Here is a 121896-nt window from a genome sequence, read left to right on the forward strand (position 1 = left end):
CAGTGAGTGGTTTGATGGATGAAGTTCAAAGGGCAAATCTCTTTTCTTACTAAAAATGAGCAAGGATTAGCAAGTTGTTTGTTGTTGTTGTTGTTTTGTAAAGGGCCAGACAATAAGTATTTTTGGCTTTGCAGGCCTTGAGAATTCTGTCACAACTACTCAACACTGCTGTGTTAGAGCAAAAGTAGCCATTGGCAGTATGTAAAGATGAACATGGCTGTGTCCCAATAAAACTTTATTTACAAAAACAGGTAGAGGGCTGAATTTAGCATGCAGGCTGTCATTTGCCCACACCTGAATGAAGACAAAAGGGAAAGGAGAAAGGTTATGAGCATTTAATAAAAAGAACCTACTGGTACTGTGTCGTATATTGTGGGCAGATATAAGGACACAAAGCACATGGTCCAAAGTACAGTAGAGTGTAGGAAACCTGTAAACAATTAACCAGAATATGACATGAAATGGGATGTCTTAAGTGAGGGCCAAATATTTTTGGTTTAGAAAAGGCAGAAAATAGGATCTGCTCACCTGGAGAAAGGGAAAGGGACTGTAGGCAGGAGGAGCCGTGTACGAAAATGAACAGGGACAAAAGAACCCTAGGAGGGAACAAGGAACATTTAGAAGGAAAGTCTGAAGCATAGTTACGTGCCTACACCTTGTTTTCTGTCTTTGCCTTTCCCAGAGCCTCATGGCTGGATGTCCACTCTAGAATTAGTCTGACCTTAATAAGGACCCATCTCAGCAGCTGTAGCCTCACCAAAGTGGCTTGAAATAAAGTCATACTTCTGGGGCCCAGAACCTGGTGGCACAGTGCTGGTCACCTGCAGTTGGACCCCTGAGATTTCTCCACCACAGCATTTCCCAAGCCTGGTACTTGCTCTTGTTTTTGACAGACCTTCAGCTTTGCCTTAATTTCTCCTCCTAAGTTAACCAGACTAGGACGCAAATGCCCCTTTAGGACTATGATTTTGGTACCCACATTGGCACCTCCCAACTGTCCTTCCTGGAGCTGGATCCTGCTCCCCAAAGTCTCTGCTGGCAGGTGTAGGTCTGCTGTGTCAGGGCAAATATCCAGATCATTGATCAATATCCCACCTGGCTTCCAAATGATACTGGCCCAGTTTCTTCCTTCCCAGACTAAAAAAGCCATATGGCTTACTCTTTTCCCCTGCTGGCTGTCTGTTGCAGGAACTTCGCATACCCTGTGCCCAAGCCCATCTGATTTAGTGCAGTGTCACAAGCCTCATGCCCGCTCAGCCTGAAATGGGCCAGGCTGAAATAAGCTTCCAAACCATCCTTTGACTCCCTTGTTGCCAGCTGGCCGCCAGGATTCCCATTTGTCAAGTTAAAAAAAAAAAAAAAAGCCAACACTGATGGGATGCACGCAGCTTTTACCTATAACTATTGGCAGAGGCCATCTGGAGTTGCTTTGAGAAGGATAGTGGGACCACATCTGGGCTTGATGAGAAGTAACATGATTAATTAGCAATAAGTCCAGTTTGCTTCCATGACATACATCCCCCAACTAAAAACAAACTGGCTAGGGGCACCTGGATGGCTCAGTCAGTTGAGCACCCAACTCTTGATCTCAGCTCAGGTCTTGATCTCAGGGTCATGAGTTTAGGCCCCATGTTGGGCTCCACACTGGTGGAGGTGTGGAGGTGTGGAGCCTACCAAAAAAAAAAAAAAAGAGAGAGAGAGAGAGAGAGAACAACCTGGTTAGAGACCTCAGAGTTACCAGTCTCTGCTTTGAGAACTTTGTCACCAGATCTCATGATGGCAACAGGTATGGATACTTGAGTAGTTGCTCCTAGATGAAGAGGAAAATACCCGTCTCTACTCATTTGGATCCTATCCACCATCATGGTCTTGCCAATTCCAAATATCTACCATCTATCTACTCTGCTAGATATTTGATAGATGGTGGCTATTCGGAGTACTGTTTTGGAGCATTCGGAAGCCACATTTGGACTTTTCAGGAAAGACCACCATGATGGATTAGCAATGTCCACCATGGGTTGGGAGGAAGGATGGGGAGAATAATGGCATGCAAACCACATATTTTCCATCCCCATCCCAGACCAAGAGGGTAGTATCCTGAGTCATGTGTTTTGGGAGAGGGGCAAGATGCTGCAGTAGGGCCTCAGGGAACAAGAACAACATCTCCTGTATGGACTCAGGATCTTTGTGTGAATCATTAGCACCTCAACCAGTACCATAAGAAGCTTTCCTTCCTGAGAGCCTGCAGAAGGTCATTGGAATGACCAGTTGAGATCATCTTGAAATACAGTTTAGCAAGATCAGTTCAAATAACAAGATTGATCTTCTTCTCTCAGCACTTTAATTCCAACTGGGCCTAAATTCCTTTTGTAGCCTAGCGTAACCAGAGTGAAAGACTCTGCATTGACAGTCTCCCAATGTCACCTATGTCTCATAAGTATACTTGCCTCAAATAAGTACCCCGAAATGTCAAAAATAGTAAAGCAAAGGGGTGGAATGTGAAATACCTAGTCATCAGTCGGTAAGGCTGTAGTCTATATGACAGCCCAGGGGGCAGTTAATCTCTGAATTCCTTGGGCAGGATTCCCTGTGGTGCTGAAAGGTTTTTTGGTTTTTTTTTTTGTTTTTTTAAGGATTTTATTTATTTGACAGAGAGAGACACAGCAAGAGAGAGAACACAAGCAGGGGGAGAGGGAGAGGGAGAAGCAGGCTTCCTGCTGAGCAGGGAGCCCGAAGCGGGGCTCGATCCCAGGACCCTGGGATCATGACCTGAGCTGAAGGCAGACGCTTAATGACTGAGCCACCTAGGCACCCCGAGAGTTTTTACTTCAATAATCTCGGAGGACGTTATGAAAGAAAACTGAGGTTGGCTGTATCTTATAATATACAATAATGAAAGAAATGTAAATTAAAACAAAAGTGAAATAATTTTAACCACTGAAATTAGCAAAGATAAAAATTTTTTTAAAAGATCAGAGTTAGGGGTGTTTGGGTGGCTCAGTATGTTAAACATCTGCCTTCCACTCAGGTCATGATCTCAGGGTCCTGGGATCAAGCCCCAAATCGGGCTCCCTCCTCAGTGGGGAGTCTGCTTCTCCCTCTGCCACTCTCCCTGCTCATTCTTTCACCCTCTCTCTCTCAAATAAATAAATAAATAAAAATCTTGAAAAAAAAATAAATGATCAGAGTTAGTAAACTTATAGGAAAGTATATAGTCTCATTTCTTGTTGTTGGAAACATTAATTAGAATAACCTTTTCTTGCATTTTACAGTTTGTATAAAATCTTAAATGTTCATAGTTTTGGGCCCAACATTTTTATTTTTAGATATTTATTCTAAGGAGATAATTGGACAAGTGTATACAAATGAATGTATTATGATGTTAACTGCAGTATTTTAAATCAGGAATAACATAAATGTCCAGCAATAGACTTATTTAAATAAATTATGGTACATTCAGATGATATATATTATTCTATCAATAAAGTTAATATTTTAAAGAATATCATAAGAAGAACAATGTCGAACGTAAAAATAGTTTACAAAATGGTGTGGTAGTATGATTATAATTTTGTTATAAATTGTATTGATGTAAATATTTATTTCAAAAAGACTGGAAATATATATAGCACTGAGGGATGAGAATACAAATTGTGGGACATCCATATAGTGAAGTATTATGTAGGTATTAAAGGATGAGGTTGATCTATATGCTAAGGGGCACAGATGTCCATGATATATTTTAAAGTTTTTATTTAAATTTGTCAGTTAACATACAGTATAATATTAATTTTAGGTGTACAATATAGTGATTCGATACTTCCATACATCAGCCAGTGCTCATCACAGGTGCATGTCTTAATCCCCATAATATATATATTATGAGCTCATTTGTATTTTTTAATTTATTTATTTATTACTATTTTTTTAGATTTTATTTATTTATTTGACAGAGAGAAGTGAGAGAGAGAGTGCGCACATACAGGGGGAGCGGCAGAGAGAGAGGGAGAAGCAGGCTCTCTGCTGAGCAGGGAGCCTGATGCAGGGCTCAATCCCAGGATCCTGGGATCATGACCTTAGTCGAAGGCAGATGCTTAACTGACTAAGCCACCCAAGTGTCCCTAAAATTTATTTATTTTTTTTGAAATTTATTTATTTATTTGAGAGAGAGAGAAAGAACGGGGAGGAGGGTCAGAGGGAGAGAAAATACCAAGCAGACTCCTTGATGAGTATGGAGCCCAACACGGGGCTCAGTCCCGTAACCCTGAAATCGAGACCCGAGCAGAAACCAAGAGTCGGTCGCTCTACTGACTGAGCCACCCAGGTGCCCCTCCTTTGTATTTTTTTAAAAAAGTTTGTTAAAAATTTCACAAAATAATCTCTAAGGAGACACCTTCAACTAGTAACTGCAGTGTATCTTGGGTGAGAAATGAAGGGGTTGTTCTGTTTATTTATTTTTTTTAAGATTTTATTTATTTATTTGAAAGAAGAGAGAGCACAAGCAGGGGGGGTAGCAGAGTCAGAGGGAGAAGCAGGCTCCCCGCTGAGTAGGGAGCCTGACGTGGGGCTCGATCCCAGGATCCTGTGATCATGACCTGAGCTGAAGGTAGACGCTTAACCAACTGAGCCACCCAGGCGCTCGGAATGCTACATAACAACTCACCTTAAAATATGGTGGCTTGAAGCAATATATTCACGTATTAGCTTTCCCTGTTTCTGTGGATCAGGAATTTGGGAGCTGCAGCTGGTGGTTTTCTCATATTCAGAATATAGCCAGACTGTAGCTGGGGTTGGGTCATCTTGAATATTTGTTCATTTATATTTCTGGTGCTTGGACTGGAAAGGCTTGAACAGCTGGGGCTCCTAGAAATCTCTGGGTTTTCCATGTGGTCTCTCCAGTGTGGCAGCTTCGAGGTAGCTGGACTTATATGGCTTCTCAGGGCTCCAGAGATCCATGTCCAGAGAGAGTGAGAGCCAAGCAGAAGCCTGTTGCCATTTATGACCAATCCTGAAAGTCACTTCTGACACATTCTTCTAGTCAAAGGCAGTTACAAAGGTCTGTCAGGACCAAGGGGAGGAATCCTGACCCCCATCTCTTTTTTCTTTCCTCCAGTTTTACTGAGATATACCTGGCGTATAGCATTTTATTAGTTTAAGGTGTACAATGTAGTAATTTTATATGTGTGTATATTGCAAAATGATCACCATAATTAAGGTTAGTTAACACATCCATCACCTGACATAGTTATAATTTTTGTGTGTGTGGTGAGAACTTTTAAAATCTACTCAAACATACAATACAGTATTGTTAACTATAGTCACCATACTGTACGTTACATCCCAAGAACTTATTCATCTTATAACTGGAAGTTTGTACCTTTTTTTTTAAGAAAGCTTTTGCCCAACATGAGGCTGGAACTCACAACCCTGAGATCAAGAGTCACGTGTTGTGCCGACTAAGCCAGCCAGGTGCCACTGGAATTTTATTCTTTTCAACCACGTTTACCTTTTCCCCCCTCAACGCCCACCTCCTGTCTCATCCTATTACAACGGATGATGAAATAGTTCACTTCCCTCCTCAATTTCCCCTCTGTCCTCCTTTGAATATAATTACATCACCATTTTTGGTACTATATTAGTTACCTTAAAATTAACTATAAAAACACAGCATTGAGTACTATAAAAGCAGTAAGATAGGAAACGTTTTACATAGGGAGGTGGACCCAATTATTTAGGCTATAAAGTTAATGTGACAAATTATATTAGAATTCAGTTGTCTTTGTCTTTAACATCCAATTTAAGCTAAATGCCTCTCTTTCAGTTCACCTCTCAAGGGAAACTTCAAGTGCACAACGGAGTTTATTGTGCTGCTAAAAATAAAAATATTTTAATACTTTATTAGAAATTGTAGTAGATGAGGAACCCTAGTAAAGACTAAAACTGGCTAATTACTCTAGGGATAAGGAAGGGACATGTGGGTTAAAAACTGGAAGGCCAAGCAAGAGGAGAAAACAGAAGGCTCAGCATGGCAGAGACTGCTGGTGGAAAGCTCGGCTTCCAATTAGTGTCCCCATGCTATTGGGTATGGCAATGGATGCAGTCCAGTAAAAGCATTACAGTTGCCAGCTTAACAAATAAAAGCACGGGGCTCTCAGTTAAATTTGTATTAGTGAACACACGTGCCATGCGATATTTTATCTGGCAATCCTGAAAAGTGTATTTATCAACCTCCCTCATAGATAGAGGTGAGCAATGAGGTGTCAGAAGAATCCACCACAATGGGCAGGATGACAGACTGAGAAAGGAGGCTACCGGATGCTGATGACATCACAGAGCCACTCTACAGCCTGGATGTATCTTACAAGCTTGCTTGTATAAGTTAGTTATTTCAGTTTTCTATTTTATGTCATTGAACTCAGTGCTAACCCAAACACTTTGTGTGCTATTATCCAAAGATCAGAACCGTGGTCAAAGCAATCATCTCTATGCAAGCAGTGTAGAAAAAGATGTCAGCAGAGGATAGAGTTGCAGGTAATTGACAAAGACCCTTATGGACAGGTGACTGGCATCAGAGAGGTCTAGAAACAGGCATCAAAGACCAGGTCAAAAAGGATGGAATTTGGGGTCCCTGGGTGGCTTAGTTGGTTGGGTGTCTGCCCTCGGCTCAGGTCATGATCTCAGGGCCCTGAGATCAAGCCCTGCATTGGGCTTCCTGCTCAGCGGGCAGTCTGCTTCTCCGTCTCCCTCTACCCACCCTTCCTGTCCTCTCGTGCTCTCTCTCACTCTGTCTCTCTCTTGAATACATTTTTTAAAAAAATCTTTAGAAATGGGGTGGTAGGCAAAAGTTTCCTCCTAGAGGGATATGATCATGATGTCAGATCAATTTCCATTCACGCGGGATCCTAGTGATAAAGCTACTTGTATCTTAACAGTGGTAGTGAACACATGAGTCTATACATGTGATAAAATTGCAAAGAACTAAATGCACATATAACACACAAATGACTACATGTAAAACTGGTGAAGGTCAATTGTATAAATACAATTTTCTGGCTGTGATGTTGTGTTGTAATTATACAAATTGGTAGCTTTGGGGGAAAAACTATATGAAGAATATGTATAATCTCTCTGTATTATTTCTTACAACTGCAGGTGGACCTACAATGACTTCAAAATAAAAAGTTTAGTAACTCTGGGACATGGAACCCTTAGTACGGGGTTGAAGAAAGGATTCCAGCACTGAGCAGAAGGTGGGACTAAATAAATAAATGTCAAGACTTCTTCGAACTCTTAGGATTCCCTTATTTCTCTTTTCTTTCTTTCTCTCCTCCTTTTTTTTTTTTTTAAGAGAGAGAGAGTGAGCACGCACAGTTTGGGGGGAGAGGCAGAGGAAGAGAGAGAATCTTAAGTAGGCTCCATGCCCAGCATGGAGCCCGATGCGGGGCTCGATCTTACCACCCTGAGATCATGACCTGAGCCAAAATTAAGAGTTGGATGTTTAACTGACTGAGCCACCCAGGTGCCCTTCCTCTTCCTTTTTTCTTTCTTCCTTCTTCACAGTTCTTTCTATTTTCTACATACCAAGATAAGTCTAAGACCTCCCACTGGAATCCATTGCTGTTGCTTTATTGATGAAATCCGAAAACTCCTCAGTTTGGCCCCAGGACTCTCCATAATCTAGTCTCTGCCTACTTCTCTAGCCTGAAAGTCCCACAGTTCTCCTTCACAGTCCAGAAAAACCAAACAGTAGATACTATGCTGCCTTATACCCACCAATCCCTCCCCACACCCCCCTGCAGTATTTTCTTTGACTTGCCTTTCTCTGGAAAACTCCATGGTGCTCTTTGATTTCACTTGATCCACTTTCAGCTAAGCCACTCTCAGTGTTAGTCAGCCAGCTACCCGGGCATAAACCGCCCCCCCCCCAACACAATCTGGAAATCTGATGCTGGTAAACCTAGATGTTTAGGTGCATCTCCTTATATAAGTGAGGAAAGTGAAATCAGTCCATTCTAATTTTAGTGCCTAGGAGAAATCTGTTAGTTTGAATTTGAAGATGTAAGAAGAAAATTTATTTATTATTAATAATCCTTCACTGACTTCTAAAGAAAGTGGATCCCAATTAACTGGAGGATCAATCTAGGAGCCTTTGGCATGCTGCAAGACTGGAATAAGGGATCACAAATGGTTGTTGCGCAGGTTTGGAACGAGAGCTGGGCAGAGTGCCAGTGTTTGGCATAAGAGAGAGTTTGTGGGGGGGGAGCTCCAAGAAGCAGGGATGGTTGTTGGGAGGGTGTACTGCTGCAGAGAGGAAGAGGGGTTTGAAAGCCCAACATAGAGATTTGAAAGAAAAGATACAGCTAAAGGACTCCATTCCTTCCTCTTTTTTTTTTGCCCCCTTTATTTGTGAAAAGCTATGCCCTATTCCCCAGTGGAATTTTCAGAAAAAAAAAATCTACTTGAATCACTTACCTTATTTTTAAATGGAGTTTTGTTTTGAGGGAACTTAAAGATGAGTATTCTGGCATAAGGGTTAGAGACTCGCACACACACACAGTTAAGGAAATATCTTTAAGATGTTGGTCTGAAGAGATACCAAGTGAGTAGCTTATCTAGAGTTCACAGTATCCTTAATACAAGGTGGACTGCACTTTTTGTGCATTGCTCTATAACACTTTATCTTCCATACACCAAATACACCCAAGGAGTGAAGGATTTTCATGCTGGTACTGCCTGCTTATTATTGGACGGCTCTATCATTTCTGTTAAATAGGAGTTCATACAATTTTTAGAATATTTTAATTGCATCTGGTCTTTATTATTTGATAAAAATGAGTCAAAAACAAAAAAAAATACTAGTACTAGTACTTACAAAAAGGATAAACCCATCAACTTAATACAACTGAGCAATGAGATCTAAGATCTAGAAATCAAGGATCCAACCATAAGAAAATGACAAATTAAGTCCCTGGAAGTCAGCCTGAGCCTAAAGACCCATCAAGATTGGAGCAGGGGGATGGGGAGCCAGAGTGGAGGGCTTCAGGATAAGAAGGGACTTGATTGAGTAAATGATGTGTCTGACATTCAGAAAAACTATTGCTACAAGTATAGCAGATTGATAGAAAAATATAACGATTATGAACATCGGAAATTAAGAAAAGGAAAAAAATGAGGCAGTGGTTAACTCTAAAAAAAAGATGTAAAATTAAAAAAAAATTACTTATCTCAACAGTAAACAAGGACATAGTTATAATAATACTGTTGATTTGCCCCCAAATTGTGACCTAACTCTTGAGTGAATGAGGATAGAGATAGTAGAGTTAGAGCTTATCCTCCATAAGAAGAAGTCAATAGATTTCTAAAATTATTAAGTTAAGAAATAGCAGTGTAGGCATGTTATTTAGAAATATGTTTTGGGGCACCTGGGTGGCTCAGTCGGTTAAGCATCCAATTTTTTATTTCGGCTCAGGTCATGATCCCAGGGTTGTGATATTTATCCCTGTGCTGGGCTCTGTGCTGGGCATGGAACCTGCTTAAGAGTCTCTCTCTCCTTCTGCTCCCTCCCCACTCCCCTTCCCTCTCTCTCCTTCTCTAACAACAACAACAACACAATGCCAAAGAAATAGATAAAAAGTAGAGTCACCTATTATGACCAGTATTGGGGATTAGTGAATGGTGACACAGGAACTGCCGATTTTTATTACAAGCCTTTTTTTCACTATTTGATTGTCTTAACTACACATGTATTATTTCGATAAACATTTAATGAATTCATTAAACAATATATATTTTTAAGTGGGGGATTGCCCATACCATTTCTTTTATGCCTTTTATCTGTTGTTTAAGAGGAAGTTTAACTCTCATACTTTGACATGTAAAATACATGATATTGGCAGATATCTTGATTGACCTTCTGAAGATGTTTTAACCGCTAGGAGTCAGATGGTAGATATTTCAAGACCTACCTGTGGGGAGGTGTGTCATAGAGCAGCCATCCTACTGACAGCTAATTGTCATCTCTGCTTCTGCCTGTCATCTCTGCTTCTGCACAACTAAACTTTTGCCCTTGTGTTCTGACTCTGGCCCTTCAGTTTGGATAGTTCTGTTAGCTCCAAAGTCAGATGTTTCAGTTCTAGGTACTTTGGCTTGGTTCTATGAAAGTCTATACCCTTCCTTGCTCAGTCTAAGCTAAGCTTACATTCTCATCTTTCTGGAAATCTCTTTTCCTTTCCAAATTTTCTTTCAAACTCCACTTTTTCTTTTTCTTTTTTTTTTTTTTTTTTTAGCATATTTTATGAATTCACCCAACAAGAATTTTCTGAGCCACTATTCTGGGTCAAATCCTATGCCACATCCTGGACACATGGAAGGAGACTCTATGGTTCCATCTAGCAGAGGAGATCAAGTTTCTTAAGCTACAATTTAGATTTCTTTTAGGAGATTAGGGTGCCACTAACCCTCTTCTCTTCTAGGAACATACATGAAAAGATCACTAGGCTAATGAAAAGGATATGCACCCCTCTCTTAATCTAAGCGGTAGCTACAAATCCCCCAAAATGCAAGGCTGAGATAGACTGCAGTGTTAGAGATAGCATTCTGAGTCTGGCAGTGCTGGGGTTTCCTATTTTGCCCACTGATTAACAGACCTCTGTACCTGCGTATTCAGGCATGCTGTTGTGAAGACATAGGCAAGACTTTTGGAACAGACAAAAGGCAAGGACCACAAGCCTCTTTTTAAAACATGGGCTCCAGGCCCTGCCCACATGTGCTTGTCACTCAGACAGGAAGTAGAGTGTGTTTGGCCTGGGCTCAGAAGTGAATGAGAGGACAAGACAGTCATGAACACTGATGTTTAGCTTTCAACACAGGTCTAGCCTGCCAGTAAAAGTGGTTCAATGATAGTCCTCAACTCTGACCAATCACTGCAGTCATTCCCATAAGGAGGAACAAAGAAAGGGCAAATCGAGAGAGGACAGAAATGTACTAGAGGTTCCCTTTGCTTGGGATTAAGACAGACACTCGAGGAATGGGTAAATGAAAGTGCCTGCCTCTTCAACAGTTTTCCTTACTCCTGTGCCTTCTTTCTTCTTTTCTTAAAAATAATTAGAAGCACAAAGATATAGAAGCAGCTCAATGTTCAACTAAATCATAACTGAACACATTTCCTGTATTCATTAACATGTAAAAATATAAAGCATATTTGTTAAACATATGTATGGTCATACATAAAATGCATACATCAGGGAGAATTGACCTCAGGATATTTGAGGGCCCAGTGTTCTGGGCCACATAATCACATCACATAATATCATTGGATTGTTGCAAGGATTGAATGAGTTAAAATGTATAAAGTATGTAGAATAGTGCCTGGCATGCAAAGAATATTAGTTGTTGTTGTTACTACTATTATTACTAATTTATATTTATGTAGCATGTTATAGTAATTATCTCATTTGGTTCTCACAACTTCCTGTGAGGGAATAAGACAAGTCATATTATGGCCTTTACAGGTAAAGTTTTTCAGTCTACTAGGTCTACATTTCAGATTTTCCAATTTCTAGTTCAAAACCCCATGCATGGGTAGCTACCTGGTTTTCCTTATTCAGAAATTTAAAGGTTGGGTTTCTTGCCTTCTCATTGGGAACTCCCGGATGATGACAAGGTAGAAATTTGAAATGCTTCTGCTCTACTAGGAAAAGAGTTGGTTTGGCTTGAATTACATGCAGTGTTTGGCTTTGCATTTTCCTGGGCACATCAATATGTGTTTTAGACAACTGACAAACATTTGCTTTCTGTCTTGCACAAAAAAATATTTCACATGCTGATTGTTTTATTCCTCATAAGTCAAGTCATTATGGAAAAAAAGAGAGAGGGGTGAACTAGATGTCATTCCCAATCCCCTTCCTGAAGGAGGTTGATTTAGTCCATTTGGCTGGACAGGTGAATATTAACATCCCCCTTTTCTTCTTAAACACATATTTTAGCTTTATATAGATAAATTGTGTATAACATGCATAAAATGCATATATAAAAGATATACACTGTATGTATATATACACATACGTGTAAATAAATAATTAGAAGCATGCTCTGCACATTGCTCTGTAACCTGCTGGTTTTGTTTAACCACATGATTAATACCAAGAACATTTTCTTACACATTAATTAGATTTGCATTCCACTGTAAAACCTGACATATCAAGGCTTAAACAAGTAAGAGGGCTATTTGTTGCACAAAATAAGAAACCTAGAGGTAGGCAGTCCAAGGCAGGTATGATCTCTTCACAGTGCCTTCCAGGCTCTTTCCAGGTTTCTACTCTGGCATCCTTAGCATGCAGTTTTAGACCTTGTGCTCGTCCCCTCGTTCTCACAAGATGGCTGCTCCACCCTTCAAAACGCATCTGTTCCCAAGCAGAAGGAAGAGAACATGCAAAGAGCAAAAGGTCCCTGTCAGCTGAGACCACTTCTGATTAAAGAGCTTTTCTAGAATCCAACCTAACCCACTTCCATTTACATCTCACTGGCCATATGGCCACCCAACGCCACAAGGAACCTGGGTGTCACCTGTTGTGTTGTTTAGGAAGCAGATGCTGGATGGAGTTAGGAGTGCAAAAGGTTTAATGGGGAGTAACACTTGTGAAAGAAGCAGGCCACCAAATTGGGCAGGGGAGCCATCATTCCCTAATGAAGACCTGAAAAATCTCTGTGCAGCTTCAGGGCAAAGATTGCTCATTAGGGAAGTCCTGTCTTGGGCAGAAATGGTGAGGCCTTTGTACTACCATCTTGTTTAGTCATTGGCTGGGAGCTGCCCCAGAAGAGCATGATCTCAGCTTTTAAGTTGCTGGAGCTAATAAATGAGACTGTCAGCTAACCACACTCCTTGAAGTGGGTAGCAAGTAGAGATGTGCCACTCAGACCCCCTTGCTTCAAGAAAGGACTTGCCATCCTGCAAAATGAAGGTTTTAAGCTGGGCACATTGCCATCCCAAAGATACCTGGAGTTCTGTTAATAGGGAAGAAAAAGGGATATCGTGTAGGTCATTGCCGTATCTGATAGATTTTAAGGTTTCTACTCAGGAGACAAGAACAAACTTGTCAGATAAAAACAGATTGTTAACACACTTCTATGAGTAGTTGGGTCCCATGGTGTAAGGGTGTCAAGACACAAATGTCATCTTCATTAGAGCACATCCGTAGTCCATCTTCCTATAGCATTAAGCTGCCTCTTATGTTGGGTAATTCAAAAAGAAATGGGGCTAGCTTACAGATGGAATGGTGGGCACAGGTCATGATACAAATAAGTGAACATAAGTGTTGCTTTTTGTCTCCTCTCCTAATTTTATACTCTTCTAAAAGCCATTGGCGTAATTTTTTATGGTTTTCCCTTTGGGTTTATAAAGATTTGGCTCACTGATATTTTTAATTGGCAAACTGGGGAGAGACAAATAATTCAATCCTCTTTTGAGGTCGGATCATGGAGAGGCTCTTTGGATGATGCAAAGTTTCATTCAAAAAAGGAATTCTCCAGGGAAAACTGAAACAAGGGGAGTAAGCAATTTAGGAGTTAAATATTTGTTCATTTAGGATGTTTATTGCGCTCCGTTTTGCTGAAGTAGTTTCTTCTAATCTGAATATTTTTAATGCTACGGAGAAAAATTCCCTGTCCCTTGCAGCAGGAAATATGTTTCACATTCTCCAGATGCATTGAGGAATAATTATGAAGCTTAGAAAGGATTTCCTGACTCTCTCCCTGTGCAGGTATCTGGGCCTATGCTTGGGCACAGATCTAGCTGTTTGATTAATTCTGAAAGACTTAGTCATGTGCACAAAGCCTCAAAATATGGAAATGTGACATAATAGAGAACACATTTGGGTCTTAGCTAATCTTAGAAAACTGATGAATAATTTATTCTCCTAAGTAGTTTCCTTGAAGTCTAACCAAAGTTTGCTATTTACCAGTAATTAGGATCTCCATTTCAGCTCCTTCTTTCACAGAGAGAAATAGTATGATCAGTTTAAAATCAATAGTGAGTAATTAAAAGTTTTTCAATAATGTTAATGTTTCAATGTTGTTAATTTTAAAAAATACATATTTACTATAGAAAATAGAGAAAAGAACCAGAATGATTAAAATTACTCCTAATTACAGCAAGTAGAAGTAATCAACATTATGTATTCTTTCAATCTTTCATAATATTTACACATTATGTTTTATATAGATAAAATGTGTGTATGTATAAAAATGCATATAAATTGGGACATGCTCTGCACTCTGTTATGCTTAATATACCATAACCATTTTTTCATGTCATTAAGTTTTCTTCTACAACACACTCTTCAAAGACTGCATAGTGCTCTATTGAACATGTAACATCATTTATTCAGCTGACCTGTTATTATTGAACGTTTCAATTCTTTCTGATTTTGAATTATTATAAATAATTCTCTGATGAATAACCTTGTAACTCTTTCACACCCCTGATTATTTCCTAAGGGTAAACTCATAGAAGAGGATGAACATGAAATACAGATATCCCTTGTTTCTGCCTCCCTAGAATTCCTTCTTTTTTTTTTTTTTTAAGATGATAGAACTGACCTTCTATTCCACTTATCCATTTCCTTCCATGAATTGCCTCTCTGCCCACCTGGTGGGACTTTTGGTCACATGGTTGGGATTAGTCACAGTGTCCTGTTTCCTATCATTCCAGGCACAGTGACTGGTCCAGGATTGGGCGTATGATCCAAGCAGAGCCAGTAAGAGGGAATTATTCTAAGTCTGATAATGACACTTAGATAAAAACATCTCTTTTCCTCTGAAATTATGGGCACCAAGGACCAATTAAGATTGGAAATGACATAGGCCATCTTAGCCACAATGATACCAACACAGGAAAAAGCAGAGCTGAGAGATGGAGAGAGAAGGGAGATTTTTGATGACATCATTTGAGTTTCTGGTTCCCCTAGACTTTCCCAAACACTTGACCTAATATATTCCTCTTTTTGCTTAAAATAATTTGAGCTGGCTTTCTGACTTTAGGCAAGTTGACTAATGTAGATATTCCTAATACATATTCCTGATACTATTTCCAAATTACTTCCCAGAACAACATTGCCCAATAGACTTGTGGAATATGGAAATTTCATTTTTTTTAAATTTTTTACTTTTTAAAATATTTATTATGTAATCTCTACACCCAACATGGAGCTCAAACCCACAACCCTGAGATGAAGAGTTGCATGCTCCACTGACTGAGCCAGCCAGGCACCCCTAGAATATGGAATTTTAAATAGAAGTTGATATTGCTGTAATTGGTCAGTGTAGAGTTACAGTATAAATTAAACTTACCTCTTCTTTCCATATGCCCATCCCTTCCTGATTAAAAAAAAAACCCAGTCAAATCATCACATTCAAGTGTGAGTAAAGGTGGGAATGTTATGAATATAGATCAAACTAGGGTTATATTATACCCTTACATCAGACTGAGTGAAAGCCCTTGCTGTTAGGGAGGGGGTAAAAAGGTTTATGTACTCCTTAGCCAATTACATAGCGAGTCTCTAATACCTTTACTTTCCTCCCACCTTTAGAAGTGGAAGTTAAGAGAGGTGTTAAGAAGAGGCAGTTCAAGAAAGGAGTTAAATTATTCAGGATTAAGTTGTCAACTTCAAGTTAGTGAGCCAAGAAAGAGTATTTTAGAAAGAAACTATGTGATTGGACTAGGTGGGACCAATGTTTTGGAGCCAATTAAAGAGGCAGGCCAGGGCGCCTGGGTAGCTCAGTTGGTTAAGCGACTGCCTTCGGCTCAGGTCATGATCCTGGAGTCCCGGGATCGAGTCCCGCATCAGGCTCCCTGCTCGGCGGGGAGTCTGCTTCTCCCTCTGACCCTAACCCCTCTCATGTGCTCTCTCTCTCGCATTCTCTCTCTCTCAAATAAATAAATAAAATCTTTAAAAAATAAAAAATAAAAAATAAAGAGGCAGGCCAGTGGGCAGCTGTGGGAGGAGGTGGATGGGGGAAGGGTGATTTTAAAAGGCTGCTAAAATAACACTGGTAAAAACAAATCAACTCCAACATTTCACTGGAATGAATTGGAAAGCAGTGACTAACTCTGGTTTTTCTATCAATTGCTTATGTACTAAGGAAATGAAAATTGGTTCCAGTCTCACTGAGGTAGGCACTGCCCTCAAAAGGAAATGAAAACAACACTCTATTAGCAGCAGTCCACCTAATTTGGATATTTTTGAGATGCACATGTTCACTAGTAGTCAGCTGAAATTTCCTAAGTCAATTAATGTGTGTCCTAGTGCTGTTTCTTGAGAAACAGCAAGTGGTTTGTTTTACTCACCCTTTCATATACCTCCCAAAATGTTTCCTGGCTCATAAAATTACAAATGAACAAAACTGAAGAAAGAAGAGAACTTCAGAAAAATGAGAACTTACTGTTAAAGGCTTTTAGAACATTTCCTGTTGGTCAGTAGTGGAAGTAAATTAGCAAGTAAACATTTTAAAATTTACTTTTTATTGACTAAAAAAATAAGTTTATCCATATCCTCACCAAATCAATGTTGAACACACATTTGTAGAATATTTGCTTGTAGGGGCCACTTGACCTAATCCAGGTGTTCTGGGAGGTTGGGGGTGAGGGATAGGATATAGCAGCAAAGGTATCTTTTATTTTATTTTTTTAAGTTCCTAGATTGCTCCATTGAGGAGATGTTTTTCTGGAGATCAGCTGGGTAGCCAGTGTTGCAAAAGGACAAACTCAAGGACCAGCCAGTTACATATTTTAAATTTTATAGCAGGTCTGAGAACGAGAAGGCATCTCCAGCCATCCATGGTTGTTTGGGTAAAGAAAGTACTTGGGGGAAACAAAAGCCAAAAATCAGGCAAAAGATCTGAAAAACTGGTGAAGTAATTACCTTATTCACCCACTGTCTCATCCCTTCACCATCATTCCAAGTGCTTTGACCTAAACACAAACGAGCTGAATTCCAGCTCTGCTCAGTTCAGTATGGGGAATCAGAGGGGAAATTGTATATGCCTACAAACTCCTTCCCTTAACTCTGCTGTTCCAATGGAGGTAACTGAAATAAAACACAGGTAGAACAAAACTTAAAAAGAGCATAAGTTGTCTATGTGAAAATCTGAAAGAATAAACAAAAGAAACCTCTGGAACTAATAAACTACTAGAGCAAGGTTGCAGGATACATGGTTAATATACAAAAGCCAGCTGCTTTCCTATATACCAGCAATGAACAAGTAAAATTTGAAATAAATGCATAATGTCATTTCCATTGACACTCCCAGAAAGAAATACTTAGCTATAAATCTAACAAAATATATACAAGATCTGTATGAAGAAAATTTTAAAATTCTGATGAAATAAATCAAAGAAGAACTAAACAAATGGAAAGATATTCCATATTCATGGATAGACACAGTATTCTCAAGAGTCAGTTCTTCCCAACTTGATCTAGAGATTCAATGCAATCTCAATCAAAACCCAACAAATTACACTGACAAAGAAGCAAAGGCAATACAATGGAGAAGAGATACTTTTTCAGCAAATGGTGCTGAAACAACTAGACATCTGCATATAAAAAATTAATCTAGCCACAGACCTTACATCCTTCAAAATATTAACTCAAAATATATCATAGACTTAATTATAAAATGCAAAACTTTAAACTCCTAGAAGATAACATGGGAGGAAATCTAGATGACTGGGGTGTGGCAATGATTTTTTTAAATACAATATCAAAATCATGATCTATGAAAGAAATAATTGATAAACTAGACCTCATTAAAATTAAAAACTTCTGCTCTGTGAAAAACACTGTCAGGAGGATGAGAGGACACTAGGTGGGAGAAAATATTTGCAAAAGATACATCCAATAAAGGACTGTTATCCAAAATATACAAAGAACTCAAGAAAAAATCAACAATAAAATAATAATCTGATTAAAAATGAGTAAAAGAACAGATACTTCACCAAAGAATATATACAGATGGCAATAAGCATATGAAAAAATGCTCAACAACCTATGTCATCAGGGAACTGCAAATCAAAACAACAATGTGGTACCACTACACACCTATTAGAATGTCTAAAATCCAAAACACTGACAACACCAAACGCTGGTGAAGACGTGCAGCAATAGGAATCTTCATTCATTGTTGGGAGGAATACCAAATGGTACAGTCACTTTGGAAGACAGTTTGACAGTTTCTTAAAATACTAAACATATTCTAACCATATAACCTGGCAATTACATTCCTTGGTATTTACCAAAATGAGTTGAAAAGTTATGTCTACACAGAAACCTACCCATAGATATTTATAGCACCTTTATTCATAATTACCAAAATTTGGAAGCAACAAAGACGTCTTTCAGTAGGTGAATGGATAAATAAACTATGGTACATCCAGATAATGGAATATTATTCAGTGCTAAAAAGAAATAATCTATCAAGCCAAAAAAGATATGGAGAAACCCTAACTGCCTATCACTAAGTGAGGAAGCCCATCTGAGAAGGCTACATATTATATGATTCCTACTAGATGACACTCCAGTAATGAAAGAGATCAGTGGTTGCCAGGGGTTGCGGAATAGGGAAGGATGAAGAAGCAAAGCATTGAAGATTTTTAAGGCAGTGAAAATTTTGTATGATACTATAATGGTGGATTACATTCATCCTATATTTTTCAAAACCCACAGAATGTACAACACCAAGAGTGAAACCCAATGTAAACTATAGACTGTGGGTGATAATGATGTGTCAATATAAATAAACTCATCAGCTGTAACAAATGCATCACCTTGGAATGCATGTTGATAGCGGGGCACGCTGTGCTTGTGTGGGATAAGGAGTATATGGGAACTCTGTACTTTTCACTCAACTTTGCTGTGAACCTAAAACTGCCCTACAAAATAAAGTTCATTAAAAAAAAAAAAAGAGTATAGGGTGCCTGGGTGGCTCAGTCAGTTAAGTGTTTGCCTTCAGCTCGGTCATGATCCCTGGGTCCTCAGATTGAGTCCTGTGTAGGGCTCCCTGCTCTGTGTGTGGGTCTGCTTCTCCCTTTCCCTCTGCCCCTCCCCTCTGCTCATGTGCTCTCTCTCTCTCACACGCTTGTGCACGCTCTCACTCTCCAGATGAATAAATAAAATCTTGAAAAAAAGAAAAAGAGTGTAAGTGATAAGTCAGAGACAGAGGGAAAGGTGTTGAGAGCAGAGGCTAGTTTTCACTGATACTGCCCTAAGGAAATTTTGCTTTCTTCCCTAACAGCCTGCATTCCAGATCCCATCCCTATTGCCACCTTTTTAAGCATTCAGTCATTTTGTTTTTCTCCATATGCCCATTTTATCAGTCTGATGTCATACTAGTATTTCCATATTTCAGGGTGGATACACTTTATAGCCTAGGCCATGGGCACACCATGCTGAGAGTTCCAGAGGGATGGGCTCTTCTCCAACTGAACATAATCCTATGTTTGCTCCCAAACTTTCTGTCCTCTCCTGTTTCCTTTGTGTCTCCAGCTCCCAAGTGCTCTGGATTCAGGACCCCTGAGCCCATAGTACAGTGGACATGCGGGGCTGGACTGACCTTGCCATTGCCAGTTCCAAACTTCTGAGTTTCTTTTGCATTCACAAACAACCAGACATCTAAGTCCGGCCATTTGAATGGAGTGGGGCTGCAAGAGAGATATCTACTACTTCTTTTTTTTAATAATTACATTTCAGGGGCGCCTGGGTGCTTCAGTCAGTAAAGCATCTGCCATCAGCTCAGATCATGATCCCAGGATCGAGCCCTGCAATGATCCCAGGGTCCTGGGATGGAGCCCCACATCAGGCTCCTTGCTCAGTGGGGAACCTGCTTCTCCCTCTCCCTCTGTTGTTCCCCTGCTTGTGCTCTCTCGCTCTGTCAAATAAATAAATAAAATCTTTAAAAAAATAATTACATTCCACTTTGGAGTGCTTTACCAGCTCCAAAGGTGAGTTGATTTGTAGCATCTCTCAGTGGGCATGCCACAAGTTACAGGCATCTGTGAGATGTAGGTAGCTTTAAATTTTTACGGTCTTTAAAAATTTTTAAACCATTTAATAACTATTAAAAATTTTACAGCTTTTGAAATTATTTTTGCATATTGGTAGATAATAATTATATCATACAAGAAAATAAATGTTTTCACCAAGACTCATATAGTCTCTCCCCAATCCTCTCCAGGTTACAAATGGTGTCTGATGAGTTGAATTTCTATTCTGGAAGTCAATACATCTGAGTTTAATCTCGGTCGCTCAGTTACTTATCTCTCAGCTTCCTCATATATAAAAAGAAGAAGGGGGACTAGATGATAATAATTCTCTTCCAGCTTTAAAATGTCATGATTTCTATACTTTGGATGCAAATACGGATGATGACCATTTAAGCCAGCATGGTTTCCTCCTGTATCATGTTTCTCTCAAAGTGAAACCTAAAAGCCAGAAAGGGCTTCCTGAAAATGTCACATTTCGGATTTCATCAACTCCCAAAGCAGACTGCCTATGGATCAGAAATTCTCATCTTGCAAAGGGGCAGGTCCTAACTTGTACAGATGTTCTTTCCGCTCAAACGCAGACGCCGTGTTTTGTGGAAATAGAAGAGTTGAGCCAGCCAGAGGCCCCAGTCGGAAGGGATTGAAAGGTCTCCCAAGGCAACCACTCCCAAAGGCGGGTGGAGTTTCTATGAGCTGTTTCCTGCCTGAACAAGCAGCCCATGCCAAGCCCTCAAGGCTGACCTGGTTCAGGGACCAGCCTTTGGGATCAAGTCCACTGTAGGGGCCAGTGAGCCTTGGGCAAAAATAAATGTGAAGAAATAGGTCCCTGGGGTTCAGCTTCATGGCACCCCCAGAAACAACATGGCTTTTCCGTCTGGTAGTAAATACCCTGAGCCTGCAGCAAACCTGGCACTCAGTCCCTGGGCTGTCCTGGTTTAAGCATGTCAACGCGACACAGACAGGACCGGCCACCGAGAAACAGGAGCCAAGACTCTATTGGTTGAAGTCTGGTTCTTGGCCAACTTGGGAGGTTGTTTGTCTTGGAGTTCTAGTTAGTTCCCCCTTGAACTATCTTCTCCTATCCCTTTTCGAAGCTGTCTACCCTCCTGGAGAATGGGCCCCTCTCCCTATCTCAGTCGCCCACCGTGCTGCCTGTGTGCTCAGGCAAGGATCAAGGTTGGAAAGGACTCGATTAATTCAAATGACTTTGGAGCAAATGAGAATTTAAGATGTCATCCCTCTCAAGAGAACTTTTACCCCACAGGGGCTCTAAAAGATGGTGAGGCCTCCAGCAACATCTCTAATAATGGAATTTCACAACTGTAGGCCAGAGAGATTTGGGTAGAGCACTTTTCTCTTGCTCTCTGATCATACCATGCTTTATAGTTCAAAGAAATGTTAATTGAATGCCAACCATGTGCTAAGATGGAACCACTGTTCCATCTACATTACAAATATCAACTCATTTATGCCTTACAGCCATACGAGGTAGGTACTTTTTATTATCCCCATTTTATAGGTAAGGAAACTAATGAACAGAGAGGTTAAATCACTTTCCCAGGGTCACATAGTTAATAGATGCCAAGGCCGGGATTCAAATTCAGGCAGTCTGGTTCTAGAAGCCACGCTCATAACTACGATGCTCTTCTGCTTATTCTGTTTAATGCTTACTCCAATCCCAACCTAAAAGTTGAAAGTCAATAAAAATTATTGTGTTGAGTTAATTTTTTTTTTCAGTGGGAAGCCCCATAATGTGCTATAATTACATTTATTTATTGTACCACCCATTTTCCCTAGAGTTGCAAATTACCTTCAATTTTTTTCTTTCATTCTTTGCCTTGATCCTTAATATTTTTCATCATTTCAATCACACCTTCTAACCCATGAAATCCTTCTTTTCCTGTATTCCTCTCTGGGGCTGCGCCCTTCATTCTCTTGCTCCAAACCCTCCAATGACTTTGTCGTCACAGCTAACACTGCAGGAAGGCCCTGTGATCTGGGCCTGCTAATTTCTCTGACGTCACCTCCTACAACTGCCAGCATCCCAACCTCAGTGGCCTCCTTCCCAGTCTTCCAACATGCGAAGCTCATGTCTACCCCTAGGCCCTTGCACTTGCTCTTTCTTCTTCCTGAAATACTTTTCCCCCAGAGTTGCATATGGCCCAGTTCCTCATTTCATTCAAGCCTCACCTCAAGTGTCACTCCTCAGAGATGATTTCCTTGTCCACTTTACCTGAGCTGGCACACCTCTCCTTCCCCTGCTTTGTTTTCCTTTATAGCATTTGTCACTTTGTACAATTAGATGACATACACATTTATTTATTTCTTTTCTACCTCCCTCATTGGAATGTAAGTACTATGATGACTTGTTTGTCCACTGCTGAATCCCCATCCCCTAGGAGAGGGCCTAGCATGTAGTAGGTGCACAATAAATATTTGCTGGCTAAATGAATGAGTTTCTCTCTTAAACCTGCTAAATAGATGCCATCCTGGTACTTCCCTTCATTGCTTTCCTTGTTTATGGATTTCTATTTCCATTTTGCTGGAGACTACACTCAAGTAGCTTGCTAAGAAAGGATGCATTGAAAGTAAATTTTTTTTTAAGATTTATTTATATGAGAGAGAGAGAGAGAGAGAGTGTGCAAGTGCACAGGCAGAGGGGCAGTGGGAAAGGGAGACAAGCAGACTCCCCGCTGAGCAAGGAGCCTGACATAGGGCTCAATCCCACGACCCTGAGATCACGACCCGAGCAGAACTCAAGAGTCTGATGCCCAACCAACTGAGCCACCCAGGTGCCCCAAATTTCCAAGTTCTTACATACTTGTAAATGTCTGTATTCTGCCTTCAACCTAATCAATAGGCTGGACTTAGAGTTCTAGGTTGAAACTCATTTTCTTTCAGAATTTTGACAGCACTACCACTGCTAAGAAGTCTGAGGGATGCCTGCCTTTTATTCCTTTCATGATAATGATGTGTGTGTGCACACGCACGCACGTGTATATATGTGTGTAAACTTTTTCTAGAAGCTGTTAGGATTTTATACATTTCCAGTGACATATCTGGGTTTTTTCTTTTGGTTTTGTTCCCCTCCCCCCCAACTCATCCTGTTCTGCAATCAATGGGCTTGTGCAATACAAAGACAGCTTGTTTCTCCATTTAGCTTTTCTATTCTGTTGGTGTTCTTTTTTTTTTTTCTGAAATGCTTTTTAGCCACTTTGGGCTTTCTGGAATGATCCCTCACTTCTTAACTTTCCTTCCTCTCTTTTATCTTAATGTCTTTTTATTCTATGTCTTGCCAAATCTCCTTATTTTATCTTCCAAGCTTTTTAATATTTTGTTTTGGCAGCTGTATTTTCAAATTCCAAGAATGAGGTTTGTTCTCTGACTTTTCCTTTTCCATAGCATCTTATTCATGTTTTAGTAATACAGTGTCACCTCAATTTCTCTGGGGATTTTATTTCCATTTTTAAAAAGTTCTGTCCTATTCCATGTGTTAGTTGTTTTGTCTAGGGCGACTTTTTCTATTTATCTCTCTTGATCTTTCTCTTTAATGTTGTAGGCTTTCATGGAATACCTGGCTACCTATTTATATGTAAGAATGAAATGCTAGAAAGTTTAACTGTGTGTCTGGGTGGGATTTGCTGACTGGCTGACCTCACTTCAGGAGCCAGCCATTACACTGGTGGGCCTCCAAACTGCTGAATGCAATGGGAAACACTGGAAGCCCATACCCACACGGGTTGTCCTTGTTCTCCTTTTAGGAAAGAACTCTTCATTTTGTGGCTGATGATAAGATTGCCAGGTTTAGCAAAAACAGAAACCAGGGTACCCTGTTAAATTTGAATTTCAGACAGATGTTGAATTGGTTTTTAGTATAAGTATGTCCCATGCAATCCTTGGGGGCACAATTATACTAAAAATGATTCATTGTTTATCTGAAATTCAAATTTAACTGGACCTCCTGCATTTTGCCTGGCAACCCTACTGCAGGGGTGAAGTGGATGGGAAGTAAATGCCTGGCTACCTGATACTCTGCCTAATGCATTAGAGAGGAGAGTAAAGAGAGACTGATGGTTCAATTTATAGGCCTTCAAAATAATTGTGGATTTCCATCTTCCTAGGACCATGGCAAGAGAATGATGAAGAGTTCCGGCCAGCTGGTCTACTCTCTCTCAGGCCACAGCTCTTCTGCATGTGCCCCAGCCTTGCAGCTTAGCTTTATTTTCTGCTGCTGCACTTTTTCACTTGAATATACTGTAATTATATTAGAAGCAACCATTGTAATTACCCATTGCTGCCTAACCCACCATCCCAATTTAGTGGCTTAAAATGCCCACCATTTTTATTATAAATCACGATTCCATGGGTTGACTTGGATGGCTCAGCTGGGTAGTTCTATGACTCTCACTTGGAGTCTCTCAGGCAGTTGTGGTTAGATATCAGCTGGACCTGAACATCTGGTGCCTTGATGATTTTCCATCTGTCATCTTATTCCCATAGCCTATCTCTCTTCAGCAGGGTATCCTAGACTTCTTCCTGATGGCTCCAAGCTCCAAGAGGGAGGAAGTGGAAGCTGCCAGTCCTTCCTAATGCCTGAGTTCAGAAGTCCTAGACCAAAACTTCCTCTGTATTCTATTGGTGAAAGCAGTCTAGGTCCAGCCAGATTAAGGAAGAGAGGTCATAAGCTCTATCTCTTGATGGAAGAAGCAGCTTGAATGTACAGGTAGTGATGGAATTATTTGGAACCATCTTCAAGCCAAGCTACCATAGCAACGTTCCAAAACCAAATTCATCCCCCCTACTTTTTCTTTTCTTTTCCTTTCTTTCTTTTTGTCATGTAGCTATAATTTTCATTCACTCATTTATCCAGGCCCCAAACATAATTCTTTCCTTGCCCCTGCCCAGAACCAATCTACTATAGAGATTATTTCTTCAAAGTCTCTCCTGAATGTATCTATTTTATGATAGGATCACAAACAAAATATCTCTCATCTGTCTTTGCTTTTCTCTTTTCAAGGCCACCCCCAAAGTTCTTGTCTTTTTAACTTGGGCCTCTGCTGTGGACTTTTAACTGAGCTCTGTGTCTTCCTTTCCCTCATTCAACAGTGCATCCATTCCCTGCAACCAGACTAAAGGATTTCTTTGATTTTATCATCTCCCAATTCAAATTTTTAATGCCTTACTTTTGCCTAGAACATCAAGTTAAAAATTCTTACTCCTAGGTATTTACTCAAATACAAAAATATTTGAAGGGGTACATGTACCCTGATGTTTATAGCAGCATTATCTACAATAGCCGAATTTTATGTCCATTGACTGATGAATGGATAAAGATGATATATATTGCACTACTAGGTATTTATCCAAAGGATACAAACATAGTGATCCGAAGGGGCACATGCACCCCAATGTTTATAGCAGCAATGTCCACAATAGCCAAACTATGGAAAGAACCCAGATGCCCATCAACAGATGAATGGATAAAGAAGATGTGGTATATATATATAAAATGGAATATTACTTAGCTATCAAAAAAGGATGAAATCTTGCCCTTTGCAGTGACGTGGATGGAACTAGAGGGTGTTATATCACAGTATTATGCTAAGCAAAGTAAGTCAATCAGAGAAAGACAAGTACCCTATGATTTCACTCATATGTGGCATTTAAGAAACAAAACAGATGAACATAGGGGAAGGGAAGGAAAAATAGAATAAGATGAAAATAGAGAGGGAGGCAAACCATAAGAGACACTGAACTCTAGGAAACAAACTGAGGGTTGCTGTTGGGGGGGGGATGGGGTAACTGGGTAAAGGGCATTAGGAGGGCACGTGATGTAATGAGCCCTGAGTATGGTATGCAACTGATGAATCACTAAATTCTACCTCTGAAACTAATAATACACTATATGTTAACTAAATTGAATTTAAATAAAGAATAAAAAGAAGGAGTGACTATGTAAACAGAATTACATGTTGCTCCTAGTCTCTTGTGAGCCCAGTCTTAGAATGCACAGCACTGAGAAAGAGAAGTTATTAGAGGTCCAAGGGGCTGGGAGCTTCATAATAGGAAGGGTCACTAGGAAAAACGTAAAATGTCAAAAAAACACATCAACAGAACTCCAAGACATGTTGTGAAGAATGCCAGACTTTGGCAAAATAGAAGTAAGAAGTATGTTAATGAACGGCTTCCTGCAGGAGCACTGGCTCTTGACCCTAGCAGCAGCAGTCCCATCAGGATCAGTAATGATCCCCATCATCAGCAATCATACACTATAAATGAGGACTGTAGAGATTTTCACATTATTCATATTTTATATATAAAGAAAGATGAGGTTAAAAGGTAACTAAAATGAACGGAATAGCTTTTGTGTATAGCCATGTGTATGATTATTATGTATAGCAATTAAACTACATTTAGTTGAATTATATAACAATTCCTTAAAAATGAAAACTGGAACAGAAAGGAAACAAGAAGAAATCATTCTTTCCTTTATCCTGTTTGTATCCTGTACACATTTTATCATAGCACTTGCAACATTCCAAGCACCTAGAGTGATTATTGATATATAGTAGTATTCAATAAATACTTTTTGAAGGAAAAATTGAGAGAATAAAAAAGATTCAGGCAGGTGCACTGAATAGTCTACTGAAAATGAGCTCTTCTAGGCACCCATGTGTTAATTAGAAAATACACAAGACATTGTTCTAAGTTGGGAGGAGGGGTAGGAGGAAAAGAAATGAAAGATTACGCCCTCTGCCACTAAGAGGATTAAAACTGCATCAGGGTGCTATGACAGAAAGTTTAAAAATGCCTGTGTTCGATACAATAGTACAGAGCTCCACATAAGCAAAAGTGGAATGAATGATAAGGACAGTGACCTCAGAAGAGACAGTAGGATCACCGTGACGTAGACTAGATGAGGTCCTAGCTTAGATTCAGCTTCCTGATCACCTTGGACTGAGTTAAATGTTCCTCTTATGGCTTCCCACTCACAGAATGGAGGTACTGAAAACCCTACGTGCTTCTTTGTTTCTACCACTAGGGAAAAATCTCCTTGAGGGGAGGAACTCTAATTCATTCACCACTGCTTCTCCAATAGCTGCCATCACGCCTGGCAAGCAGAAGACCAAAAAGAAATGGTTTTGGAAAGACTGACTGAATAAATGAGTGAATAAAAAAATATTTGGGGTGAATCTTAAAGGATCTGAGAAATTAAAGGATTTGACATTCAGGGACAGGGAGAACAACGTGGGCAAATGTGCAGAAGCAGGATAGTATGTTCACTGAACATTGACTAGACTAGAAGTTCCAGGAAAGTGAATTTAGCATACAAAGCTAGAAAGGTAGGTTGGGTTTGAACACCGGAGTAAGAATTTTTTTTTTTTTTTTTTGGTGTGTTCTAGGAATTATAATATACATTTTTTTGCTTTTATTTAAATTCCAATTAGTTAACATACAGTGTAATATTAGTTTCAGGTGTAAAATTTAGTGATTCAACACTTACATAAAATGCCCAGAGCTCATCACAACAAGGCACTCCTTACTACCTATCACCTATTTCACCCATTCCTCCCACCCACCTCCTCTCTGGTAACCACCAGTTTGTTCTCTATAGTTAAGAGTCTGTTTCTTGGTTTGCTTCTCCCTTTTTTCCCCCTACAATCATTTGTTTTGTTTCTTAAAGTCCACATATTAGTGAAATCATAGGGTATTTGTCTTTCTCTAATTGACTTATTTTGCGTAGCATAATACCCTCTAGTTCCATCCATGACATTGCAAAGGGCAAGATTTCATTCTTTTTTGATGGCTAAGTAATATTCCATTCTCTATATATACGTGTGTGTGTGTGTGTGTGTGTGTGTACCACGTCGTCTTCTTTATCCATTCATCTGTTGATGGGCATCTGGGCTCTTTCCATAGTTTGGCTATTGTGGACATTGCTGCTATAAACATTGGGGTGCATGTGCCCCTTCGAATCACTATGTTTGTATCCTTTGGATAAATACCTAGTAGTGCAATTGCTAGGTCATAGGGTAGCTCTACATAATCACTTCTATAAAAAAAATGACAAGTTAAAATGTTCAGTGGAGAATGCAAAAGCCCATGTAAGTTGACCCAAGTCTCACTTTTATCATGGAACAGAGTGAGCATTTAAGTTCACAAGTCCACAAGACCAGTCTGTAATTTATTAACTGGTGGAGTCTCTGACTTTTATAATCAATTTTCATTCATTTACTTTGAAAGACAAACAGAAGGTATAGTTATAATGACTGGTTGTCATTCTAACAATTGCTTTGCCTAATATCAAGAGAGCTCCCAGGACACAGGATTTTCAGTACTAAAACCAAGACAGGTTCTTGGCAAACTGGGATGGGTTGGTTACCCCATAGATATACACTAGAGGTATAAAAATAAGTAAATAAAGGGGATTAGGCCCATCTTGCAGGCATTGTTTTCTATTAATTTTGTATTACATATAATAACTTAAATATATTATATATGTATATGTATATATATATATATATATATACACACGTATCTATCTCCTTTCAATGTTTCTTTAGCTGAATCATTTTTTAAAAAGATTTTACTTATTTATTTGACAGAGAAAGAGAGAATGCACAAGCAGGAGGAACAGCAGAGGGAGAGAGAGAGAAGCAGGCTCCCCACTGAGCAGGAACTCCGATGAGGGGCTCGATCCCAGGACCTCAGGATCATGACCTAAGCCGAAGCCAGATGCTTAATTGACTGAGCCACTTAGGCACCCTGAATCATCTTTAAAACGAGAATAATTTACAATGTGCTCATAGGAGTATTCACTGCTTAACTAAATGCCTGTAAATTACTTTGGGAGCCTTTGCAGAAAGCATGAAGTAACTATAAATGTTTATAACAATGGGGGTGCTGGGTGGCTCAGTCGTTAAGTGTCTGCCTTCGCCTCAGGTCATGATCCCAAGGTCCTGGGATCGGGCCCCACTTCGGGGACCCTGCTCCACGGGAAGCCTGTTTCTCCCTCTCCCACTCCCCCTGCTTCTGTTCCCTCTCTTGCTGTGTCTCTGTCAAATAAATAAATAAACTCTTTAAAAAAAAAAGTTTATAACAATGTTATTCTTTTTTTATTCAGACTCAGCCGGATTCAAAGCACCTTACTGATTGAACAAACAGGATGACTTCAGCATTTTTTAAGGTACTGTAATTCCCATGGGGGTTCACTAATAATATTTATGTAAAATGGAACTAATTCACAACAAATTGTTGTTTATTTCTTATTTATTTATTTATGTTTACAAATCGTTGTTTAAAAAGATATCAAGGAAGGTAAATCGTACAGGGCCTTTGGACCTAAAGATCAAAATACATAGGCAGGAAGGAGGTAGTTGCACAAGTCTGAAATAAATGAAGCCGCTTGGCTTTTGTGAAGAACCATGAGAAAGGGTCCTTTTATTTTATTTATTTATTTATTTATTTATTTTAAAGATTTATTTATTTATTTGAGAGAGAGTGCACACACAAGTGGGGGGAGGGGCAGAGGAAAAGGAGAGAGAATCTCAGGCAGACTCCCCACTGACTGCAGAGCCTGATGCGGGGCTAGATTTCACAACCCTGAGATCATGACCTGAGCTGAAATCAAGAGTTGGATGCTCAACTGCCTGAGCCACCCAGGCACCCTGACATTTGCATTTTGACGAGTATAGGCCAGTTATTTTATGTAATATCTCTCACTTTTTATTTGTCTGATGCTTTTTATGATTAGATTGAGGGTAAGCAGGATAATACAGAAGTGATATGACCTCAGTATATCATATTAGGAGGCAAAATGGGGCATTTTTGAAGAGCAGTGTTTTATTGGTGTACGCAATATAAAAGCCTTGGCCCAAGGAAAAAGCCGTCAGTGGGCTGGTAGTGGATGCTGTAGGGCATCACTCAAATCCACGGCTGCTGGAACATTGGCTTCTGAGAGCCCACAGCCAAGTCCCCCTCCAGCTATTTCTTCAGCCAGCTAAGCTGCCTCTCCATTCAACAGTTGGTTGGGGTGGGGGTAGGAAGGCCTGGCCCCTTGCCTCAACTGGGACAACTCTGAAGGGTCATCCCAACTCCAAAGCTTCCTGTGGGATAGGCTGAGGCCTCTGCTGCACCTGCATCTGAGTTCAAGTTCTCCCTCTACCTAACCCTGCAGCTTTCTCTCTCCTACCTGAGTGGTTCTGGAGATCACTCCCTAATAAATCTCCTGCACAGGTTAACCCGAGGGTTTCAGAGTTTTCTTCCCAGGAAACCCAACCTAAAACTGGGCCATTATATATGTGAGATATAATATAATATAACATAACATAATATAATATAATAATATATAATATTTCAAGCATTACAACTGGCCTATTTTAAACATTACAATGATTAAAGTTAGTATGTGTATTAATCTTCCTATAAGAATTTTACTCCAGCATGATTCTACCATAGGAATTATTATAGCCAGAGAACAACACAAAGATGTTAACAAGAAACTCTGTCTAGATTGCTTAGGACAGAGTTTGATCCTTAGCTTTGCATGTCCAGAAATTTAACTTTGTCAGAGATAATCAAACTTAGAGAAATTTTAATACAGAGTAAGGATAATGTAATTCAGAAAAGAACATGTAGCAATTCATAATGAAAAATGTAATTGTCCAGCAACCATTTATGTTAGCTAATTAGCACACCCTTAACCCATAAGAAAATTTAAATGGAAATGAAATCAGAAATTTGCTTGATGAGTAAGATGATTGATCTGACTTTATCTGATTTTTAATATCTGATCCTCTTTGCACTGTTCAGCCCCGGTGGAAATTACCTACAGGTAAACCAGATACTCATTTCTGCTTACCATGGTATTATTCCCCAGACCATTTATGATACACAACGTAGTGCTTATAAATATAAAATTCAGCCCCCTAGTGATCTGCTACTATCCACTCTGGTTCCCCTCAGACTAATTCTTCACACTATTGTCAGAGTATTTTTAAAATGCAAATGTGACATGTCACCCCTCTGCCTAAAACCCTTCAAGAGCTTCCTATTGCTATTACATGAAGATAATCTCCTTAACCTTGTCCACAAGGCCCTGCCTATGTGGCCTAGTCAGAAAAAAAAATCAATTTTTTGAAAGCCCTATTTGGGTTACTTCCTCCAGGAAACCAAATCAGCATAAAGTGTGTGCGGTAACCCTCTGAAAACAACAACTTCACCGGGTGGTTGGAGAATGTAGCAGAATGAGAGGCAGAGACAGTAACTTCTCCCCCACAATCCCTATCTCTAGATTTATAGACCTACTCAGCAAAAAGAAAATGATCAACAGAGCATCAACCAACACTAGCGATGATCTTGTCTGCCCCAGACCCTACTTGAATTCTCTATGTTCAAATAAGCCCCAGGATCTGTGACTTACTTCCCTACCCTCTTGACCTCAACCGTAGCCCCAGCGCTGAAAGGAAGAAGAGGAGCTCTGATGGTGTGCCTATGAAGTAGCTGTCATTTTACGTACTTTTATCTAATTTAGCTTTCACAACTCTCTCAGATGGAGGGAGAGGGCCTTTCTCATCCAGGTACTCATTCCTCGAATCCCCACTGTTGTAAGATTGTCTGAAGAAGCAAAAGTCATTAAAACATTAAAATGGTGACTAGCCAATTGACCTATCACAAAATGAGTTTCCACATAAACTTCTCTTCTGTTTAACACCAGGGTCTCTCTCTAATAGTATCCCAAGGTCTTAGTCTTCCTTGGGCAAGATTAAAAATATAGATAAAGCCTAGCATGAACAAGCATGTGGGGAAGTGGGGATTTGCTTGTATTGTGTGCTGGTTAGAGTAAAAATTAGTACACTCTCTGGAGAGTGGTTGGGCAATAAGTGTAGAAGTGTAAAATGTGCATTCCCTTGCACCCAGTACTAGGAATTTGCCATAAAGTTGACATCTCCTAGTGGGAGAGATAACTGAGAAGGAAGTTCAATTGTTTTAACTGCTTCAACAGTGGAAACTGTTGAAAACAAAGGTTTAAAAGAGAAAAATGTGAACATCAAAAGATCTCAGCAAACAGGTATTTTTTTCAAGAGTGACCGTCTCTGTATGATTGTGATGTAATGTCCAATGTCAATTGAAGGGATGTTAATCCATAATATCATACAATTGTGTCAGAAAAATTATGCTAAAAAAATCCCTAACGTGATTCAGCCTTTGCCCAGTCTAGGTACTACATAGCTGTTATTGTACCCTAAAAATTTTTATCATAAAATACATGTAACATAATTTTTTTCTATATTTACTAGAAAATACTAACTCTCCTTCCAATATCTTAATTTTTGTTTCTTAATAAAAATTATCTTCTGATAATGAGGACCTCCTAAATTATCCCTATTATGGATGAGGTAATTGAGGTTTAGAAAGTTTAAGAAATGTGCCCAAAACCACAAGGCTAAGGAATCAGCCCTTAGTCCAGAGGTGGACCCCAAATGTGATCCTCTTTCTGACATCCAATGTAACCTGGTAGAGACCCTCTGTTCTGCTTGCCCACTTGGTCTGTCCTATTCTCTGCCTCTGAGCATGGACAATTTACTTTAAACCATGGAAAACAGGTCTGCTAGTTGCCCCATGTCTGACTTTCCCTCCAGGCTCAGAATGCAGTAGGAACATCTACTTGTACCCACGCCACTCTGGGGGTTTGAGTTAGAGACATTCTCTATCTGGACTGTTCCTTCAGTCCCAGGGATTTCAACATTAAAAAAAAAAATGAAAATAAATACATAAATAAATATATAAATAAAAATTTAAAAATAAAGCAGATAACTGAAGGAGTTATGATGTGAGGTTTGCAGATGCAGAAATAAGACTTCAGATAACTTTTTTGATCTGTCCTAGATCATACAGCTAGTAACAGAACTAGGTCCTTGGAATTAAAATCTTGTTTGGTTCTTTATTACCCTTTGCAGAGCAATAAACATAACGCAAAGAGATAGTTCAACATAATGCATTTTTTACTTTTCCTTAATGCTTCTCTTCAGGCATCTGTTTTACATAGGTGCTTTTCACTTTGGGGGAGAAAGATCCCAAATGTGGGAATGCTTTAGACCCTTAGTGATAAAATGTTTGCCATTTAGTCAAGCAGGTTAACAATTAAAGCAGGGATCAATTAAAAGTCATTGTTTTCAGGTTTATAAAGTGCTTTGTGGAAGGAGTAGGACCTGCACTTAGAGTCACTGAATAGGGTGGCTATAAGAAAAGGAAAGAAATCCCCATCCCAAAAGATGGAAGTTATAAAAAAGAAAGCCAAACTAAAACCTCTTAATTTACAGATTTTCTGAGACCTCACACCATTTCTAAAGAGCTGATTCTAACAATTCAGACTTTGAAGTAGAGTCATAATTACTTTTAAAGAAATCAACTGTGTTTTACATATTCCACATTAAATGGCTAATATATTATAGAGGAAAAGCCAAATAAAGTATAGGAATTCTAGTGCAGATCTAAAACCAAACTATACACACATGACTTACTGTTAAAAATAGAGGAGTTTAAAATTCCTTTTAAAACTGGAAAGTATTCGATTTTTAAAGTATAATAATTTCAAGTGCTAGAATCACAGGATATGAATAGGTACTCTACAACAAAGTGAGTATAATAATTTACTAGAATGGATTCAAATTATTTTAGCTTTTCTTGGGCTGCCTACATTAAATATCAATGGGTTTTTTATAAGTTGAATTCAACTATTATGATGAAAAACAGTCTTTTGTGGAGGCTTCTTTCTCTTACTTGAGAAAATGAAATTTTTGTACTCAACCCTAAAATTAGGAATGGGGAAGATAAAAAAATTTAAGGAAAAAAACCACTTCTCAGTTTTAAAAAGAAAAAGTCTTTTAAAAATTTAATTGCAATGTTAGTGAATTTCTAAGGTCAATGAAGATCATTTTTAGGAAACTGAAGACACCAGACAAATTTCTTTTTTTCTTTTTTAACTCGATGTTAAAAATTTTAGACCATATCTAATATAGCATGTATCATCACAAAATATCATAGTGTCTTGCAGTTTTCTTTCTTGTTATTTATTTATTTATTTAATTTATTTATTTTTAAAGATTTTATCCATTTATTTGACAGAGAGATAGAGAGAGAGCACAAGTAGGCAGAGCGGCAGGCAGAGGGAGAGGGAGAAGCAGGCTCTCCGCTGAGCAGGGAGCCTGATGCGGGGCTCGATCCCAGGACCCTGGGATCATGACCTGAGCTGAAGGCAGATGCTTAACTGACTGAGCCACCCAGGCGCCCCTGCAGTTTTCCTTTCTTTTATCTTTTTTTGAATATAACTTAAGTATATTGTATTTGGTAAAAATTAGAAGTTAGGAGTAGTAAGAATAATTATATATATATTTTTTTTTACATTTTTTTATTATGTTATGTTAATCACCATACATTACATCATTAGTTTTTAATGTAGTGTTCCATGCTTCATTGTTTGCGTATAACACCCAGTGCTCCATTCAGTACGTGCCCTCTTTAATACCCATCACCAGGCTAACCCATCCCCCCAACCCCCTTCCCCTCTAGAACCCTCAGTTTGTTTCTCAGAGTCCATAGTCTCTCATGGTTTGACTCCCCCTCTGATCCCCCCCCCTTCATTTTTCCCTTCCTACTATCTTTTTTTTTCCATTCTAAGAAACTAAAACTGTCAGGTTTTCTTTAGGAGGTGGGGATAAGGGAATCCTAATAGTATTTGGACAGTGGTTTTCCCATAACCAGTACAATTTCACATGCCCAATATACAGTGTGCGGTAGTCATTGGTACAATTGCCAAATATTTCTGGTTTTCTCTCTCTCCTGGAAAATAAAAAATTCTATCGCCTGGCTCCCTTTTATTTGCATAGGGCCATGAAACGACTTCTGGCCAATGGGTTGTAAGAAGAAACCTCTACCTGAGACCCTCCACTCTTCTTTTCCTTCTGGCATGAGGACTAGCAATGTTCAAGACGATGGCCGCCCTACTGGCCCCAAAGCCCCAGTGCCTCCAATGAGCAAAGCCTTACTGGCGACCTACAAAGGTCATAAAGCAAAAACAATAAATAAATCTTCACCATCTGAAGCCACTAAAATTCCGTGATGGTCTGTTACTGCAGCATCACTTGGCGTCATCTTACTCATGCACTAGATTTCCTATTTCACAGCTGGAAAATCCACTGTATCTGTATCTCTGTTAGTATCAGGAATTTCTAAGAATCAATGGAAAGCAGACAAGAATCAAAGCAGGAAAGGTCCGACAGGGAATCTTTTTCTCTTTATGGATGTTAACATCACCAAAATTATTCCTTAAATTCAGAGAATCCATTTGACTTGTAGTTGACAAGAGAAAAGAGGGTTCCATTCTGAAATGCGTGTTTCTGTTATACTGCTGAATATTATTATTAGCAGAAATGGTAATTAACTTGAACTGAATGTGAATAGGTTCTGAGTCCTACACTAGGTGCTTAATTTATCTCATTTAATTTCACTTAAGGCTCATAGTGATCCTAGGAGGTAGCTATTGATATTGAGATCTTTATATCTTCAATCTAGTATTATTTCCATTATGGCAACGGGTTTTATTGGTCTTAAAGTGCTTTTATCATATGTAATTATATTTCATCTTTGCAGCAACTGTTGTGTTGAAATTCTTCACTTTGCAGATGCAGAAATAAGACTTCAGATAACTTTTTTGATCTGTCCTAGATCATACAGCTAGTAACAGAACTAGGTCCTTAGAATTAAAATCTTGTTTGGTTCTTTATTACCCTTTGCAGAGCAAGAAACATAACACAAAGAGATAGTTCAACATAATGCATTTTTTACTTTTCCTTAATGCTTCTCTTCAGGCATCTGTTTTACATAGGTGCTTTTCACTTTGGGGGAGAAAGATCCCAAATGTGGGAATGCTTTAGACCCTTAGTGATAAAATGTTTGCCATTTAGTCAAGCAGGTTAACAATTAAAGCAGGGATCTATTAAAAGTCATTGTTTTCAGGTTTATAAAGTGCTTTGTGGAAGACAGTCTGGTGAGAGTTCTGAATGGATTGTCATGTGTTTGATCAAATGGTCCAGTGAAAGGCCCCGGAAGCTTACAGAACAGAGCATTTATTTTCAAAGAAACTCAATTACACTTAGCCTGGCTGAGCTAGAGCCCCTTTGAAAGTCAGGACTATGAGAAGAGTAGCCAGGAATCAAACACTCTCCAGGTCGTACTGGAAAGGCATTATTCCATAAACTTTTCATTTTTTTCCATAGTAAGAAAAGTAATAGATTTCCATCAGGACAGCCTTCATGGAAAACTGAAAAGCACCTATTCTTTCTCTCTCTCCTTTAAAAAAATTTTAAAAATCTACTGGTATAACATTGTACATCATAATTTTTTTTCATAATCACAGTGAGAGAAAACTTCTATTTTAGTGTCTTTCTTTTCAGTCTTGAAATATGCATATGAACGTGCATATTATAAATGTCTACACATATACACATGTTATTTTTCAAATAATTTTCGTACAAAGGATATTACACTCTTGGCAACCTGCTTTAAAAGAATTCTCAAACCTATTAATATATCTGAACATCTCCCCATGTTAATCATCGATCTACTTATGATTTCTAACACATATGTGCTATTACACTGTATGGATCCACCGTAATTTATTGCACTGACCCCTGCCTTTAGGCATCTGCGTTGATTCCAACTTTTCATAGTTGTGAATAAATAATGGGGGGATAAACATCCTTGAAAGTGAATTTCCCCTTATCTCTTGTGTGTTTGAGGTGGTATAGTCTTAAACCCATTTAAAGTATGGGAATTATCATAACAGTAATAGCTAACATTCACTGTGCATGTTGTAAGTAGGCAAGTGACTTAAAACAAGTATCTCTATCTCCAGATTTTTTGTTTTGCTTTTGCTCAGTAGTGCTTCTTTTGTCTACTATTGGGAATCTGAGTGGTTGCCTTTCTCATTCGCTATCTGGGGTGACCTGAGGTAAGTCACCATAGCTCCCTGAGCCTCAGTTTCATTATCTGAAAACTGGGGATAATAGTACCTAACTCACAGGCTTATTGTAAGAATTAAATGAGATAGTACAAGCAAAGAACACAATGCTCGACACACAGACTCAGTAAATATTAGTTGCTCTTTAGTCTAAACGTGGAGTGAATCAGGAATTAACATTACTCTTTTATTCACACAGAGGAGAGTGCTCAACCAGCCTGTCTTAATAGTCTCTCTTTTTTAATCATAATTTCTTATTCTTTAAAAAAAAAATCTTCATACCAGTTACATCTTCATTATCATTCTTACTGTTTGTGTCTTTTCTTTTTGTTCCTGAATTAGTCTTACCAAAGTTTTTCCTACTTCCTGGACTTTTCGAAAAATCACTTTTTGGTTATTATAGGTCAATTTCAGTCTTTTTAAAAAAATTCCCTCTTGTATTAATTTCTGCCTTTATATTTTAGAACTGTATTTGAATTTGTTAATCATAATAGAATTTACATCCATTTGAAAAACAGAGTTATATCTAGGATTGATTATGTTTTGATCTGTAATACATGGTGCAGATAAGGGCCATGGACCCCTCGAAGGGATTCTGTACTAGTCTTTACATCCTTCTACTTTCTTTAGATTTCTTTTCTTTTTCAAGTTAGAGTTAAGAGCTTGGTTCATCTGTTTTTACATTTTGCGTATTCTGTTAAATGCATTTAAAGCAATAAACTATCCTCCAAATACTGCTTTGGCCATATCCCACAATTGCAAAGCTGCATATATAGAAAAGCAGCTTTACTCACCCAGTGAGAAGATTTTATTAATAGTTTCCTTCTATTATTATTTACTGCCATCATTTGGCATTCATTAGTTACTTACTATGAGGTAATAAGAGTAAAGGTAATACTATAGAGTCACTTTGGTCAGGGAGCTTACAATTTCAGCTTACATGCCGAAAACAAATATCGGGTGAATTCTGAGAGCTGTAGAGGTTTTCAACCACAGTTTTTCTCACTTTCCACCCTAAGATTTTAGCCTGTCTATCTATGTTTAGCATAGATTTGGAGAAGAGGGAATAAGTGAAAGCTAGGGAATAAAAATTCATGTTCAACTGTAGGTTAATAAAGTTAGCAGTGGCCATGGCCTATATCTGTTAACTGAGTTTATTACCTGGGCTTTAATTCTAATGTCTGAGAGAGTTGATAATAAGAGTTTATCTTTTATCTGTTATCTTTGACTGTGTAATAAATTACCCCCCAAACTAGGGGCTTAAACAACAAGTACTTATTATTTCAAGGTCTCTGTGGGCCAGGAAGCTGACATGGTTTAGCTGGGTCTGTGGCTCAGGGTCCTTTCCCAGGCTGCAATCAAGGTATCCGCTAGAGCTGCTCTCACCTCAAGGCTCACCTGGGAAAGAATCTGCTTCCAAGCTCACTCAGGTTGCTGGCAGTTCTTCATGGGTTGTTGGACTGAGTGCCTCAATTCTTTGGGGGCTGCTGACCAAAGACCTCTCCAGTTCCCTGCCAAGTGAGCCTCTCCATAAGATAGGTCACAGCATGGCAAGCAGGTTTCTACCAGAGCGAGCAAGGGAGAGAGCAAGAGAGGATAGCAAGATGGAAGGCAGATTCTTTTTGTAACTTACTCATGATATGTGACATCCCATCAGTTTTGCTGTATTTTATTTTTCAGAACCAAGTCACTAGATCCATACCCAAGAGGAGGGGGTTGCACAAGACAGGAATACCAGAAATGAGGATTATTGGGAGTCATCTTAGAAGCTGCTGATCACATAACTATATCAAAAATTCACTTTTTAGTATTTTGATAACTATATGTCAATAAAATGGATTTCCTTTGTAGCCCTAGACAGTTTATTTTATGCATTTAAGAACAACATTCTGAGAAAGGTCCCCAGATTTCACCAAGCTTCCTGAAGGGCATATGGCTCTAATTTATTTCAGTTTAGGCACTTTCAACAGCTTCCTGTGGGAATTTGTTTAGAATAGCCTCAGTTTAGAAACTGGAGGTCAAAGCTTTAGCCTCCATATTATCCTACTCTGATACCCTAGACTAGTCCTTATTACTCCAGTGTTATGAAAAATGTATGGCATATTTGAAAGCATAAATTTGCTATAGAACACTCCATAAATTGTTCTCCATTCTACTCATTTGAATTAATATATGTAGGTGTGTGGTGGAGGGAGAGAGGTGTGGAGGGAGAGAAGTGTACAGGCCTCTGTCAAGCATGTTTGATCACAATTAAACCTCCTCATACTCATATATGGCAATTGTTATTTGAGTCTCAAAAGGACCATATATCAGTGGAACTGATTTCCTCAGGAATACACTAATTACCGAAGTAGTGCTTTTTCTGTTACCAAGCTATATATGAGAAAGCACAGGGTGTAAAAAAAAAAAAAGAGAGACAGAAGTGATGTCATGATGCTTCCCTACCTCTTTTGCATCTATCACTTCCTCTTGGTGAAACTAAAGTTAATTATGTTTTCTGCAAGCACAATACCAGCTTTACATACTGTCTTAGTTGTCTCTAAAAGCCAAGGGTATTTTGTAACACCTCCAATATTCAGATCGAAGATAAATTTGTTAACAATAATTGGGAATGATTCTCTTATTTGGTTTGCCCAGTAACTTTTTTCTCCAAAGTCAAATGCATCATCTTCACAAAGCCGTCCCTTTTGCGTCATACTGCAGGGATTTCCCTCCTAGTTCTCAGATCCTACATAAAGCAGCCCAGTACTATCAGTTATTTTAGATTTTCCAAGACAACCTAAGCAAGTTTTTCGTGAATGCCTCCAAGTTTTTTGTGGCTTTTCCAAATTTGAATCCCTTTCAAGTCTTTGCAGTGGAGTCACGGTGAGATGGAAAAGGGTCAAGGAACCTGGGTGGCTTCTAGATCCCACAGCTACTGATTAAGCAAGTTGGTCAGCCAAACCATCTTTGTTGACCACCCTTTCCTAATCTGCAAAATGGGTGGATTCGTGGGGATTATCTCTAAACCCCTTTCCATTTCTTTGCATTACATTGTGACTTATTCTTTGCATTACATTGTTAAGTATTAAGAAAAACTCTGTCACTTAGGACACGTGACTAATGGCAACACACTGAGCACTCTTACAATAACCAGCTGTGGACCAGCTTTGAATAGAGAAGAGGTAAGTGAGGTGAGGTTGATGAATGAGGGAAGTAGTGACTGTCCACTCCACTCCTCCAGGGCCATCAGGAATTCACCAGGAGTAGGTGGGTGGGGCAGACGAGCGGGCGTTGACGACAGAAGGCTACTTCCGGCTGTGGTGCGTATGACGTCAGGGCCGAGTCTGACCGGCCCAGCCACCGAGAAGCCGAGGAAGGAGGGCTCGCGAGAGTTCAGTAAGGCCGCCCCGAGATTCCGGCGCGGCCGCGGGTGCCACCTCCCGGGGGCGGGGCGAGGGCGGAGCGGGCAAAAGGGAGCGGACGGGCCCCGGACCGGCTGCGGTCCGTGCGGAGGCTGAGCCGGCCGCGGGCGCGACCGGAGGCAGGTGAGTACGCTGCTGCGGCGCGCGGCGGCCGCGGGTGGGGGGCCCCGCTGGCTGCGCCGGCCCCAACTCTGTGTGCAGGAGCCGGAGGAGATCTTCTGTGTCTTTGGGTGTCCAGGGACAGCCGGGCTAATGTCGGGGCTGGCAATGTCTCCAGTGAAGCTCCAGCGACGGCCTTGGCCCTCTTGTTCCCCGAGGGGCTACTAGCCCCCAGTCCCCGGAGAGGTAGCTCCGGGCCCCGGGAGGAATCTTTGTGCTTCCCTGCTCCTCTCCCCTTCCACTCCTCGGCCCCCGAGCACCCCGATCCCGGTCCCTGCCTGGGCTTCATAAACAATAACAAATGTCGCGGAACCTCTCCTGGTACCCCCCGCTCGCCCGTCCCGTGCCCTCCAGCCGATGTCACCGAGAAGAAGGATTCTAGGCATGGCTCAAATTGTGGGGGCTGCTTGTGTACCATTCCTAAAAACTGATGCGTCAGATTGCTAAACATTTCTCAGATCGACACAGTAAAGCCTCCCAGTTCCCAGAAGCACGGAGTGTTCAAACACCGGTCTCAAAAATGTGTTCCTACCCCTGGCACCGTAGACCCTCTTTTCAATATCATTTTCTCCCACTCCCTTTTTTTCTCTTTACTGTCGGGGGCAAACGAATGGTTGTTTGGTAAGGGAATAGGAAAGGTTGTACCCGATCGAGTAGGAGACGTTTCATCTTTAAAAAGTTATCAGGTTGACAGCAAAGGAACAAACTTTATTTTCAAAACCAGTAGCCTCCCCGTTTACTGATGCTGCTTTTGTTTTGTGGGATCCCTTTTCGTGTTGCAAGTTTGGAGGAAGGATATTAAAAGAAATGGGGGAGGAGGGGCGGGAAGAGCTGGAGGTGCTGGAAGTGGTGGCTTGTCCAAAAACTGTGATGCTGTTGTTCTCACTGGGTAAAATGCAGAACCAATGCTCTTGTAGGTTTCACATAACTTGTGATAAGTTTTGATAGAAGCCAGTTACTCGGAAAAGGCGTCAGTATTAGCTTTCTTACGGCTAACGTCTGAGAAAACAACTCCTAAAAGTTTTAATTTATGCTCTTAAGTGTTTTAATTTATGCCTCCTGGTTGTAAAATGGGAGTGAGACCTTGTCTTTTAGGGGGTAGGGGTGGGGGGCTTAACTTGTCAGGTCGCCCTACTTTAGGGCGGGATCTATTGTTGCTTAAGCCCAATTTTACTTATCCAGTGCAGATTTTTTGTCTCAGTCATATATGTATATAAGATACTGGGAACCTCTTTGTGTTTGACTGACCTTTCTTTGTATGCCTCAGGATATATAAAACAATTAAGTTTACTATACTCTACCCAGTAGCTGAGAGGTATTATAGGTGAATTAGCCACCATTGGGACTATTTGAGGAAGAGAAATTAGTTCAAAATATGATGTTAAATTGTGATTACATTTGTTCATTGCATGGGTTCATGAAAGTACTTTTGTGTGAAAAATCCTGATCTAAAAAATATATATATATATTGGTTTGATGTGGTGTAGCTTTGTGTTTTTCTCCTGGTTAAGATGGCTTATAATGTTTTCCATTTGGCTGGGTTGTTTTTAGGATGAGAAATAAATTGGGTGTAGCTTTTGTACTCCTTTGAAAGGCCCTGCCACTGAGGAATGAAAAAAATTAGACTTGGAAAAGCCACATTAAATGGGTGCAATTCTTCTTCAGCCTTCTGTTTTTTAGTTTGTTTTAAAGTGAGTCGAATAGAGACTAGGAAAATTTGTGCAAATGAATAGGTGTCCTCAGCAGTTTATATGCTGAAAAATTAATTTCAAAAGGCAGGACACTATAAAAACAAAGGAAAATTTGTAGAAAATGCACTCAATTCAGCCATTTGTTTTCAGAAAAGTTCTGTTCTCTCACAGTAAGGGCCACATCATTGTGTGAGCGAAGTTGGGTAATACTTTAGAAAGTGCTTTCCCAGTGATCCGGAATAAGTTGGAGGCTTGTTTTGTGTGTGTGTGTGTGTGTGTGTGTGGCACTTTTTTTAAGAGGGAAAAGAGGGCACAAATCAAAGCCAGAAAGATTTGCATCTCAATGTAATGTTAAAATGATTTTATTTTACGTAAATAGTGTAGGGTGAATCAAGCAAGCATACTGTCTTCTAGCATCCCCAGGATTACATTAAAATCAGCAGATGGGCAAGTTATGATTAGGTTAGACTTGACATATGCAGAAAGTATGCTACTGTATTTTTATATTAAAAGTACCATAGGCTTTTTTGAATGAAATAATGCAAGTAAGCTTGTAGGCATAAGAAATTTTTAAAAAATAAATTAGTTTAAGAAAATATCCTTAACAGTTTAAACAAATTAATCCTTACCTCCCTCCCTCTCCCCACAAAATTTCGTTTAAGTCTTAAGAGATCTTATTTAGCAAGGTAAGATCGGTATTTAAGTGCGCTGGTTACGTAAATCGCCTGTCTCCAGGTAAAGGTTTGCTAATTGACAGGGTATGATTTTTCAGAACCTTTAGAGAGAGGGAAAAGAAGGACAACAGTGAACAATATTTGATGTCTGGTGCAGTCAGATGAGCTGTAGTCTCTATCTTCAGAGAGGTACAATCTAATGGGAGGGAAATGTACCCAAATAACTGTGATTCACTTGCATTCTGTGGAGAAGCCTAGGAGGGAGGGTTTAAATTCTACTAGATCAATTAAGGAAGGTTTTGAGTAGGGAAAGGCATTTGTATAGATGATTTGGATGATCTAGGCATGATAATCATAATAAGTAAACACTTTATGTAATCCTGATTGCTGCGAAAACCTTACATGTACTAATTTACCTGGGTTTAATTCCTATAACAACCATATGGAGTAGGTATTTTTTATTATTCCCATTTTGCAGACAGAGTAACTGAGGTACCAAGACCAGATAACTAGAAAATGATAGAACAGGGGTTCCAACCCAAACATTCTGGCTTATACCTGTGTCCTTGTGCTTAATCTCTATCCTTATTTTCTCTTCCATTCTTGATGGTCTTTTTCAAAAAAATTGATTTAGGAAAATACATTTCTCTGGCACATAGATTTAGGGCTCAATTTTCTAGAAAGAGCTTCAAAATAAGGAACACCCAAGTAAGTAAGTTATTTTTGGAATGTTAGATAATCAATTTCAAAAAGTTGCTCTTGGTGCAAATTAAATGTAACCATTGAGTGGGACTCTTGATAAATTTGACTTATTACCTAGTACCATACCCATAGGATTTAGAAATGAGAAATTGTAATTAAATTAACTCCTTTGCCTAATGGAATGTTTGAATCACTGTATATTTTGGCTTGTAATTTAAAAAAATCACTTGGCACTGGGTATTTTTTGGATTGAATTGTGAAGTTGGAATTTAGTTAATGATTGGTAGTCTCAGCCCTTTTAGTTTTTATTTCCACAAATAGCTAAATATATTATGCCTGAATCAGGGTTTTTTTTTTTTTTTTTTTTAAAGATTTTACTTTTAAGCAATCTCTACAGACCCAACTCAGGGCTCGAACTCACAACCCCAAGATCGAGTTGCATGGTCTACTGACTGAGCCAGCCAGGCGCCCCACGAATCAGGGTTTTGAATAGAGTGTTGTACATGTATAAGATGAGAGAAGTTCAATCACTGATACTTTCTGTTAGGGCACCTTTGAGAGCTCTTTTGGGATTGTAAAATAAAAGGTGCCATCGAAATGCACTGTGCCTCCTATAGACCTACTCAGTAAATGCTTCTTTGTTGAATGAATGGTGCAAATGATTTTATTAATGAAGTTTCAAGTATAGTTCACATTTGTTATTGGTTATCAAAGTACTGGGATCACAATAAACGCAACTGGATTTAACGTTTAGGAGAGAAAGTGTGTCTCGGCAGTGGTTGGGTACTGTCTATCAAGATGCAGACTCTTTAGCTCCCTTGTCTGTGTCCTGATTGACCAAACTCATAATAGAGTTCCAGAGGCACATTTTCTGAGGTTGAATATAGGAAGTGTTCTCTCCTTGTCTGAGTCAGGTAGAGTGTAGAAAACCCCCACAGTAGGTAATTTATGGTTGATGAGCTTAAAACCCAATAGAGGGGCGCCTGGGTGGCTCAGTTGTTAAGCGTCTGCCTTCGGCTCGGGTCATGATCCAAAAAAAAAAAACCAACCTAATAGGAAAAGTAGAAGAACTAAAGCCAGTATTTAAAGCTCATATATTTATATTATTACAATTAGACAAAAGTGGCAAAACAAATTTAAATATATATGTATTTGTAGATACATATGTATGTATTTTTACACAGCTTAAATTAATAGTGATGGCATATTATTTCCATTTACCATCACCTGATTGACAAAATTTTTAGGATCTTCAGCCCATAATTTCATGCAGATACTTTTAAAAAAATTTATTTTTTATAAAAGATTTTATTTGAGAGAGAGAGAGAGAGAGAGAGAGCGAGCGAGCACGGGGGGAGGGGCAGAGGGAGAGGAAGAGAGAGAATCTTAAGCCACACCCATTGTGGAGCCTGACTATGGCTCTGTCTACAGCCCTGACAACATGACCTGAGCCGAAATCAAGGGTCGGAAGCTTAACTGACTGAGCCGCCCGGGTGCCCCTCATGCAGATACTCATAAGACAATTATGCTTTGTTATAAAAAAAGTTAACATTTCTCTAAGTACAGGTTTGGTTTTGAAAGGTTATTCTTAGTAAAGAGGAGTGTGATCTGGTGCCTTAGAGGGAAACCAGATTTACTCTCACCTCCTTGCTGGTAGAAATTTTGGAGCATCTTTTCCCCTAATAGACTAGTTTTGTCCGTGTTGAACATCCACTGAGACAGGTAGCTTCCCTCTTAGATGATGTCTGCACAGGTCTTAGAGAAGATCTTAGCAGTGACAGGTCATATGGTGAGCTAACCATTCACACTGAGTTGGGTAAATTCAAAAAGGCCTCGAGCTTCGGCAGTGTTGCGATAGGAGCACTTCTGCTATGCTCAGCTTTTAAACTGTTCAGCAAACTCCTTGCCTTCTCCTGAACTAACACCAGACCAGTTGACAACCCAAACTGATGTTGATTCTCTGGCCACACATGCAGCTTTCTTGTTTTCCTTGTCTTTTGCTGATTCTTACTGATTCCACAGGTATAGACTTTGTTACAACTTACACAAGTCTGATCCCGTATATACAGGCAGCATCCAGTGTTTTCCTCCCTCTGATATCTCTTACCTTTCCCCTTGTTTTCTTACCTTTTATAATTACTTGCTATCTCTACATCTGATTCCTAATTTTGGAACACTTTCCTTACTTTTGCAGTTACTGAAGATGATGGAGTTAAAAATATTTAACACCTAAAATCAGCCACAAATACAACAACTTCCCCCGAATAAAGAACAAGATGACAGAAACCTAAATGACTGTGCATGGTTGTTAATGCCATCTATTTTTGGCAAGCAGAGTTGGTGTGCCTTTGCTGTGGAGCCTAGCTTTCATTCTGTCTAGGAAAAGTTAAAAAATTGAAAGTTTGGAAACAGGCTTCTGTACACATCAATAAGCACTTTTTTTGGCGGGGGGTCCTGCTCTCTCTCCATGTGGTCATTGCTATTCTGCGTTTATGACTTTGAGGTTTTGGCTATAGTTCTGTAGATTCTTCAGCAATCCTGGAGACACAGTACGTCATTTGTACATTTAATATGAAAAATGCTTTGTGTAATCTATGTTTCTCAAACTTTGTATCCCAACAGGAATTTATAGATTTAGCTCTCTGTCACCTTCCCTTCTGACATGTTCTTGGCTCTTTTTTCTTCCTGAATGTCACCAGTCAGTGTACAGGTCTAATAATAATTTTATCAACAACAGTAATCACTCACTTATCACTTACTATGTATAAGACATAACGCTAAGGACTGTATATTAATATCATCTCATTTAATCCCTGCGGCAACCTTATGAGTTATTATTTCTGCTTACACATGAGGAAACTGTAGTCTTTGGAGAAGTGACCAAGGTCATGTGGGTAGATAGTGAGTGATGGAGTTAGAACTTGATCCCTGAGATCCAGTTTGCTTTCTCTTGTATTGCTTTGTTTTATTTAAAAAATGTCTCCTCTGCTGTTTAATTTACTTCCTTCTTCTAGTCCCACCTGAGTTTTCTTTCTTCCCTTCCTCCCATTTTTAGGAATTATTTACAGTTTTGCATGTCAAACATAAATCTTTTTAGGAGAAGTATACAGAAATAATTCAGCTCAACTCATATTTCCTGTATAGGGGGACTTGCTCTTGGAGAGAGCTTATTGTAAGAATACTAGTTGTAGCACCTTATATTGGTATTGTGCTTTAGAATTTCCTAAAGCATTTTTTTTTTTTCACATATCCTCCTAGAAATCCTCCCTATAACTCAGGTCCTTAGATTAAGAGCTGCTACAGGCACTTTCCTAAGGACTGTGCAAAATAAGTTGATGAGACACAGTTCTTGCCCTCAGCAATTTTAATGCTGAAATAAATGATATAATCAAATGTTCTGACTTCAAGCCAATTAAGAGCAGGTAAATATCATTACAGCACAGCATTTTCTTAAAGGGTGTTATAGTTTTGAGATTTGAGCTTCCTTTTTGGTCGAAATTGAGAAGTTGGAATTTTAGTTCTGCATTTTAAATCAAATTTCAAAGTCCTCCATTCTTGTGATTCAGGTGAATGGTGGTTAAGTTGCTGCCTACCTCATCCTGCATAAAACTGTGGCATTTGACTAAAAGGATTACAGTGAAGGAATGGGGTGGAGGGAGGACAGATAATCATTTCAAAAGTGAAATTGGAGAAAGGGAGAGCCTAACGAGGGCTTGATGAAGTATCTTAAAGTGTCACTATTGTAGGAAATTGGATGTCAACTTTAGAGAATGGACAGGCTACATGTATTGAACTCTGGCAAGTTGTATTATTTGAGAGATCGGAGAGCTTATTCAATGATCTATCTTTAAAAAAGTGTATCTTGTGCCAGTATCTTGTTTTACTAAATTTAATTTTTACTAAACTGGGTATTTTTTCTTAGTTAAGCGTTTGCCCATTGAGTTGGTTCCAGGGTGGGAACACCACTGTTTGTGCTTCCCCGGTTTTGGGTATTTGTCAGCAGAGGCTAGTCGCCTGGTCTATAGCGCTAGGGAGTTGCCTTTTGTTGTGTTTTTACAATAGAGATCCATTTCATTTGCGCGCATCTTTCAAATCTGGTTGAGGATATTCTCCATATGTCCACTATTATCTAGCCAAACCAAAAAGACTTTTTCTATTTTTGTGGCTAGAGTGGAAGAATTTCCATCTGAATTGCATGTATTTGGCCCATCGATGTTCTTAATGCTGGCAAATCCTAAAGGAATCACAGACTCATAATGTTTTAGTGAGGTTAATTATCATAATTCAACATTTATCGTCTATTTGCAGGGCACCGTATGAGGTACCGTGGCAAAATAGAGATGAGTATAATATATTGCACTTCCACATAGAAAGGCTCCATCCAGCAAGAGACATAATGTATGGGTACAAATAACTGTAATTCAAACAGAAAGTGATACGTGAGTGACAGGGCGCTGTGGGAGCAGAGGAAGGAGGGATTGCTTCTGGCTGGAGAGATTAGGAAGGCTTCCCATATAAAGTGAAATATGAATTGGCTATTTAAGAGTGAAGGTCAGGCCAGGCAGAGGGATTAGCATGAATTGGATATATCTCTATAACACCTGATAAATTATATGTTAATTATTTACTTCTCTCTCTGCCCTGTTGGATTTAAGCCCACTGAGCTTTGAGGACGGTGTTTTTCAGAAAGCTTTTCATTCTTGCATCATCCGCTGTTCAACCTGGTACCTTTAATTAAATTCATACTTTAGTAACATTACAGTGGCAGTAGTGTCTTTGGACTGGATTCGAGGGAAGAGGGACCAGAAATGAGAAGACCACTGAAGAGACTATTTTTATTTATTTTTAAATTTTCTTTATTTGAGTATAGTTGACACACGATGTTACGTTAGTTTCAGGTGTACAACATAGTGATTCAACTTCTCTATGTGCTGTGCTCACCACCAGTGTAGCTACCTAACCTGTCACCAACACAGTGCTGTTACAGTATCACTGACTATGTCCCCTAGGCTGTGTGTTTCATCCCCATGACTTACTCATTTCCTAACTGGAAGCCTGTGCCTCCCACTCCCCTTCACCTATTTTGCCCAGCCCCGCCCCTCCCCTCTGGCAACCATAGGTTTGTTCTCTGTTTTTATAGGCCTGATTCCGCTTTTTGTTTATTCATTTGTTTTGTTTTTTTTAGATTCCACATATGAAGGAATTCCTATGGTATTTGTCTTTCTCAACCTGACTTGTTTTGCTTGGCATAATGTCCTCTAGGTCCATCCATATTGCAGATGGCGTGATCTCATCCTTTTTTTATGACTGACTAATATTCCATCGTATAGATACACGACATCTTCTTCATCCATTTATCTATGGATGGACACTTAGGTTGCTTCCATATCTTGGCTATTGTAAGTAATGCTGCAATAAACATAGGCGTGCATGTATCTTTCTAAATTTGTGTTTTTGTTTTGAAGAGACTAAATGATCTAGGAGATAGATAATAAAGTTCTAAACTAGGTGGGATTGGAAAAGAGAGACTTGCATGGATGGTTGTTGCTCCTCCATCTTGAGACCTAGGAAGTTCTTTCACTGTGTGAATTACCTGTGAGGTACATGTCATGTGCCAGGAGATGCAGTGATGGAAGGGCATGGTGCTCCCTCAGGCAGCAGGCAGGGAACTAGAGAGCCACACTCGCAGTGTAGACATGATTGCAATAGCACATAGCCGTTACAATGAAGGAGCAGAAGGAGGGGCAGCTAAGGAAAAGGTGCACCTCTTTGGGAAAATCAGAGAAGCCTTCCAGGGAGGTGGTAGTGTGTGAGCTTAGATTTGAAGGGTGAGTAGGAGTTTTTCAGGCCAAAAAGCAGCAGGAGGACATGATAGCATAGAGATCTAAGAGACTGTGTTATTTTAGTGTTGGGACGTGAGGCTAGTAGGAAAAATGGACTTCTCTTAATAAAACAGCATTTTATTTGCCATGCTTTTTTTAAGTCTTCTTTTTAAAAGATTTTATTTATTTCAGAGAGAGAGAGTGCGTGCTTGCACATGACCAGGGGGAGGGGCAGAGGGAGAGGGAGAAGCAGACTCCCCGCGGAGCAGGGAGCCTGATGCAGGGCTCGATCCCAGGACCCTGGGATCATGACCTGAGCTGAAGGCAGACGCTTAACGACTGAGCCACCCAGGTGCACCTGCTATGGTTTTTTTTTTTGTTTGTTTGTTTTTTTAATCCAGGTCTAGCACTCTGAGCTTTTGTAAGGAAGTATTTCTGTTGCCTCTTACAGCCTAGTTGGAAGTACCTGCTGTGCTTCGCACTCCCAGCCTGCAAGTATACTGCCAGTAATAAATTGTCTCTTGCTTCCATTTTGTGAAATTAAATAGAAAAGGTAATGAATGATACCAATAGCCAGAGAGACAGAGAGAGAAAGCGATCCACTGAAAATTTTTTCTCTGATGAATGCCCAGAACCACTAGGGTTGTCTTATAAAGAGAATACAGCATCAGCGCACAGCTTCAAGAGCACTTGATTCGAGGGAGGGGATTGTGGTAGGAACACAGTTATTTACCTTTCCCATAAAGTTTTATGGAACCCGTGCAAATTTCCCAGAACTGTAATATCGAGTGCTAAAGTCCCTTTGTTCTGGTTCTAGCCTTGGGTTTTTTTTTTTTTTTTTCATCTTCTCTACTCTGACCCTTACTATACTTTATAACTTAGCATGACTTAAACTTTAAATGGTGTCAAACATGGACTCTAGTTTACTCCCCTCCCATCTTTTCTGGGCATTCTGAAACCTGCCTTGAGGGCACCCTCTGCCCCTCCCCCCCTTCATGCCCTTCCTCTCTTTTCTCTCTGTGTCCCTTTCTCCCTTTCTTTCTCTCAAAATAAATAAATAAAATCTCTAAAAAAAAAAAAAAGAAAGAAAGAGACCTGCATTGGCAGATCATGATTCTGAACTATGTGTATGTAATCTATATTAGACAGCCAGAGCTAGGAAGCTGGGTTTCTTTTTCACATAGGTCTCTTTTGTAGAGCCATTTATTCTGTCTTGTGAATTGAGCCACTGAAACAGAGTATAGTTGTTTTCTAAGGACAACCAAAAAGTCAATTAGAATTATATCTACTGTATTCTAGGCTGGCACTTGGCTGCTCTGTTAGCTTTAGTGCCTTTAGCGGTAATAATAAAAGTTTCTGGGCACTACCACGAGGAAAGTGAAAGAGAAGAGGGACAAGAAAAAGTAGGGCTTGCAGAGTATCGGGGGAGGCATAGGGTGGGAGCTGGAGGAAAGGTTAAAAGGGGTCAAATACCTCTGACACCTGTTCCAGGTGCCACTTAGTGGGACGCGTGTCATATTTTAAGATTAAGTTGAACCGCCAGTAGTCATGTCTGAAAATATGCTGGGTGTATTGTTATGCCAAAAACGACAGTTTGTTTTAATCAAATATTTCTGGATTTAATAAAAACAAAATTTGTCTATATACCTGTGCCTCTGTTTTTAGTATTAAGTAGAAAAGGAAACAGAAACCAGCACATTTTAAATATTAGTCAAAGTTACAGGTACATTTCTGAAAGGTAGTAAAACATTTACGGTTTAAACACACAGATTATGTATATAGCCCCCATCAGGCAGAGGTGGTAGAAAGGGAAGGGAAGCATAAGTAGGAACATGTGGTTGGATAAAACTGCATTTTCAAACTACTCAGATAACTGGACCCACAGAAGGAAAAATAGGGTAAGAAATTAGATCTAGAGTGTGGTCTCCTGTCCAGGTAAACCAAGTATGTTTCACTTCCAGGAAACAAGAAGCTTTAATTCTTCAAAACGTTTTTCCATGACTGGCTAACAAAGCAAAAGAATAAGAATAAGCACAATTTTAGTGTTTCTGTAATGGTGAAGTTATTTCTCAGATTGTGAGAAATACTGGATTGAATGAAAGTCTCTGGCTCATGCTCAGAGCTGAAAGCTGCTGTAGAGGTCAGATTCTCTACTGTGCGTTCCCTCTAATCCTTGACAAGTGGACAGCTCGTCTTTGTCTACATATTTTAGTTCCTTGCTAGAGGCAAGGAATTCAGCAGTTTACAGGATACCTAACTTTCATTCCTTTCAGTGGCTGGTGTTCTCCAGCCTTCTGCCCCCTATTCTCTTTTCTTCTCCCTCCACATGCTCTGGTTGCTGGATGATCTCATGTGCCCTGATGTCATTAGGGACCACTCTGTCATGATCACTTCCAAATTTGTATATTTTGCTCAGACCTTTTCTGAGCCTGGGACTCCATTGTCCATCCCTTTCCTAGCATATTTAATATTTAAGGTGTAGACCTCACTTTTCCAGCTCCATAAATGTGAATTGTTTGTGTGTGTCCAGAAATAATCAGGAGTATGGAAATCTACTTACGTTTAGCAAGTGACCAAGAGACCGCTATATAAACACAAGAATGCCAATTAATGAACTTATTAATATAACTGTGGGTAGAATGGAAGCATGCATCATTTGGTCAGTACACTGTCACCCACTAGGACAGCCTTCATGGGAAGCATCACTAAGCCATGATAGCCTGATGGAGCATCTTTTTTTTTTTTTTTTTTTAAAGATTTTATTTATTTATTTGACAGAGAGAGACATAGTGAGAGCAGGAACACAAGCAGGGAGAGTAGTAGAGGGAGAAGCAGGCTTCCCACGGAGCAGGGAGCCCGATGCGGGACTCGATCCCAGGACCCTGGGATCATGACCTGAGCCGAAGGCAGACGCTTAACGACTGAGCCACCCAGGTGCCCCTGGAGCGTCTTTTTTATAAGGATGCATCTGCCCATTGCTGTTCTGGATATGGGCAGCCCATGTTAATCTCGGACAGTGTTAGAGGAACACAGGCAAAATCTTGCATGTTAAACTCCTGCTTTCTTCCCCCCAGATTAATATAACAGTGTTCCGTTAACACAGTTTCTTTAGCCAGAAGAAAACAAAATTGACAACATTTCAGCTTTCTTTTCTTTCTTTCTTTTTTTTTAAAGATTTCTTTATTTATTTTAGAGAGAGAGAGGGGGAGAAAACATGAGCGGGAGGGGCAGAGGGAGAGAGAATCTCAAGCAGACTCTGTGCTAAGCATGGAGACCAATGTGGGGCTTGATCCCACGACCCTGAGATCACGACCTGAGCCGAAACCAAGAGTCGGACACTCAATTGAGACACCCAGGTGCCCCACAAGGTTTCAGCTTTCTTAATTCACATTCTAATCCTGCCTCCCAGAAACTAGACCCTGTTCACTTTTGATTGGCGTGGGTATTCCAGATACTTGCAGCCACACATTTTTTTTGGAATTACTTATATTGATAGCTAATTTCTACTGCTCTATTTGATTCATGTTGATATTAGTCCTAGAGGGTGATTTAATTTTCATATTATGCATTTTGCTTTGTCCCTTTGTACTGACTATAAGGCATTGCCAACTATTGCAAAGTTCTCCAGGTATGAGCTAACCAATACAGTGTACAGTATGACATTCACCTTCCTTGTTCTTGGACTTTTATGTCTATTAGCTTAGCCTAATATTAAGATTGCATAAGTTTTGGGGATAGCCATTTCACATTTTTAATTTATGTCAAGTTTTGTTCAACAAAAATCTTTAGTTGTTCTTCATGTATATAACAGTTTGTCACCATTTATGATAGCATTTAGTTTTTTTGAATCCAAATATAATTCTTTACCTTTTCTCTATTAAATTTCATTGGTTAAAGTTAATCTTCTGTTAACATTGTTTTGGATTTTGACTCCACTGTGACCCTTTTGATTATTCTCTCCAGATTCCAGTTTGGGATAAGGACTTTGAAAAGGATACATCTGATAAGGACAGAACTTTATCCAGTTCATTGATAATATAATTGCCTAAGCCCAGCGAGTCTTGAAGAACTTACTTAAGAGCACTCTGAGTTTTGTTGCTTAATCAGTTATAAACATATCCAATACTCAGCCCATTTTTCTTCATCTTTCTCCCTTCCTCCCACTAAAAAAAATTGGGGAGTGGGGCTTGATCAGTACCTTTCAGAGTCACAGAGATTATTTGTCCTTTAGATTCACCAACAAAAGAAATAAACTTACTTGGCAAGACTTGTTCCTCCTGAATCTGTGTGGATTTTTGGTGATCACCCATCTTTGTCTGTTCAAAAGCCATCTGCTTTATTATCTGTTCTAGAATTTTCCTCAGGCTGGATGATAAGCACAACAATGAGTGTTTTGTAACGTTTTGTAACGTCCATGTTCTTTTGTAATGTTCATGTTCTTTCCTCATTTTGAAAGATGGGGCAGTTTGTCTCTTGTCTTTAGTGCAGCTCTCTGGTACTCATAGTTCTTCCGAGTACTTAGAGTACGTGGGTCTGAGATATGCAAACCGATCAGTTGGTCAGGTGAGAAGATTTGCAGGGCATTGGGGGCAGTTGTCTTATGGCCTCCTGTGTCCTGGGCTTCGGCTCCCTGGTTGGGCATCCACGTTTGGCCTCTGTTTCCCACCCTCCACTAAGAAGAGAGGTGGAGCTCCGCTGGTGGGTGGCAGGTGGGCACCTCACTGGGAGTTCTCCTCTATAACACAGGGCTTGTACCTCCCCAGCAAGGATGTCATAAAATAGAAATATGTAAACTGTAAAGGGATACGCAAGTGTAATATTTTTAAAAAGCAAAACAGAAGTGGTTTTTCTTTTTTCTTTTTTTTTTTTTTGTTCCTGTCCTACGTTAACTACACCATTTCCCTGCACCAACTTACCCAGGCCAATTGCAAATTTTCCCTTCCAGGTGGAAATTGAGAAGCTGCTTTTTGGAAATTGAGAAGCCCCTTGATGGGCTACAGTTTCTTAAGTTCAGCTCATTGTGGGCACATCTGGCTCCCTGACACCATCCTCTGTTTCTTTTATAGGCATCCATGTTATGTGTGCCTCCTCTCTGTTTCTCTTACCGTGTCTTTAAAATCTAAGTTCATTGAGGAGCTCTTTGTGCAGCCAGTCTTTTCAGAATCTTTCCCTTTTCTCTGTCATTAATCCCTTGCAGTTTATAACCAGAGTTCTGTTTTTTATACCAAATCATTTTAAGTTTTACTTTTTTTCCACATGACTAGGATGAATAGGGGTAATACTGTTTGGTTATACTTTTCTTCCTTATGTTTTTCTGACACCTTCTCTTTCTTTAATTCTCTCTCTCTCAGCTTTCTTTCCTGGATACTTCTAGTGATATAATTTTAGGAATTATTTACTCTAAAACCTAGAAGTTTATTTAAGATTTTATTTATTTATTTATTTATTTTTGAGAGAGAGAGATCATGAGCGGGGAGGGGGGCAGAGGGAGAAGCAGACTCCCCACTGAGCAGTGAGCCTGATGCGGGGCTTGATCCCAGGACCCTGAGATCATGACCTGAGCTGAAGGCAGACGCTTAACAACTGAGCCACCTAGGTGTCCCTTCCCCCAGGTTTTGAAACCACTTTTACTCACCTCATTCAAACTTCCTTCTCAAGGGACACAAGAGACAAACTGCCCCATCTTTCAAAATGATGACCTTATTTAAGATGTTAATGCCTCCCTCAGTCCCTGCACTTTCTATTCCTTCCCCAACTAGAATGTAAGCTCCATAAGGGCAGGTGTTTCATGTCATCTGTGTCCTTACTGCCAAGAGCAGTACCTGGCCTATAGTGGATGCTAGGTAAATATTACTCAATCAAAGCTAGTTTAACTAGAGTTGTATTCTTGAGAGCTTCCTAAAACATATCGTGCAGCTTTCCTTTTAAAGTCTCAGGCAAGATTTGCTTTTATTTTCTGTGAACTTTCTGTAATTTGTGTTCTCTAATGTCCCACATTCCCAGCCATTGTAACAAAACTTCAAAATTGCTATCAGGTTTCCTAGTACTTCCATTTAGTCAACTAATTTCTTCCCATGGTCACATTCATATCTAGAATGTTTCTTTCCCTATTTGAGAGATGGAAGGCTTAGCAAGGCATTTATCAGATGCCTTGATTTTTAGCTGTGGAAGAATTCTAGCAGATATCCCAAAAGTTGAAGTCTCCATCACAGCTAGATTTATTTCTGTGTCAGCTTCAGTCTCTAGAATATTCCACATTGGCAATTCTTTATGCTCTACCTTTCTACCATTGCTCTATTCCAGTTCAGAGTCCTATCCCATCAAATCCCAGTGATGCTTAATGGTACTGTATTTACGTATTTGTAAAATGGTAATTTTCTTTCTTTAATACTTACATTCTGGGATTGTGTTCGCAGGAACCTAATACCACATTGTAGCTAATACCCTTCCCATTTGTTTTTCTGCAACAAATAATTTGCTAGACCTTTCTCATTGTCATTTTTTTTCAGAGCATGACCAGCTTCTTTCATACTTAAAATAATATCTAAACTTTTCCTACCTCTTCTTCGATTTTAAGCTTAAAATCCACTTGATCAATGAATCAAAATTACTTAGTGACTTCTGGGAATATATCCAAAGGAAACAAAAACACCAACTCAAAGATGTCTGCACCCCCGTGTTCATAGCAACATTATTTACAGTAGTCAAGACAACCTAAGCATCCATTGATAGATGAATGGATAGAGAAAATGTGTGTGGGGGGCATCTGGATGGTGCAGATGGTTAAGCATCCAACTCTTGGTTTGGGCTCGGGTCGTGATCTCAGGATTGTGAGATCAATCCTGGTGTCGGGCTCTGCACTCAGTGTGGAGTCTGCTTGGGTTTCTCTCTCCCTCTCCCTCTGCTCCTTCCCCCTGTGTGCTCTCTGTCTCAAATATTTTAAAAAAATAGAAAAAAAAGTTGTGCATGTGCGCGCGCGCACACACACACACACAATGGAATATTATTCAGCCATTAAGAAAATGAGGAAATCCTACCATTTACAACAATATAGATGGACTTGAATGGTATTATGCTAAGTGAAATAAGTCAAACAGAGAAAGACAAATACATAGGATCTCACTTATATGTGGAATCTAAACCAAAACAAAACAAACGCATAGGAAAAAAGTGGTCAGATTTGTGCTTACCAGAGTTGGGGGGGAGGGGGAAGGTTAGGAGAAAGGTGGTCAGAAGGTACAAACTTCTAGTTCCAAGGTAAGTAAGTACGAGGGGTGGAAGGTACACCGTGACGACTGTGGCTAACACTGCTGTGTGGTATATAGGAAGGTTGTTGAAAGTAAATCCTAAGAGTTCTCATCACAAGGAGAAAAAAGTTTTCTTCTCTTGCTTTCTCTATTTCTTGTATCTGTATGAGATGATGGATGCTAACTAAACTTATAACAGTGATCATTTCACAATATGTGTAAGTCACACCGTCATGCTGTATGCCTGAAACTTACGGAGTGCTATATGTCAATGATATCTCAGTAAAATAGGAAAAAGATTACCTAGTGATTAGAAAAGGCTTTGGATCTACCATTTTAACTGTGTGGCCTGGAACAAATGAAATGACTTACGTCTCCTAAACTTGTTTTTGTATCTGTAAAAGGGGGAAGGGATGGGAGCTACAGTAAAATCATGCCTGCTTCATAATATATTTAAATATTTTCATCCTTGGGGCGCCTGGGTGGCTCAGTCGTTAAGCGTCTGCCTTCGGCTCAGGTCATGATCCCAGGGTCCTGGGATCGAGCCCCGCATCGGGCTCCCTGCTCGGCGGGAAGCCTGCTTCTCCCTCTCCCACTCCCCCTGCTTGTGCGCTCTCTCTCGCTGTGTCTCTCTCTGTCAAATAAATAAATAAAATCTTTAAAAAAAAAAAAAAAAAAAAAAAAAAAAAAAAAAAAAAAAAAAAAAATAAATATTTTCATCCTTGTCTCAGAATTAAGTGACATGAAGATAATGATGATAAACTTTTATATTTGGTTTACTGTATTTGCCAGACATGGGTTTAAGGGCGTAATATATTAACATAGGGCATATCTCACGTTCAGTGTGTTTAGCATGTGCTCAGCCCACGGAAGCAGTCAGGAAATGCTAGCTCTCACTAGCCACAGCAGCAGTTCTCTGTGTGAACACATTCATTTCTTAGTTTTTGCAATGTAAAACATTAGCCAAGAGTCCGTTACAGATGCCTGTATGCTGGGCTATGAATCAGGCATCCATATGCCATCATATCATCCTTTAACGCTGTCCAGTTGCTAAAAGAAAGCACAAGAACCGTCACAGTAATCCCTTCAAAAAACTTCTATTTTGGTGTTAAGGTCCAGACAATAATAATGCCTTTATTGACAACCCAGGCATTACACTTTGAAATTGAATGCAAATTATTTCTTTAAATTTATTTGTTTTATTTATTTTTTTTGAAGATTTTATTTATTGACACACACAGAGAGAGAAGAGCATAAGCAGGGGGAGCGGCAGGCAGAGGCAGAGGGAGAAGCAGGCTCCCCGCTGAGCAGGGAGCCTGATGTGGGGCTCGATCCCAGGGCCCTGGGATTATGACGTGAGCCGAAGGCAGATGCTTAACTGACTGAGCCTCCCAGGCGCCCCAAATTATTTCCTTAAATTTAAAGAACAACTCCCAACTTTTATAAACAGAAATGTTGTTGAAAACTGGTTTCTATAATTTATATTTAGTGAATTCCATATATGTTTTAATTGACTCAGCACAAAATGAGTAAGTTAAAATACCTCTTCTAAAAGGGAGAAAGCATTACAGAGATTATGCTAAGTGTTGATAGGTTAAGCATTCTAAAACATTACCTTTTCCATAGAAGAAAACTCATAAAGTCATTATCGAATAGTCAGGTTCTGAAGTAGCTCCTAATTTTATAATGATGTGGATATGTGTACTTAAAGTAGACTCAAACAAAATATTTGTTGTATATGAACTCTATTTTAATGTGATACTTTATATCCATTTCACCCTGTATTTAGGAAAGGTCAGATAATAAAAGGTGGTGTAGAAAGTCCTTTGAAGACTCTAAAGAACTTCATAAATATGGGCACTACTACTCTGCACATGAAAATATTTTTTAGTAGTTGGCAGTTACCGTCTCTTAACCAGTAGCAGCATGGCACCTGAGATTTGCTGATTTATGTAATAGCATTTTATGAATAGGTAGGACTCTGCTCAGGTCTTTTGTTTTAATAGGCATTTCTCTTCGACGTTCACTGCAGTCAAAGCACTCTTTCAGAAGACCTAGCACCTATTCTCATGGAGAATAGAAGGTGTTTGAGATCCTCATTACTATCCCCTTGGAAGAGACTTCGAGAACCCCAATTATCATTCCCTAGAACTCTGTCTCTGTTGTTCCAGCTTTGGGACATGGGGACCCCCTGTCATCACTACACTGTTATATCTAATGGGCTTCTGTAGTACTGTGCTGAAATAGTCTGCTGCTATATTCCTTAGGAGGGTGTTGACCTGCCCAAATTGCTACAATGTATGTAGCTGTGTGTATAACATAGTGAAAGAGAAGTGAGGGCGGAAGTTGATTACTTCTGTCAACAAGTATTAGCCTTTTCTTTGTGTTGTGCATCATACTAAATGCTGTGGGGGACAGAATAAGGTATGGCTCTTGTCCTCAAGAAATAGGGAATGTAGTAGATGACTAACATACATGACAGTAAATCCACTTACATAGGAGTATGGAATTAAATGCCTAACTGTGAGATTCATAGTAAGTGCTAGACCGGTTCTGAAGTGAAGCCTAAATGAGGTTGGAGAAATCAAGAACAGCTTTGTAGAAGAGGAAAAATTCATGAGGTTCTTTAAATACAAATAGAGGGGGAAAGGAAGGACTATTTTTAAGATATTCCAGGGTTTGGTGTTAGGGTTGATTATGGTATGTCTGTTGGTTGATGAGGGAGGAGACTGGCGAATAACGGAAAATAAAGTTAAGTAGTTAGGGTGGAGCCAAATTATGGGGTTTAATAAAAGCCAGGCAAAGAAGTTTAGATTGGAGTGGCTGAAAGGAGAAGGTTTTAAATGTTTTTGAGCCAAGGAATGACATCATCCAAGTTCTATAGAAGGAGCTGCGGTTTACAGATGGCAGAGAATGGCATCCGGAAGACCCCCTTGGAACGCTGCTGCAGTTATGTCACTGACATTGTGATCGGGGCCCGGACTGATGAGATGATGGAAATGAGAATGAAGAATAAGGTGGGATGGGAGAGAGATTTGGACAGTTTGTTAATGAACTTGAAACAGGAGAGGGAGAGTTGAATTGCTTTCCAAGCTTTCTGATTGGAAGAAAGGTGGGTGCCGTGGACAGAAATGGGGTTGGCTGTGGAGGAAAAGTATACATTTACTTTTGTACATAATTATATATGAGTTATCTGTAAGGTGTTTAGGTTGAAATGTTCAGCAGAGAAATATGAGACAGCAGGTTGGATGAAAAGGTAGGGTGTGTTACTCATCCATGGAGAGTCTTGCGTAAAGGCAGGGAAAAGGATGAGCTCTCTCAGAGAGTTCAAAGACGGAGGTTCAAGGACTGGCTTTCATGGATAGCTTCTAGTAGATAAATCTGAAGGGATCCTCGTATTCGTGTTGATTGAAATTACTTTAACAAGTAATTTTTCCTTTGGTGATAAAAGGCATGTCAAGCTATTTTAGGAAATTATAAAATTCAAAAAGGTATAAGGAAAAAAAGATAACCATCAACAGTACTTGACTGGTTTTCTTTCTGGTCTTTTGTGTATAAAGGGATAGGAAATATATACATACATATATATACATATATATGTATACATGTGATACATATATATATGCTTATATATACATATATGTATATACGATTGTGTACTATTATATGCTTTTGTCGCTTGCTTTTTCATTTAACATTGCATCATGATAATTTTCCCATGTCATGAATGGCTGCTTAAATATACCATTCTTAAAGAACTGCATTTTCTTTTATCATTTGGATTTGCCATTATTTAATCGCAGTTCTGTTGTTAAACATTTAGATTGCTTCCAAAATTTTTTTGGAAATTTTGTGCTTTCTCTGAAAGCTGAGATGTCTGTATCTCTAGCATCTAGGAGAGTGCCTGGACACAGTAGTTGCTTAATTTAAAGAAAGTTCTTTGTAGAATGAAAGAAGACCATTAAATACTCAATTCCTCTGACTTCCTTAATTCTAATTCCATGAGTACTCAGGAACTGTCCATAGAGGTCTGGCTGGAAGGAGAGTATTGGCCATGTATGGCCATAAACAGACGTTCTTGCTTGTGTCACAGCAGTTTGTCATTCTCTATTAGTAAATTTGTATTCTGATTTCTGTTGAGGCTTATATTAATTTTTGTTTGCCTCTAAAAGATGGAGCTACCTTATTGATGCTGATAAAAATCAGATTTCTGAGCCTCTAAGGCTGTGGATTAGGCCTGGGTTGTGGTAAATCACCAAGAGCCCTCTTAAGAAGACAGTCTGAGAGCCTTTACCTTATAAAAACCCATGGCAGTACCACATTTCCACATTTGAATCCTGGTGGTACCCTGAAAGGACAGATGTTTGACTCTTTTCAAATAATATTTTAACGTTTTTGAGATACAGAGACATTGTGTTCAACAACTTTTTCTCTCTTTTTTTTTTTAAGATTTTATTTATTTATTTGACAGAGAGAGAGACACCGTGAGAGAGGGAACACAAGCAGGGGAAGTGGGAGAGGGAGAAGCAGGCTTCTGGCCGAGCAGGGAGCCCGATGTGGGACTCGATCCCAGGATCCTGGGACCGTGACCTGAGCCGAAGGCAGACGCTTAATGACTGAGCCACCCAGGCGCCCCAACAACTTTTTCTTTAAAAGTATATTTCACTGCCACCCAGAAGTTAGTTTTCAAGAGGAATGGTGTATGCAAAAGTTTATGATAGTCGTCTAATCATAAAGAAGTTTTAAAAATAAATGTGCAGTGTTTATATTTTCTTTCAAAGAGCATTATCATGTTATTTTCCTATGGTAATAAAAGCATATTATGAAGAATTTTCAGATTCAGTTCATAGATTCATTGTACCTAGGAAAAACTTTAGTAGAAAATTAGAGAATTTCTAATTTTATTAGAAGATTAATAGAAAAACCTTTTAACCAAGAGATCTGATTTGAAACCTAGATTTTTGTGCTGGACTCTCTACCTAAATCAAATAAAACCCTCTGCCTATTAATCTACCATGCCCCTAAAAGCTGTAGAAATACTTCTTTATATTCCATCTAGATATTTTCTGTCGTACTTTATGCCTACCTCATGTTTTGCCTTTTATCACAATAAAGCTGTGTTCATGTTCATATAACACAGAATGGTGGTTCACTTAGTTCTTAAGGGTTCTGTTTGGTTATGGGTTTTGCTTCCGACTGTCCAGGGTTTGGCTTGGGCAGGTCAGTTACCGAAGACTGAGACATCTAAGTACCTACTTATTAGAATATTTTCTCCTGCTCTCACTTCAGTCTTGGGGGTAATATTGTATCTAGTATGACCTCTGTATTATAAAATGTTTCCCAATTTGTATTATATGAAACACAGGTCCTAAAAGAACCACTATGTAATTCACCATGTTAAAAGATTTCAGAGTCAAAGAGTTGGGGAAATTCTGTTTGTTCTTTAGGAGATTTACTTGTTTAACCCATTATTCCCCCAATTTATTTCACTACTACAACCCATTTTCCTTCAGACATCTAAGAAGAAATGTAGAACACACTTGGACAAAAGATACTTTATGTCATTACTTTATTGTTTTTCTGCTGCAGGTTTTAAGTTATTTCTTACATTCTTTTTCCTAAATAGTTACTTTCCTAGTCTGAAATGTCTACATTGTTTCAATGATGAGTTCATTATGTAGACTTACCCACAACTCTTTAAAAAAAAAAAAAAATTTTTTTTTTAAGTAGGTTCCATGCCCATCGTGGAGCCCAGTGCAGGGTTTGAACTCATGGCCCTAAGATCAAGACCTGAGCTGAGATCAAGAGTCAGACGCTCAACCGACTGAGCCACATAGGCACCCCCACAACTCTTCTAAAAGGAATATGTTAAATTGTTTTTGCTTAAAGTGTGTTATATACAAGAACATAAAATGTATCTGTGCAGTAATTTCCATGGAGTTTAAGAAATAGAACTTCACCAGTATCTGGAAGCTTCCCAGATGCCTTTCCTCTCTCAGTGGTAAATCAGTTGTCTTTCATTTTTGTTAAGCATCCCTTTGTTTTACTTATAGTTTCATTACCTGGGAGTATATCCCATTGAGTGAATATTATTTTTTAGTGTATTTCTGAACTTTATATAAGTGGAAACAAACAGTGTATATTCTATGACTTGCTTCTTTTTTTTCCAACTTTGTTTGTTTCTGAGATTCATCCATGTAGTGGTACTTAGATCATTTTCACTGCTGTGTAGTTTTCAATTATATGACCATACCACGCTATTTTTTTTTGTTCCACTCCTGTTGATGATCATTGTGTTTTGTTGTTGTTATTGTTGTTTGTTTATGGGAACAGTGCCCCAATGACCATCATTAAGTAATGTCCCCTGTACTCCATGTATATCTTTTTGGCATATGTCTTGGGAATGTAGTTGCTTGGTCATTGGGTATGTGTCTGTTCAGCTTTACTGAGGAGTATCAAACTGTTCCCCAAAGCAGTGTACCTTCATCAGCAGTGGATAAGAGTTCCTATTGTTCTACTCCCTCAGCAAAACTAGATATTGACAGCCTTTTAAGTTTTTGCTGATCTAGGGGTATGAAATGATAGCTCATTGGGGTTTTAATTTTCATTTCCTTGATTAGAATCATAGTTGAGCGTCTTACATTATATTTATGGACCATTTGTGTTTTCCCTTCTGTGAAATTCCTATTTGGGGTTTTTGCTCTTTTTTTTTTGTATTTTTTAATTGATTCATAGAAATTCTTCATGTATTTAAGATATACTGTTTAGAACAGTGCCTAATACGTAGTAAGAAGTATATAAGAGTAGCTATTCATACTATATTACCTTTGTTGTATTTAATTCTTTATTTTTAAGTGTTGCAAATATCTTAAGCTAGTTGGTGGCTTATTTTTCATACTGTGATGCTAGTGTGTTGTTTTCTACCTTAGTATTTTAATATTTGTAAATTTTAATATGCATAATTTTAATATGCATGAATTGTTTTTTACAAAATCTTGACTACATATTCATAACCATGGCATATTCATGGTGGATGTTATATTTCACAACCTGTAATTTTTTAATCTTCAGTACCATTTTTTTGTTGCTGCTGTTTTTTCTTAACCCCAGGAAAAATTAACCTATTTAATCTCCTGTTCAAATTACTATAATTTTATTTTCTATATTGTAGCCTAGTTGTAGATGCATCTGTCTCTCCAAGTATATTGTGATTATTTTGAATACAAAATATTTTTGGCTTCATAATTTCAAAAATTTAATACTTGTCACTTAGGGACTGCTTGAAATCTGTAACAGCCACCCATAAGAGATACAAATGAATCCTAAACTATTATTAAAGTTGAGTCCTTATGATGTCAAGTCACAGACGTAAGTTCTTTGAATTATATAACTTGCTGACCAAACTGTCAGTGTATCATTTTCTTTAGCTTAGTGGTAATTCGGAGATCTAATTATCTTTCAATAGATTTTCCACATGCTGGAAGGATGGCAAAGGGACTTGTTAAGCAGTATAATTGTCAACCACAGTGGTGAGAGAAATGATAATAAAGTTTCTTCAGACTGCCCACTTATCATGTGTCAGGTACTGTTCTAAACGTATTACTTGTATTAACTCACAAGAACCCCTTTGGTGGATGAGGAAACCAAGGCCCAGACAGATGAATTTACTTCTCCAAGATCAAACAGCTAACAAGAGTGCAATCAGGGATTTATACTCAGGCAGTCTAGTTGCAGAGTCTTAGAAGTAGATTCATAAGATGTTCATCAACTGGTGTCTGAAGAAGAATTAATTACTTTTTTAAAATTAATTTTTGGTTTAAGAGAAGAATTCACCTAAAACGGTTCTGTTTTTTAATGTGATAGTGAAAGAATGGGAAACACATTTTCCATGTGGTAGATGGGATCAAGTACTTTTAGGTTAAGAGAATTTTCCTCCTCATAATCTTTATTTTGGATTTAAACCGTTCTCATTGGCTCCTGAAACAGTTTTCTTTAGGTTGCTATTATTGCTTTGGCTATTGGTTATTTCAGATATAATTTTCACTCAGTTGTGGTTTCTTTATTCATTTAACTATAGATTAAGTACTTAGATGAATTAAGGTCAGTGCATTTCCTCTAAAAATTATAGGGTTATATGACTAAGTGAAAAGAATGAAACAAATTATAGCTTCTTACCCATTCTATTTTGAGTAGAATTAGCAGAGTTGGAACAACCATGTATAGGAAAGATAGATAGTACTGAGGTGATTGGCTGCAGTGTATTATGCTGATGACTCAGCTAGGGTGTGTTTCTTAATGGAAAAGTTTTAAAACTTTGCTATGGGATTTAAATATTATGCTTTTTCCTCTATTGCTTCCCCCTCAAGGAAGGACTAGGAAGGTAGCTCTTTTCCCTCCCTTGTATGGTCATACTAGAGGATTGCAAATTAATTAGCCGCATTCAAGGCATCACACAGATTGAATTCCATATTTGTCTTGGAGGGAAGTCCAGATTTCTGTTTGGGGTGATTGAATCTGTGCTTTGTGAGACTGGGTGCAACTTCCTTGTATTCAAGGGCAGGATCATCTTGTCAACAGCCAGATGCCTTATTAGTCGTAAGTCACTAAGAAGAAATGAGCCCCCCAAATGTAGTTTGTTTTCAATGTTTCTCTCTACCCTTTTTTTTTTACCACTTCCGCCCCACATACATACAATGCATCAGAGAAATATTGCACCTGCTTGTTACTTGGCAGTAGATTCTGTGAGGATTAATTGTAGACATTGTTTTCTTTGTGGGTTGGGGACAGAAAATTGCTCTTTAACCTTTTCCCAAGTCTCTGATAAGTACTGAAAACTTTGGCAGTTGAATGTGGCCTGTAGAAGAAACACATAAATAAATATTGGGAAAACAAAAGGAAATGCACACATTCGAAATTTGGGAAAATCCTATTTTCTAAATTAGCTTCTTTTATGATTTGAGTTAAAGGTAGTCTTGATGTGTCAAAAAGAAACTTTATTGCCTTCTGCCTTTTTTTTGTTTTTTGTTTTTTTAAGAACCTAACGACCGTTATGCTATGCTGACAGACATTTCGTGTTTGATTTGATTTGATTGTTTTTCAACAATGGTGGGGATTTTCTACTTTGCTGATTCCCATGAAGTGGTTATGATTTCTTTCATGAAACAGGTGCAGTATTAGAGGTGGAGTGTAGAGGCCCTGAACCAGGAGCCTAACTTGCTGGTTCCATTTCTAAATGTGTTACCTTAGGCAAGTCTTGTCAACTTTCTGAACCTCAGGCTTTTCATCTTTAAAATAGGGATAATAATACCTGCCCACCTACCTCACACGGTTTGGGAGAGGCAGTCAGGTCTGCACAGTGGCAGAGTCTGGGGTACTGACAAGCTTGTTTGGGTTGTATAACATCGGATAAGGTACACATCTTCTCTGAGACCAGTTTTTTTTTTCTACTGCAAAATGGCAGTAACTTTATGTACCACTTCTTAGGGTTAATGTGAGGGTCAAGGCCAAATGGATAGTATAGATAAAATGTTAAGCCTGGCACACAAATCTTTTTTTAAAGATTTTATTTTATTTATTTATTTATTTGAGAGAGAGAGAGGGAGAGAGAGGGGAAGAGAGAGCACGAGCATGGGTGGGTGGGGGAGGAGCAGAGGAAGAAGGGAGAGGGAGAAGCAAGACTCCCTGCTGAGCACATCCCAAGACCCTGAGATCATGACCTGAGCTGGTTAGATGTTTAACACAGCCATGCAGGCGCTCCATGTCTGGCACATAATCAATGTTCAGTTACTTATTATGAATTATACATTTGTTATTGTTAATGACATTTGGGGTGATATTAACATTTTGTAAAGTTCTTGGTTTGGAATAGAATAAAATTTACAAGTTTTGATGTTTAGTACCACAGGCTTACTGCTGAGAAAATCTGAAATTATAAGAAGGTAATAATTAAAGGGCATAATTTTCTAATTTCAGAGTAGTAGTCATAACAGCAGGACATTGTCCAGATGATCTACTTTTTTGTGCTTTACTTTTTATTTTTGTTTAAGTAAAGATAATGGTTTTTGAGAGAAAAACATTGCTTTTGTTTTGTCAAAATCGAAACAAAAGCTTATATGGTTTGTGGTACCCAGTACTGACTGAGTACTTCTAATAATTTTCTTAGAAGTGCCCTTTTTGGTACTTAAAAGGTACCATGTAGTTTATAAGGGAAAAAATATCTTCTATTATAGTCTACACAACAAATTAACTATCCACTCTATTATTTTAAGAAATAGCAATAAGGGTTATTGCTGATATTGCCTAAAAGTTTGGGGGGATGGGCGGAGGGTTATAGAGGGTCACAAAAATCACCTGAAAAATAATTTTCATCTTTCCTTACTTGTTAAATTAAAACTCATCACATTCGACACATAACCCGCATTTATTAAGCATCTACTATGTGTTTGGCACTGTGCTTGAAGCTGGTACCCCACTGATGATGAATAGATACTGTTATTTCATGCTGTAGCTTGTATATTGTCTTGAAAGATGGGGAGAGAAATATAGTAGAGTACCTAAAATCTGCATTTCTAAAGCTGCAACAGTATCTCCCTAATCTCCGCTAATACTACCTAGGTTCAAGCTCTCCTCGTATCCTGCTGGGCCATTGTAGTATGCCTAACTACCAGGTCAACCTCCCTTCCCTTCTTTTACTCCCTCCTCTGTTCCCCAAACACCAGGAACCATCACCAAATCTATATTCCTGCTCCAACAGTTCATCTAAAATGGAAATTGGACTGCATCATTTCCAGGCTTACAATCTTTAAAATGCCTTCCTTATCACTTTTCAAGATACCATCCAAATTCCTTGGTATGGCATTCATGGCTCTTTTCAGTCTGGTCCCTACTTTCTTATCCAGTGTCATCTCCTGCCACTTAACTTTCTCCTTCTGCTTATGAGATTATTTACAATTCCCTACTCTCTCACACTGTGAGGGCCTTTGGCATTTTCAACTCCATCATCCCTATCATCTCACATTGTATTGTCATTTATTTATACATCTGTCTCCCATGATTAGATTGGATCTCAAGAGCAGATTCTATGTCATCCTTTTGCTTTGTATTCTACCCACATGTAGCACTGCCTGGCACATCGTATGCATTCCCAGAATGTTTGTCAAATAAGTAAGTAAATGAGGGATCAAAGAAGCTCCCACTTGGCCATAGTATATCACTAATAACATTTGCAGTTCTTAATTGTGTTGTGCAGTAACTATAAGTCAGTTTTAGAAATCCAATAATCATGTTATAGTTAAAAGGGAACTTAATATTATCTCATCCAACCCTTTCATTTTTTTTCAGTTGGATAAACTCAAAATCAAAGGCCCTTGAGTAACTAAGATCAGGGCACACAGCTGACTAGCGGTCGTGTCAGGACCACCCCTGGCCTGGCTGCCTGATCCCTTTGCCACAACAGGCCTAACACATTGAAATGGGGCAGGACTTTTAACGTGGTAATCATTCAATCATTTATTTTAGTTTGGGGTTTTCTTCCTAAAAAACTTTATTGTGGAAAAGTTTAAATATACACAATAGGAGAGGATTATGTATTTCCACGTACCCTCACCAGCTTGAACAGTTAAGAAAGCATGACCAGTCCTGTTTCATCTGTACCCCCACCTACTCCCTTCATATGATCTTGCAGCAAATCCTCGATGTTACATTGTTTCATCCAGAAATATTTTAGTATGTATGGGATATGTTTTTAATCCTTTAAATATAGATCTCTCTGGTATTCTGGGAAGTCATGATACTTCAAACAAAATAATGAAGCCTCCCTGAAGACCTGGGTCTGGAAATCTGGCGGCCCCTCCTGTTGAGTGGTGGTCTTGTGCCCTGGTTCCCTCTCCTCCCCTTACCCGGCTGTTCCCAGGCCCATCGCCTTCACTGCACCCTTCCCCCTGAGCCTCCTTTGTCCCTGGAGAGTGTGCTTTGTTATTGAAACTCTGTTAGATGGAGGTGGAAGGAAGACAAGAGATGGTATTAATAAGGAAAATAGTAGAAAATAAGATATTCTATATATGTATGAAGTTAAGTAGCTTTAAAAAAATACATCCACAAGAAACCTTTAAAATTCCTTGGCATCTTTGTCGTTTTTCTTTTCTTAAGATTGCATTATAAACTAATAGTTGAATTTTTTATTAGGAATTATTATAAACAAACAGTTACAGAGAAAAGTATAAGGAACATCCATGTGTCTGCTGCACAGATACTAATATTTTGCTAAATTTGCCTTGGATTTTATTAAGTAACAAAACATTAATAGAGTTGAGATGCCTTCTGTACTCTTTCCCTCCTTCCACAGAAATAACCATTATCCTGGATATAGAATTTTTGTTGTTCCAGTGCATGTATACTGAGTAGTGACTTGCCTTTTAAAAAACAATTTTGCCTCTTCCTTTTGACCTTCACAACTCTTAAAGTATGTGGGGAACTATATAGAGTATTTCATGTCTAAAAATGTACAACCCACCAACCCTCCCAATTTCACTTAATAAAAGCTATTGAGTTTGAAGTGATGTTTTATGCTCTACAGTGTATCTGATTAGAAGCAGAGTTCTGAGGCTTGTGTGTGAGAACTGTTCACACCCTGCTGTGTTCTCTGCTTAAAGTACTAATAATTACCTTTAAAAAGTATAAACAACATGGAAGACTGAAGGGAAAGAACCTCAGAGGGTTAAATAGTCTTAACTTGCAGATTTTAGTGAAACTGCTTTAATACCAGTCACAGGTAAGTTTGCTACTCCTTTTCAAAGAAAATACCCTTCCTAACATAATGCTCACTGGCGTGTCAGTGTGGTAAAGAAATCACTGAGATGCCTTGCTTTGCATTATCTAATAATGGTTTTTAAATTAAATAACTGTAGAGTTTGCATATGATTTAAATTAAAAAAAAAAAAAAAAGGTTCCATCCTAATTCCTCCCAACCAATAATCCCAGCTATGTTTAGCAGTTGTTTTTTTTTTTCTCCTTGGGAGGAGATACAGTGTTCATCCTGTTTATTCAACTAAAAAAAAAATTTTTTTTCCTTTTTTTTTTTTTTTTTAACAAATCTAGTGCTGGTAAAATTTTCTGACTCAATAATTTTGGAAAGAACTACCTCTTTCCACAAATAGATGAGCCCACATACTAGGTCTTCTGAGTGAACTAGTAAATTTCCATGATGTTGGGAAACTGGGTGGAGGTTTTTGTGGATGCAAGTCCTATGGAATAGGGACTTTTCAGGTCGCAGAGGAATAGAATAAGGTTCTGGTACCGAATAGTCCCTCGAGCCACAAAGCATTGGGGGGATTTTCCATTGGGTTCATCTCTTGCAGGCCACAGTTTGCACACATCATGGGGAGTAGCTTCAGGAGGAACAATGGGTGATGCTTGCCTGTGGGATCTCGGCCCTTCTATTAGGGTGTTGTAAGTTTGGCTCAGTCTTGATTTATCAAGCAAATTGAGATCATCACTATTTTTCTTCACATGGACTTTTAAATAGATGTCATTAAGTTTTAATTACTGTGAAGCATTCAGTGAAGCTAGAGCCGAGCTACCAAACCTACTAGTTTTTATTGGGCGCTGCAGTCTGCACCCATATTTCCCTGTTCTGAAGCCCTGCTTATATCACAAAGGCCCACCCAGGCTTATTAGTCACATGCACTAATTGTTTCTGTGAGTTAGTCTTGCTCTGTTTGAAAATATTATGGGATCTTAGAGTGCTCATATCATCTCTTACTATTTGGATCTCTTCCTACTAGCAAAGAGTCAGGGGTATATCAGGTGATAATGATGCCAATTATTTGATCAGCCTTACCTGAAACCAGTGGAACTATGGCTTAGCTGGTTTCTTCTATTTTTCTATCTTTGGTCACCCCAAGGCCCTAACTGTCTTGCAAACACCACTTAATAGGCTTATTGAATATCTTATTTTGTTTTCTGTAATCAGTAACAGACACTGTAAGTTTGGATGCAGCTTTTTAAAAAGGACTGTAAAAAACTGCAACCTTCAGTGTGGATACTTGTCCCCCAGGTGGTAGAAATACCTTGGCAAAGAACTGAAATCAAAATGGTAATTTGAAACCCAAGGCTGATGCTGGGTTAGTTTAAACCATGTTTTTCCCTCTTTTCAAAAAGACAATACATGGGGCACCTGGTGGCTCAGTTGGTTAGGCATCCAGCTGTTGATTTCGGCTCAGATCATGATCTCAGTCATGAGATCGAACCCTGCGTCGGGTTCTGTGCTCAGCAGGGAGTCTGCTTCTTTCCCTCTGTCTCTCTCTCTTTCTCCCCCTCTGCCCTGCCCCCCGCTCGCATGCATTCTCTATCTCTCTAAAATAAATAAATCTAAAAAAAAAAAAAGATAATACCTGGTCAAAATCCCAAAAATATTTTTAATTAAACTTTACAAGCAGATTCTAAAGTTCATATGAAAAAGTGTGTAAAAATTTGGGGGAGGGGAAACAAGGAAAAAGGGGAGAGGCTTGCCCAAGCAGGTGTCAAAAAATATTTTACAGCTCTGAAAATAAAATAGTTTGGTTTAGGTGTGAAAATGAATGGGTGGATGGATGAATAGATAGATAGATAGATAGATAGATAGATAGATAGATTGATAGATTAATGGAACAAAGAAGAGTCTCAGAATGGACTCTGACAAGATGGTTATCTAGTGCAAAAGTTCTGTAGATGGTCATACTTACTCCTAAGTCTTAGTGCACGAATTTTTTTCTTAGTTTTTAAAAAATGTCCACCAGGGGCGCCTGGCTGGCTCAGGCTGTAGAGCATGTGACTCTTGATCTCAGGGTTGTGAGTTTGAGCCCCATATTGGGTGTAGAGATTACTTAAAAATAAAATCTTAAAAAAAAAAAAATAAAGGGGTACAACATGATATTTAAAAAATAATAAAAAATTTCTGCTGTATTCTTAAGTATGACTCTTTAGTTTTATGAAAGCTTGGGGTGTTATTTTTCCACACATTTTATAATGGAAAGAGGTGAGGAAAATCAAATTTGTAATAATGAGCATGGTGCTTTCAGGAACAGAGTACTCTGTAAAGCGGGACTTATTTGAAAATAAAAGCCAGATGAGAGACAGTATAGTTAAATGGGTTGTGAGGTTGGGCCCTGATACAGAGCAGACTAGGCTCCATTTACTAGTTGTAGGTCTTTGGGGTGTCGACTTAACAAAGTCTCTGTTTCCTCATCTGTAAGTCTGGAAACATCTACTTCACAGAACTGTTGTGAAGATGAAAGATTGTCATGCATGTGAAACGTGTGGCACTGTCCCCGGCCTAGGGGTAGTTGATAAAGAGTTACCTATGGTTTTATTTTTATTAATTAAAAACCTTTAAAAGTTCCTGAAGGGTTTCTGTTTTTTAAATTCTTTTTTTTTTTTTTTTAAGATTTTATTTATTTATTTGACAGAGACAGCGAGAGAGGGAACATAGCAGGGGGAGTGGGAGAGGGAGAAGCAGGCTTCCCGCCGAGCAGGGAGCCCGATACGGGGCTCGATCCCAGGACCCTGGGATCACAACCTGAGCCAAAGGCAGATGCTTAACGACTGAGCCACGCAGATGCCCCTCTGTTTTTTAAATTCTTAAATAAATATGAGTCATGAAGATTTCAGAAGGGCAGCTTTATTCTCAAATCAGTTTCACGTTTTTTTTTGAGGGAGACAAGCAGTTTTTCCCTTGACAAAACGGACTGAAAATTTAAGAAATTTGGATTATGGAATGATGAGAATCAAAGGAAATCAGTGCTGATTCTAGCTACCTTTTTCTTATTTGCTAGGAGAATTTGGGCAAGTTAATTGCTGCAGTTGAAGCTCTTCATTTTTATGGAGAATCTGAGAAAAATAAAAGTGTTTGAATTTCAGTAGGAGAGATTTAGGTTAGATGTAAGAAGAACTTTCTGATTGTAAGGCTGCCAAACAGATAAGAGAGACTCCTTTGTCACCACTCTGGAGACCTTTTTGGCTTTCTGAGGTTATTTCAGGGCTCCTGGGAACCCATCTAGAAGCAGCTTAAATGTGGACTTCAACCCTAATATGGCAACTTTGCTGGGTTTCTGACTGCCACTCAGTGTTGGTTAATCCTCCCGCTCACACACTAAAGCATTCTGATACTTTCTCCCTATTTAGACAAGTAAATGATGACAGCATAGTATAGACAAATATGTATTTTAAATAATCTGTGAAATAATTGCAAAGGTTCCCAAAAGATTATAAAACTCTTTAAACAGTTTGTACAGCTGTTTAGGTGAGAGGGTGTATGTTGAGTGGGAGGAAGGTTAACACAGCCTCGTTTCTGGGAGGATAGGCTAGTTGATTCTTTTAAGTTACTGTAAAACCAGGAACTCTACAGTGCTTTCAGATTTATTAAGAATAAATAAGGTGATCATGTAAGAAAAGACCAGTAATTCTTTTGAGTTGTCTTTAGGAAGTTAACAGATTTATTTTTGGCTTTAGCTTTGTTGCAACTAGTTGAGTCTGATCATAAAGGGTAAGAGTGATGTTAGAACAATAGAACAATAGCCCTGGAGTCACACAGGGTTCAGACCCCAGCTCTGCCACTTTCTAGTCCAGGGCCTCTGGCAAGTAACTTAACCTCTTAGAGCCTCAGTTGCTCATTTGTTAAATGGGGAAATAGTACCTACCACATACAGTTGTTGTGAAGATTGAGTGAGGTGATGTACACAGTACTGTCTGGCGCAGAGAAGGTTAGGTGCTTAGTGATGGTAGTCATAAGCCACTGTGATGACAGTGATAATAATGACAATGACATTGGTTGGTTGCTTCCCAGAGGATCATTATCTATGCTGGGAAGTCTTCTGCTGAAGAGTAAATTGACATTATTTTAAAAAAGAAAGTATATATGCTGGTCTAAATAAATAAGGTCCAAACAATAGGGTTTTTCTGTTTTCACTATTTTTAGATTTTATTTATATTCAAGTTAACATATTACTTTCAGGGGTAGAATTTAGTGATTCATCAGTTGTATGTAACACCCAGTGCTCATCACATCACGTGCCTTCCTTAATGCCCATCACCCAGTTACCCCATCCCCCCACCCACCTCCCCTCCAGCAACCCTCAGTTTGTTCTGTATATTTAAGAGTCTCTTACGGTTTGTTCATCAGTTCTTTTCTTAAATTCCACAAATAAGTGAAATCGTATGGTATTTGTCTTCAAATAATAGGGTCTTAATGTCACATCCCAATAACAGAAAATCTTAATTTGGAAAACTCGTTCTACTTACATCTTCAACCTTTGAGTTGTGTGACAGTAGTTTTGATTTGATCTTACTGATTTGTAGGAAAGGCCCTGCTTCTAATGTAACAACTATAGTTTCTACATGAACTAAAGCATTCTTTGACTTTTTTCGTTAGTTGTATAAACTGAAATTATTTAAATATTGGCGCTAAGGTATGATTTAAGCTACTTAACATAGCTAAAAATGGGCTATGATAATTATATTGTGAAAATATAGTCTCACTCTATTAAAGAATGACTTTTTCAATACAAAAGTGGGCAAGGAACTTAGGCAGCTTATAAAAGAAGAAATAATTATTTAAAATATATGAAAATATGCTTACCTCATTTTAGTCAAAGGAGTGCATAAGCAAAAGTAGGATTTTTTTAAACCCATTAGGCTGGCAAAGATTAAAAAGATGGACAGTGCCCAATGTTGCCTCTTTTATGTATCTGTAGACGGTCCGTTGGCACTCTCTCTCTGGGAAGGAATCTTGCATCATGTATCAAAATTTAAAATGTGAATATTCTTTGATTCAGCAATTGCACATCGGAAGAATATAATAAGAAAGTAAGAGAAAGAGTGCACAATCTGTGATCGGAATATGTTCACTGCAGCATTGCTAAAAATACCTCCCCACATGGGAGCCATCTAAGCATCTGTTAGTGGACATCGGTTTAAAACTATGGCACTACAGAAAACGGAGAGCGCTATGGTCGCTAAGGTCAGAGCCTTGTTCCACCGCAGTTAGCTGTATGATCTTGGGCAAGTTACTTGATCCAGTTGAATCTTTCTTTCCTCCTGTCTATGTAGGAATAGTAAAAGCACATGCTTTTTAGGGTTCGTATAGGGGTACATGAGATGATACACATAAAACACAAAGCAACTCACTGTCTGTTGGAAAATGTTATTACTCTATGGTCCTTAAAGAAGATAAAGTGGGTCTGTTTATGTTAAAATAGTAAGGGGAAAAGGGGGTAACAGAGCAGTTTATATGAGCCCATTTGTATTAAAACCATCTGTGTGTGTGTGTGTTTGTATACACATTAAAGTTTGGGAAGGTCATCAGGACAATTGACGTTCAGTGAGCACGTGACTAAGGCCCAGGCACTGTTCAGTGCTCTAACATCTATCAGTCAGCCACTTTATTAAGATTTGTTAGTATGTTTTAAGTGCTCGGAACAATACCTACACTTTGTAAACAACTTAATTCTCACACGCCGTCATTATCTCTGTTTTGTAGATAAGGACACTGACACCCTGAGAACTCTCAGAGTTCGTCAGTGCCAGAGCCGGAATTTAAATCCAGGCAGTGGAACGCCAGTCTGGCGCCCAGCAGTTAAAACTGGGTGGTATGGGAGGTAGGAGTGCGAGGTCCCTTTCACGTTGCAATTTATATACTTCTGGATATTTTCACATTTTTACAGGAAACGTTTTGCTTTCATAAATAGAAGAAAGATATTTCCAGTTTGGAAAGAAAAAAAGTACACTTTTATATTTTAGAAATCTTATTTCATGTTATAGAATACCTGTGGCAGATTCCAGGCATCTGAATCTATGTACACTTAGCTCTGCCCTCGTGCTCAGGTGTCATGGACAAGGAGTACGCATGATTCCATGTAGTATATAAGACTTTGAAAACCTCACTTTGGGGTTATTTTTACAAGGAATCATAGATAGAGGTAGGGTCCCAGGCTGAATTTAGATCACTTCTTGGTGGTTAACTTCTGTAAGTGAAATCCTAATTGCTTTCAAGAAGGCTTTAGTCATAGTTTTTTGGTTTTTAGAAAGTTTGGAGTAAAAATGTCATTCTTCAGTTATCTGAAAAGCAGGCAGAAACCAGTTATTTGATCCACAGACCTGTAATCATAAAACAGTAAATAGTGATTTAGCGTTGGCCTTGGACATCAGTGTTAGAGCTCAGAGACACCATGTAGTACCGACCTTGACCCTGGCTGTCAGTGTCCTGAGAGCCAGCTTCTCCGCAGGGTCATATGGAGTCCGAGGGCTGCCACCGCACCATGGACTCTCCTGCTAGGCTGGGAGCTCCACCTGAAGGTCGAGTGACTGGTTCTGGTCCAGGCTTTTCCACCAGATAGCCAAATGACCGTGGGCCGCACTTTGTAAAGTGAGGGAGACGGATTAGATAATACAGCTTCTGTTTTCGAGTTCTGTGATTCTAACAGTCTTGTGTGTTGGTGAACTAAATTTGCCACCTTAGACTGTTAGTGAAATCCAGAAAAATGCTGAACAGAATTGAACTCATAAACTGATTTATGGGAGGATTTGCCAGTATACTCTCTTGAATTACAGGATATCCTTGATGACAACAAACTATACAGTTTACTTTTTATTCCATCTTAGGCATTTTTTCCCTTGCCTATATTTTTTTCCAAATAAACCAGAATTGTGTTCTAACGATCACAAAAGATCACAAGTCAATACAATGGTATGACCCCATGTGATACTTAGCTAATCAGCTGTCCAGATATTAATTATAAAGGTCAGTAGCACTGAAAACGTTTTTTTCTGCCTTAAAGATTTAAGTGTCTTAAATGAGGTGGAGTACCTTCTGGATTTTCTCACGGTTGCAGAAGGCAAGTGATCTGTGTGTTTAACACAATATCTGAATCTTATGAGTCACATGGTATGTCTGCTTTTAGCTGGGAGCAGTTTTTGTTGGTCACTTGTGATGGTCAAAAAGCCTCTTGGGAGAGTTTAAATGACTCAAAATAACTAAAAGTAACTCAGAGCTACTTACATTTTAAAATTGTAAGCTTGGTGATACCATGTTTTATTTTTAGTCTAATCCAATTTTTGCCCTCAAAAAGCATTGCTGCTTCTGGCTTTTACGATGTTAAATCAGTCTGATCTCTTTCAGTGAGTGGTTGTCGTTTCAAAAAGAGCGGCAAACAAGATAACGCAGTAATAATTTTTAAAACTAAAATTAGGGAATATAAAAAGGAGGAACCCACATCTCTCTTGAACCTCTTCAGTGACTTAGAAGCTTTGAATATTTTTGCGTGAATGGGAAAATTAAACTATGAGTTTATCTTTTTAATCAGATTCATTCTGGGGAAATTTCTATTTTACATTCTCACTTAAACTTAAGCCTATTTTCAGGTTTTGTTTTGGGTATGATGGTCAGTCTGTTTCTCTCTATCTTTCTCTCCCATTCCCATTCCTATTAGACACTTACTTTTAAGAAAGTGAAAGGCAAGAGTTCGAAGATGAGCAGCTTCTTCCAGTTGGGCCACTGACTGATGTACGTGTGTGGGCTGCTCCACCAAGCTTGTTCCTCCCCTTTCCTTTACAGTGCGTCACACCACCTCTCACCACTTCATTGATGTTCTCTGATCATACCAAACCTTCGCCTTTTAGCACAAAATAGGCATTTTTGGTTGTACTGGTGCTTTGAATCAGCTGTATCTCCTTTAAAGAAGGAGTAAGGGGAGTGGGGATCTTTGAAGCTAGAGCGCTCATTTTGTCTCTTAAGATTTTGGAGTAGTTCCCTTACCTTAAATAAGACTTGAAGTTAATTTAGTTAAGATTCATGCTGCCCTGTTTTTTGATTTTGAGATGGGCCTTTGGCGTCCCCAGTAGACAAGCTATTTAAGAGAGTGACAAACAGTTTGAGCCCTTGTAACCATGCACAAGTATAAGCCACTAAAAATCTGTTTTCCTAAAAAGAAGTGCAAGATATGACTGGACAACTTTTCAGAATTCTCATTAGTCTTGTGGTTTGTGTTTAATTTTATTCCATGACTCAGACTCTTTTTGCTGTTCTTCATTATCCTCCACTAAACCAGAACTAAGAATTTGGTTCATAGGAAAAAACTCCCAAGTACAGTGGTACCTGGGAAACCACCTTTGTGGGGTGAAGAATTCAGTTTGATTCCCTTTTACTGCTCCCACATCTGCCCTCACACAATTACTCTGAAGTACTTTTTTTTTCTTATAAAAATCATTGTTTTCTCATTGTGGAAAAATTGGAATATTTAAAAGATGATAAAGGACAAAATTTATCCATAATTTTATGCCATAATTTACCTCCATTTTCCCCCCATATCATTGAGTTCATATTTTACCTGTAGATAGAGCTTTGTACCTTGTTTACTTCATATTATGTCTCATGTTAAATTTTTTGGGGGAAATTTTCTTCAGTGTTTCTGTGGTATTTTGTGCTATCATCATTCCATCAATCATTTCACCTAATTTTAAACACTTGTTTTATTTGCTATTTTAAATAATGCTTTGATTTAAAAACAACTCTATAAATCTTTGCTGCAATTTTTATTACTTTCTTATGATAGATTCCTAAAGGTAAAATTATTATGTCAAGAAACCCTATAAAACCTTAAGGTTCTTAATACAAATTGCTATACTCCCTACCAGAAAGGATTATATTCCTATCAATTAACATAAGCACAGGGAGTGATATCATCGAGGTGGTGACATAGATTGTTTCCAACTTCAGCCTCCCTTGTAAGAAGACCAACTAGCAACTACCTATAGACAACACCACTGTAATAATCCCAGAACCCAGGTATGAGGCTGAAGCAACCCTCTGTATCACAGAGACCGAGAAGGGCCACATACTCCGACCTCATTGCCCCCCAGGCTGGCACAGTGCTGACTGAGAAGGCCCCCCTGGGCCTATGGTTTTTCCAGTGGGAAAAAGAGCCCAAGGTGGACATCCAGCTCCTCCGGCATTGTGGGATACATCCAGGGATGCCCACTCAGGTCTTACCTCACAGGGCTCACTGGGAAAATCTGCAGGGCTCTACTCCTGGGGATCAGATAGACAGAGAAGGAGGCTGGGTTTCTACCACCCGGTGCTCAGATCTTGGTGGACCATATTCCTGCTTACAGTGGTGCCTGAGCAGAGGCCCCAGCCAGCTGCTCTGCCGATCTGCAGTGCCAAATCAGTGGCCTTGTTTATTAGGGAGCGTGATTGACAGCTCTGCCTTATTTGGGTCCCCAGCCAACAAGCCATACCGAGTATAGAGCCTGTTCTATGGCCCCACACGGGCAGGGAAGCACATTCACAACTCTGTTCCAGTGCTGAGTATAGCCTCCATTCCCACCTGGCCAAAGAATCTGTGTAGCCACAGGGCCTATCCTACAGCCCTGCTTGGGCAGGGAGCCAAGCCAGCAGCCCTGGTAAGTATACTATATTAAGGATAGCTTCTGGCACTGCATAACCAGGGACTCTGAACAGTGAGCCTGGACAGCCTTAGAGCCCAGTCTATAGTACTACCCAGTTGCTCAGCCCACATGCCAGTCCTGCCCTGCAACAGAGCCCAGCCTGTGGCTCTGCCTGATTGTTGAACACAGCCTGCTTCCTCTCCCAGGCAGGGAGCCCAGCCAGTGACCTGTCCAAGTGGGGGCATAGCCTGCAGCCTCACCTGGTGAGGAAGCCTGGACAGCAACCCTGTCCATTTGCAGAGCACAGTCTCTAGCCCATCTAACTGTAGAACACAGACAGAGCCCCTCCCAGAGAGAACTCAGCCAGCGGTCTTCTCCAACAGTGGATGGAGCACAGCCAACAGCTTACCTGATTGTGAAGTGCAGCCTGAGACCTTGCCCAACCTTGGGGCACAGCCTGTAGTCTGTTTGATTACAGAGCATAGCCAGAGGCCCTGTCCAACCACAGAGACCTGTCCATATAATAATATGTATATTATTATGAATACCCACAAGAGAAAGGGACAGAAATCTGTTTAAAGCAAGAATGGCAGGGGTGCCTGGATGGCTCAGTTGGTGAAGCCTCTGACTCTTGGTTTCGGCTCAGCCTTCCTCAACATGGAGTCCAGCCAGCACCACCACCCAATCAGGAAGCACAGTCTGAGACCCCACCCAAACAGGAGTGATTGCAGAGCCCAGGCCATAGCCCTGCCCAATCTGGGAGTCCAACCAGTGGTACCACCATGCCAGGGAACACAGCCTGTGACCTCACTTGACCAGAGGTAATTGTAGAATCCAGCTGGTGGCCCCACCTGACTGCAAGCACAGCCAGCAGCCCCACCTGATCAGGGAGCCCTCCATTGCCCTTGCTTGAATGTGGAACCCAGCCAGCAGACTCACCCAACCACAGAGCCCGGTAGTTGCACTCACCCTAACTTCAGAGCATGGGCAGTGGCCTCACCCAACTAGAGACCCTGATAGGAAGCCCTCCCTGCCCATAGATACTACCAGCTGATCTGTCCAGTGTTCCGAGCTGAGCTGACTGGTGAAGGTCTTTCCATGCTGAACCTATAAGATCTGGGGAAAGAGACCAATTACCTAAATGGCAGATACCAACACAAGGAGTCAAGGAACATGAAGAATCAGGTAAACATGACACCACCAAAAAAAACTAATAAAACTCCAATAATAGACCCTAAAGAAATGGGGTCTGTGAACTATCTGACAAAGAATTCAGAATAATCCTCTTAAAGAAGCTCAGTGAATTATAAGAACACACAGACACATAACTAAATGAAACTCAGAAAACAGTGCATGTACAAAATGAAAAGTTCAACAAAGTTTTTTGATAGAAACTATTAAAAAAAAACAGAAATCCTAGAACTGAAGAATGTAGTGAACTCAAGAATTCAATTGAGAGCTTCAACAACAGATTTGACAAAGTAGAAAAAAGAATTAGTGAATTGAAAGGTTATTTGAAATTATCCAGTCAGAGGGAAAAAAAATGAAGAGTGAAGAAAGTCTACAGACTTATAAGACACAATTAGGAGATGCAAATATGTATTATGAATATGTATATTATTATGAATACCCGGAAGAGAAAGGGACAGAAATCTGTTTAAAGCAAGAATGGCAGGGGTGCCTGGATGGCTCAGTTGGTGAAGCCTCTGACTCTTGGTTTCGGCTCAGGCCTTGATCTCAGGGTCATGAGTTGGGCTCCACTCTCAGCACAGAGTCTGCTTGTCCCTCTTGCTCTGCTCTTCCCCCTGCTCTCTCTCTCGCAAATAAAATAAAATCTTAAACAAAATAAAATAAAGCAAGAATGGCAGAAAACTCTCCAAACTTGGGGACAGAAATGGACATCCAGATTCAGGAGGTGCAGTGAATCTCAAATAGATTGAACCCAAAAGGGCTATACCAAGATACATTGTAAATTGTCAGAAGTCAAAGAAAAAAGAGAATTTTGAAAGCAGCAAAAGAAAAACAACTTGTTTATACAAGGGTGCCCTCATAAGACTATAAGTGATTTCTTATAAGAAACTTTGCAGTCCAGGAATAAATGGGGTGATATATTCAAAATACTGAAAGAAAAAAAACCTGTCAACCAAGAATACTATATGCCCTAAAGCTGTCCTTTACAAATGGAAGAGAGATAAAAACTTTCCAAATCAACAAAAGCATTGCCCCTAGACGTAATTTACAGGAAATGTTAAAGTTGTGTTCTTCAAGTAGAAATAAAAGGATGCTACTTAACATCATAAAAACATATGAATGTGTAAAACTCACTGGTCACATTCTTTTTTTTTTTTTTAAAGATTATGTATTTATTATTTGACAGAGAGAGAGAGAGAGAACAAGCAGGGAGAGCAGCAGGCAGAGGGAGAGGGAGAAGCACGCTTCCTACTGAGCAGGAAGTCTGATGTAGGACTCGATCCCAGGACCCTGGGATCATGACCTGAGCTGAAGGCAGACACTTAACCAACTGAGCCACCCAGGTGCCCCCACTGGTCACATTCTTAAATATTGTAATGGTGACACATAATTCACAACATAATTCACAACTCTAGTTTAAAAATAAGCATCTTAAAAATAAGCATAACTACAGTAACTTATTACTGAATACACAATATCAAAGAGATGTAAATTAAAACACCAGTAACCTAAAATGTGAGGGATAGAGAAGTTAAAGTATAAAGTTTCTGTCAGCTGTTGAAGTTAAGTTGTTATTAGCTTAAAATAGGATGTAAACTAATGATATATGTTAGCTAATTGAACATAATAATTAAAAAATAGGATGTTATCAATGTAAACCTCATGATAACCACAAAAAACCTATAGTAGAAACACAAAAGATTATCATAAAGGAGTCAAAGCATACTGCCAAAAAAAGAAAAAGTCATCATTCATAAAACAAGTAGCAAAAGACAAGGCAAAGAAGAAAGGATATACAAAACAGAAAACAACGATGGCAATATTAAGTCCTTACCTGTCATTAATCACTTTAAACATAAATGGATTAAATTCTCCAATCAAAAGACACAGAATGACCGAATGGATTAAAAAACAAGATCCAGTGATGTGCTGACTACAAGATGCTCATTTAAGCTTTAAGGACACACATAGACCGAGAGTGAAGGGTTGGAAAAAGTTATTTCAAGCAAATGGTAATTGAAAGAAAGCAGGGGTAGTTAAACTTAAATCAGACAAAATAGACTAAGCTAAAAATGGTCAGAAGAGACAGAGAAGGTCATTACGTAATGACCAAGGGGTTAATTAAGAATATATAGCAACCGTAAATAATTATGCACCTGACATCAGAGTGCCTAATCTATAACACAAATACTGACAGAACTAAAGGGAAATAAACAGCTATGCAATAATTGTTGGGGACTTTAATACCCCCTCTCAATAATGGATAGATCATTCAGACAGAATCAATAAGCAAACAACAGATATGAATAACACTAGACCAAATGGACCCAACAGACTAAAACAAAAACAAGCCATCCAACAGTTAGGCCACAACACAAGTCTTAACAAATTCAAGAAGACAGGAATTATATCAAGTATCTTTCTGACCACAATGATGTGAAACTAGAAATCAATAATAGGAGGAAAGCTGAAAAATTCACAAATACATGAAAATTAAACAACACACCCCTCGACAACCAGTGGGTCAATGTAGAAATCAAAAGAAAAATAATTTTTAAATATGGGACAAATGAAAATGGAAACCCAACATATCCAAACTTATGGGATGCAGCAAAGGCGGTGCTAAGAGTTTATAGTAAGTTTATAGTGATAAATGCATACATTAAGAAAAAAGATCTCAAATATCATAGCTTTACTCCTCAGGGAACTACAAAAAGAAGAATAAATTAAGCCCAAAGTTAGCTGAAGGAAGGAATTAATAAAGACCTGAGCAGAAATAAGTAGAGATGAGGAAAACAATAGAAAAGCTTAACAAAACTTTTGGTTGGTTTTTTGAAAAGGTAAACAAAAGTGAGAAACCTATAGCTAGACTAACAGAGAGAAAAAGAGAGGATTCAAGTAAAATTAGAAATGAAAGAGAAGATATTACAGCTGATCCTGTAGAAATACAAAGGATCGTTAAGAGACTACAGTGAACAATGAAATGCCAACAAATTGGATAGCCTTAGAAGAAATAGATGAATGCCTACAAACATACAATCTACCAAAACCAAATCCTGAAGAAATAGAAAATCTGACCAGACCAACAACGAGTAAGGGGATTGAATCAGTAATCAAAAAATCTCCCAGCAAAGAAAAGCTCAGGATGGAGGTTAATATATACAAGGAACTCATGTAACTCAATAGCAAGAAGAGTAAATAATCTGATTAAAAATGGACAAAGACTTGAATAAACATTTTTTTTCCAAAGAAGATATTCAGATGGCCAACAGGTAGATTAAAAGGTGGCTAATATCACTAATCACCAGAGAAATGCAAATGAAAACCACAGTGAGGTATTACTTCACACCTGTTAGAATAGGTATTATCAAGAGATAGCAAGTGTTGGTGAGGATGTGGAAAAATAGGAACTCTTATACACTGTTGGTTGAAATATAAATTGGTATGGAGGTTCCCCCCAAAACTAAAAATAGAACTACCCTATGTTCTAGTAATTCCATTTCTGGGTATGTGCAAATGAAACGAAATCATTGTCTCGAGATAGATGCACCCCTGTGTTCATTGCAGCATTATTCACAATAGCCAAGACATGGAAGCAACCCAAGTGTCTACTGATGGATGAATGAATAAACAAAATGTGGTATTTCGATATAATAGAATATCATTCAGCCATAAAAAAGGATAGCCTGCCACTTGTGACAACATGGATGGACCTTGAGGGCATTATGCTAAGTGAAATAAATCAGACAGGAAAAGACAAATACTGTATGATCTCACTTATATGTGGAATCTAAAAAAAATTGAACTCAGAAATAGCAGTTTGGGGGCGCCTGGGTGGCTCAGTCCGTTAAGTGACTGCCTTCGGCTCAGCTCATGGTCCCAGGGTTCTGGGATCGAGCCCTGCAGCAGGCTCCCTGCTCAGCGGAGAGCCTGCTTCTCTCTCTCCCTCTGCCTGCCTCTCTGCCTACTTGTGCTCTCTATCTCTCTGTCAAATAAGTAAATAAAATCTTAAAAAAAAAAAAAGAAAAGAAATAGCAGTTTGGTTGGTGGTTGCCATGGCCCTGGGGTAAGGGCAGTTGGAGGAGGAATGGGTAGAGGTGGCTAAAGTGTACAAAATTTCAATTATAAATTCTGGTCATGTACTGTACAGCATGGTAACTATAGTTAACAATACTGTATTGTATATTTGGAAGTTGCTAAGAGTAAATCTTAAAAATTCTCACCACACACACAAAAATTTTAACTATCGATGTGATAGATAACTAACCTTACTGTGGTAATCATTTCATGATTTATGCATATATTGTATGTAATCAAATCATTACTTGGTATGTCTTAACATTATACAATGTTATATGTCAATTACATCTCAATAAAGTTAGAAAAAAACCACACACACAAACACAGATGGTGTATGAGGTCATCTCATGATAGCCTGGACCAAGAGGGTTTCCCCCTAAATTATGGCTGTTTTCACATAGGGAACAAATATATTATTTTAAAGTTTCCATATCTTTGATTTACTTGGGAAAATTGAACATTTTCTAGATGTTAGCTATTTTTATTTCTATATTGTCAATCAGTATTATTTCTTTATTATTAGGGTCCTTATTTTCCCTTTATAACTTTAATGTTTAAAAAGCTGTGTTATAAGCTTTTCATACATTTTAAGAAATGAATTTATTTTTAACATATACCTTTATACTTCAATATATACCTTTAATATACACTGTTATTTTGCAGTTTTCCCCCAAAATACTGTCTTTTAGTCTTGTTTGATATCCATATATCCATATATGTATATTCCAAATTTTTACATAATGATATGTAGCACTATTTTTACTGTGATTTTTTTTTTTTTTAAGATTTTATTTATTTATTTGACAGAGACAGAGACAGCGAGAGAGGGAACACCAGCAGGGGGAGTGGTAGAGGGAGAAGCAGGCTCCCTGCTGAGCAGGGAGCCCGATGCAGGGCTCGATCCCAGGACCCTGGGATCATGACCTGAGCCGAAGGCAGACGCTTAAAGACTGAGCCACCCAAGCGCCCCTTATTGTGATTTTTTTTTTTTTTTTTTTTTTTAAAGATTTTATTTATTTATTTGAGAGAGAGAGAGAGAGAGAAACAGCATGAGAGGGGATAGGGTCAGAGGGAGAAGCAGGCTCCCCGCCGAGCCAGGAGCCCGATGTGGGACTCGATCCCAGGACTCCGGGATCATGACCTGAGCTGAAGGCAGTCGCTTAACCAACTGAGCCACCCAGGCGCCCCCTTATTGTGATTTTTTAATACAGTTCCTGTCAATTCAAAGATCAGATAGTTACTCATCTATATTTTCTTGTAATTTTTTTGAAGTTAAACTTTTCTTTTTACTTTATTTCCCCTTTTCTTTCCTTTTTTTTTTTCTCTTTAGTTTTTATGTTCACACTTTTGAACCATTTGAAATTTATTTTGACCCTTGGAGTGGAATGAACATCTGGCTTGCTTAAATAGATAACCAGTTGTTCCAACACCATTAATGGAATAATTCTTCCCTTCCTTCCACAATCTATGATTAGATTTCCTCATAAAAAGGCTAACTTTTTTTTTTTTTTTTTTGGATCAAGGTATTCTTAGGTATTTTATGAATGTTGTTCTTCATCCCCTTCTCTTTGCTACTTTTGGGAACAGGATTATTTTTTCATTTCTAAATGTAAATCTTTAAAATTCACATTTTAAAGCATAAATTTTAAACTGAGTCTGGTAATATAACTCAGACAGAATCAGACCTGAACTTATTTTCTTTCCCTACCAACTTAGCTCTTCTCATAATTCCTATTATTAATGATATCACCATTTACCCGCTCATCCCAATCTGAAACCCAGAGGTAATTATAGATTTCAGTCTTTCCAGCTGAATATATGAGCCCCTCTTTTAATCTTTTCTGCTACTATCTTAAATTAGGCCCTCATTATTTTGTACTAAACCAAAGATTGTGATTTCAGATGCTTACCAGAAGCAGTCAGGTAATAAAATGTGTGAAGGATGTTGGGCAAAAGGGAGTAGAAAGTTGGTGGACTTGGGCAGGATGTCCTCTATTGCAGTGGGGCTGCTGCTTTTCTGTTCCAGGCAGTCATGTGGGCTCATATTTGACCGAGCTGATTTTTCAAGAGGACCAGAAATCTGAATTCTAAAGTGAAATCTTCTAATATTCTAAGTCACAGTGCAAGCCAAACAAAAATATGACTGCAGGCCACAAGTTTGTAACCGTGACTATTTATTATTGCGTCCCCTTAACCTGATTTACATTCCTTCAATCTAATCTACTTCCAGCCTTGTTGCCATCCTCCCTATACTAGCATTCTTTATCTGAAGTGCCAATCAGATAGGATTTTAGAGGTAGTTATGTAACCGAACTAACATGAGTTAGCTCCTTGGTGACTTACAGATAGAAACTACATCAGGTAGAGTTGTCATACAAAGTCAACTTTATTTGCAGCAGATAAGGAGATCATGGGGAATAACTTCCAAAGCTGTGTTTCCCCAAGCAAGCGTGAACGGGTTCCTTTTATTTAGGGTTAGGATGAATATTTAGAAAGGGGATCCTTGTCATCGTATGTACAGGCAGGGTCACACGTGTGCCTCAAGGAAACATGCCTATACATACATTGTATGTTATGTTAATGAGGCCTGTGCTCTTCCTTGGGTGGGGAATTTAGCATGATAATGAGGTAGAGGTCGCTGTTGGTCACTACATGGTCCATTTGCACATGCACCTATGTGAGTTGGTGGATAAGCTCAAACTGGTCTGGGTGGCCTGGGCCTCTGGAGCTCTTCCCCATGGCAGTTGTTATAGCTTGAGGGGTAGTTTTGGTTTCCATCATGGGATGCTATGCTCATTGGGTCTTTTGCCTGAGTTGAGAGATAACCTGGAAATAAGAACTTAAGGAAAATGGGGGACAAAGGTAGTAGGTACATGCAGGTGGGCAGTAGAGTTCAGGTCTTAGGGTCTTGCTGGTGACAGGAGTTTTAACTGCATTAAAATATGTACCATTCTTAGGAGAGTTCTTGATACTTGGGTAATAAGCCCTCAGGAAATGTTATTTGTTGGCTGTTACTTTTCACTTGGTTAAAAGCCCTGAATGGCTCCCATTTATGCTTAGTATATTTTAACATGGCAGAAAGGTATTTTATTATGACTTTTACCTGTCCTTCCACCTTCATCTTCTGCTATTTCACTGAATATACTCAAGCCATGTCTACACTCCTGTGTGTCAGTCTGTTTCACACCCTTACACTTCTTCCTCCTCTGCCCTGTTCATCTGACTTGTGAACCTTTAGTCCTGCCCACCCACCCCAGGATTCAGTTCAAGTATCTCCTCTTCTATGAAACCTTTGACTACTCTTAAACCCTTGGAGAGCTAATTTCTCCCTTCTTTGCATCCCCATAAGATTGTGAACTCCCTAAGGCAGGGACTAAATTTTATCCGTCTTAGTATTCTCCGTAACGTGTGCAGTGCTGGCACATAGTGTAAACCCACAGGATATGTTAGTTGGAAATGATCCAGTCAGTAGGAGTGAGTGCTGCAACTCGAGCCTTCACCGGACCGAATTCCTTACTCTTCTGAATGTACTGCCCAGAGGAAGGAGACTGTGGCTGCTCTATGCTTAGGGACCCGGCATATATGGTATCCAGTCTGAGGACCTGTCGTAGCTTAGGGCATTATGGTTGCATTTTCTACATGCATTTAGAAAAGTTTTCCGGGGCGCCTGGGTGGCTCAGATGGTTAAGCCTCTGCCTTCGGCTCAGATCGTGATCCCAGGGTCCTGGGATCGAGTCCCACATCGGGCTCCCTGCTCAGCGGAGAGCCTGCTTCTCCCTCTCCCTCTGCACCTCCCCCTGCTCATGCTCTCTCTCTCTCTCTCTCTCTCTCTCTGTATCTCTCTGTCTCAAATGAATAAATAAAAAAAAAAATCTTTAAAAAAAAAAGAAAAGTTTTCCTACTGCAAGGCAGTACGGTAGCATTAAGGATACTCGTTCCTCTGACATGTAGTATGTGGAAACTAAGGTGAAATCCCCAGTTAAGTAGTGTGTTTTGCCAGTCAGGTAAAGCAGTTCTGTTTTCCTACTTTAGAAGTTTGATGGTAAATGGTTGGAGACACCACATCTATTTATAGGTAGCTTGAGTGCCAGATTTGTTATCTCCTTTCCCCAGGCTTGATAAATGAAAGAATGTCAGACTTAACTATTGGTAGCGTCTCCATTAATGAATAGGGGAGTCTGGAGAAAACACGTGAACAGGAAATTCAAGGGCACCTAGTGTTGTTTTTATCAGTCCAGGAATTCTAGACTTGCAAATTGTATCCTGTTCTTTTTCTGACTAAAGAAAGGGCTTCAGTAAAAGACAAAGGACAGTGTTAAATCCATTAGAGGAATAAATTTGCAATATAATAAGTGCCAGTCATCTAGATCATTCTTTGTAATAATTTGGTCACTTCTGTTCTTGGTTTTGTTTAATTTGAAAATTTTAAAGCCTATTTGTGTCTGGTTAGAAGGAAATTATTTTTTCTTGTTTTTAAAGCTAATTTCTAAAGGATAGTATTTAATTAAGACTAAGGGTGGGACTTTGGCTTTTTCTGCAATTATATCTCTCAAGTAGGGTTTTTTTCCTGAAGTTAACGTAACACTAAATGATTCTGTAGTTTTTAATCCAAAGGAAACTTGTAATAGTTGAAACATATGAAACATATAATTTCAACTCCATTAAATTTGAGTTCTGTTACCATCATTTACTGAATGCCTACTATGTGCTCAGCACCTTGCCAGGTGTTGTAATACTTTCATTACAAAGACGAATACAAAGGTGAATAGGTTTTGCTCTGATTTGTTTTTTAAACACAGTATACATACTTGCAGGTATGTATGTATAAAGCAGAGTGGAAAGAATTAATCATGATTAGATGATATAGTGTCTGGAAATTGTTTTTCATTACTCAACATCCACCTTTGGATTTTGGAGTTAAACTCATTACATCTTCTTATGATGGGAGAAACCTGATTTTGTGTTTATCCTTCTTTTATAAAGATCTCAGGTTCTTACATTTTTATCTAAAAAAACTTCATATTGCTCTGTACTGTTGATGCACACAATTACTGATGTTTAGAATTGTTTTGAATTCCCTAGCAATTTTTTTCATGTTTCACAAAAGTGTCCCTCAAAGTTTTGCTCAGTAATAATTCTGCCCATATCTAGCTCCTCAATTTTGCTTCATTCTGGGAGAGCCCAGTCAGCAGGAGAGCTTAATGCTGGCCATCTCCAGCTACTTTAAAGTACCATGGGCAAGATAGTGATCTGTCTTTTATTTATTTATTTTTAAGAATCTGCCTTAGTCTGATGCCATTAAACATTTAAATTAAATAACGGTTCTCTTTGTTTTGATGCCATGCTCACCAAGCAATCTTCTGATCCTAATTAAGGCTTTATATCTAGCTTGCCTACAAGGATGGAATACATTGGCCAGAAGATGCAAGTCTCTGTTCCTTGTTGCTCAATCTTATTGTGTAATTCAGTAAATTGCTATTATGTCATACATATCAGTCCCTTGTGAACTCTGTTAGGCTAAAGTAGCTTCCAGAATTTGTTTGCTCTGGGTCTCTGGAAGCTGAAGGCCAGAGCTTGCTCTACGAGGTCCCTTGGCAGCCAGTCAGCTGCCTTACAAGGCCATTCCCTGAGTTCATCACACATCTTTCTTTCTGACTTTACAAGCATTACTTAGGTGTTATTTCTTTGTGCTTTTATTAGGAGGCACCACAGAAGATTTTGGTTGGTTGGTTGTTTTTTCACCATTCACTTTTTGAAAGGAACATATAGACCTTGGACAGCCATAGTTGGGTCTTGGCCTTTTTTCCTCCTAGGAACTGGCAAACCAATTTGAAAATTCCTTATCAGGTACAGATCTTCTGGACAAATGAGAAAACACTATGAAATCCCTGGGTATTGCTCTGTGTTGGAGCCTCTAAGTTTTTCGCCCCCCCCCCCTAAATGTTGAAAAAAAGTTACAGGCACTTCTTTATTTGTGCTTGATGAGAATTATCTATGAACTTAAATTTCATATGCCTAAAGGAAGCTCCTTAGGATACTACTGCAGATTTTATATCTCTCCCCTTTTTGAGGATTTAAGATGCATATTAGCATATTAAAGATGCTGAGAAGTCTTGAAATAAGACACTTGTTTAACTCTGTTTAATTTTAATTTCCTAAATTTATTTGAATTCCTCAACTTCTAGTCCATCTTCCTCGGCCTTCCCTCCATCCTCAGATCCCAGTTATGTGGGATTCACGGTGTCTGCTGTAAATCCTGCCTGTTCCACTTTTCCTTCTTTGACTTTTCTACATCTGATCCTGAAATACAGAACATGAATCCACTGATTCTGAGGTTTCTAAAGATGGTGTGGCAGCATTGCCTTAGATAGCATTCCAAGAAGAGCGAGATCTGAGTACTCAAAAATCATTTGGCCATGATAATTCTTGAGTTCCATTTGTTTTTATTTTTTTATTGTTCTTAAAAATAATATTAATTATGTTAAAGGATTTAACACATTAAAAAATTAAACTAGGTGCCTCAAATTATGTCTTACATTTGTATAAGCCATTGTGGCTTTGCTGTGCATCATCTCAGATGGCCTTAGACTACACCTGTGAACCAGACAGAGCAAATATTATAAAATCCCTCTTGAGTTCAGTGTTCTAGTGATTCGAATAAGACCTTACGATCATTAGCAGCAGGGTCTGGTTTAGGTCTCGAAATTTCTGACTCCTAGGTTCAGTAATTTCTTTTCCTATAGTTGCGTATTAGCCAACCTTTAGAGTGTACTTTATTTTTTGCCAATTGTTTCAGCTCTTCCTCCACCCCACCATTGACAGGTTGACTCATTCATTCATTAAAGCCTACTATGTGTCAGATACAGTGCTATTGTGGTGAACACTCAAAAATGAATGGGGAAAAATTCTTGCCCAGAGGTGCTCCTAGTTCAGTGGGAGAGAGAAATGAGTGCTTCAATACCAGTATCTGAGATATATTGGTACAGGTGCTAGGCAACACACATGGAAGAATACCAAATGTTATGGCTCTTTCAGTAGCGAATGTTAGAGAAGTCATCACAGGAAGAGTTGAGCTAAACTGGATCTTAAAGGTCAGAAGTGATTGGGGGGGATAGGTCATACAAGGGTTTGGAGGCAGGAAAGAGCTGAGTATGTTGGGAGAAGAGGGGGCGGGGTGGGGCAATAGAGAAGGCTAGACAGGCAAGTTGGAGACAGCACTTGGAGTTGGATCCTGACTCCACAGCACACTAGCCTTGTGACTTTTCTGAGCTTCAGTTCCTGTTGTGAGGAGGAAATGCACTCATGCATAGGAAGGGCTACTCTCTTAAATCCTCTGGAGAAAAAAGGGAGAAATCAGTGAATCAAATATCGTACGATTCCTGATAGGCACAACCATTCAGTGTCTGCGAGTTGCCTCTGTTTATCATGCCAAGCTAATTTGATTTGCTATGGGCAGTGAGGGGAAGTGAATTGATTTTAAACAAGTGACACGATCAACTTCTTGTTCTAAAGATCTTTAGAGTAGTCAGCAGAGGCACAAATTTGTGAGGCTAAAATAATAGATTCGTGTTTAGACATAATGACTTTGAGGCTTATGCAGTACATTGAGGTATAAAGCCAGTAAGAGGGCAGTGGAACCGGGAATTTGCCCGAGTTAAATTGTATACTTTCAGCCTATACTCGACTTACTTGACATTGAAGAATAAGAAAGGTCTTTTGGGGGCGCCTGGGTGGCTCAGTTGGTTAAGCGACTGCCTTCGGCTCAGGTCATGATCCTGAAGTCCCGGGATCGAGTCCCGCATCGGGCTCCCTGCTTGGCGGGGAGTCTGCTTCTCCCTCTGACCCTCCTCCCTCTCATGCTCTCTGTCTCTCATTCTCTCTCTCTCTCTCAAATAAATAAATAAAATCTTTAAAAAAAAATAAAAAAAAAAAGAAAGAAAGGTCTTTTGGTTCATTCCATTATCCCTGGAGTCTACTGAAGTTCAGGTGCATACCCGGGGTCTGTATCTTCACGTAATTAGGGAGAGGTGGGTGTTGGGGAGTAGGTATTAGGTTTGGGGGAATGCTTTCTAGCTAATAGTGCAATGTTGGATGCTTACTGTTGGCAGTCTGGAACTTCTCTAGGTCTGTTATGATCTCCATCCAGATAAGCAAAAACCTCTTTACTGTATGAAACCATTCTAGTCTTTTTCGGTCCTGATGTAGACTGTAGGAGACAAGTCTCTTAGGGTCAGTGCCCACCAGTAGCAGCCACCACAGTTCAGTCTGTCCCCTGCCCCCCCGCCTCCCACGAAACAGCCATTTTGCTACATTCCTTGTCTTATTGTCCAAAGTATCTTCTTCAAACCAGTACTTCAAATGCCTGGCCCAGTGGTTTTTCGAAGTTGGCACTTGAATGGCTTTAAGTAGACACACATTGCCCAGTTAAGGTCCCAAAACATCCCTACTGTCACCTGCCTTGATTCATTTGTGTTTTCTGCCTGATTCCTATGGACATTTGAGTGTCATTTGGAAATGAAATGGACCTCACAGTCTGGAGAAGTACACCCGACCTTGTTACAGCGCTTTCTGAAATGACAGAGTTCAGAATGAAATAGGGCAACAAGGGCTCCATTCAAAGGGGCTTGTTTTTAAAAGCAGTTTACCCGTAAAGCCTATATATGTAAGAATTGCTTTAGACTGATGTTTGTGTGCAGATTTGATGCACTGCTTCGTGTTTCCTAGAATTTCTGTGGCAGAAGTTACTTCTTACTATTTAACTGGACTACATTAACTCTACGGAGACTTACGTTTAGTGCAGGCATATGCATTAACAAAATCTTGTGGATTTTATTTAGTGATCGAACCTATTGTTTTGAATGCTTGTTGACTACAACCTTTTGTATAAAATGTGCCCATGTTGTGTGTGGCCTGGTGCTTCTTGACTCTTACTCACCCCTGGTGGTGCGAACACAAAAATAATTTCTATTGCTTCCTCTTTCTTTGCTAGCATTGTGTTATTTATAATGTGAAAGACTTGGAAGTCTCAATTGTTAGGGTAGAATTTTGCTGAGCAGAAATTAAACCATCTCCAGAGTTTCTTATGAGGGATAGAAAGTGTTTTTCTACTGAACAATTTGTGTTTACATGTTGTTTCAGTTCCTGTTACTATGGCAATGACAGCGGGGACTACAAGCACCTTTCCTATGAGCAACCATACCCGGGAAAGAGTGACTGTGGCCAAGCTCACGTTGGAGAACTTTTACAGCAACCTAATTTTACAGCATGAAGAGAGAGAAACCAGGTATAGTAAAGGCTGGTCAGAATTTTCTGTTTGGTTTAATAAGCCGTTAGGTTGCAAGTGGGGTGTAAACGTGTTGTCCATTAATAATATAAATATTGTGGATCCCTGTATGCTGTTTTTAGGTTTCCTATACTGACAGTGTCTCTAGTTATTTTCGCAGCATGGTTTCTTGTCCTGTGCACCCATATACTTAAATCACATGTCAGCTGATATCTTCAGTAAAACACGTCCAACCATGAAATTATGATATATCTTTATACTTTATGAATAATTAATATTATTAATTATCCAAAAACATGTATAGAGTGTAAGTGGAGGTAGAAGAATAAAAAGATGAACGACCTGTTATTTTGCCTTCAGAAAACTCTGAAGAGGGAGATAAGGCCCATAAATATTACATGAAAGAGTGAAAAGCATCACTAAGAGAAGGGCAAAGAAGGGAGAGATTGCTTTTGACTAAAGTAACTGGGAGGGCGTCATAAATGGTAGGGGCATTTATCAGGGCTCTCAAGGAAGAGTATTAATTATACATGCATTAATGGGAGAAGGAGATAAAAGAGCCGGAGGAAGGATATTACATACAGAAGAAATCGCCTTTGGTGCTGGGTCAGGCAAGAGCCAGTCTACCTCGAGCTGGATTTCAGCATTTCCTGGGAGCCTTAGATGCTTTGTTAATGTAGCTGTTCTCATGGGAGTAGAGAGGCTTGAAGATTTTTGAACAGAATCAGTGATCATGGGTGTTTCTCTAGAAAAGTACTTTAGTTGTGATGTACAGAATGGATTGTGGGTGGAGAAATAAGAAACAGGAAAGGCTAGTGATGTAGTCCAGGCATATAGAAAGGAGGCTTGAATTAGGATCGTGACAACAATAGAATAGAACTTAGGAGCAAGAAAGATTGACAAAAGTGGTGCCTAGCTGGGTATGACATGTTGGACAGGTCTAACTACAGATGAGCCAAGCTGAGCAGAGAATTGAACTAGAAAATAAAACTTAAGTGATTATTCAGAAGTCAACCTAGAGACACAGAGTCGGAAAATATGAAGAAGAATAGTGAGTAGAGCTAACATCTTTAACCAAAGTTCCTAAAGGAAGAGAGGAAAGAGGCTGGAGTGGAAGCAGGCTAAACTAAATTCACCATCAGCAAAACTTCCAGAAGATTCAATTTAGGCTGAAGGAAAGCGATCACAAACAGATCTAAATGTAAATGTGTGGATAAATCTCAACACGAATAGCATAAAAACAAAAACAACAATAATGATAATGTCTTATACATTTTTAAAAGTAGAATTAAAATATTTTCCAGCAGTGGACTATCAGGAGGGAAGTAAGTATAATTAAAGTGTTCCTAGAGATCTTTGTATCTCTGCTGTAGAGGTACAACATACAGAGGGGGTAAGGATTGATTCATTTCAGACTAATAGAGTTTATAACTTCCAAACTAGTAGAGGGGAAACAATGGAATGAGGAAAAAATCCTGGTTCAAAATAAGGCAAGGGAAAAAGAAAAACTAAAACACCAAAAAGTCGACACAAATAGAAACCACACAATCAGTTAGAAATGAATCCAAACGTATGAGTAATTATACTAATTGTAAATACAATGGAAGTCTCTGGAAATCATCCAATCACCAAGGGAGAGTGAACAAAGTAGAAGAGAATCAGGGAAAGAAAGACTGCTTTTTTAGAAGGCAGACACTGAAGTTATGCATCAGAATTTTGAACGCTCCTTGTCTTTTCCTGATGAAATCTTTCAGTAATTCAGTTTTGCCCTCTATTTCCAAACAAAGGAAAGTAAGAATAAAAGTATCTGCTGTTATTTCAAGAAGAAAAAAATTAAAAAAGGCAGTCTCAGCTTGGTGCCATGGAAGTCGTATTTCATATTTCAGCTCATATTTTCTAAAAGCTTATACTTTAAGACTACATGTGATGAATTTTTAAGGCTTAACTAATTGGATAAATACATAAGCCAAATAAAGTACCAATCAGAACAAAATGTCCAGGGCATTTAGGAGGAACACTGTTTTCTTTGCAGGTACAAGAGAAGCCACAGGTCTTCTCGTTTAGATATGGTAGAAACGGATGAAGGTTACTGCCTCTCTCTCCAGAGTAAGGGATGATTTCATGAAGTGGTAGTCTTGGCAACAGTGAGGAAAGGGGGCAGTAGAGATTTGACAGAAGAATGAAGTTGCCTATATGCTGATGGGCCCTCCCAGATTAGTGGTCCTCCTCCACTGTGTATTCTGACTGTAGAGGAGAAAACTCAAAATCCTTCAACAAGCAGCTCTGCAGGGCCCAGAGGGGCATGATGGCAGGCACAGAGCTTGCTCCATTCTAAGGGTTGGGCTTTGGAAAACTGTGTAAATAAAAGATAAAAATCAGCGAGATAAGCACGAAGGTGTCTATTACAACTGTTGAGGAAGTAGGCAGGTGTCGTTGCCATTGGGTGCTGATTTATGGACAGCCTTTAGATATTTTTGTTATGAATTTTCCATAAGAATAATGGGTTAGGAAAGAGCTTACCTATAGACATATTATAAATGACAAATGCTGAAAAATGTATACGATGATTTCAGTCCTCAACCCTTATACTCCCATGTAGGCAAATCCTGGAAAGTTAGTCTTATTCCAACATACTCCAGAACTAATTAGGAAGAGCTCTCTCAGGTTTATCTTTAGGAAAAACCAATACAGTAGAAGTAAAATAATGAATATTCAGTTGGAAATGAGTTGCACAATTTGTATCACAACCATCTCTGTAGTTACTAGTTACTTCATCCACCCAACCCCTCCCCTTCTCCTCCGCATCCCCCTGCAGTGCTTAGCTTAACTAACTTCGGCGATGTCATTTAAAAATGACGAATAACTGGACTTGGCTATACCTAGAAAAGCAAATGTTCTGGTGGTTAATTTTTTTTTTTATGTACAGTTTTTGAAGAATTAGAATAAAATACACTCAATTGCATTGAACATTTTTTCTTGACTGATTAGGAAATCAAGCTTAGACTTTAAATGAAGGACTTCCATAAGCTCATTTAGTTAATAAGTATTAGAATCAGGGTTCAAACAGGGATATCCACCTTAAATATTTATACTTTTAGTCACTGTAGTTACTTTTATATGCTTCTAATGTAAACACTGATAAATGTTAATGATTTTGGTGGTTTGAATATTAGACAACAGATTTTCCTTATTAAAATATTAGTCACCTTTGCTAATCATTGATTTACGCAGCATTAGAAGCAAATTTTTCATTTGGCCAATATGAGAAAGTGAAATCTGTGTTGGGTTTATATTTTGAGAAAGAAAACTATTTTTAATAATTATTTTGATTCAACTTGATTTTTTTTTTTAGCATAGCAAACTGAAGTGGTAAACTCGAATAAATAAGTGAACATTTCTTAAATGGGAGTAGTTAGGAATGTATTTAAAATTTACATTATTTTTTCTTTGAAAAGGCAGAAGAAATTAGAAGTGGCCATGGAAGAGGAAGGATTGGCAGATGAAGAGGTAATGTTAGCTGTAACTCCTGTGACTGTAGTTAATGATACCATGTACTTGAAAGTTACTAAGAACGGATCTTAAATGTTCTCACTATAAAAAAAAAATTACTTATATGAGGCGATGGATATGTTAACTAGCCTTATTGTGGTAATCAGTTCATGATATGTATGTGCATTAAAACATCCTATTGTAGACCTTAAACTTGCAGTGTTATATGTATGTCAATTATAGCCCAAGAAAGTTAGTTGGGTGGGGGGGGGACTAATTACTGTATAATGGCAACCCCAGTGACTTTTTCATTTATTGATATCAGATAATTTTATAACTTAGGTAATGTGGATTTCATCATTTGAATATGGGCTTCTTACTTTGTTGCTATGATGGAGATCTTTAAAAGGAGGCAGCTTTTTATTGTCTTAAATCTGAGAACATAGATTTAGTGAACAGGGTCTACAGTATCCTAAGTGCATGGGACAAGAAAAGTGGGCTCCAAGAAGAATCAGTGAATCGCCAAATCTTCTCACATTTTTTCCTGAATATTTCTTAAAACCATCCAGTTCTCTAGTCCAGTGCCTCTCCCCTTCTTTAAATTACTGTGTGTTTCACTTGAAGGAAAACTGTCCCCAGCTGGGCTCTCTTCCTGCAGTCTGGGCCCCACTCCCACCCCCAGGTTTTCTGCACACTCCACCCAGAGTTCTATCTAAAAACGGGTTTGATCACATCACTCTTTTGCTTAATACCCTTCATTGGCTCCTGAGTACTCTCGGATGAGGGTAGACTTTTAACATTAATGTGCAAGAGCCTTCACAGTTTGGCCTCTGCGTTCTCGCTCTAGCCTCATCTCTTGTCCCCCACCCCCATGCTGACCACCACTACTGAGTTACTTTAACTTCCACGCTCTTGCCTGTGGACCTTTCATAGGCTATTTCTGTCGCTTAGAACTTCCTTACTCTTGCCCAATTCCCTTTATTCTTTAGGAAGCTCTGGGCCTCACTTCGGGCCTCAGTTCCACTGGGAAATCTTGCCTAATCTCTTGAGGTACTCTTCCTACATTCTGCATGAACACCGTTCCTATCCCTGTGGCAGCTCTAAATATCCTCTCCCCACAGTAGAAACTCCATAATGTCTTATTCAGCTTTATACCTCCAGGGATGGTGGAGGGCTGTAGATACAATAATTATTTGGTGACTAAAGAAACAATGACCTTTCCCTCAAGAAGTTTACCAGTTACAAGGAGAGATGATGTATGTGTGTGTGTAAAAATACATATACATGATAGAATGTGGCAAACTTTGAAAATACAGGGATTTTCTATATAGGATGGATCAGAAAAGGTTTCATGGAAGAGGTGACAATTGATTTCAATCTTAGAAAAATAGGTAGATTTACATTAGAATCAAAAGATAAATACAAAATAATTGCAGAACAATGAACTACAAAGGATGCGGTAAAGGAAATAGCAAGGTAAATTGACAGCACATATGGAAGGGCTAGGCTGGTAGTAGTCTACTAAGAAATGTACACTTTGTTTTCTAGGCAATAGGGAGATACAACCGAGATTGATTAGCTTAACAGTTTTCAGTGATCAGAAAAGAATTTCTATACTTTAAGAGTGGTCGTCCAAATGATGATTTGAAATCAAACCATTATTTAATCTTCCCTGTACCTCTCCTAGGACTATTCCTTTATTTTTCTGCTGGCATTGTTTGAATAAAATGTTTTATGATTTGTACCAAACGTGGTTACCTTGTTAGTTGACTCAATCTAGAAAACCCAAATTATTTGCCTAAAATTACTATGATAAACGTTTTAAAAACTCATTTAATTATATTCTTTAAACTTTAAATGAGAAAGGTAGCGATTTAGATCTGTATTACAATCAATAAAGAAAAAATAAAGCTAAGCAAACCTTTTCTCATTTATTCATTAGTATTAATAACTTTCTTATTAATAATCTTATAATTGTATTAATGTATATTCTACATTATATTTACATATTTTACATATATATTTGTAATACATATAGAAATCTTAAGCATAAGATCTTAATTGGAAATCTGGAGGGAGAAATTATAAAAACAGATGCTTAGGGGGTCAAGCAGGTAACGTGAATGAGGGAAGCTGGCTGGGTTGTTTTCATGACATCTTAGGTTATATATTCTTTTGATCCAACACACTTTGTTTGCACATTCAACTCCTAAGATTATTTTTTTTCACTTCCACAAAGAAATAGACTTTTTTTTTCTTTTTCTGAAATATCTGATCCTCACAGTTTATCTTTTGATAAAAACACACCCCTTTTCAACTTCACTGAAAGGAGACAGGAGCACCAGCCCCATTCTACTCGTCACCTGATGACTGGCATCAATGGTGGAGACTGTGACCAATTAGAGACCTGATGTCCATCAAAGGGGGACTGACTGCCTCTTTGGCCCAGTGTGGCCAAGTTCCTGTTTTTCAAGAGAGGCTGGAAATCTGGACTTCTATGTGACATCACCTGCTTTTTTAAAATATCGGCAAATAATTCAAGTGTTTTAAAAACAACTTGCAGGCCAAATCATATACATCTGTAGGTTGAATACAGTTTGTAGCTTTCCGTTCGCAACCTCTGTTCTGCACTAGGAAGTGCTAAATACATTTAGAGCTATTTTCTTCAATTCTTCTGATTAACTTGTAGAAAATGTGATATGATTTATATCTAAAAATAGTGGCCCCTAATAACTGTAAAACTTCTAAAACTTTTCTGTGAAGATATTTTAATTCCACAAATGCTTATTGTTAGGCCCTGTGCTAGGTCTTAGATTATGTCAAATTCTACAAAATAGATACCTTCTCTTAAACCTTGATATAAAATATGTTGTAACTATCATTGTGTGGGGTGGATTTTTCTTTTTAAAGATTTTATTTATTTGAGAGAGTGAGAGAGCACAAGCGGGAAGAGGGGCAGAGGGAGAGGGAGAAGCAGACTCCCCGCTGAGCAGGGAGCCCGACGTGGGGCTTGATCCCAGTACCCTGGGATCATGACCTGAGCTGAAGGCAGACGCTTAACCGACTAGCCACCCAGGCACCCTGGGTGGATTTTTAAAAAAATAAAATTGTTTTATAAAAATCTAGGTTTAAATTGAAAACTAGTATTTATCCTTAATTCATTCAAAATAGAAAATCTTTGTGAAATAATTTGTGAAAGTTATTTGTGAAAATTAAACCATGTGATGTGGTCATGTAGAGCATATATGCAGAGATGAAGTTGCCAGCTGAACTCTTTCAGATCTCAGAACTTCTGAGTGCACTGTCTGTCTTATACAAAAACTGAGCATCCCATAGATCGAGAATTTGAGGAACACCCATTTAAAAAGGAATGGAGAAAGGAAGAAAACAATGTGTGTCTAGTTTCATCTCACTTAGGAAAATCCCATCAGACATGGAATATTATTCACTCTGATGGAAAAACGAAATAAATTTAAGCTGCAAAAGGGAGCCATGAAATGTTAAGCCTGCCCACAGATTTTGTTGTCCTCTTTGGCGAGAAAGGATATGATTACCACAAAAATGTTACTTGTTTTTCAAGGCTACTTAATCTACACAAGTCATGAGCAGATACATCAACATGTTTTTTTTCATCAGTATATTTTTTTGCGTTTATTAACTTTTTTATTTTAATTCCCAGTATAGTCAACATACAGTGTTATATTAGTTTCAGATGTACAGTGTCAGTGATTCAGCAGTTCTATACATTACTCAGTGCTCATCATGTCATCAATATATTTTTTTAAGATTGATTTGTTTATTTGAGAGAGAGAGAGAGAGAGTGTGCGCAGGAGGAGCAGAGGGAGAGAGAGAGAGAGTGTTTCCAGCTGAGTGCGGAGCCCTACACGGGGTTCCATCTCACAACCTGAATCAAAACCAAGAGTCCGATGCTTAACTGACTGTACCACCCAGGTGCTCCATCAGTCTATTTCTAATGCTAGCTTGCTTTACCTCCCTCTGGACTGCAACACTGATTTGAAGACTAATATCATGGGGGGCGCCTGGGTGGCTCAGTCAGTTAAGCTCTGGACTCTTGGTCTTGGCTCAGGTCATGATCTCAGGGTTGTGGGGCCTCGGGCTCCACTCAGCGGGGGGTCTGCTTTCCCGCTCTGCCTGCCTCTCCCTCGCTCGCACCCACTCTCTATCTCTCTAAAATAAAAATAAATCTTAAAAAAAAAGACTAACGTCATGGAATAGGGTTTTTTTTTTTTTAAGTAATGTAACAATGTTATAGCGAGGTCTCATTTTTGTAGAATTATGTGCTCCATATACTTGTGATTCTCCCTTTTTGCCATTAAATAGCTGTGCCCCAAACTACATAAACATTGTTTACTTGCTGCATTACACAAGCTATTAAATATTAGTGAACACTGTTTTCTTTAGTGGCCTCTCTTCTGTTGATTTTGAGCATGATTATGAAAGTATGTAATGAGATCATCTTTTCCATTCAGATTAGACAAGTTTCTGAAACTACACCCAATCATACTCCATTTTATAGTCCATAAAGTCAGAGACCCAGAAAGAGTTTCAAAATTCTTATATTTATTCATTTATGTAATTAAAACAAACCTCCCGAAACCTCTTTATTGCTTTGAAAGACAGGATACTATAGTGCCACCATGTGGCCTTTTTAATTAGTCTGAAGCTGCTTTTTTGGGCTCGGCCTTTTGGCTAAGATCAAGTGTTGTTTTACTCTAGTAATTCAGTTATTTTTTTTAAAAATCATTCAGTGGGCATTTTTGAACAAAAAAACAGTCTTCACTGTTTCCACCATTGATGTGCCTGAGTGTGTAACTTCATTCAGCTGTTTAAAGATGTTTAAATCGAAGATATAATTTCTTGATTGCATCTTCTTAGATTAATTTTGTTGGAAGTTTCAGAATTCCATTGCACTGGGATGCACATTTACCTGTTTCCAATTGATTGAGAGTTTGCCATACCTTTTTGAAAACAGACACAGGAGTAGGAAGACACCATTCAGTGGTTATACCTTGAGCTGCATTTAAAAGCAGTGTTTCTGAGCTGTGATGGCCGTGTCGACTTGCCTTTCCCTCAGAATGGAACTCCTGAAAACCTGGTAGGGTTCAGTTGACCATGAACAGGTGCTTAATTTTTTTGATTTTCTTTATTTCCTACTATATGTGACCTCTACCAGGACCTAACAGAAGGTCAACAGAGTTTTGTTTGGTCAGGGGGAAAATGACGTTTAGAACAGTGAAGTGAACGCCTCTTCCAAATATAACCTTCGGGTATTTCATAATGTCTCTTATCAGCGTTTGTTATTTTTTGGTGATCTTTGGAGAGTACATTATGAAATTCCTGACTTGAATATTTTAATGAATTCTTTATGTCATTATTATTATTATTTTGCAATTTCATATTCTTAGGAAGTTGTGTGCCAAATCTCAAAGCAGTTTATTAAAATTTATTTAAGAAAAAATTCTATCATAAGTAAATCTCCATGGAAACACTGCTGTGGTATTATTTTGGTGTCCTAAATCTCAGGAGTTGTGACAGAACAACCTGGAAATTAGGGAATTGAAGCAAAGTAGATTGCCTGACTGTAAAATTCATGATGAGAATACTATTAGCATTTCCTAAAGCTTAACTTTTATTTATGAATTAAGTTAGCATATACATGAAATACAAGATGAACTTCATTAAGATGAAATATGTAAAGGAGTCCACCTCAAGAATAAAGATTTATCAGTTGGTGAAAATAAAAAAATGTTTTCTTTAGATTGTTTTATTCTTTCCATGCTTAACAAATACTCAACTTTGGTAAATAAGTTCTAACACTCGTATATAATATTTAAGATACTTTGCCCCCATTTTACATATCTTATCTTTTAATACTACAGGCTTCCTTTAGAGCAATCTAAATTTAGAATCATCCTTTTAAATTGTCTTTTTTTAATAGAAAAAGTTACGCCGATCACAACATGCCCGAAAGGAAACAGAGTTCTTACGGCTCAAGAGGACCCGACTTGGCTTGGATGACTTTGAGTCTCTGAAAGTTATAGGAAGAGGAGCGTTTGGAGAGGTTACTTCCTTTTTAAAGACACTGCTGTTGAAAATATGTAGCTTAAGATAGTTTAAAATATGTATTTCAATAGGTTAATATGTATTAAAATAGTGTAATGTATCAGAATAGTTTAATTTTAAGAATTCGTAAAATATAAGCAATGGCAAATTGCAACACTGATCCCTTTAAAAGGACTTACCTTTTACTCCTAAATCAATAGTAGTGACTGTTTAACATTGATAGTATGGTCAATTTTTACATTCTAGGTGCGGCTGGTCCAGAAGAAAGATACAGGCCATATCTATGCAATGAAGATATTGAGAAAAGCTGATATGCTTGAAAAAGAGCAGGTATGAGTTCTTTAACACATATAACCGAAGGAATACCACTGACTAGGTGTTAGAGTAAATGTTAATATTGGACTTTGTAAAAAAGAGTCGACACATCTTACTGTATGTGGTCTATTAATTTTTTGGTAGCCTGTTTTATTGTTTCTCAATTCTTATAGTTAAAATTTCTTCCAAATTTATAATCTGAAAATGTATTAGCCTGTTCAGCCTGCCATAACAAAATACCAAAGACTGGGTGGCTTAAACAACAGAAATTTATTTTCTCACAGTTCTGGAGACTGAAAGTTCAAGATCAGGGTTCTGGCACGGTTTGATTCTAGTGAGGTGCTTGTCCTGGCTTGCAGATGGCTTGCTGCCTTCCCACTAAGGCCCGCATCGCCTCTCCTTGCTGTGTGCACAGAGAAAGAACGGGAGCACTCTGGTGCCTCTTCTTAAAAGGACGCTATCCCCCTCTCCCTCTGTGGCTTCACTTAACCTTAATTACTTCCTTAGAGGCCCCATCTCCAAATTCAGTCACCCTGGGGGTTACGGCATCACCATAGGAATTTGGTGTGTGGGGGGGCAATACACAAACATTTAGTCCATAACAAAATACCTTCTTTTCTGACTTCAGTGAAAATAAAGGACAGTTCTCAGCTTCCTTAATCCCTATCACATATAAACAAGACCAGTCTCCTGTGAATTGGCTGATTTTACATATTTCCAAAATCTGCAAACCACCCCCCTCCCCCAGTTCCATACTCCTGGACTCTCTATGTTTGCTGTGACTTAATGCAGCTTAAGGGTAGGCCATAAATCCGAAAACATCAATAGTATTATTTATGTATTCCCCTCTGTTTCTGGTCTGGGTAGAAGCTCTGTAGAACCCTAAATGGATTATATATGCTAGGGGAGGACTCAACAAACGGAGTATAGAGGGAGGATGGCCCCTCTCTCTACCTAATTGGCTCTACTTCAGTTTTTTAGTCCCTGCCTAAAGGCTATTAAGAGTTCAGCTTTTGACTGAACAGGTTACAGAAGAGGTTTAGTCAAGAAGACCAAAGTGCACGTCCTCATCAGACTCCTCTCTTTGCTTCCAATTCCCTCTCCGCCGCCAGGGCAGCCTTGGTGGAGGGGGCGGGCCCTCCTGCTGGGGCAGCACCAGCCGCTGGGGAGGCTCCACCAGCCCCTTGCTTGCAGATGAGGCTCCCGATGTTGATGTTGACATTGGCCGGCGGCCTTTGCAGACAAGCCCAGCCAGAAAGGTTCAACTTTTACACCCGCTGCTTTAATGAGGGCATTGATCTTATCCTCCGTGACTGGAGGTTGAGGGCTGAGTAGATGCGGGCGAGCCCGGGACAGCGCCGTGGTGTGGGTGAGTGCTGTATCTGCAAGGTGCTAACCGGAGGAAGTGAGGGTCTCACCCAACACGGTCCTAGCTTCCTCGGAAGGACCCAGCACCTTAGCCGCAGCTGAGAAAAGTCCCTCCTAAAACTTACTTAGTTATTACAGCAGTATAATACTGGTTTTTATTTAAATATGCCCCCCCCCTTGAATTTTCACTGCATTCTTTCACTTTATTTCTATTTCATGCATTCAACAAGTATTCACTGGGGGCCTATGATGTGCCAAATGGGCCTGTGGTGTTCTAGGTTAACACATAGATGGGATTAACAGTACAAACCTGATCCTTATTTTTTTCTAGAAGTGGGGAAATAGGCAGGCAGCAAATAGTCATGATTGAGAAAGACTACAGAGAAACTTTTTACAAAAGGATAAATTGATGCAGATGATCTGGTTTAAGAGGAAGAATTAGATCAGGGAATGTTTCTCTGAAGAGAGAATATTTGATGAAAGACTAAATAATGAGAAAGAATGACAGATAAAGATCAGGTAGAACAAATATCCAGGCAGCAAATGCAGAGGCCCTGAGGCAAGAATAATCTTGGCCCGCTTAAAGAGAAAGAAGCCATTGTGGCTAGAATTCAGTGCAAGAAGAATGGTGGGAGAGGTAGACAAGGATCAGATCCCAGAGCTCTGAAGGCCAAGGTAGAGCGTTTGGGTTTTATTCTAAATGCAATGGGAGGACGCTCTTGTTTGAGGGGGAACGGTATGTCTGATTGATGTTTTACAAAGATGAATCAGTCCCTTTGCTTGCTGATGGAGGAAACAAGAGGTGAAGCAGAGAAGCCAATTGAGAGACTGGTGTACCAATTCCAGCCAGGATGTGATTGTGGTTTAGAGCAGAGAAGCTGAAGAAAAGTCAGATTAAGTATATGTTTTAGTGGGAGAGCCAGCAGGATTTTCTGTGATGTCCTGTACACTGGGGGATGAGAGGATGGGTAAGGATAGTGAGGGGAAAATGGAAGAATCAGGATACTACCTAGAGTTTCATTTAGGAATGGGACACATTATGGTGTTGTTTTCCGATTTAGAAGAGACTAAAGAAAGAACAGATTTGGAGATAGTGGGAATGAAGGGTTCTCTTTGTGGTATATTAAGTTTGAGCTGCCTGTTAGATCCAGGAAAAGATATTAAGTTCACAATTCGCTGGAATCTGGAGAGAAGTTTCACTAGAAATATAATTTGGAAGCCACCAATATATTGATCATATATTGGGGCAAGATGAAATTGCCTAGAAAACAAATATAGTAGAGAAGGAAAGAGGGCCTGGATCCAAGCCCTAGGGAACAATAGGCAGAAAAGAAACCAGCAAGGGGAACCAAGAGGGAACATCTAATCCGGTAGGGGAAAACTGGGAGAACATGGTATCATGGAAGCCAAGAGAAGAAAGTGCTTAAAGGAGGAGATAGGTGGTCAACTATGTGGAATGCTGCTAAGAGAGTACAAGAGGAAGACAAACCAGTGGATGTCACAATATGGAGATTTTTTAATAACTTGGCAAGGACATTTCCAGTGGATTGCAGGGCAGAAGCCTAACTGAAATGGTGAGAAAGAAAATGGGAAGCAAAAGTAGGGAATGTGAGTGCAGATAAATCTTCCATGTGAGGTAGAACAAAGAACAGATTGTTTGTTTCTTTGTTTGTTTGTGTTTTTTTTTTTTCCAAAGAACAGATTTGTAAAGTGAGACTTAGGGTAAAAAAGGATTTTTTTTCTTTTTTTAAAGACAAATGTTTTGATGCTGATTAGAAGAATCCATTAGAAAGAAAAATTGAAGATGCAGGAGAGAGGGGACGGATAACTATAGGAATACACTGGAAGACAGAAGAGTTGATCTTTGAGAGGAGTGGACTGTACCTATCCATTAAAACAGGAAGGAGAGGCAGAGAAAATGGGAACAAATGCAGGGTGGTTGATCTGGCAGCGTCAAGTGCCAAGTTCCTGCCTGCGTGCAAATAAGTGAGGTCATCATCTCAGAGTAGAGAGGGACAAGCTGGCTTGCTGGAGGTGTATAGAGAATTTGTGAAATAGTCACACCTATTGACTTAAAGGGTGGGAAAGCAGACTTGCTGCGGAAATACAGTTGAATGCCCATTGAGATTTGCAATCCTGAATGTACAGTGAAACCTGTTGGCATAGTTGGGTGACCTTTCTGTAGTAATACTTAGTTGCTCTGGGGTGGATAGAGAATAGACCGAAATTTGAGTCTAATTAGGGTTGGTGTTTTCCAGGCAAATACAATGGAGGAAGGGGACAAGAGAGTTCAGAGTGTTTGCAAAAACAGTGATCAGAATGATGGAATCTAGGCTGGGTAGAAAAAGAAATGAGGTTGTGAGGAGAGCAAAAGAGAAAAAGTTGTAGAATCCATGAAAGGAAGATTGAAATATAAGAATAAGAGATCTGGAAGGATAAAAGGTGGAAATAGAGTTCCTCAAAATGGAGACTTTAGAGGGGGTACAGTTATTGGTGATGAGAAGGCCAAGACGATTACCATGGGTGGCTGAGGTGCAGTGGCGGAAGAGATCATTGAAGATGAGGAAGAAGTCAGTAGATAGGGCATTTGATGGTTCACCTTATGGATGTTGAAATCTATCCATGAGTGGAGAAGCTAGAAAGGAAGTTGGTGAGCCAGGAGCTGAAGTCATGAATGAGTGAGAGGGATGACCCAGGAGCTCTCTAAATGGTAGCCATGAGGATAGATGGTGGCTGATGGAGTTGCACAGTGTGTACTTCAAAGGAGCTGCAGAGAAGGAGAGGGTCACAATGGTACAGAAGCAGCAGAAGAATGAGCAGGAAACCTGCCCCCTCGCCAAGTAAGGCATGAGAGGAGAGCACGTCATTCTTGAGAACTCACTGTGCGGGAAGACAGAACTGTCAACAGCCTGGTTTCAGTTAGAATGACAAGGTGAAAGAACCGTCCAGAGGTGAGACGATATGGGACTTTTTTGAAGACACACTGATTCCAGAGGGAAGAGGTTGGTTTGGAATTCAAGGAAGGTCGAGGTATTGAATTGTATTAGAGAATTACAGATAATGATAAGAATAAAGGTCTGGGTCAAGATGTACAGCCTCAGAGACAAAGAGATAAACAGTATCTAACTAAGCCATATGGGATTAGTCCTGGATAGGGTTTTGGAGGAGGGACAAAAGGAGCAGTTAGTTCCAGCTATAGTCTTCGTCTTACTAGCCAACATGTGGCTACCAGGCACTTGAGTGTAGCTAGTCTGAATTGAGATAAGCTGTAAATGGCAAATATATACCAAATTTTGAAGACTTTGTACAAAATAAATCTCAGTAATTCTTATATTCATTATGTATTGAAATGATAAACTATATATAATTAAAAATATTTCATCTGTTTCTTTTTACTTTTTATGTGGCTACTAGAGAATTTTAAATTACGTTTGTGGCTTGCATTGTATTTCTGTTGGACAGCACTGATCTGGAATATTTTCCCAGAAGTTGAAGAGTTTCTGACCACTGTTCGTTCCTATGCAGGGAAAATCTCACTGGAGCCCAAACATCAAGTCTGTTTTGCGTTTTGTTATTGTTTTCCCCCCTATATAAATTAATTTGTGTTTGCTACCATTGAATTTCATTTTAGAAAACCTTTTCCCACTCAATTCTAATATGTCATTATGTGAAGTGTTTATTACATTTACTTTAATACTAACCAGTGCACAAAGTAGCAATTTATCTCCCTGATATTGTGGTACCAGATTACTATGTGCGATAACTTCCTATTCTTTGAAAACATAGGCCCATTTTGAAAACATCCTGTAATCTGACTTCAAGATATTTAAAAACAATAAAGCCAAGTTGATGACATAGTTTTTCCTGACAGCAGCAGATGCAACATCAAAGGCTTAAGGTTTTTCCTTTACTAATCTTAAAATGCTTTGTTGAAGGCAATAGGTAGGAATTTTGATACCATTGTTCACTTTATGAAACAGATCCAGAGAGATTCTGAGGTTTTTTCATGCCCGAAAGCAAGTTCTTAGTTTTGAACTGTTTTTCCTGTGCTTTGATCTCAGAGCATTTATTGTACCAGGTAATAAATACAGTAATCCCAAATATGACATTTTAAGCAGATCATATTTCATTACCATGAAAAGGCTTAGGAAATCTGGGTTCTCATGTGCTTTGGGCCAGAGTTCATAATGATGCACAATGAGAACAGCAAAAGGATAAAATCAAATATTATTGTTAATCTTTGAAGAGAAAATATATAAATATATTAATGCAAAACATCTGAAAATTGATTATACCAACCCGATAAATTACTCAGTTTATAAAATTTTCCAGTCTATAAAATGTTCATATAAAAGTATCCCTAGTATAATTGTATGTCTGACAAGTCAGCAGCAAAACCCCCAAAAGTTACACTAATTTGCTGTAGATCATGTTAATAGATATTATAGAGGTTTTATATTTAACAAAATAATATAAAGTTATTATAATTGACAAGATAATACAAAGTTATTATAAATGTTTCTGCTTGTTAAAAAAAAAACCAAATGTTTAAAAACCACATAAGGCCCCTTTTTTTTAACTAATAGCACTTAAAAACAGTTTGCTAAGGACCCTGACTTTGTCATACCAACCTGTTAAGGCATTGCTTATTACTTTTTTTTTTTAATTTTATGTTATGTTAGTCACCATACAATACATCATTAGTTTTTGATGTGGTGATCTTATTACTTTTAACTTTCAAAAGTCAGGCCAGGGGCACCTGGGTGGCTCAGTCAGTTAAGTGTTCGACTCTTGGTTTTGACTCAGATCTTGATCTCAGGATCATGATCTCAGGGTCATGAGATCTGACCCCACATCAGGCCCTGAGCTCAGCACAGAGTCTGCTTGAGATTCCTTCCCCCTTCTCCTTCCCCATATGCTTCTCCCCCTGCTTGCTCTCTCTCTCTTTCTCTCTCAAATAAATAAATAAATAAACCTTAAAAAAAAAAAAAAAAAAAAGACCAGGGGCTGAAATTTATATAACAAAGCCAGGATCCTTGGCAAATAAGGATTCTGGTTGGAAAGTTTTTGGACTAAGCATTTTTCTACTTCAGAGGCCTCAGCTTTCTGTAATGTACCTGTAGATCCCACCTTTTCAGGCCTAAAGATAAACTCTAAAATACACCATTTCCTGAGGTTCTCCATATATAATGAGGATCTGAACATGCGTATATATTTCAAATCTTTTCTAAAACTCCCCCTTTCCTTCATGACTGTTACGGAACTGGATGGTAAGAGGTAAACTTGAAAAAATGTGTAATGTGTTGCAATTATTTTTTTCAAAATACATTCATCTAGGTGGCCCATATCCGAGCAGAAAGAGATATTTTGGTAGAAGCAGATGGTGCCTGGGTGGTGAAGATGTTTTACAGTTTTCAAGATAAGAGGAACCTTTATCTGATCATGGAATTTCTCCCTGGAGGTAAAAACAAATGTAATAGCAATTACAGACTGAACACAAGCACATCTTTATATGTAATTATTATCCTGTTTGTTAGGTTTACTGTCCTATTCCTAGCAGTCATGGTTTTCCGTAGTCCCTCCCATAATAATGCTAATTTTCACCACAAATCAGATTATTTTGAAGGAATAATAAATTCACATTTTAAATACTACCAGTCTGGGTTTACGGGGTATAATTAGTTAGATTGTTGCAGGTCTAGAGTTAGGAACAGTAAGTCACTAAAGAGAGAGACAACCCAATGGGCAAATGATAGACAATATCTAGAAGAGAAACTCTAGCAGGTCTATAAATACATAGGAAAATGTTCAACTCTGCTCATATTCAGGGAAATGCAAATTAAAACAAAAATGAGCTACCGTTTCACACATAACTGATTAGTAAGAACATTAAGAGTCTGATGAGGCTGTGGGAGAAACTGGCCTCTCTCGTATCTAAATTAATCTCTAACTCTTACAGAGAGCAATTCATAGATACCAGTGAAGTTGAAAGTGCATGCGTCCTACAATCCAGCAATTTTACAACTAGTGTATTCCCCAGAGATTCTCCCAGACACATGCACAAGAGACCTGTGAGACCACTGAAGCATTGTTGTGATAGTGAAAAACTGCAAGCAAGATAAGTGTCCATCAGTAGAATGGATAAATAAAATGTGGCATAATTATGTGCTGAAATATTTTACAGCAGTTAAAAGTCAGGAGCTCTGGGCGCCTGGGTGGCTCAGTTGGTTAAGCGACTGCCTTCGGCTCAGGTCATGATCCTGGAGTCCCGGGATCGAGTCCCGCATCGGGCTCCCTGCTTGGCAGGGAGTCTGCTTCTCCCTCTGATCCTCCTCCTTCTCATGCTCTCTGTCTCTCATTCTCTCTCTCTCTCAAATAAATAAATAAAATCTTTAAAAAAAAAAGTCAGGAGCTCTATCCATTTCAATAAGAAGAGCTCAGAAACAGTGGAGTAAGAAAGCAAGCTGTGGAATTATATGTACAGTTGATATCATTTATGTAATTTTTAAAAATTTGAAAGACTGTAATTTCATAGATTAAGATATATGTATATGAAAACATATTTTAAAAATAAGCTAGAAGGATACCCACCAAACCAAGTCCATGATAATGGTTACTCAGCAAAAAGGGAAAGGGGAATAAAATGGGATAGAGGACAAAGAACACCTTTACATGTGTTTTTTTTTTTTAAGACTCGAAGTATCATAAAAAATATTAACAGTTGTCAGCTCTGAGTTGTAAGTTCGCCATTGTTTATTCTTTGCCCCTTTTTAAAGAAAAAATTCCTTGAAAGTAAAAGAATATCTTTTAGTGGGATAATGTTTTATTTTTGATGGACTCCATTGTTTATTCTTTGCCTCTTTTTAAAGAAAAAAGTCCTTGAAAGTAAAAGAATATCTTGTAGTGGGATAATGTTTTGTTTTTGATGGACTGAAGAGCTCTGAACATTTTTGAAACTTGAATTTGAAAGAATATATCCCATTTCCAGGCGTGCTTACTCTGATTCATTTTCTCAGTTCAGCATATTTTCCTCAGTAACTTAGTCGGGATGTTGAGTGGTGGATATTACTTCATTATCACCTGCTTTCTACCTTAAAAGTCATTAAATGTTGTGAAACTTCTGCTAATGCAATGACACTTTTTTTACTTGGCTCCAGAGACGGTTGGAGGTATACTGGGTGGGTCGTACAATGCAAAAATCAGGCATAGGTTGTACAGATACAGAGGAAGCTTGAGGTGTTTCTAATACATGATACTTGGTTTCCCTTATGTAGGTGACATGATGACATTGCTAATGAAGAAAGATACCTTGACGGAAGAGGAGACACAGTTCTACATTTCAGAGACTGTTCTAGCAATAGATGCAATCCACCAGTTGGGTTTCATCCATCGGGATATTAAACCAGACAACCTTTTACTGGACGCCAAGGTATGTGAAGAAACTGGTGAATTATTGGGTTGCTGATTCTTTTATGGAGTAATGGAGCTGATTTTGTGATTGAATGGGCAACTACCATTTATATTATTGCTCAACTACATGATGTCATAGAATGATGTGATGAGAGAAGACTCGAGTGAACTGACATCAAGGGAGGATGGCTGTATTTATCTTCTTCCATTTTCTACTTGTAAAAATCGTCATCGTCAAATATTTATAATTTTACTTATCACCTGTAAGAATTCTTATAATGCTAAGAGTTTTTATAATGATTGCTTTTAAAAGAAGATAAGGCTTTTGTTTCAAAGTTAATATAATCTCTTGATTTTACTGGATTTTTTTTTTTTAGGGTCATGTAAAATTATCTGATTTTGGTTTATGCACGGGATTAAAGAAAGCTCATAGGACTGAATTCTATAGAAACCTTACACACAACCCGCCGAGTGACTTCTGTAAGTCTGATTCTTTTTTTCCTGGGTAACATAGTGTAGCTGATTTAATTCAGTATTGTTGAGCACTGAAAGTTCTCTTCCTCTCCTCACTCCTTAAACCAATGTATTTACATGTATATTTGTGAATTTGTTTTTTGGTGGAGTTTTTTCCCTCACGATTACAATTCTCTCTTATTGAAATTAGCATTTCAGAACATGAACTCAAAGAGAAAAGCAGAAACATGGAAGAAGAACAGGAGACAGCTGGTAAGTTAGCCATGTCTTTAAGAAAGGTTGCCCTGGTTCTAAAATTTCAGTGGGTTTTGCTTGATCGTTTCCTATCTTCACAATGATTAGTACTTACTTTGTAGCAATGATAAAGCTGCTTCCTGGATCACATAGTTCTTTTAGTTTCTCTGTAACATCTGCTTGCCTGGAAAGTAAATGCTGATTTTTACTTTATGATTTAACTTTATAGCATTTTATGGCTCATACCTATGATTAAGTAATCTGTCTACTAGTAATTAGCACAATATAAAACTCACTGAGATGAGTGTGATTGTAGTGAATGCCTTGTGTGTTCCATTTTTCATACTTGTTCTGAAACAACAAAAGCCAGTCAGCATAAGTAAAGTGGTTGTGTGTTTCTAAGAACTTCTTCATGGACAAAGTAAATAGGAAGTTTGGCATGTTAACAGATAAAACAGATAAAATAAAATTAGAAAGCAGACTTTACCACAGATAAACTTAACTACTCTTTTTGATGACAGTGGGATAAAACTACTTTTGCCCCACACTATTTCTCCTTTATTACTTAGTGAATATAAGAATTGTTTGCCCCTTTTCCTCTTCCCTTTATCCTATTAACTAGGTCCACGAACATTCTCAGGGTTCGGAATGTGCCTTTTGACTGTTTTCCTGATCTCTTGTACAGCCCGGTACATATAGACACTCTATAAATACTTGTTAAATTCAACCAAGTGATGAAAGGGAAATTAATTCAGCATTCCCTCTGAGTATTGGTGAGGTAAATAGACTGAAAGATAGTCTGATACCCTCTCCAACCAGATAATAAGACCTTTGCATGGTCGAACTCATTCTGTCAATGGCCCAAGTAATTAACTGCAAGCTTCCTGTGCTTGTAAAACATTTCAGTGTTTTTAAAAGTTAAAAAAAAAAAAAAAAAAAAAAGAGTTTTAAAACTATGGAGCTATGAATTAATGACAAAAACTTCCTTCTACTTTTAAATGTGCCATTTTCAGATCAGATTTTACCACTGAGAGAAGAATTGCAGTATTTCCTACTTTTAAGGGGAAAAATGAATACTGCTTAAAAATATGGTGGGAATTCGACTTACAGAGTATTCACAGGTGATTACTGCTGTCATGTTTTATATTCTTGTGGACATTATCATGACTTCTATCAATGTTTATTTACCAAGGGAGAAGTAGAGGGGACTCTTAGTATTTTGGGTAGGAAATCCTTTAGATCTTGTATCCCCCCCCCCAACTAAATGCCAATCAGCAACCTCCCACCCCCACCCCTCAGGTCCTTGAAATGAGAAAATCTGCTGGCACTCATTTTCAAATGGTCCCTAGCATACTGCCCTTAATTGAGAACTACTGCCTTAAAGAAATCATTTTTGTAAGATTTTATATGAATTAAGAATGAAACACTCCATTGCTTTCTAATGGATAAGCAGTGCCCTGGAATTAGGTTCATAATGAAAATACCTGATGTTTCTATATATAGTAGCTTGTAGTTTCCCAACCACATTCCTTTTCTTGTTTCATCCTCCTATCAACTGTGTTAGGACTGTATTATTACTCCAGTTTTCTGTAAGCAGAAGCTGAGGCTCAGATGGGTTGAGTCACTTGCCCGAGAACATATTAGTTGTGAGTGGTGGACTCAGGCCCACTGGGTTCAACCTCTTTATTCTTTTTGAAATGGGATTGTTAACCTTAAAAATAAAACAATTATTTTACCAGCAAAAATGGGTTTATTCGGGAATAACAGAGAATTGCAATTTGGGACAGGCAAGCTGTGGCAAAACCATTGGCAACTCCAACAAAAAAGAAGAAAAATGGTATTTTAAGAGAAGAAGGAGGATTTGAAAGGAGCTGTTTTGAGCAGAAGTCCATCGGAGAAAAGCAAGAGTTGAGGGTGGTGAAGGTCTCTCCTTGGCTGAGCTGCAGGGTAGTTGCTTTCTCATAGGAGATGCGGTGTGTATCTCTCCCTGTTGGGGCCCATAATTGGTGATTCTTTCCCTGTTGGTGATTCCTCCGATGGGGTCTGTAATTGACAGTCCCTCCTGTAACTGACAGCGAGTAGTCCAGAAGTATAGCTCCCCCTTCTAGCATCCCAGGTCCACGTTAGTGAGCTGTCCTTTTATTAATTTTCACAGGATTTAGGGCTAAATATATAAATAATTTAGTTGAGCTTCTTGGGCAGGGGTCAGAAATCGTATCTTAAATAACATATTATCTGACTTGGTACCTGTCACTAAGCTCTCTACATGGTAAACATGCAAAACAAGTATTGAATGAAAATTTAACTGCTGTATATATTGCTTTTTCCAGTAGTGAGCCATACTCAGATCTTTCAAACATATATTTAAGAATGCTGGTTTGATAAGCTCTTCCTTTGCAGGCATATTCCACAGTTGGGACGCCAGATTACATTGCCCCAGAAGTATTCATGCAGACTGGTTACAACAAATTGTGTGACTGGTGGTCTTTGGGAGTGATTATGTATGAAATGCTAATAGGTATGTCTTATCATTTGTTTATGTACATACTATATGAATTTCTGTGAGTGCCACTGATTGAACATATTACAGATATCATGGGCTAAAGTGACTGAACTCTCTGACATCCCCCACTGTCAACAGTGATAAATACCAGTGAGCTCTGTAGGGATGCAGGAAAAGGGCGTTTAACCAGAACCCCCATGTGTCAAAGTTGTATCTACGTGGTCTTCCGGATAAAGGGGGTGATGCTTTGAATCCTTTATTTTATTGCCTTTATTAGCAATTTTATTATAAATTGATGAATGGTGACATTTTTTATTGTTGAATAAAACACTTCCAGCTAATTTTCTTTTCCTATGGCACATATACAGTAGGTAGAGTATATTTGATTATTAAAGATGATAAAACTTGTGTTTTCTCGCATATGCAGGATATCCACCTTTCTGCTCTGAAACTCCTCAAGAAACATACAGAAAAGTGATGAACTGGAAAGAAACTTTGGTATTTCCTCCAGAGGTACCTATATCTGAGAAAGCCAAGGACTTAATTCTTAGGTTAGTGGTTAAATCCCTAGAGGAGTTTATGGTATTTTAAAATTTCACAGGTATCTAAAAAGATCAAATTGCCCATTTTACTCTCATGGGAGGAAAAGGACCACCACTGATCTATACAGTCAAAGAGATCAATAAAGAAAATGTGTTTTTTAAAAACTGCAAACAATTAAAAGGAAGCATGCAGTAAAAAAAAAAGAAAGAGTTAAGAAGAGGGAAGGTGTCTTGTATCATTTCAAAGGTCACTCCTGTTGGTATGCAATGACCCTATTTCATTAAAGGGAAAAGGGAAAATAAATTGTTAGTAGCAGTTCATATCAAAAGTCTATATATGAAATTGTTTCTAAGCAAAGGATTTCATTCTGTTTCTCAACTAAGATGAAGTTTGGTAAGGAATATAAATTGGGACAACCTATGAGTATAGCTAATTGATGGCATATTATCAAAAATCTTTAAACTGTATATGACCTTTGACTCAGTAATTCTAGGAATTTTCTTATGCAGATAATTAGATGTGTGTAAAGATATAGGGAGAATATGTTTATCATGATATGTTTTTAGTAATGAACAGTTGAAAACTAAGTGTTCAACAAGAGTGGACTGGCTAAATAAACTGTAATATTTCCACATGCAAATTTTAGAATATGAAGTTATAGAAAAATATACAATGACTTCAGGAAGTTTTCTCAGTATATTAAATGACAAGAATCGCCCTAAAACAGTAACTACTGTACTAACATGTATTTTAAAAATTGCAATAAAAGACTAAAAGGAAATGGCTTAAAACTGTTGACAGTGGTTCTCCCTGTACAGTGCAATTACAGAGGATTTCTGTTTTCTCCCACGTTTCCCACAAGAAACAGAGCTGACTTCGGTAAACAGAGAAAAAAATGAAATGTTTGAAAAAAAATGCAAGTAGGGTACTTTAGATGTAATTTGCATATGATCATTTCTCTGTTTCCATTTTCTAGATTTTGTATTGATTCTGAAAACAGAATTGGAAATAGTGGAGTAGAAGAAATAAAAGGTCATCCTTTTTTTGAAGGTGTAGACTGGGGGCACATCAGGTACGCTCATAGGCTTCGAATGGGAGAGATTTAAGTAAAAACGTTTGTTTTTTACTACATTTAGCAATTAATTTGTCTCTGATTCTGCTAAATACAAGAAGTAACACTGTTACGATAAGCCCTCATTTTTGTCCTGTTCTATCATACTGTATACTGTTCCTCTCTGTCATATACCATCTTCTTCATAAAGTTATAAGAAGACACAGTCCCTTTTTTAAACACTGTGGGAAAAGGGAAATGATGCAAGTAACTTTTAAGAATTTGCCTGTAGTTGTTACTTGTAAGCATTGGCCTTTATTCAGTTTGTGGCCAAAGTACCTTCAGTAGATCTGTGACAGTACTGAAACATAAAACCGATCATGCTGTTTTCTTCCTTCCCTTTGTACTTAGAATAAAATTAAGGCAGCGTAACTGCTTTCCGGACTGTGGGGTGTGGCTCTTCCCTCATCTGCCCCAGTGGCATCTTGTATGGTCTTTCCCACTCCTCCCACCTCAGGGCTTTGCCATTTGCTCTTCATTCTGCCTGAAACGCTCTTCTCTCCCTGCTCCTTGCTGTCCCCACTCCCGCCCTGCGGGGCCAGCTCCTGTTCATCATCCTTTGAGACAGCTAATGAGTCACTTGCTCCACGCAGGTCTTCACTGGAACTCCCACTGTGTGCCAGGCACTCGACCTGTTGTAATAGTAACTCATTTTTTTTTGACCACTTATTATATGTCCAGCACTGTTCTAAGTAAGGGCTTTATGTGCATTTTTTCTCTCATCCTCATAATACACCTTAAAAAATAGGTACCATTATGATGTCTCTTTTACAAATGAGGAAGCTAAAGCACAGAGAAGTAATTTGCCTACAATACCACAGCTAGTAAATAATCTAGCTGGAATTTCTCACTAGAATTGGACCCCTGGGTGTCCTGGTTCTTAACTGCTATGCCGCATTATGCGGTACATACCTCATCTCATCGAACGGAACGACGATTCCCCGCTTCTTAGAGTTGGAAGGACGCTTAGAGCCCACTAGTGCAATCTCTTGCTTTGATAGTAAGGGAACAGTCGCAGAGCAGGGACTAGCCTGCCTCAGGTCATGCTGCTAGTTAGTGACAGGAGATTCCATCTTAGGACACCAGAGTCTATGGTTCTTGTCACTAAAGTAATATAAATTTATTAAGTTACCACATTAAGTATAAATAAGTTGGAATGATTCTGGGAAAAATACTCAGGCTTTTAGATAACAGGCTTTGTTCACTTGTCACCTAATACATCCAGTTAAGTGTATTTGTGAAAAAAATAGAAGCAATAAAAATGGATAGCTTCTTTTAGCTATTTCTATTTTTAAACATTTTTAGCATGATAAGGTATTTTCATGACTGATTTTTTTAACCTAATTTCCCTGATTCCCTTAAAATTTATATGACAGAAGATTTTGGATTTAGATTTCATTGCAAATGTGTAGTCCCTTTGCGCTCCTTAATTTCCCAAAGGGTTTTTTGTTTTTCAAGCGTCTTTGTTTTTTAAAGTAATCTCTACACCCAGTGTGGGGCTCGAACTCATGACCCTGAGACCAAGAGTCAAATGCTCTACTGTCTGAGCCAGCCAGACGCCCCCCAAATGACTTTTAATTTATGGATCCTCTAGTAGAAGAATTCTGTTCCTGAATTACTTAGCTAGGATCCAGTGCGCACAATAGCCAGCATACATTACGTAATTATAAAATTGTTTGAACAAAATCTCTTCTATTCTCCTTTCCCTTTCATTAGCTCTTATTTTTCCCCTTTAAACAAAACAGCATGAGAAAGTCTGGGTACAAAGAAATAAAAATTCCAAGTAAATGGTCTTGTTTTCATAAAATATTATAGTCAACCATGACATCCACTTAACAGTCTTCAAGTCCACAATAAATTTCCTTGGCTCCTCTAATATCTATAGCACAGCAAGCAGAATTTGCAAGTAGAATTATTTTTGGAAAATTAAAGAGTTCAAGAAAATTTACCATGCTACTACTCAACCCTTTTTTTTATAGGGAGAGGCCAGCAGCAATCCCTATAGAAATCAAAAGCATTGATGATACTTCAAATTTCGATGACTTCCCCGAATCTGATATTTTACAACCAGGTAAGATCCTCTACGACACAGCTAACACAATTCACAGTCTGTAAAGATGCCGACATGTTCACTAATGAAATTCTTTTGCTCTTGGTTAATTTTCCTATCTTTCTAGTGCCAAACACCACAGAACCGGACTACAAATCCAAAGACTGGGTTTTTCTCAATTATACCTATAAAAGGTTCGAAGGGTTGACTCAGCGCGGCTCTATCCCCACCTACATGAAAGCTGGAAAATTATGAATAAAGATCACGTTCGCCCACAACCAAGAGAACTCAGGTAGCTGCATCACCAGGCTTGCTTGGCGTAGATAACAATACACTGAAACACTCCCGAAGACGGTGGTGCTTACGACTACAAGAGGAAATTCTACAGGATTAGGATTTCTAAGACTACTACAGGAATTGGTTGGCAGTGCCAGCTGGCTTTTTTTTTTTTTTTAATATTTTATTATTTTTGTTAACTTTATTATACGAAGGTACTGGAATAAAAGAGACGTACATCCCTGTGTAACTGCACTGCCTACATGCGTATTAAGGTCCATTCTGCCTGTGTGTACTGTAACACCTCTGATCAATTCAGGAGAAACATATCATTTAAAGCAACATAGGCTAACCTGTAGGTCACACTGCAGTATTGCTGTCTTACTGCAAGTCTTATGGGTCTAGATAATCAAAAAAAGCCATCTTCCATAGTCGGTGTTAGAATACTTGCCCTACTGGTTTGGACATCTATAGAACGAATAGACATGAAGACAATTTCTGTAATGGTTTTAAGAAATTTTAAAAAGGAAATACACTGGTTATTTAAAAAATAGACTTTATCATCATGTTATTTCACAAACTGCACAGTCAGGAGTGACAAGTTTATAATAAGGAGGAAGTTTAACACCTTCACTCAAGCACTCCACTAATATATTTACTTTGCATTCAGAGATACTGATGACCTTTATATACGTAGTCTGTATACTCATAGGGAGATGTACTGTATTATATAAAATGTAAAGTTGCTTTTCTTGTGACAAAAGGACTTCTTTTTTAACAAGAGGACATGGCATTATTTTGATTTGATTATGGTGAGTTGAATTTAAGAAATGACCATGAAGGCTGCTTGTAGAACTGGTGTATTTTTATTAAACTATTTTTTTAAATGTCAAACTTCTGATCATGGAAATGGACTTGTAGAGAACAAAGAGCTATCTACTTTGGTTTTCTAGAAAGTTGTTACATATCATGGCCGGTTAACGTTTCTTTCTTTTGGTGAAAATTTTTCCTTTGATAGTACTTGTATTATCGTGCCATTATTTTCTTACACTCCAAATGTACCAAAGATCCTGAACAGAGTGGATGTTCACAATTGAGGAGAATTTTCCTTTCCTGTGGGAATGCCATATTCAGACACGACAGATCTTTGATAGAGGTCAGCTTATTCAAGGGCAATATTGTTCATGTTCAGCTACATCACTGTGGTTAACGTTCGTGGAATTAAGGAAGTAAATGCAGGCGGGGGGCGGGGGTGGGCGCGGGGGAGGTTGTAATGAGGATAGGGGAGATGATGTCAGCATAAAATTCTTTAGCTGTTTCCCGAAGAATTAAGTCATCTTTTCTAGCTCAACATTTTGTTCTAAAATGACTCCCTGAGGTTTTGGTTTCATAACTACTAGTTAAGGAACAATACTTTATCAAAGAATGGCCTAATGTTTGTCTTAACTGTTAATTGATAAAGAGTGTTTTAAAGATACAACAATTATAACCATGATCTGTGATCAAAATCGAAAGTGATGGTTTATTTGTAGCTATGTTCTTCTTAATGGGGAAGAACTGCACAGGATCATTATGCAAATCTACAGAAGCTTTTGTAAATGCTGCCGCTAGGTAGCTCCACGATGTTTCAACAAGGCCATCCTGGTTGGTTGGTTGGTTGGTTGGTTGGTGGTTTTTCTCCCCACTGTTCTCTCTCTTTCCTTCTTCTTTCCATTCTTTCTAGTATTTGTTTGGTACTTACTATGTGTTCATCTAATAGTTCATCTCCATTTTTCTCATTTGGATCATGTGGCTGAGTATCTAGGAGAGAGAACTATTAAAATTTTGGGGTTATCTCAATTTGACCAGCTCTGGTTCTTCTAATTATAACTCCCTCTAATTTTAAAAAATCTGTAACTGCTGCTCAGTTTTATGAGATTTTCTCACCCCAACCTCATCCCCTCTTTAAAAAAAAAAAAAAAAAAAAGACTCTTTTGCTAGTGTGATAGTGAATGAGTAAGATAGGAGGAAACTGCATCATTCTCTAGTTGTAATATGGTAATTATTCTAGTATAGAAAAATGTCATTAATTCAAGTTGACGGGGGTGGGGGGTTCACATAATGGAACTGAACTACCTAAGTTTGCTTTTTAATCGAGTAAGAGGAGAGCATATTGGTTTTCATCTCCCTCATTTTTATTAGCAGGAAGAACTTGGAAATAGTTATGATTTCTTGGCAGTGGAAGGGCAGTTCTGGAAAGTTTACTTTGTTTAGAGTCTCATTTTTCCCTGGAGTTGACAGAGTGATTCACAATCTTTGGGGTTTCCTTCTCGTCACAA

General features: G+C 38.7%; 1 protein-coding gene across 1 annotated transcript; it reads left to right on the forward strand.

The window, feature by feature from the left end:
- Window positions 1–40426: 40426 nt before the first annotated feature.
- Window positions 40427–120472, forward strand: STK38L (serine/threonine kinase 38 like). The gene is made up of 14 exons (XM_032432663.1): window positions 40427–40579; window positions 93577–93721; window positions 97177–97228; window positions 103170–103292; window positions 103541–103624; window positions 110315–110438; window positions 112252–112406; window positions 112765–112867; window positions 113052–113113; window positions 115496–115613; window positions 116026–116149; window positions 117118–117213; window positions 119232–119323; window positions 119430–120472. Exons 2-14 carry the CDS (start codon window positions 93588–93590, stop codon window positions 119555–119557), a joined length of 1395 nt encoding a protein of 464 aa, XP_032288554.1. The 5' UTR covers window positions 40427–40579; window positions 93577–93587; the 3' UTR covers window positions 119558–120472.
- The last annotated feature ends 1424 nt before the right edge of the window (window positions 120473–121896 follow it).

Source organism: Phoca vitulina, unplaced genomic scaffold, assembly GCF_004348235.1.
Source record: "Phoca vitulina isolate PV1807 unplaced genomic scaffold, GSC_HSeal_1.0 scaffold49, whole genome shotgun sequence".
Lineage (NCBI taxonomy): Eukaryota > Metazoa > Chordata > Mammalia > Carnivora > Phocidae > Phoca > Phoca vitulina.

What these genes read in the sequence shown, in the direction of transcription:
- STK38L (XM_032432663.1), top strand. Translation starts at nt 93,588, where the DNA reads ATGGCAATGACAGCGGGGACTACAAGCACCTTTCCTATGAGCAACCAT. An exon ending in GTAGACTGGGGGCACATCAG is followed by an intron (nt 117,214 to 119,231) that starts GTACGCTCATAG and finishes TTTTTTTTATAG; the next exon opens with GGAGAGGCCAGCAGCAATCC. An exon ending in ATCTGATATTTTACAACCAG is followed by an intron (nt 119,324 to 119,429) that starts GTAAGATCCTCT and finishes CTATCTTTCTAG; the next exon opens with TGCCAAACACCACAGAACCG.